Source organism: Oryx dammah, unplaced genomic scaffold, assembly GCF_014754425.2.
Source record: "Oryx dammah isolate SB20612 unplaced genomic scaffold, SCBI_Odam_1.1 HiC_scaffold_25, whole genome shotgun sequence".
Classification (NCBI taxonomy): Eukaryota; Metazoa; Chordata; class Mammalia; order Artiodactyla; family Bovidae; genus Oryx; species Oryx dammah.
Window position 1 is genome coordinate 97,626,600 of NW_024070209.1, and position 115,854 is coordinate 97,742,453.

The 115,854-nt window shown below is 54.4% G+C and overlaps 6 protein-coding genes and 1 long non-coding RNA gene across 37 annotated transcripts; 4 read left to right on the forward strand and 3 right to left on the reverse strand.

The window, feature by feature from the left end:
- Positions 1-2,548: 2,548 nt before the first annotated feature.
- LCN2 (lipocalin 2) lies at positions 2,549-6,664 on the forward strand. 2 transcript variants are annotated; one of them, XM_040225230.1, is made up of 7 exons: positions 2,572-2,804; positions 3,335-3,471; positions 4,867-4,946; positions 5,152-5,271; positions 5,501-5,602; positions 6,324-6,353; positions 6,479-6,664. In XM_040225230.1, the coding sequence occupies exons 1-6, from the start codon at positions 2,667-2,669 to the stop codon at positions 6,344-6,346; spliced, it is 600 nt and encodes a 199-aa protein (XP_040081164.1). In that variant the 5' UTR covers positions 2,572-2,666; the 3' UTR covers positions 6,347-6,353; positions 6,479-6,664. The 2 variants fall into 2 exon arrangements, with proteins under 2 accessions (XP_040081165.1, XP_040081164.1); XM_040225231.1 differs by lacking the exon at positions 5,501-5,602 and having other exon boundaries at positions 2,549-2,804.
- Positions 6,665-10,747: 4,083 nt separating this feature from the next.
- Positions 10,748-14,247, forward strand: BBLN (bublin coiled coil protein). Its single transcript, XM_040225234.1, has 2 exons — positions 10,748-10,980; positions 13,768-14,247. The coding sequence occupies exons 1-2, from the start codon at positions 10,902-10,904 to the stop codon at positions 13,938-13,940; spliced, it is 252 nt and encodes an 83-aa protein (XP_040081168.1). The 5' UTR covers positions 10,748-10,901; the 3' UTR covers positions 13,941-14,247.
- On the reverse strand, positions 11,773-33,234 carry CIZ1 (CDKN1A interacting zinc finger protein 1). Of its 8 annotated transcripts, none has more exons than XM_040225163.1 (17): positions 33,142-33,225; positions 32,091-32,202; positions 31,746-31,861; positions 30,210-30,281; positions 27,996-28,225; positions 25,689-25,782; positions 25,374-25,506; positions 24,262-24,866; positions 23,896-24,017; positions 22,680-22,877; positions 21,807-21,931; positions 19,242-19,329; positions 18,636-18,749; positions 18,290-18,439; positions 16,263-16,332; positions 15,935-16,056; positions 11,773-14,363 (listed from the first exon to the last, which is right to left on the reverse strand). In XM_040225163.1, the coding sequence occupies exons 2-17, from the start codon at positions 32,195-32,197 to the stop codon at positions 14,028-14,030; spliced, it is 2,682 nt and encodes an 893-aa protein (XP_040081097.1). In that variant the 5' UTR covers positions 32,198-32,202; positions 33,142-33,225; the 3' UTR covers positions 11,773-14,027. The 8 variants fall into 8 exon arrangements, with proteins under 8 accessions (XP_040081097.1, XP_040081100.1, XP_040081098.1 ...); XM_040225166.1 differs by having other exon boundaries at positions 25,374-25,482; positions 25,689-25,767; positions 33,019-33,199; XM_040225164.1 differs by having other exon boundaries at positions 25,689-25,767; positions 33,019-33,199.
- A 5,922-nt stretch (positions 33,235-39,156) lies between these two features.
- Positions 39,157-42,853, reverse strand: LOC120852044. The gene is made up of 2 exons (XR_005718465.1): positions 42,728-42,853; positions 39,157-39,507 (listed from the first exon to the last, which is right to left on the reverse strand). It is a non-coding gene; the product is annotated as an uncharacterized LOC120852044 (long non-coding RNA).
- DNM1 (dynamin 1) lies at positions 41,921-85,416 on the forward strand. 15 transcript variants are annotated; one of them, XR_005718460.1, is made up of 23 exons: positions 41,921-42,172; positions 56,158-56,231; positions 56,487-56,636; positions 56,964-57,167; positions 57,433-57,531; positions 57,637-57,797; positions 58,787-58,929; positions 59,066-59,201; positions 59,398-59,465; positions 60,594-60,732; positions 67,831-67,917; positions 69,863-69,933; positions 70,128-70,179; positions 70,385-70,396; positions 72,713-72,826; positions 76,776-76,885; positions 77,793-77,904; positions 78,366-78,377; positions 78,757-78,927; positions 80,210-80,425; positions 80,833-81,048; positions 83,180-83,216; positions 84,158-85,416. XR_005718460.1 is itself a non-coding variant. In XM_040225242.1 (23 exons), the coding sequence occupies exons 1-22, from the start codon at positions 42,012-42,014 to the stop codon at positions 83,199-83,201; spliced, it is 2,556 nt and encodes an 851-aa protein (XP_040081176.1). In that variant the 5' UTR covers positions 41,921-42,011; the 3' UTR covers positions 83,202-83,216; positions 84,155-85,416. The 15 variants fall into 15 exon arrangements, 9 of the variants coding, with proteins under 9 accessions (XP_040081176.1, XP_040081177.1, XP_040081179.1 ...); XR_005718462.1 differs by having other exon boundaries at positions 84,814-85,416; XR_005718459.1 differs by having other exon boundaries at positions 84,155-85,407.
- A 596-nt stretch (positions 85,417-86,012) lies between these two features.
- On the reverse strand, positions 86,013-102,666 carry GOLGA2 (golgin A2). Of its 9 annotated transcripts, XM_040225248.1 has the most exons (28): positions 102,513-102,654; positions 100,870-100,992; positions 99,842-99,922; positions 96,685-96,801; positions 96,375-96,418; positions 96,209-96,272; positions 95,745-95,804; positions 95,474-95,554; positions 94,646-94,684; positions 94,086-94,148; positions 93,904-93,997; positions 93,707-93,813; positions 92,567-92,625; positions 92,136-92,277; positions 91,199-91,285; positions 90,990-91,097; positions 90,699-90,786; positions 90,268-90,347; positions 89,968-90,225; positions 89,546-89,659; positions 88,667-88,912; positions 88,509-88,584; positions 88,178-88,266; positions 87,678-87,896; positions 87,482-87,584; positions 87,283-87,389; positions 87,056-87,209; positions 86,013-86,970 (listed from the first exon to the last, which is right to left on the reverse strand). In XM_040225248.1, the coding sequence occupies exons 1-28, from the start codon at positions 102,591-102,593 to the stop codon at positions 86,756-86,758; spliced, it is 3,099 nt and encodes a 1,032-aa protein (XP_040081182.1). In that variant the 5' UTR covers positions 102,594-102,654; the 3' UTR covers positions 86,013-86,755. The 9 variants fall into 9 exon arrangements, with proteins under 9 accessions (XP_040081182.1, XP_040081186.1, XP_040081181.1 ...); XM_040225252.1 differs by lacking the exon at positions 96,685-96,801 and having other exon boundaries at positions 102,513-102,643; XM_040225247.1 differs by having other exon boundaries at positions 89,968-90,347; positions 102,513-102,643.
- Positions 102,667-102,838: 172 nt separating this feature from the next.
- Positions 102,839-107,914, forward strand: SWI5 (SWI5 homologous recombination repair protein). The gene is made up of 6 exons (XM_040225723.1): positions 102,839-102,859; positions 102,924-103,045; positions 103,392-103,440; positions 105,516-105,637; positions 106,674-106,768; positions 107,604-107,914. Exons 1-6 carry the CDS (start codon positions 102,839-102,841, stop codon positions 107,666-107,668), a joined length of 474 nt encoding a protein of 157 aa, XP_040081657.1. The 3' UTR covers positions 107,669-107,914.
- The last annotated feature ends 7,940 nt before the right edge of the window (positions 107,915-115,854 follow it).

Below are 115,854 nucleotides of genomic sequence, written 5' to 3' on the forward strand. Positions count from 1 at the left end.
TTCGCTTTTATTTTTCATTTTTCGCCATGCTGCCAGGCTTGCAGGATCTTAGTTCCCAGACCAGGGATTGAACCCAGACCTGCAGCACCCAGAAAGCACCCAGTCTTAACCACTGGACCAGCAGGGAATGCCCTCACTCTGACTTTTTTTTTTTTTTTTTTTGAGATTACTCAATCAGATCAGGTCTTCTCATTTATTGGTTATCAACATCAATGGGAAATCTTAAAACACTGAAAAGAGCAGGTCACCCCTCCTTCTGTCTCATTCGGTTTTTTCTTAGGACCCACTCCTTTTTTTTTAAGAGTAACCTGACTTTTAGAATCTAGAATATTCCTTGCAGTGGCTCCTTGGTAATCCAAGGCACTGCCCCTCTCCTACTTAAATTATTTGGAACTCCATCCATCAGGCTCCCCAGCATCTAGCAGTTACCACGACTCAGTGGACATGAATTTGAGGACACTCCAGGGGACAGGGAGGACAGAGGAAGCTGACGTGCTGCAGTCCCTGGGATTGCAAAGAGTTGGACAAGACTTAGCAACTGACCAGCAACAGACTAGAGGATTCCTTTTAAGGTCAAAGAGAGCAGCAGCCGGTGGAGGCCCTGGGGCTGTGAGCAGGGATGAAAAGGGTGGGATGGCCTCTGGTGCAGGCGGGCTTCGGTGGTAACATCCTGAAGAAGCTTTGCTCATCTCTGCTTCCTGTGCTTTCACCACCGGACAGGGCAGGGCCTCTCTGCCTCAGGAGGATACAACCCACCCACCAGCTCAGGACCCCTCCAAAGCCTCTTCCCTCGGGGCCTGGCACCCCAGAGCCGAGGTCAGGGGAGCTGGTTCCTAAGCAGCAGGTGGGAAGAGTCAATGAGGCCCCTGTCAATCTCATTTGGGGCCAGTGGACTCTCAGTTTCAGCCACAGATCAGGTCTCCAGACAGCCTTGGCCCGCATGGTGAGCAATTTGGGTGACTCTGCCCAGGGACTGGGACTTGCCACTGCCTCCCAAGGATGGCCAGGCCCCCAGGGAGGAAAGTGCCTCCCTCCAAGGACAAAGCTGGGATCAGCCATGGCAGGGATATTTCTGGGGTCCCAGACCTAGGCCACTGGGCTCCAAGGCTGTGGCCAGAGACTGCACATGGCCTCAATGGCTTCTCAGAGAGAAGGCTGAGGGGACTTCCCTGGCGGCCCGATGGTTACGACTTCACCCTCCAGGATTCCTCGGTGGTCCCATGGTTAAGAATCTGCCCGCCAAGGCAGGGCACAACACGGGTCCCATCCCTGGTCGGGGAAGATCCCACATGCCACAGGCCAACTAAACCAAGCTGAAGCGCCACAACTTCTGAGCCTGCACTCTGAAGCCTGTGAGCCCACACTCTGCAACAAGGAAAGCCACTGTGACAAAAAGAGCTAAAGAAAAGCCCCCACTAACTGCAACCAGAGAAAGTCCCTGAGCGGCAAGAAGACCCAGTGTGGCCAAAATGAAATAAATGAAAAAAAAAAAAACTTCACCTTCTAATGCAGAGTGTGGGGGCTCGATCCCTGGTTGGAGAGCTAGAATCCCACTTGCCGCATGCCCCTCTCAGCCAAAGTCAAAACATAAAACAGAAGCAGTATTTTAACAAGTGACTGTTTGTTACAGTACAGACTTTAAAGACTAAAAATGGTTCACCTTAAAAAAAAATCTTAAAAAAAATAAAAAGACAAGACCAAGTCCTTGCACTCCCTGTGACTCAAAGCACTTGGTGTCCGGAGCAGCCCAGTGGATAGCCTGCCCTCAGGCCGTAGCCCCCTGCCCCCTGACTCAGTGCAGAAGCTCGCCCTGTGCTGTCCCCCACCCCCAGCAGCATGGTGCCTGGGCTGTAGTATCCACGCTCTGCTTTGCTGAGCATCCACACGTGGGGCTCTGGTGTCCAGCTTGGGGGTCTCATCTACTGGACCCACAGCAGGGGCCAAGTCCTTTAGGGGCTGGAGGAGAGGAGGGGGCGACTCGAGGAAGACGCGTGTCCTTCAGCCTCTGGTCTGGTGTGGGGCTCCCTGGGTGGGGGGTCAGGGGGCAGGATCTAGGCTCCAAGAGCTCAGGGCTCACACCGCACACTCTGTCCTTCCTGGTTAGAATTCTCTCAGCTGCCCAAGGGACTTCCTTGTCCCTTCTGAGAACCAGGCCTATTTGACTACATGGACTACGAGCGTAATTCTCTATTTTCACTGGGGGCTTGGAAGCAGGAGTCTCATCACACATTCCCCAACTTGGGCTAGGGCTGAGCTGGGGCTCCTGGAAGCCAGAGATGACAGCTCCTCTGGATCGGGGACCACCAACCATGCACAGAGACAAGCAAAGAGAAGGGAAGGGACACAGAGCGGGTGTGGAGGGAGCCCTTGTCCCTGCCAGAAGTTGCGGAGCTCTGGGGAAGGTCCCCTCCCCACCCCCTGGCCTTCTGCCCCTGGTCTTGCCTAATCTTGACGAGCGGGGAAAGGGGCAGAAATCTTGCCAGGTGTTTCAGCAGGAGTGCTGGCAGTTGCCTCACCCTTCCGGGATTTGGCAAAATTCGAATCACTCCACCCTGGGGTGGGCCATGGGTCAGGTGGACCATAAATAGGGTCCCCCCAGGGAGCCTGCTTACTTGCTTCCTCCTTTAGCTGCTGCCTGGACCGCCGGCCTCCTCTGCCCTGAAACCATGTCCATAGGTCTCCTGTGGCTGGGCTTCACCCTCCTGGGGGCCCTGCACATCCAGGCCCGGAGTTCCACCCCCAGACTGCTGCGGGCCCCACCTCTGTCCAGGATCCCACTGCAGCCCAACTTCCAGGCTGACCAGGTAAGGGCCCTGGAGGGACAGCAGCAGGGGGCGGGCAAGGAATCGTGTGAGTAGAGGGGACGGGAGGTGAAGGGTCTTAGCGAACCTGCAAGGGCAGGATGCCCAGGCTTCATTCAGCTCAGCCTGCCCTCTGGCCCTCTGACGGAAGCCAGGCTCCATGGCCCCACGTTGACCCTGACCTTGCTGGCAAGAAGATCACCTGGACAGACCTTCTCTAGATCCACACTCTCTCCCATCATCTCTGTAGTGAGTGAATGACGGGCACACCTTCAGTCCTCTGCATGAGGAGGAAACTGAGGCCCAGGGAGGACACCCCATCCCTACCATCCTCAGGGCTCCCTCCTGGCCGGGCCTCCCCCAGCTCCCACTGGCTTCACCAGTCCAGGAACTGAATGCCCAGTCCCAGGCCTGCTGCTCAGTGAGAGGGGCTCCTGGCTCAGGGGCAACCTCCCAGCAGTGCCTGCAGGGACAGTGCTGTAGGGGAGCCCTAGGGTGGTTTGTGGGTTCCGCCTATTACAGCCCCCCTGTAGTTCCAGGGGAAGTGGTACGCCGTAGGCGTGGCAGGGAATGCAATTAAGAAGGAAGAGCAAGACCAGTTTAAGATGTACACCTCCAACTACGAGCTGAAGGAAGACGGCAGCTACAACGTCACCTCCATCCTGTTAAGGTGAGAGCTGCCACCTCCTTGGGGAGGTGGGGGAGCCTCGAGGGGCTGCTTGAGTGTCTAGAGGCAGATTCATGTCACAGTCAAGGGCTGACCGGAGGAGAGGCAGTTGCTCACCCTTCTGCTCCGCAGGGGATTCAGATATTAACATTTGTCCATTTCTTCCTGCGTTGCTGTTCAGTCACTAAGTCGTGCCCCGCTCTTTGTGACCCCTTGAACTGGAGCCCTCCAGGCTCCTCTGTCCATGAGATTCTCCAGGCAAGAATACTGGAGTGGATTGCCACGTCCGGGATCTTCCCAGTCCAGGAATCAACCCTGCATCACCTGCTTTGGCAGGTGGATTCTGTACCACTGAACCACCAGGGAAGCCCTCTGCCTTCATCAGATCAACATTCATTGGTCATTTCAGTCCAAATAGACATGGACACAGGCATCAGGAAACAAGAGACAGAGAGGAGGGGTCTCCTGGATGGGGAAGAGGGTCCCTGAAGCCAGCCTGGAGACCCACCCAGGTCTTCATTGAGGGCTTACAGGGAGGTAGCCTCCAGAACTGGGCCTTGCCTCGGAAGGAGGCACAGAGCATCCATAGCAGGGGCTGGTGGACTTTGAGTCAGAGGGAAGCACACTTTCAGGAAGCAGCAAGTCATCCTCCAGCTACCCAGCAGGAGCTGATAAGTGGCTTGGCTGGGGGGCAGCCCACACACTGCCAGGGTCCTCAGACACCAGGGCAGAAGTGATCTGGGGAGGAATGGGTCTGAGCAGGGTCCCTCTGGGTGTGGTGGAGAGAGAAACGGTGGCTGCCAAGGAACACCAAGCCTCTCTGGCACCCAAGGGAGACTGAGGCTGGAGCATGTGTGCAGCAAGAAGCAGAGGGAGCATGGGTTTGGGGAGATACGCTCTGGAATACCAGGAGAGAGGGTGGAACTCAGGTCAGGGTTGATCCAGGAGCTAGAGGAGTCCTTGGCATGGAACAGACTGGAACCTTGGAGGGTTGAGTCCCCCAGGAGAGGTTACAGACAGGGAAGCAGCAGAGGGAAGATAGGAGTAGGGGATAAATACCTGAGGAATGGGGTCGGGGACAGTGTGTAGGGAAGACCACCAAGAAAAGACAGTCCTGAAGAGGAAAGGACAGTGGGTGCTAAAGGGAGGATCTGAGCAGGATCAGGTGGCCCAGGGTGGACCAGGCAGAGACACCCACACATAGGCTCAGAGGCCCATCTGAGCTGGTGGAGAGGGGACCTCCTGCTGTGGCGGGGGATGGGCTGTCTTGGGCTGGGCCAGACCAGGGGTGTCAGAATCCCAGCCCCTCCAGCTGCAGCCCTGGCCCCTACCTTGTCCAGCCCCAGGAGCACAAGCCCCTGTCCCCTCTGCCCTCATTCACCCATCTCTCGCCCACAGGGACGAACGCTGTGACTACTGGATCAGAACTTTTGTCCCAAGCTCCCGGCCTGGCCAGTTCACCCTGGGCAACATTAGGAGTGAGTGTTGAGGGAGGTGGGCCCTGGGGTTGGGCTTCCAGGAGGTGGGGGGAGCAGGGTCCTCGTAGAAGGGGCACAGACCTCCTCACCCCTCCACACAGATGCTGTTCTGCATGGAGAGCCCCTGTAGACAGGTGGGGAACAAAGCAGCTCCCTCCTCCCAGGACAGGCTAACCCCTCCCTGTCCTTCCCATCTTCCCCACAGGCTACCCCGGGATAAGGAGCTACACCGTGAGGGTGGTGAACACCGACTACAACCAGTTTGCCATAGTGTACTTCAAGAAGGTTCAAAGGAAACAGGGGTACTTCAAGATCACCCTTTATGGTAGGTCCTTCCCTCGCGACCCTGGGGACCCACTCCCACCCAGCCCCCCAGGTCCTCTCCAGTTCAGGAGAGGTCCTCTCCAGTTCAGCTCCGAGCCCCTGCCAGGGGTGTCCAGGGAGGGAGGCCCTTCTGCAGACCCTCCATGAGGAAGGGGTCAGAGGCCTTGTTCATACGTTCAGCAATGTTTATAGAGTATTTGCTGGCCTCCCGCCGGCCACCTTGACCACAGGGAGGACCAAGGAGCTGACCCCTGAAGTGAGGGAAAACTTCATCAACTTCGCCAAGTCCCTGGGCCTCACCGATGACCACATCGTCTTCCCTGTCCCGATTGGTAATGGCCCGTGCGGACTGTCCAGGCCCGCTGCTGTCACCCCGCCCCCCGGGGAAAGGGGGGCGGAGGAGGGGCCTGGCCCTCTGCTCAGTCACTGAAGCCCCTCTCTGGGACTCACTCTGGGTTCAGGAAGACCCTGCCCCAACCCAGGGATCTGGGCCCCAAGTGTTCCTCCTTGACAGATGAGGATTTCAGGCCCAGGTCCAAATTTTCCCAGTCTCTCAGCCCCAGGGCCCCTTCCCCCTACAACCCAGGCCCTCACCATCTGGGACCACTTCCTCCTCCCTCCCTCCCTCTTGTCTGGGGCCCCTTTCCTCCTCACCTTGAGGCCTGCTCACCACTGACTTGAAAGGCGGCCTTGTCTTCAGGAGGCCTGGCCTGGGCAGGGGCCTCCAGCCGGCCGCCCAGGGAGCCAGCAGCCCCCCATAGCTAGGAGACTGCCGGGGCTCAGCAGGTAAACAGGCGGCGGCCTGGTGCCCGAGCAGATGTGTGGCAGGGCCTCGCTGGCCTGCTCTGGAGAACGGGGTCCCCCCGAGCTACTCATCCTCAGGCCTTCCTCACAAACCCCTGCTCCCGTCCCTGAAGGGAACCCCCAGATCTGCAGTTGCTGGGCCAGGCTGGGGCCTGGGGTGCCCAGGGGCAGGGCAGGGGTCCCAGTGGGCAGAAGTCTCTCACACACACACACACACCTGCCCATTCTGACAGACTCTCTCCCCCACAGACCGGTGCATCGATGGCCAGTGAGCCTGCAGTGAGTACGGCTGGGGAGGGGGGGCGGATGGGAGCTAGGGGCGTGCAGTGGGCCCGGGGTCTCAAACTACCTTTGCGCCCCCCACCCAGGACGTTGCTGTCTCTACTTTCCCATCTCCCTCTCGGGTGCCTCCGGTCTCTCTTTGCTCCCACCCCCCTCACGCCAGCCTTTGCCCGGCACAGCAGCCAGTTAAGCCCCCACCAGCCTGGACACCAGTAACAGGAGAGAGCCCAGAGACCCTTCTGTGGTTCCTGCAGCCCCGAAGATGCAGCCCTGCCTTACCTGCTAAATAAACACTTGCCCCACCCCGAGTCTGTGCTGCTTGACTCTGCTCCTGGATTCCTGGGCCATTGGGAGGAGGACAGGCAAAGGCTGGGCTCACATTGGCATGGCTCCCGGAGCCCCTGGGGTCCTCAGCAAGAGACAGAGGCCCCAGGGCCCGTGGCCAGCTTTGGCTGGACCCTTCCTAGCCCCCCACCCCAGGCCAGCAGCAGGCCTCATATGACTCTTGACTTCAAGGAGTGACTGGCCCATCAGAAACACTGAAGGGGCCACAGCTCGTTTCCACATTCGGCCACCTGCAATAGGCGTCACTGCAGAGGCTTAGCCAGGGCCGGGGAGCTGGAGGGGGGCTGCAAGGGCTGAGGTGCTGTCACCCCAACTTCCTCACCCCTGTGGATGCTGGAAGATGGCAGCTAGGGCAGGAGGTGTGCACAGTCGGTGGGGCAGAGGCACACCCAGCCTGAGGCTGTGCCAAGGGAGGGAAGGTCACCAGGCGTGGTCCCCTGCCCCTCTGGTAGCCAAACCTCCCTGCCCCTGGTTGGCCCAGGGATCACTCTCTGGCTCCCACTGGTGGGTGGCTGCGACCATGCTGAGCCCGTTCAGCGTCCTGTCCTCACCCACGCCTCCCCTCCATAATGACCTCCAGACCAGCAGGGCCAGAGCTGGGGGCTACAGGGAGGTGAATACGCCACCAGGAATCCAGATTCTAGAAGACTCAAGGACTCCAGGCCTGCACCCACCACTTGGCTGGGCCTGACAAGCCCTTGTTCACCCACAAGCCGGAGCTGGAGCCCCTCCTTATTGGCATCAGGAACCCCCTCCCTGCCTCTTCTTCCACTTGCAAGATCAGAGGCTGGAGAGGCGGGGTTCTGAAGAAACCCAGGCTTCTCCACCCTCAGACTTGCCCACCCACCGGGTCACCTTTTGGAACTGTGCTAATCCTGGATAATTTCCTTCTCAAATTCTTAACATTGTCACCTCTGCAAAGGCCCCTTTCCCAAATAAGGTACCATTCACTGGTTCCAAGGACTCATTGTTGTTTAGTCACTAAGTCATGTCCACCTCTTTGTAACTCCATGGACCGAAGCACACCAGGCTCTTTTGTCCTCCACTATCGCCCAGAGTTTGCTCAAATTCATGTCCACTGAATCAGTGATGCCATCCAACCATCTCGTCCTCTGTTGCCCCTTCTTTCTTGCCCTCTGTCTTTTACAGCATCAGGGTGTTTTCTAATGAGTTGGCACTTTGTATCAGGTGGCCAAAGTATTGGAGCTTTAGTTTCAGCATCAGTCCTTCCAATGAATATTCAGGGTTGATTTCCTTTAGGATGGACTGATTTGATCTCCGTGCTGTTTAAGGGACTCTAGAGGTCCAAGGACTAGGACCCAGTTGTCTCTGGGGACTGCTATTCCGCCTGCCACACTGGGCTTGGGGACAGGATGATGACAGGCTTTGTGAGATGGGGAGTGAGAGGTGAATGGGGACCCTAGAGACAGGTCCCCACCTCTGATCGAGCCTGGCTGGGGTAGCGGCTGCATTGTCCTGTGGTCTGGTTTGTGGACCTTGACCACAGGAGTGGCGTGGGCAGGGTCCAGGTTCGCTTTGGCTTCTGGGAGTAGAGAAGGGGCCAGCCAGGTAGTGGGCTTCATCACCTGCACCACCCAGCTCCCCATCCTCCCACCCTCACTCAGCTGCCTGGGGGTGAGGCTTTGGCTGGGCTCTCCTCTCCTTTCCTCCCACCTGCCTCCCTCTGCCCAGATCTCTAGCCCCAGGCCTCAGGCATACACTCAGGTCCAGAAGAAAGGCCACTCCTGGAATACTATGGTGGGGACTGTGCCCAGTTCTCCATGGAGTCCACCTTCTAAGAGGACAAGCCAAGGGCCTCCCCTGCCTGGTTCCCCTGACGGGATGGGAGTCCTGGGGTTGGGGAGGGGGTACTCTCTGGGGCTGGGTTGTCTCCCTGGAAAGAGGGGGTTGAATACCTGGCAGAAACGTGAGCAAGGCTGAGGAAGGAGGGCTGGGCCCCTGCATTTGGCTGACTGGTGAGAGGCCCTCCCAGCGACCATGGTATTTCATTAAGACAGAAGAGCCCTGTGTCCTCTGATGGGCACAGAAACACCTGCGTCTGTGTGTAACACACAAGTGTGCAGAGACACGGCAGAAACACAGATCACACATGTGGACATGCTGACGCAATCCAAACATACGTATCCTTCCAAGCACAGGACACCCAAAGGAAAACACATGTTTTCTCCCAGATGTGAAATCATACCTGGGGTCACAGGGGCCCACCCTGTGTGTGAGTTCACAGACAAGGGGTGAAACACATGGATACCTAGGCACAAGGAGCAGCAGACCTTCAGAGAGACATACAGGTTCCCAGAAACATGCCAACGCCCGTAGGGATACACACCACACAGACATGGCAGGTGGATGGGAAGGCTCATGCATGGAGCTTGCTCGGGGACCCCTGATGCCCCATGTGCACCCATCTGAGTGCCCAGTTCCCCAGGCATACTCCTAGCACCCTTCCGAAGCCAAGACTCTTCCCTCTGCAGTGGAAGAGGTGCCCAGGTGCTACCTGCCCCCTGCTCCATCCATGGGCACAGTACCTTCAGAGAGGGCTGGGGAGTGTGGCCAGCCACAGGTGGTGGGGAGTAAGTGGAGGCCTGAAGGCAAGGGAATGGGGGGAGGGATACCCACCGCTTATAGTCAAGGAGGGTGAGCTGACCCGGGTGAGGGATTGTTCACTACAGTTCTTCCCACCTGGTTCAGCATGGGCCTCACCTCCACTCCACCTGGTTCAGGGAGAAGGTGGGGCTGCCATCGTGCAAGTCAGTGGTGGTGCTGACTGCAGGACATGACTGCATCTTCCACGCTCCTCAGGAGAAACAGCAAGGCAGCTTCCGGGACAGAGAGGATCCCTCCTTTTTGTCATCATCAGGGAACACACCCAGGCCTGACCCCCACCTGAAGGATGGCCTTCTGGCAGGAACTACCAGTGTGAGACCAGAACCAGGCCTCGGAGCAGCTACAGTGACAGGAGTCCCAGTAAGTAAGCCCCTCTCCCCTGGACATGAGCCTGACTCAGCTGTGTCCTTGGCCAGGATCACACCTGTGGGCCAGCTCAGGAGAGAGAATTTCTGGCTGGATGATTTGGGGCAGGGCTCCCTTTCCAAGCTGGTCAAAAGGGTAAGGTATCATGGCAGCTGGGCAGACCTTATCTCGACACCTTCCTTGACTGACAGCCACAAGCTGCACACTGCTGACCATGACTCTCAGGGAGGCTGTGAATGGATATCGTCCCTATACATTGTTGTTGTTGTTCAGGCGCTCAGTCGTGTCCAACTGCAACCCCATGGACTGCTGCATGCCAGGCTTCCCTGTCCTTCATTTCCTGGAGCTTGCTCAAACTCATATTGATCAAGTCGGTGATACCATCCAACCATCTCGTCTTCTGTCTTCCCCTTCTCCTCCTGCTTTCAATCTTTCCCAGCATCAGGGTCTTTTCCAATGAGCCGACTCTTTGCATCAGGTGGCCCAAGTATTGGAGTTTCGGCTGTCAGCATCAGTCCTTCCAATGAATATTCAAGGTTGATTTCCTTTAGGAGTGACTGGTTTGATCTCCTTGCTGTCCAAGGGACTCTCAAGTCTTCTCCAACACCACAGTTCGAAAGCATCAATTCTTCAGCGCTCAGCCTTTTTTATGGTCCAACTCTCACATCCATATATGACTACTGCAAAAATTATAGGCTGTATACATTGAGGACTTAGAAACGCGTCTCAGATTTCGCCCATGGGGAGGCGCCGGCTAGCTAGGGAAGAGTGGGGGTCCCAGCTGCCCTGCCCTCGTGCCAGGTCGCTCGCCCGACCTGAAGGCCGAGCCTCCACCGCCTAAGTTTCTCCTGGAGGTTGCCCTGGATGGTCCAACTTGGCCGCCAAGACAGGGGCGGGCCTGGGGAAACCGGCCAAAGTGGGCGGACCTCGACTGTGAGGCAGAGTGTGGGCGGGGCTCTTTGGGGGGCGGAGCCTTGCGGTCGGCCGGGGGCGGGGTTCTGGAGGCAGGGCACAGTGGAGGCGGAGCTCCAGCCTCCGGGCTCCGCCTTAGGGGCGGATCCCGGCCGCCCCGGCGCGATCCGCCGCGGCGTTCCACCCTTCCGGCTCGGAGTTCCATTCACCGCCTCCGCCTTCCGCCCCGCGCCGGCTGTCGGCTAGACCATCGCCGCGTTCCATCGTCGCGCGGCCCTTGTGGCGCCCGAGCCCGCAATGTCGGGCCCCAACGGGGACCTGGGCACGCCGGTGGAGGCGGGCGCGGAAGGCGAGGAAGACGGCTTCGGGGAAGCAGGTGACTCGGGGTGGGGTGGGCTGGGCTGGGCTGGGGTGGGGGGAGCTGCTGAAGCTACGTTTGGTTTCTCGGGGATGTCCTCCTGGGAGGGGGAATCGGGGCCGGGAAGAAACTGCAGAGCCCTCCCATCCCCCGCCCCAGGGAGGGTCCGGAGCTGCAGGCGCTTTCCTGAAATTCGGGGCAGCCCTGGAGAACTGTGGTCAGCCGAGCCTGTTTTACAGATGAGGAAACTGAGGCCGCTTCAGGGATCACTATCACTCGCTTTTGGGTGGGGGGTGGATTAAGGCCTGCTTCAGGCACCTCTTTCAGCCCCTGTGGAGATGGGGACTCCTAAGGGGGCGGAGCTGGGCGTGGGCCCTCCTGGGTTAGCACCGGAGGCTATCTGGGTGGGCGTGCTGCCCTGCTGAGTCAGCATCCCTAGCCACCTTTTCTGGTAGTGGTCTGGAGCCCTGGCGAATGTGACTTGCTTACCCAGCATCATGTTGCCTGCACAGCAGTGCTCGGGGGAAGGGGTGGGGGTGGAGGTAGGAGGCTGGGTTAGGAGAGAGAAAGATCAGCTCCCTTCTCAGCTTCTGGAGACTCAGTTTTCCCATCTGTAAAATAAGAATGATGGTTTAGTGTCCCCCTACGTTGAAATGTATCAGGATTCAATGAGAAAACGAATGAATAGTAGGCTCCAAGCATGCAAGAGTTCTGTAAATGGTTAGTCCCTTTAGTGTAATAAAGATTAGTGTATTAACTCAGAGGTCAGGACTTAGTAAATGCGGGGTAAGTATAGACTCTGCTTTTGGCTTTGTTTTGGGTAACAGCTTTATTGAGCGATAATTCACACACTATACAATTAACTCATTTAAATTGTACAGTTCAATGGGTTTTAGGATATTCACAGTTGTGCACCCATCCATCAGGACCACAATAGTTTTAGAACACTTCCTCACTCAAGATCTACATTTTTATTAATAAAGAGGTAAAGTGAATGGGGTAAGCTGTGGGCTGCCGGGTTCCCCCTTCCACTGCTGGTGAAGAGCAGCCAAGTGAGGTGCTGGGAGCTGTGATGGGGCATCCGGAAGGACCTCCCAGGAGTCATGTTGAGTGGAAGTTGGCAGATTGACAGGATTTAGGACATAGAGGAGGAGGGTGTCCTCAACGGAAGGCAAAGACTTGGAACTGAGGGTACCCTTGACACTTAACTCAGACAAAGCCCAGCCCCAGGAGTGGAGACACCCGCCTCCCCCAGCCTCCTCTCCATTTGGGTCTCTTAACCAGAATATGAAATGTTGCTAATAGTGACCATCTACTAAGTGCTTGCTGTGGCCAGACCCTGAGTTCTTAATATATGTATTTGATGTCTCACAATAACCCACTTTGTCCCCTTTTCCCGGAAAAGTGCAGTAACTTGCTGGGATGGAGTGGAACTGGGACTGAAACCCAAGGGGCCCCTGCTCCGCTAGCACCACCAACCAGCTGCAGCATCCTAGGCAGGTCTCTTCCTTCTTGGACCTCAGTTTCCCCATTTGTACCACAAGGGAGTTGGATCTAAGATCCAATAGAGGCTTTCCAGGACTCTGTCCACTGTGAGTTAGGACAACTCTGAGCAATGGGTACCCTTCCCCCATAAGGCAGACACCTTTGTACCCTTATCCCAGACACTCTTTTCTGACACTGGCCATTCCCACACACCGCCAGCCACTTCCCCTTTGTCCCAAGCTGGCAGCTGAGTGTATCTGAGTCATGGGCTGGCTCAGAACTGGGTCCCGCAGTGGGCACAGGCCCAGACCTTGGCTCCTAAGAGACACTGTGTTGCTGAGAGAGGCAGGTCAGAAGTGTCAGTGGAGGAGAGAGTGATGGTTTCTGATGGAGACCAGGGAAGGCTTCTTGGAAGAATAGGCATTTGGAGCTGGTCCTTGAATGGCTGTTGTGGTTGAAGCATTCAGGGTGGCAGGGTCAGTTGAGAAAAGGCAGAAGGCTGGAAAGTCAGGCTCCATTCATTCATCCATTCATTCAACAAACGCTCACTGTGTGACAGTGAGGGCCCTGGGGGACGGCAGTGGACACAAGCCCCCTCTCGCAGAGCACTCTCTACAGGCTGGGGGAGACAGACTGGCACCCGATCACAGCAGTCGAGCCAGAGGTGAAGGCCACGAAGCTGTGAGAGCAAAGGGTCAGGAATAGAGGCCTGACCCAGCCTGGGGTGACAGCCGCGCTGACACTTGAAGGATGGGTGGGGCTCCTCCAGGAGAAGAGGAGGGAAGGAAGACAGCACATTCCAGGCAGAGGCCACAGCAGGTTCAAGGGGCCTGAGGTGGGCAAAGGCAGGAGTGAGAGAAGGGAGCAGGCAGGGGAGGCGGGGTGAGAGAAGGGAGCAGGGCCTGGGAGGCTGCCAGGAGCCCTGTTCTGAGGGCAGGGGGGCCAGGCAGGGCTAGAGAGTAGGGTCTGCCTGGGGACAGAGGCCTGCATTGCCCGACTCAGGCGCATGGGCTCTGGCCTCTAGGCAGTTGATACAGGAAGTAGAGAGACTCGGGACCTGGCAGGATTTCCCAGGCTGGACACTGACCTCCCTATGACCACCCTAACCCTAGAAAAAGACGGCACACTAAGCTATTTCTCCAATGCCTTTCTTCTTTGAATATACACCCGTTTTCCAGATGGTGACAGTGAGGCTCAAGAAGGAATAGGGACTTGCCTGAAGCCCTTTTAGAGACAGGCTGGCACATGGTGGTGGTGGGGAGGGTGCCTGTGAGCCCTGAGGAAATATGGGACCTTGACTGTCTTTACCCTTCCTTCCAGAATACGCCGCTATCAACTCCATGTTGGACCAGATCAACTCCTGTCTGGACCACCTGGAGGAGAAGAATGACCACCTCCATGCCCGCCTCCAGGAACTGCTTGAGTCCAACCGGCAGACGCGCCTTGAGTTCCAGCAGCAGCTTGGGGAGACCCCCAGCGATGCCAGCCCCTAGGCTCTGGGAGCCCCCAGCCAGGCCCCAACCCTGCCTTGGTGGGTCAGGCTCTGGCCCGAACACTCACCACCTGGCTTAGATATCTTCTCAAGGGCTGGCCGACAGATCTCCTGGGGGTTCTGCCTGCCTAGGCCACCTTTCTGGTACTTCCTTTGGTGTGCCTAGGCCAGCCCCCACCTCCCAGCATCCCCTCTTGGAGCCAGGTGTGGGCCAGTGGCTCACCCACCATGCCTGCCTGCCCAACTCCTGGATGCTCCCCACTCTGCCCAGGCCTTGAGTGTCCACATTAAACGGGTCTCCAACACCACTGCACTTCCTCTCTCTCTTCTGTATCCTGGGATGAGGACCCCAGTGGCTGCCAGAGGTGAACAGGGCAGTGGAGGCATTGATCACATGGGTGGGGTTCTTGGCCTTCTTGTATTTCTGGGCACAGAGGTGCAGGTGAGGTCAGGGCTTCCTCCCAACTGGATATGCTCCTGGCCATGCTCCTGGCCAGAGGTTGCTGCCCCAGGCCAGCTGAGATAGCATCGGCCTGGGTGATGTGCTCAGCTTCTCTGGGCTCTAGGGCCTTTCACCAAGACAACCAACACCAAGACATGCTGTGCAGCCTTGGGTTTTGCCTCTGGCTCTTGACCCTCAGTCTTGGTCCTCAGTCTCCCCATCTGGCCAGTCACAGGGCTGGGCTGGTTGTCTGTCTCTAAGGGTCCTTCCAGATGGGGAAGTAGAACTAAAGAGCTTGCTCAGCCAGGACCCGACTCACTGATGATTCATCATAGGGTCTCCGAACAAGAAGGGTGGTGCCTTCGCTGATGAACATGAACTTGGAGCCAGAGGGCCTGAGCAGTGAGGACCCCCCACTCCCATACCAACTTTAGTAAGGTCCAGCTGGAGAGAGGCCAGGATGGGGGTCCAGAGCTCAGGCTTGGGGTCAAATCCTGGCCTGTCACCAGATCTATGACCTTCCGCAGAAACTGAACCTTGCTAGGCCTCAGTTTCTTCATCTGTAAATTGGGTATAACAATAAGACTTCCCTCCTTGGGACACTGTGAACATTAAATGAGATCTTACTTGAAGGTAGTACTTTCCAAGCTTGGGTACATGCTTAAGAGAGAAACTGAGCCTCAGGAGGTGAAACACCTCATAATCCCAGAGTCCCTGGTGAGGGACCCTGTCTTCAGATTTCCAGTTGTGCCTCCTCACTACCTGCAGAGGCTGGGTGCCAGCTGGGGGCCCCCCTCTTCCCCTATCCATGCAGACAGAAGTGCTGGTGGAGACTATACAAGCCAAACTACCTTCCTTTATTGGATTTTCAGTAAAAATACCAACCATGTCACACTCTCCACACAGACTCCTAAAAAGCATAGCCGATTGGGACTGAGATGGGGCAGGCATGGGGTGCTTCCTCCATCAGGTTCTGAGGCGTCTGGAGCGCCGGCGCAGTGGGGGCCGAGGGGGTGCGGGCGTCACCTTGCTGGGGTTTTTGGCTGTGTCCTGGGTGCTGGGCTGGCTGGGTGCACGGCCGCCAGAGGTAAACAGAGCCGTCAGGGCGTTCCGGGCATTGATGGCACACCGGCGGCTCACGGGCCTGGTGGTGGGGCTGGGTTTCTTGGCCTTCTTGTACTTCTAGACACAGAGAGTGCAGGTGAGGTCCGGGCTTCCTCCCCACCTGGTGTGCTCCTGGCCATGGCTGTTTCCCTGGCCCCGCTGAGACAATGTTGGACATGCTGTGTGACCCTGTGTGACATGCTCAGCCTCTCTGGGCAGACCTCTAGTGCTAATCCTCTGGCCCTCAGCACCACCCGCTCCAGAACAACTGCAAAAAGACCTTGGCCCCAGCCTGGTTCGGATTCCCTTTGTGGGTAGAGCCTCTCGTAGGGGGCTGTGCCAGGGGCTGACGCCAAGCCTATGAGGGAGGTGGCCACCGGCTCTTCCCATCAGCTCAGACAGTCTGACCCCCCTGGGCAGGGCAGAGCGGGACGGGAGGCCAGACTCACCTGCAGGTTCTCAAAGTGGGCCAAGGACTTGCAGTGGGAGAGCTGCACCCCAGAGTTGCTGTGGTAGAACTTGTGGCAGACACGGCAGACATAGCCCATCACGGGCACCATGAAGTCCACCCCTGAAGCATAGCAGGGTCTAAGCGCTCACATCCCCACGCCAGCCTGGTGCCTGCCCTCCCCACCCCACCTAGGGGCCTATCCTCCCCTAATACCCTCCAGGTGGGGAAAGAGACCAGGACGAGGGGACAGGCTGCCTGGCCAGGATGCTGTGCCTGGGACCCGAGGCCCACCACTCCTGCAGGTGGGGTCAGGGCTGGGGTCTTACCGTATGCGGTGTTGGGGCTATAGGTCTCTGAGCCTTTCCACTCTTCTATGGATATGTCTCTGGATCTCATCTGGAAACACACCAGTGTGGGCCCCGGTTGGTTCTGGCTTCCCTTAGTCTCCTCATAACACAGGCAGGGCCTGGAACCCACCCATGCTCTTCAATGCCAGCCCCTTGATTTCCAGGAGGAGATTATGGGTGGCATCCTCTAAGCCTTTGCTCATGCTGGTCCTGTCCCCCAGAGTGCCCTTCCTGATCTATATTTTCCAGGTGCAGCTCAATCCGTTCCCTCCTCCGGGAAGCCCTCCTGTTCCCACAGTGGCCATAATCCACGCCCAACACATCACATGTGGCATTTCACTGAATCTTCCTAACAACTTTCTGTTGTTCACCCATTTCACATATGAGGAAACTAAGGCCCAGGCTCATTAACTCACTTGTCCAGGGTCACCCAGCTGGTTGATGGAGGAGTATGGTAGTGAACCCTGGTGAACCCCAAGCCCTGGTTAGCCTTTACCATGAGCCCCTGCCAGCTCCTAGAGGCTGCAGAGACCACAGTCTTGGGGGAGGGAGTGGTTTTAAGTGATCACCTGCTCGGCATGAGCCCCTTCCAGACAAGGCCATGCCTAGCAGTGCCCTCCACCACTTACCAGGCAAACAAACACAGCCTCTAAAAATGATGACCACCCCCAAGGCTGTGGCCCTTCCTTAGAGTCTGAGTTGGGACTATTACTTCTAAGCAGAGAAAATCGAGGCTTAGAGAAACCAACGGGCTTGCCCAGGGTCATGCCACTACTGATTTCTGAGCAGCAAAACTGGCATCACCCCAATTTGTTTAGGGGGGGGAGGCCATGCCTGCAACCCTCCATTCACAGCCCCTCTGTGCATGCCCTCTTTGGCTGCCCCCTCACCACCCTGGACTGTGGCTGGCAAGCTCTATGAGGACAGGGGCCAGGCCTTGGTCCCGGGTATTCCTGGTATCCAGGACCAGGGCCTGGCCCAGAACAGGTGCTCCAGAAACACCTGTTAAACTGAAAAGCTCCTCCAGCTCCTCATTCATGGGAGACAGCAGAGCTGATGTATTCTAAGCACAGGCTGTGGAGTCTCGCTTCCTCGCATCCAAATGGGTGAGACTCTGCCAGGAAAGTGCCTGGTTACACGCCTAGCATATAGTAAGCGCTCAACAAATGTTGACTGTGGGGGTTCCCTGGTACCTTAGCAGTTGGAATTCCAGGCATTCACTGCCATGGCTCAGGTTCAATCCCTGCTCAGGGAACTGAGATCCCACAAGCCATGTGGCATGGCAAAAAAAAAAAAAAACAAACAATGTTGAGAGCTTCCCTAGTGGCTCAGTGATAAAAAAAAATCCGCCTGTCAATGCAGGAGACACGGGTTTGATCCCCGGTCCAGGAAGATCCCACATGCCACAGTGCTGAAGCCCCAGCGCTCTAGAGCCCAGGCTCTGCAGCTAGAGAAGCCACTGCAGCGAGGTGCCTGTGCCCGCAACTAGAGTAGCCCCTGCTCGCCACAACCAGAGAAAAAGCCCGTGCGGCAATGCAGACCCAGAGCAGGCAAAAATTAATAAATAACATTATTTTAAAAATTGGGCAATCTGGCAAGCTTTCTCTGTAAAGAACTTGATAATAAGTACTTAAAAAAAAAAAAGTTGACTGCTCTCGCCACCATCATCACCTTTCACTGACTTTCCCGTGTGTACCATGTAGGCCCCCTCTCCGTGTCTCTGCGATGCTATTCTCTTGGCCTAGGATGGCTTTCTCTTCCGCGACACAAGAAAAAATTTCAGGCAGGCTTTCAAGACCTTGCGTATTTCACCTGCCACCCTACCATCGTCATGATACAGACTTACACATTGTCATATTGGAGATAGTTCTTAATAATACTAGATTGTGGCATGTCTTTGTGCTTGCAAATACCAGCACAGCGCCTCCTGGCCCCTGGGAGGTGGGGGGAGGTCTCTCCTGGTCTGGGAGTCCAGCCTCCTTTCCACGCCCCCTCTCCCCAAGCACCTGCTTGTGGAATTCCTCCTCAACCTCGATCTCTTCTTCCTCCTCGTCATCCTCCTCCTCCTCTTCATCGCCTTCAAAGCAGCCCACAGCGTCCACTGTGATGAAGAGGTCCTCGTCTTGGCTGGCTATATCCTTCTCCAGTGTCTTCAGCTTCCCGGGGTGGGTAAGGGCTCAGGTCAGCTCTGGGCAGCCACAGTGCGACACCCCAACCACCTCACACCCCAGAGAGCTCCAATCCCTCCGGCCCTGCTGTGGATTTGGACTGGGATACACCTCAGCTTGCTGTGTGGCCTTGCCCAGGCTCTGCGCCGCTCTGGGCCCTGTCCTCTGAGGGAGCTGGGGTTACCTCCTTGGCTTTGTCCTTATGGCCCTGGGACTTCACGTGCTCCACAAACTTGCGGGGGGTCTTGAAGGAGCGGTTGCAAATGGTGCAGAAAGGTCGCAGGGATTGTTTGGCGAGCTGAGGAATGGAAGGCAGGCCCAGTGGGCAGTGGGGGCGGGCAGCGCCCCCAGGTGCAGCTGGGCAGGGCCCAGCAAGATGCCACCTCCCACCTGCAGGCCTCAGGTGTGCTACCTCCAGTCTCAGGGTTAGGGTTAGGGTTAGGCCACTCTGCAATCAGCAGACGGTGCTCCATGGAACACAGGCAAACACAAGATGGGATGGCGATGGTAACAGAGAGACAGGACAGTCAGAAGACTGGGAGGGCAGACACCAGAGGACCCCATGAGCCCCGAGGCTGACTTCGGGGTGAGATGGTGCCTCGCCCACACTGGACAGATGGGGAAACTGAAGCCCAGAGAGGAAACGTGACTGACTCATCACGAGCTACAGCCATGCAGGGACAAAGACTGACATTCACTTCCCGCTTCCAACCTGGGCTCCCTGCTCCCCAGCCCTGGGCCTGGAGGCTGCACACGGGGTGCCTTTGCAGCCAGCGGGGGGGCCCGGTACCTTGTGGCCCTGCGTCCTGCGGTGCTGGATCAGGTCCCCCATGTAGTAGAGCTGGCAGGTGTTGCACCAGCGCCTGGGTGGCGGCTCTCTGATGACAATCAAAGCAAGTACAGTGTGACATTGCATTCTTGCTGGAAAGACAGCTGCTCTTCCGAACGCTCCATAAATGGAATGCAAGTCCAACAGAATCGTTTTTTTTTTTTTTTGAAACTTAACAAATGGCTTCTAGGGTTTGTCTAGAAGAATGCTTAAGAATAAGAGAGAAAACTTGAGGGGAGGGATGAGATTTAGAAGCACTGGGGACACCAGGAAGCCACCAGGACAGGTGACAGAGCTGAAAATATCTGGCCTTGAGAACTCCTCTTTATCCTTCAGTTTGGACCGCCTGTCTTTCCCAGAGCTTGTCTGAGCCCTTCCCCAATTCCAGGACCTGTCTCCATGCCTGTTAAGTCAGGCCCCGCTCTGGGACCCCCAAAGTCCCACTGCCATAGCATTGTCCACAGTGGAGTGGGAGGACCTGATTCCCTCTCTGCCCTCACTGGACTGTGAGTTCTGGGAGGCCAGGACCTCACCCCAGCATCCCTGGGGTATGGCAGGGGATCAGTCCAGAGCTTCTGACTGTGAGGAAAGGACAGACAGCCCAAAGGAGGGACTGCCGCATTCTGGGCGGGGCCGAGTCAGGATCCAGCGGTGTCAGGACACAGTGTAGCGAACCTTCTCCACCTGAAGCTTGTTTACAGCTTGGGCTACAGCCCCGCATTCTGCCACAAGATCTATTTTTATATAGTCAAACTCATTCTGCAAATGCAATTTTGGATCCTGTTTGGTCCTGACATTGCATCACGCATATGTTTCCACACTGTCAGCAATTCCCTGCCGTTGTCCTATATATTATTAGTTCTCCCACCAAGTGGAAGAACTGATCTAAGTCCCTAGTTTGGGATATTTTAGATCATTTCCAAGTAAATTTTTTCACCACTGCATGAACTCTGCAAGGAACATCTCTGTGTCACCTTTCTCCTGGTTTTATGCTAATTTGGCCCAAGTGGAACTCCTAGGTCAGCAAGCCAGGGGAGGCTTAAGGGTGGAGAACATCCTACAAAGCTACAGGGAAGTTCCTCGAACTGAGAACCAGCTAACAGAGACACAGCCTTTGGAGAGAGCTCCCCGTCACTCAGGGAATGCAAGCAGAGGCCACCCAAGGGCCCTTCCTGTCCCCTCACCCCACCCAGGGAGCTGCAAGCTGTGACTCTCTGTAAATCCTCATGGCGGAGCCCCTGACCACTGACTCAGGGCCTATCCGACCAGGGAAAGGATCTGATTTGGCCTCCACAGGACTTGTTTCTTATTTTTTTAAGTTTTTTTTTTTTTTGGATGTGGATCATTTCTAAAGTCTTTGTTAAATTTGTTACAATACTTCTTCTGTTTTATGTTTTGGTTTTTTGGCCACAAAGCATAGGGGATCTTAGTTCCCCAACCAGGGATTGAACCCACACCCTCTGCATTGGGAGGTGAAATCTTATCCACTGGACAACCAGGGAAGTCTGCTGTTCTGGTTTTAATTCTGAACTAGCTGTTAACATTATGAATTTGGGAGATTCACATACAAATTGGTTTCTAGATGCTTCTGACAAACTAGGAAATCTGGAGCTGAGTGGCAGCTGTTTGGTGAGACAGAGCCCATGTCCCCTAGGGTGGGCGGAGCCACTGCCAGCCTATTCCCTCACTGCTGACGCCTCCCAGCTCCTGCAGGCCTCAGTGGTTGCCCGCTGAGCATCCCAGGAGCCAATCCCAGACTCCGGAGGGCTGACATTTCTAATGGAGCAAGCCCCCATGACTAAGAAAGGAGGAAACCCAGGTAAGTTCTAATCTCAGGCCATGAGATGAGCAGGTCCTGCCTGACCATCAGGCCCTGTGGTTGCAGGCAGCACATATGCCAGGGGAGTAGGGGGGGTAGTCTGTGCCACAACCCAATTCCCTCCCACATAGGGGGTCAAACTGTTCCTGCCTGGATGGAGCCTTAAGAGACTGTCTAGCGGCTTCCCTGCTGGCCCAGGGGTTAAGAATCCACCTGCCAATACAGGGGACACAGGTTCAATCTCTGATCCAGGAACTAAGATCCCACAGGCCATGGAGCAACCAAGCCCACGAGCCACAACTACTGAAGCTGGCATGCTCTAGGGAATCTGTGCTCTGCAGTTTGAGAAGCCACCGCAACAAGAAGCCTGTACTCCACAACTAGAGAGTAGCCCCACTTGGTGCAATTAGAGAAAGCCTGTACGCAGCAACAAAGACCTAGCACAGCCAAAAATAAACAAAATTTTTCTATAAAAACACAGAGGCTGTCTAGTTCATGAGTTCCTGCCTTCCACCCCTCATCAGGCCATTTTACAGATAAGGAAAACGGAGGGCCAAGGCCACACAGTTAGTGAAGAAGTACTCGAGAGACGGAAATCTTAATCCCTTAAGACCTTGTGGATGGTAGATCAGGGACCCCCTCCACCTGGGCTGGGGAGACCACCTCCCCCCCTCCACAGTCCAGAGCCTCTGGGAGCCCCCACTCACTCGTCCTCTCTCTCCAGGACGTCCCGGGACACAGGCAGCAGGGACAGCAGGTAGGCTTGGCTCACGTGCTGGATCTCGCCGAGCCGCTGCTGGTGCTGGGCTCCCGACATGTGCTCCTGGAACTCCTGCAGCAGACGGGAGCGAGGAAGGGGCGTGAGGAGTGAGCCCTTGAACACTGGGGCTAGAGGAGGCCTCCAACCTGGGCTTCCTGGCCACCCCACTGCCGCCGGGAGGACCTTTCTCTTACAACCATGTATGAGCCAGAGAAGGATGGTAAACTGAGGCCCAGAGTGAGCACACACCAGCCAGAGCCTCTGCTCCCGCTGGAGACCAAGAGCACCTCCAAGGTGAGGAGCAGAGTGATCAACTTCCAGGTCCCTGTGGCTCTGCTCAGGCCAGGCACAGAGGGGCAGCGCTAGCAGTAGTGACGTAATCACACCAGTGTGATGCTGTTATTAAGGCTGCACTCGCTCTGGGCCAGCCCAGGGACTCATGACTTCAATGTCAAGTTGCTGAATCCCCAGAACCCCTCTGGGAGGTAGTTTTTCTTTTTATAGAGGTGGGTTCTAAATGTTTCTTCTGACGCATGCAAAAACCGAGGCACCAATGCCTCAGTTTGGAAGGTGGAATTCACCTTCCAAAACCCACATGGCCAGTCAGGGCTGATTTGCACCAGGTCCACCCAACTCTGAAATCCTGCCCCCTTGGCTGGTCCGGAGATGTTTTGTGAACTAAGGTACAGCTGCCGGAGGTGGGGCTTGGGGGCCCAAGTGGACACAGAGGCAGCCCCAGGAAAGGCAGGCTGGGCATCACATACAGACCCCAAACCCTCCACCCGCCCACGAGATCTCCCACGCACCCACTGGAGGGTACCTGCTGGCTACTGCAGCCGGCCTTGCAGATGTAGCAGAAGAACTGAAGGGCCTGCTTAGAGGGCGTGCTGGCCGCCGTAGGGGTGGCAGAGGTAGAGTCGCCGGCCCGGGGCCCGGGTGTGAGGGGTACGGTGCTAAAGGCCCGGCTGTCGCTGCTCTGCAGGATAGTGACCTTCAGGGAGCCCCCGGCCCCCCACACCTGCACGGAGAGCAGGAGCAGAGCTACCACCAGCTGGGCGCTTATGGTTGGTCAGCCTTGTGCTAAACTTCTAGGAGCCCTCCTGACAGTGCATTTTACAGGCAGGAAAACTGAGGCTCTGAGCCTTTAGGTGATCACCCAGGCTCGCTCAGCCAGGCAGCACCACAGTCAGTATTCAAAAACCCAGGTCCCCCTCAGTTCCCTCTGCCTCCTGTGACAGGTGGAGAAACGAAGATGCAAGGAAAGGAAGGGGGCTTGGCCAGTTATACGATAAGGCTCCCCAGGTGGTGCTAGTGGTAAAGAACCCGCTTGCCAATGCAGGAGACATGAGCTGCAGGTTCAGTCCCTGCGTCGGTCGAGAAGATCCCCTGGAGGAGGGCATGGCTACCCACTCCAACATTCTTGTCTGGGGAATCCTATGGACAGAGGAGCCTGGTGGGCTGCAGTCCATGGGGTCACTAAGAGTCAGATACGACTGAGCGACTTCACTTTCACTTTTCACTTTCATGCATTGGAGAAGGAAATGGCAACCCACTCCAGTGTTCTTGCCTGGAGAATTCCAGGGACAGGGGAGCCTGGTGGGCTGCCATCTATGGGGTCACACAGAGTTGGACACGACTGAAGCGCCTTAGCAGCAGTGGCACACAGAGTGGAAGCCAGGACTGGGCCCCGGGCCCCAGACACAGGCTTCCACACCACGCTCTCTCTGTTGGAGCAATGTAACCCATGTGGGGGCTCTGAGCACTCTAGTTTTGGGGTGAGCAAGCTGGAAGGGACCCTTATCACCAAAAGTGCCTCCAGATTGTCAGAGCAAAGGAACATAAAGGCCCACATGAGAGCTGATGAACACTGTCAAACCCAATTTGGTCTGCCCGCAAACCCAGGAGGAGGGCTGCCATCACATTTCACAGGAGGGGAAACACCAGGGGATCCCAGGTGGGGGGGGCGTGGCTGGGGCAGCAGGAAGCCCTCCCACCACTGGGCACACCATGTGGTCCTCATCAGCATCTCTACCCACCCCCAGCATCTCTCTTGCTCTTTTTTCACATTCTGCCACATCCAGGCCACCAGTCAGCTCCTCCTGGCTCTCCTCCATGCTGACCTGGGCACCCCTGGGCTCTGGCGGGGCCTCCTCTGGGCCTGAAATGACAGAGGCATGCTCCATTTCCCACGGTCCGTCTCCCACTGGGGCCCTGAGGGATGTGGGCCTGAGAGCTACTTTCTCTGCCCATGACCAGGACCTTGAAGCCTCCAGTGCACATGGACCAGAACTCTGGATCCAAGCCCAACCCTCAGTCCCAGGGTGGACAGTGCTGGGGGAGGAGTGGGGTCCCAGCAGAGCAAGTCCCATCACTGGGCCAGCTGGGAGTCACCGCTTACTTACCTGCTCTAGCTTCTACTGTATCAGGCAATGTTTCCAGCGCTGTGGAGTGAACCAGAACGGGGGCTTTCTCCAACGCTGGCACCGATGCCTGTGGCTGAGTCTGAGGCCGTCCCTGGGCCGGTTCTGGTGGCTGCACCGGTAAATGAACCAGAGGTTGCTTGGGTGGCTGCTCCAGCGGCTGGAGCCTCGGCTGTGCTTCCGTCTGGACCTGTGGGTATGTCTGCGTCTGTGCCTGCTTCTGTAGCAGTGGCTGCACGTGCCTGGGGGGCTGCGGCTGCGCCTGTCTCCGTGGCTCTGCCCCCTTCTGCAGCTGTCGCTGCACCTGCTGCGGTGCTAAGTGCTCTGGAGAGGTCTGCGTTTGTGCCTGCTTCTGCAGCTTTGGCTGCACCTGGGCATTTGCGGGGCGCGTCTGCGGCTGGGTCTGTGGCTGCACCTCGGCTGTGATCTGCAGGCCCCGGGGCTGAAATTGTGGCTGCACTTGGGCTTCCAGGGACTCAGGCAGTAGCTCGGGTGTCTGTGTCTGCTTGGGTGCCATCATCCGGGTCTGCAGCTGGACCTCTGCCTGCAGCTGCCCTGGGGGCCCCTTCTCTGTGGGCTCCTCTGAGCTGGGAAGGGTCAGAAGATCATATTCATGTCTGCCAACTGGCCCCAGGGGCTCCCAAGAAAGGCCCTGACCTAGGCTCCAGTCCTGGCTCTGCCATGTACAAGCTGGGATCTAGGCAAGCCCCTTTGGCTCTCCAGACCCCAGCTTCCTCTAAGCGAACTGATCACTTGCCCCCACCTCCCACAGCTTACCAGTACATATTCAAGGCCCTGGAAGCCTGCCTACCCGCTGGCCATGCTCTGAGGTTCCAGGAACACATTTTCACCCCTCCACAATGCCCCCCCCCACCTCACTGTGGCCCAGTCACAGTGAAGAAGCCAGAGTCCATTTGGCCAAGGGCCTTCCCAGTTAAGACGCAAAATTAGGTTTGACTTCCCCCCACACCAGAAACCAAGGTCCTTGCCTTGTTCCCTTGAAGGATCTCACCCCACCTACCCCTACCCTTTGCCTTTTCAGGAATGAGGGTATAGAACACCTGGGTACCAGGCAGGTTTTCAGCTTCAGTTACCTCTTTGACTTTTTAGCTGGTGGCTCAGAGGCTTCACAAGACTCAGGCTCAAGCGCTGGAGTGTGTTTCTCCTTAGTGATGTCATCTGGGCACTGGGGAGGTTCTTGGTCTGGGATGGAGGGCAGGTGAGAGACTGCCATGGCAGGTGGAGCACGTTTGAGCTCCCAGTTCCGGGAGGTGGGACCTGGGCTCACAATTCCCCCCGCCCCCTATAAGAGCCCTGCCTCCCAGATCTGCCTCCATGGCTGCCCCCGCACCCACCTCCCCCCAACCCATGTCCCTCCACAGGACCAGCACCTTCCCTCTATCCCTCACCTTCGGGTGTGCCTGTCCTGGCCTCTGCGGCTTCTTCAGACCCCTCTGGGGGGTCTGACTTGTCCTCCACAGGCATCGTCTGAGAAGAAGAATCCTACTTCCTTTCAGAAACCATTTCTGATATCTGCCACCCACCCCAGTAAATGCCCCCTTGCCCAAGAGCGGCTCCAACATGTAGGCTCCAGGGGATGAAGGAGCCTGGCCGCAGAGCTGCCAAGGGAAGACCCTAAACACCCCGGGAATCATGTCCAGGGGTGCCATCTAGCTGCCAGCCTGTTAAGTAAATGCAGGTTTGGGCGACGCAATACTTTCTCCAGGTCCATGATGCTGCCCCGATTCCTTACCCTCTTCACAAAGCAGCCAGAGGGACCCTTCTCAAATGCAGACCTGATCATGCCTCTTGTCTCTTTCAGGCTGAGACCCTGCCATGACTTCCCATAGCCCTGGACTATTCCTTCCTTACCCCAAACCTGAAACTAACTCCCCTCTCGAGGCCCCTGCACAGTCTGGCCCCTACCTCAGGCCTGACCCTCCAGCCTCAGCCCTCATGCTCCATCTCCTCTCTGTGTCCACGCTAGCCTCTCTGCCTCCCCAAAGCCCTGGGTCTTCTCCCAGAGCCTCAAAGGCGCTTCTTGCAGGAAGCCCTCCTAACCCACAGTACAGGTTCTCCAGGGCCTTGGACTTCCTTTTTGCAGCGTTTCCCATAGCCATCATTCATCGGCTGGAGAATTACGTATATTAAGGTCTCATCATCACTACCACCCTCCTCCCAGCCCAGGATCTCCAGGAAAGCTGGGCCAGATGCCTTCTCTGCCCCAGAGAGTCCTCTGCTGGGCCTTAACAGACATCTGCTAAGTGAACACAGTTTCAGATGGCTCCAGGGTACCCCAGGGAGCCCCAGGGGTCCACCTGCCGCTTCCCTCCCTCCTACTAAGCCCAAGGGACCAGTGGTGAGTGGAAACATGCACCACTTGAGGGCTCCATGCCCTTTGGAAACTACCCAGCTCTCACCCTGCATGGCACAGGCACTGGTCTGAGAGTCAGGAGGGCCGGACTCGGTCTGTGCAGCCCAGGACAATCTCCACCCTCCTCTCTGAGCCTCTGTCTTCCCATATGTAAAATGCGGCAAGGAGGTAAACACTAGACAGGACCATGTTTGGACAGGCTCAACTGAAAGGTCAGAGGCTGTGACCCCTCTCTGGAGGGAAATGCCTCACCTCTGGATGTGGGTGGTGTCAGAGCCAGAAAAGGTGGGTGCTGCCCCCTCTCCCAGTTGGGGTGCTCTCAGGAGTGTGGTGTGTGTGAGGAGCTGTCTAGACATCTGGGGACAGGACAGACATAGGGAGCATATTATTTCCTTTGAAAACCTCCCTGGTTCTTCCTGCTCAAGTCAGGGAGAGCTCACTAAAGGCTCAGAAACTTCAGCTGGCAACAGGGTAGAGTTTAGGATTTTATAACACTGTTTTACCCCAATCACTTTTCTTTTACTTCTATGCTTGGGGATTAATTCAGAGTTACTGTTACTGTGTTGCTTTTTAAAAAAATTTCAGATAGTGATTGTTTCTTTTTTAAATAAATGTAACAGAAAAGCAGTGTTCATTTAAAGCTATACTACCCTAGACAGTAGCCAGTAGGTACATGTGCCTGACTTTCAAGCACTGGAATTGCGACAAGCTGAGTTGAGATGTAAGCATAAAATATATACCAATTTTAAAGAATTAGTATTTAAAAAAAAAACCTCAAAAGAATAAAAAATACCTTGTTCATTTTTTATATTGATTACATGTTAAAATGATCATTTTTATTATATTAGGTTAAATGCAATATGTGAGTAAAGTTAATTTTGCCTGTTTCTTTTTACTTTGTTACTGTGATTACCAGAAACTTTTAAATTACATGGGTGGCTCACATTTAATTTCCACTGGGGAGTGCTGATTTAAAGAAAGTTGGTAAAATATACCTACAATGAATACAGTATTATATGTCAATTACACCTCAGTCTTTTCAAAAAGAGAATTGTTAGCAAATAGTATCAGTAAATAATAGAAATGGTAAATAAAAAGGGAATAAATAGTTCGAGTGGTGTTCGGATATAGCAAAAATTACTTTGGGGTTCAGAAATGTTTAAAGTTTTAGAAACACTAGACAAGTCTAACTCTCCCCCCTATCATTTTACTGATAAGGAAACTGAGGCACAGAGAGGGCTAGGATCAGCCCCAAGGCCAGTGTGAGCTGGAGGGGGTGCTGGTGGATCCCCAGATATGTCCTCTCCCATCCACACCTGCTCTGTACCCAGATACCACTCACCTTGCGATTGGGGGTCGTAGAGGAGGAGGTCCGGGCCTGTTTCTGGGGGGTTCGCCCTGAAAGGTTGAGCTGGGAGGGGTTGATGGGGATCCCGACGGGAGGAGGGCCCAGCAGGGACTGCCGAGTGGCCTGAGGAAAGAACTGCTGGAGATTTGGGGTGGCCAGCTGTGGGGGTGTGAGGCTGGGGGGTGTCAGGTTGGGGGTGGCCAGGTTGTAGCCACGGAGGTTACCTGTGGGTGAAAAGAGGGCAGAAGGGGGATTACAACTGTGGTCGGGTGGTAAAGATTAGGGTCAGGGGTCAGTGCCCCCAAGCATCATGGGGGCATCACGGATAACTTCAAAGAGACCCTTCCCACCCAAGGGCAGCCAGAGGGGAAGAGATGAGAACTGAAGGCCCAGTCCCACCTGAAGCACTGGTGGGAGGGGGCTTTCAGGCTGGTTTTCTGCTCCAGCTTGTGAGGGAAGGGGCCCTTCTCCCTCCTCAAATGCCTCCCTCGTCAGTGGCTTGGGCACCTCCAGAAACTCCACTCACCCTCAGGCATGCTTTAGGGTACACTTTCAGGTATATAAAAGATTCAGCACAGCACCCAAAGGGAGAACCAGCAAGATGATTGGTCTCTGGAATAACAAGATAACTCTCCTACCAACACCAGCTACCCATCATCAAAAGTCCCCTGGGGACCTCGCTGGAAGTGCAGGGGCTAAGACTCCACGTTCCCAATGCAGGGGGCCTGGGTTCCATCCCTGCTCAGGGAACTAGATCCCACAGGCCACAACTAAGACCTGGTGCTGCCAAATACATAAATAAATATTTTTTAAAAGGAAGTGTCTTTTGGTGACTGGCACTTGCTAAAAACAGCCTTAGTCACACCACCCAGCCACCATCAGGGTAACTATTATCCTCTCTACTGATGATAAAACAGACACAAAGTGAAGGAGCGGCGTGTCCAGGATCTCCGGGGGCGGCACTGCTGCCCACTCACCGGCTCCCAGGTAGGGCTCTGGGGGTCCTCCTGACTCCCTCTCTCTTCACCCTCCCCCATGTGAGCCAACATCATTTATCTTAACCCTGACTCTTACCCTTCTCCTCAGTCTAGCCTGACTCCCCTTCAGATCTCCACTCCTATGGCCCCTCTTCCTTCCAAAGCCACTTCATCCCACGCGTGAATTTCAGCCACAGTCTTTGTACTGTGATCCTTCTAAAAACCACATTCTGACTTTGCCCCTCCCTCTGCTGAACCCTTCCATAGCTTCCTGGTGCTCAGGAAGGAAGCCCACTCCTCACTCTGCAAAGCCCGGCCTTGCTCCCCTCGACTCCCTCTCCTGCAGTTCTCTCACACACATCCGCTGTGCTGCAGCCACATGCTCCCGGGCATGGGTCTGCCTGCCTCTGGGCCTTTGCACATGCTCTTCCTTCTGCTTGGAGAGTTCTGCCTCTGCATAACCAGCCATCCTTCATTCCTCCCTTTAGGTGATTCTCCTTTGAGAGGGCTTCTCAGACCTTCTCTCTGTCCCTAGAAACCCAGCCCCCCTGTTTCCAGGCGAGCTGCACAATTCCCTTGTCTGCTTCCCATTGTCCATCACTTAACCACCCTGGGAACTCCTTAAGGGCAGGCACTTCATCTGACTCAGAGCACTGGGGAAGTATCTGATCCAATAAAGGACAGTTTAAATCCTTGCCCCAGTGCTGGGATGGGAAACCCAGGGGTTACAGGCATGTATGGGTCAGATGGGCTGGGAGAAACGGTTCAAATGCAGGCTCTACAGTACAAGTTCTGTGACCCTGAGCAAATAAGTTTCCCTGTCTTAGCCTCAGTTCCCTCATATGTAAAATGGGTATAGTAATAGTGCTTGACTCACAATGTTTTATGAGGATTCAGTGAAATATATAAGTGTGCCTGGTATTTACTAAACATTTTGTGAACATTAACTTAAACATATATACACGTATGTGCAGAGAGAACGCCAGCCAGCTCTTAAACAGTGAGATAAAAGATGGCACACTCTAAAAGAGAAATGGACAAAGAACATGGACAAGTCACAAAATGAATTACAAACGTTCAGCAGACACGTAGAAAATGTTCACGCGCACTAAGAAATGTAAACTAAAAGCACTCCAAGAAATGTAAACTAAAGCATTAGTGATATAGCTTTTTTGCCAAGCAAATTAGACTAGATGTATATATACATGTATATTAGAAAAAAGTATAATACCCAGTGTTGCCGTGGGCATGGTGAAACTGGCACTGTCATACGTGGCTGGTGGCATTGCAAACTGGTCCAGTCCTTTGGGAAAGCAATTTGGTAATACTTATCAAGAACCATAAAACACTCATCCTCCCTGACCCAGTCATTCTACTTTTGGGAATCCATTCCAAGAAAATATTCTCAAACATGATATTCACTCCATTATTTAAAGCAGCAAAAAAGAGAAAGGAAAGAAAAAAAAAAAGTAGAAGGAAACAACTGAGAAAGTTTAGGAACAAGAGGGCACACACCTCCAGAGGAATATTAAACAGCTGTTAAAAATAATCTTTATAGAGACTGTCAAATCATACGTAAATGAACATGCCATTCTGCTCAGTGAAAAACAAACAAAATACAACTTTTCATGTATATCAATAATCACAGTCATATATAAAGCCTCAATTCTGTGCCTAAAAAAAATGGGAGGAAATATACCAACACTTTAATGGGTGTTCTTTTTCTTTAGAAGTGAGTCTACATATGATTTGGATTTTCTTGTTCTTTTTAAAACATTTCTTTTGCTCTTTGAAGAGTGTGCCTTTTAAAATGAGAAAGAAGAGTGAAAAAAAATGTAAACATTGTGGGTTTCTGTATGTGGTCTTACCTCTCTATCCATCCCCTATAATTTATAAGCCGGCTCCCAGGATCACCCACACCCATGTGGCCACGGGAGGGCTGAAGAGTGACAACATCACATCTTCTGACCTGGTTGCACACCCTGCCAGGAGGCAGGAGAGCCTGGTATCTCAGAACAAAGCTCTGTAGTAAGACCTCTAGTCAACATCTGGTCCTCAGTTTCATCATCTGTAAAATGGGGCCATGAGTGTATCTCCCCTTAGGGTTGTCAGCAGAGTCAAGAAACTGGATTTGTAAGGGGCTCAGCACAGTGCTCAGCCCTGAAGGACCAGTCAGCATGTCACAGCTACCCTGTGGGAGGGGCTAGGTCTGAAGAAGAGATGGCTCCATGTCTCTGGACCTCTGCCTCCTCCCACAGTGGCTGAAGTACTGGGAGCAGCATTATGGAAAGAAAAGCTGAAAGACTGCTCTCCACGTGGAGAAACCCGGGGGAGGGCACAGGCTTAATGCAGAGGGCTAGAGACACCTACTCAGAGATCCAAGGGCCAGGAGGCCCAGGTCTCCATCTAGCTCAGCCATTGCTGATGCTGTGTGACCCAGGGTGAATGACTTTCCTTCTCTGGACCTCAGTGTCCTCATCTGTCAAACAGGATGCAAAGGAGGGTGGTCAAAATAGATCTTTCCATCCATCATATCCTCTAATCTCTCAATGTCAGCAAAATATGTGCTGAGCAGCGCCCACACAGCTAGCACCACCGCCAAGGGCACGCCTCTGTGATCAGACAGAGCTGCATTCAGCTGAGCAACCTTGGGACTTCCACCTCCCAGAGCCTCAGTGTCCTCATCTGTAAACTGGGATATTGACAGTAGCTCCCTCTCAGAGTTGCTGTGTGGCTTGGATGAGATTCAGTGAGCCCGCAGCCATACCTTGTAACTGCTGCAGAAGCAAAGCTCTCTGCAGCACAGAGCCGTTGAGGAGGGAGGTGGGGCTGGTCCCCTGGAGAGTCAGGAGCTGCTGCTGTGGCTGCTGCTGGGGGAGCCCTCTGTGTGTTAAGAGCAGGGGTCAGAGGGTCATGGGGAGAGGCAGACCCTCCCTCTTTTCTGACCCCCCTCCCCTCCATTCTCTGCCCCTCTCTACTGCAGAGGATCTCCTTGGAGTGGGAACTGATGACCTCCAGGGCTCAGACAGGGCTGCCCCTGGGCGAAAGGGCTGGAAGGGGGCAACTCCAAGGCACGGGCCAGAGTCACCCAGCCCTCCAACGGGGAGCTCACCTGCTGACGGTCATGGGCAGTGGGGCCTGCGGTGGGGACTGCTGGAGCAGCTGCTGAAGCTGCAGCAACTGCTGCTGTTGCTGGAGCTGCTGCTGCTGGTTGAACATGGTGGCTGCGAGAAGGGAGGGAGTCAGGTCTGATGGATCCCGGTCGCCCAGCTCCAGCCCGCGGCCCTCGGGCGCTGCAGACTGAGCTACACGGCTACCCTCCGGGTCAGTCCTAGACCGCGCCACGCGTGCGCCCCGAACCTTCAATACTCCCCCAATCCCACCCGCCGCGAGGTTTAACCACCCTCCCTCCAAAGTGAAGTGAAAAGTGAAGTCGCTCAGTCGTGCCCGACTCTTTACGACCCCATGGACTGTAGCCTACCAGGCTCCTTTGTCCATGGGATTTTCCAAGCAATAGTACTGGAGTAGATTTCCATTTCCTTCTCCAGGAGATCTTCCCGACCCAGGGATCGAACCCAGGTCTCCCGCATTGTAGACAGACGCTTTACCGTCTAAGCCACCAGGGAAGTCCCACCTTCCCGCCAACTGCCTCCAAATCTTCCAACAGTTCCTCCTCCAAACGCCCAATCCCGCCCTCCGTCTCCATTCTCCGCTCCGGTCCCTCCAGGAGCGGCGCCTGACACTGATACACCTCCCACCCCACCCTTCGGCCTTTCTTTAGGCCAATCACGTGCAGAACAAGCCAAGCCTCGTGCCATTCACACCCCTCTGATGCTCCCACCCCGTCCCGACTGCGCGTGTTCTGTCAATAACATCACCCCACCCCCACCCTGCTGCCACCTTTGACTGTCTTCCGCGAACAAAGTAGGAGGAAGGCTTCCCTCCACTCTAACCCAACCGCCGCCACCCCCACCCCCCATTCCACCAGCCCCTTCCTCTACGGACAGATCCAGCATCACATCCAAATGCGGTGTCCCCACCTGCCCACGAAGCCCGCAGTCTCCATCCGAGTGGCCTCCGGGTCCTCGGCCGTCCCCCCGAACAGTGCCCGAACCGCGCACTTCGTCCCCGCCCCGGGAACCTCACTGCCAACCTCCCCTCACCCGCTCTGCCCTCTCGTAGCCCTCACCGGCGGGGCGGGCTGGGCCGGGCCGGGCAGCTCCGGCTCGCGGCTCCGCGGGTCCCCGTGCCTCCCCGCGGCTCCGCCCCGGCCTATCCACTCGGAGGGTCGGTCTGCGGGCCGGGCCCGGGCAGCGCCCCCTGGAGGACGGGAGGTCCAGGTCACGCTGCGGGGACGGCGGTGCGCTGTGGGGGTTGGGGGCGGGGGGAGGTGGCTCACCCGGCAACGCGGCCGGTGGCTGGAGTGGTTCCCGGCTGCGAGCCGGCGCGGGGCACCGAGCAGACCCTCCGCCCCGCATCCTCCGCATCAGGAAGGGACGGCTCTGAGCCCCAGGTCCGTCTGTCGCCCAGAAGAGGGGTCTGTCGTCTGGGGGGGACTTAGCGGGGGGCTTTGAGGAGGACTGTCCCCAACCGACTTTCCCGAGGACCCCACTGTCCCGCGATCCCGGGGCCCCCGCGTGGGGCTGAGGGTGGGAGGGGGTGAGGAGCCGTCCGCTGTACATTCGGGGACCGAGACCCAGCGAGGGGACGCCCGGCACAAGAATTTGCCCTAGAAGGGCTGGTGGGGCCGGGGAGGGGTGCGGGTGGGGGCTCGGTTTGAAAGTTTTTTTTTTCTTCTCGGGTTTGGCCGCGGAGTCGGGGAGGAGGGCAGAGTTCAAAGATTTAGAAAACGGCGCTCATCGTCCTGCTCTCAAGGACCCTTTAATTTCGCCTCTGTCCGGTGTCCCGCTGCCTCGCTCCTCGGTCCCCACACTGGGTCACAGTGTGCGGTTATTCGGGAACGATCCCTTTTCTCTTTAATGCAAAGCCGACCACGGCTGTAACAGCCCTAGGCAACTCGCTCGCTTTGTATCCGGCGCCGACAGTGTGCCGCGCGGCGCACACGGTGGGGCAAGGGACTGCAGGCCCGAGGTTGGCCCAGCGGAGACCGGAGGGGCAACCAGGCACCGCAATCACGTGGCCAGCGCTGCCCTAAAGCTAAGGACCCGCGCTACTACGGCCCCTGGGGCGGCAGCACAGGGGCCTGGATTTAGGCGCCAACGGGGCTGGACGTAGGTGGGACTAAAGGGGATGTCCCGCCTACGGGTGGAAGGGCGGCCCGGGCGCTTCGGACTTTGAAGCAGAGCCTGGTTTTACACCTGAAGGGCAAGAAGCGACAGCGAAGTGTGTGACAGCATCACATCCGCCCAGATTCGGACACGGCTCGAGATCCCCTGGGCTTCCAACCAAGCAGATCTCGGCGCTAGCCGGGGTTGAACTGGGGCTCCTCTGCCTCCTGGCTAGGCGACCCTGGCAGACGCCGGAGTCCTCTCTAAGCCTGTTTCTTCGTCTGTAAAATGAGTGCCCCCTCCCGGGGTGTGTGTGTGTCTGTATGATATTATATAATGTTTCACACTGGCATCTCGCACAGGGCAAGCTTAGCAAATTGCCAAAGTAAAAATATATACATGGTTCAGTTCAGTTGCTCAGTCCTGTCTGACTCTTTGCGACCCCATGGACTGCAGCTTGCCAGGCCTCCCTGTCCATCACCAACTCCCAGAGTTTACTCAGAATCATGTCCATTGAGTGGGTGATGCCATCCAACCATCTCATCCTCTGTTGTCCCCTTCTCCTCCTGCCTTCAATCTTCTCCAGCTTCAGGGTCTTTTCAAATGAGTCAGTTCTTCGCATCAGGTGGCCAAAGGATTGGCGCTTCAGCTTCAGCGTCAGTCCTTCCAATGAATATTCAGGACTGGTTTCCTTTAGGATGGACTAGTTGGATCTCCTTGCTGTCCAACAGACTCTTAAGAGTCTTCTCCAACACCACAGTTCAAAAACTATATGTATAAACCTGAAACTAACGCTCATGTTGGTGAAAATAGGGACGCCAGCACTGGCTTCTTGTGTTGGTTCATCTTTCTGGAAAGTAATCTGCAAATTCTCTATCAAGACTCTTGAACGTGTTCTGCCCCTTGACCTGGTAACCCCACTTGTAGGAATCTAGCCCAAGAAAATAATCAGAAAGAAGTCCTTTTAAAAGCCAGCATGTGCACAGAAACATCTATAATAGTGGTCAGGGAAATAATCAACTTTGGAGAATAGCTAAATAAATCATGGTGTCTGCCATGACTGAAATGACTTAGCAGCAGCAGCAGCAGCCTCTTAAGGAATAGCACACAGCCTTCAGAAATTATGTCTTCAAAGGATATTTAAACACGATATGGTATAAAGTGAACTCAGCAGGTTACAAATCTGCATACACATCACGATCCCAGTTTTTGGAAAGAATAAATGTGTGTAGTGGGTTCATGGGGACGGAGATTCACCTTCCTTTTTAAAAATAATTTGCTATGATCCGTTTGGATGACTTTTTCATGAGGAGGATGTGGACATTTTTTGGAATGTATGTGACCTTGTGCTGCCTCCCTGGAGATCAGAGAATGCTCTGAGGACACTGGGGCTAGACTCATGTTAATTGCCTTTTTTTTTTTTTTTCCGCTGAACCTCAGGGCATGTGGGATCTAAGTTCCCAGACCCGCTCCAGTGGAAGCACTGATTCTTAACCACTGTACTGCCAGGGAAGTCCCTCGTGTTAATTCCTTTAAACCAACCCCTCGCAAGCAAAGCCCCCCAATGAAGTATGCTCAGAGGCTGAGGCCTCATCTCTGAATCCCAAATGAGGTCTGAGGATGTAGCATCGGCTAGAGGCCTCATTCTTGCCTCCACATTGAGGTGCACCTTCACCATGAAATAGACTTATACTCGGGTGGCGCCATGTCCAGACCTATTTGCTCCAGGAATCTGTCTCTTCTCATGACGATATCATATAGTGTGATTATTATGGTGGTGGTGTAGTCGCTAAGTCGTCTCTGACTCTTGTCACCCCAGGGACTCTAGCTTGCCAGGCTCCTCTATCCATGGGACTCTTCAGGCAAGAAGCTTTCATCCACTTGTGCCTTTACCTACTACTAAGTGAACAGAGGGGAACAGAGAACAGAGGCAGGGAGTGGCAGGGTGGGCAGCCCCTTGTTGCTGCTCCTACCCTTCAGAGTGACCTGGGGCAGGACCCCTCCCAACTTGGGATCTGAGTGTGGCCATCTCTGCTGGACAGGACTGACTTGTGTGTAACAGGCTCGCCCAGCCGCCACCCCCCACTTACCAGCTTCAGCCACAGTGGCAACCTTCTGTCCCCAGAGGAACCAAATCTCCCTCAGAATCTCCCCTCTCCTGTCACTCATCACCAGGCTGATTCCCGTCCAGTCTTTGCTGCTCCATTCAAACATCACCTTCTCAGGAGGCCTTTCTTTTTTTTTTTTTTTTAACTCCTTTTTAAATTTTTTATTTATTTTTGGCTATTCTGAGTCTTTGTTTCTATGCAGGCTTTTCTGCAGTTGCAGCAAGCGGGGGCTCCTCTCCTGCTGTGATGCTCGGGCTTCTCATTGCAGTGACTTCTCCTTTTGTACAGCACACATTCTAGGGTGTGTGGGCTCAGTAGTTGTGGCTCCTGGGCTCTAGAGCACAGGCTCAATAGTTGAGTGCACTGGCTTAGCTGCTCTGCAGCATGTGGCATCTTCCCAGATCAGGGATCGAACTGATGTCTCCTGCCCTGGCAGGTGGATTCTTTACCACTGAGCCACCAGGGAAGCCCAAGAGGCCTTTCTTGATCGTCAGATGCACCCTCAAAGCTCTCTGTCCACATGGGGAATAACTGGACAATCTAGGGCTCACTGGGGCCTGAGATTCTCACAAGCTGAGCCATCCAGGGACAGAGCTGGCCCCCAATCCATGCCTCCAGACCTAGCTCTGTCTCTCCTGGACAAATCCTGGCGTGTCTACAATCCTTTAACCTTCCCACCAAGAGGTGACAGCCCAGGACTTCCCTGTTGGCCAAGTGGCTAAGACCCCACATTCCCAAAGCAGGGAGCCCAGGTTCGATCCCTGCTCAGGGAACTAGATCCCACATGCTGCAATTCAGAGTTCATATGCCGCAACTAAAGATCTCTCATACCACAACTAAGGCCCAGCACTGCTAAATGAATAAAATAAATTTTAAAAAAGAGAGGTGACATCTTTTGCTACCTTCATGAGGTTGAAGTTTCTTTAGAGAGTACTGTGGTAATGATGATTATAATCACAGTAATCGTAGCTCTAGTTATTCACTGTTTCAGGCACTGTTCTCATATTTTCTCTGAATTATTACATCATTGAATCCTCCTCATATAACCCTATGAGGTAGTTAATAGTCTTATCCCCTTTTTGCAGATGCAGAAACTGAGGGCCAGCTAGGTGAAATGACTTGTCCAAGGTCACTGGGTTAGATAGTCGTTGGGGTGGGATTTGAACACCAGGCAGTCTAGCTAGAGAACTGTACCCTTGATCCTCAGTACACAAGAGTACGTGCCTTGTTCCAGACTTACGGGGAGCTCCTCATTGTAAGATGAGGGAGTGCAAGCACAGATGCCTGGACCACTGGTGCCCCAAAGCCTCTGGGAAATCTTGGTGCCCAGCCCCCAGCCACACAGAGAAAGGCACTATGTGAAGCCCCAGCCTGGCCCAGCCGGCTTCAGCAGTGACCTTGCCTAACACAGCCAGGTGTCTTGGCTTCACCCACCTGGACCACTTTCTTGTCTTTCTCTCCTCTGTGATCCACATTCTAGGAGGGTTCAACTTCTGCATCTTGTTAACCTCTTCATCCCCTTATGTCTTGCTTGAGGTCTGGCATGAAGTACCTGATCAATACCTGTTGAAGAGGGACTTCCCTGGTGGTCCAGTGGCTAAGACTCCAAGCTCCAAATGCAGGGGCCCAGCCTTGATCCCTGGTCAGGGAACTAGATCCCACATGCCACAACTAAAGATCCTGAATGCAGCAACTGAAAAAAAAGGTCACACCTGCAACAAAGATTGAAGACCCCATGTGCCACAGCTGAGACCTGGCACAGCCAAATACTTAAGTAAACATTTTTTTTTTTAAATCCTGTTGAAGAATGAATGAATCCAAAGGGCCAGACCCTGAGCAGACTTCATGACTAAATATAATGGCTTGGTCAAGTGCTGCATAATAAAGCTATTGAGAAATTCAATACAGTCAGCATTTATTGAGCACCTGCTGTATGCCCAACAAAAACCCCATCAGAAGGGACTAGCATTTCATTTCATGTGCATTAGAAGCATGCAGATAACAACAGCTGGTGCAGTATAGGCTGTAAACATGGAAGCCCAGTCTCACCAAGCTCCATTCACATCTTCACTCCATCATTTTCTGGCTTTGTGCCCTCGGCCACATCCCTCTTTGTGCCTCAGTTGCTTCATCTGTCAAGGAGAACTAATAGGAACTCCTCCCCACTCCTGAGGGGTGACTCTTTCAGCACAGTAATCTGGCCCAGGGAGAAATGCCCAATGAGTGTTCTTGTTGCTGATCTGCCAGTACAGGTTGTGGTTACAGCTTCAAGGGCTCCAGAGAGAATTCTCCCCCATTAGTGTTCAAAATAGAGGGTCAAAGCCATTTCTAAGACTCTCATTTAACTCATTGGCCTTCGGGACTCCCAGCTTCTCAGCACCTGGGAGAACCATCTGCAGCATCCCTCCTTTGGTCCTCACCAAGCCCTGTGGGAATGAGTGTGTGTGTGTGTGTGTGTGTGTGTGTGTGTGTGTGCGCTCGCGCACGCTCAGTTGCTCAGTCATGTCCAACTCTTTCTGACCTCATGGACTGTAGCTCTGCCAGGTTCCCCTGTCCATGGGCTTTTGCAGGCCAGAATCCTGGCGCGGGGTGCCATTTCCTCCTCCAGGGGTCTTCCCGACCCAGGGCTTGGACCCGGGTCTCTTGCACCTTCTGCACGGGCAGGAGGCTTCCTTACCCCTGAGCCACCTGGGAAGCCCCATAGGAATGAGGCCAGTATAGCCATCAGGTTCGTTTCCTTTCTGATCCCATACCTTTGCTTATGCTGATTCCTCTGCCCAGAACATCAACCCTTCTCCACACACACACCCCCAAGTGGCATTTTATCCATCCATTCTTCAAGCCCGGCACAATCATTTTCCCCGAACCCGAGAACAAAACCAAAGCACTACTAAACAGTGGGAATTATGCAGCTGCGGACAAGGAACTTGACCAATCTGTTCTTACACTGAGAGACCTCAAAGACTTACTGTTGCTAAAAAACCAAGTTGCATGTAATAATATATATTAGAGCTTCTCCAGCTCTGATGTGCACAGGAATCTCCGGGGCTCTTGATTCTTGTTAAATGCAGGTTGTGATCCAGCATGAGTGAAGCATGAGATTGTGTATTTCTGACCAACTCAGGGTGATACCCAGGCTGCTCGTCTGGCATGGGTGATTCAGCAAGACAGGATTTATAGTATGATCCCATTTCTGTAAAAAACAAAATGAAACAAAATGAATATACATGGGATAAACCAGAGAATAAACTCTAAATAGTGGTTATCTCGGGGTGGGGGGATGACCAGAAGTTTTCAAATACTGTGTAAAGTCTGATTTTTACAATACGTTTTGCTACTGTAATTAGGAAAAACAAACCAGCCACAATGGCGCCCCTTTAGGATGACTGTAACTGGCACCCTCTAAATAAATGAATGGCACCAATCCAGGCTTCATCTCTGCCCTCTCTGGTTCTGGAGCATAACAATGGGCTGGCTGGGAGCAGCCACACAGGATGTGCAGTTCCACATCCACATCCAGTTCTCTGGAAGGTTGTGATCACCAGCATCCTCAAAGCAGTGATTTAATAAGGGTCGCCTGAGCCTCAGGCCGGGGCCATGCCCTTCACAGGCATTCCAGTCTATCATTATCCCCATTACCCAGATTAGATCACTGAGGCTCAAAGATATGGAGGAACCTGGATCACACAGCTCATCTAAGACCCAGGTCAGGCTCTTGGAATGGGATCCGCTTATTCCTCTCTGCCCAGATGTTCCCCAGATGTCCACATGGCTTACTCCCATACTTCCTTCAGGTCTGCTCAAATTTTTACCTTACCAGAATCCTCCTCCAACCACTGTATGCAAAACAGCAACACAGCACCCCCCTCCAACTTCTCCAGCTTTTTTGCCTTTCAAAGTACTCATGGCTATCTGACAGTCACATTTATGGGCTCATTTGTACTTTGTCCTTCTTTTTCTACTAGACTATAAGCCACATGAAGGTAAAGGCTTCATCCATTTTGCTCCCTGCTTTATCTCTGAGGTCTAGCAGAGTTCCTGGTTTAATAAATATCTATTAAATGAGTGAACGAAGCACAGTCTCCAATTTACAGACTACTGATCTCCCAGCAGCGGCCCCCACTCTGTTCACAGATGGTGACCTACTGATCCCCAGTAGAACAGGACTGTTGTTGTTGCTAGTCTCTAAGTCATGCCCACCTCCTTGCAACCTCATGGACTGTAGCTCTCTAGGCTCCTCTGTTCTCCAGGGTTCTCTCTCTGTTCTCTGTTCTCTCTTCCCTAGTCTCCTTGTGGGGAGTCCCAGTTAGGTTCCTTAAATGCAGAGGTGGAAAACTTGGCTTGGGGCCCCCCGGTCTTTCTATGTGAAAAAAATAAATAGGGTAGGGTTTCAAGAGTCCTGGATTCGAGCCCTACTGTTTTACCACCACCTTGATGGTTTGGGGAGAACACTTCACTTACCAGGACAAGACGTTCCAACTGTCCCAAGAAGGCCCTTCCAAGTGTCAGGGCCTTTGTACCTGCTGTTCATTTGGCCTGGCTAGCTGCTCCTCGGAGAAGGCAATGGCAGCCCACTCCAGTACTCTTGCCTGGAAAATCTCATGGACAGAGGAGCCTGGTAGGCTGCAGTCCCTGGGGTCTCGAAGAGTCGGACACGACTGAGCGACTTCACTTTCACTTTTCACTTTCATGCATTAGAGAAGGAAATGGCAACCCACTCCAGTGTTCTTGCCTTGAGAATCCCAGGGACAGCGGAGCCTGGTGGGCTGCCATCTATGGGGTCGCACAGAGTTGGACACGACTGAAGCGACTTAGCAGCAGCAGCAGCTGCTGCTGCTTCTCACCATTCAGGTCTCTTCTCAACTGTCACCTCCACAGAGAACCCTCCTAACCTGCCAGGCTAAAGAGAACTCTTCATATGCTCTGTTTATTTCTCGCATCACTATTAGTGTACACTATCTTCACTTGTAGTGTTTCATTTATCTGTTTATTCATTTACTGTCTGTCTCCACTGTAAGATCTATGAGGGTAGAGACCTGGTCTGTCTTGTTTACGGCTATATCTCCAGCGCCTAGAACAGGGTATGGCTTACAGTTACGTGTTCAGTAAATATTTGTTAAATTAATGCTCTATATGTTTTCCTTCTAGAAACAGGGAGATTGAGGCCCAAAGGCGGGAAGGGAAATGCCGGAGATAAATTAGTGTTACAACCTAAAGTAGAAGGCACTGAAGCCGAGTGAAACTGAAGGTCAGAAGACTATGACCTTGGAAGGAGGCCGTGCCTCCAAGCCTCAGTTTCCCCATCTGTAAGAGGGAGTGAGGCAGCCACGACTACTCTCCAAGGAGTCTGGTACTAAGGGCACCTGGTACCTAGGAGACTTTGCCCGTTTCCAGGAAAGATAACGTGCGGTGCAGCATCTGTGCCTCCCCCAGACACGGCTCGAGCGCCCCCAAAAGCCGCAGAAATTGAAAACTACAGTCCCCATAGTGCTACGGGCGGCGCCTGCGCACGGCTGCCGACCCGCGGCGCAGCGGGCGCCCCCTCGCGGCATCCCTGCGCAGCGCGGCGCTCCGATCCCCGAGGGGCGGGGGGACCCACGGCGCAGAAAAGCGTCGGAGCGCGCCGCTGCATCCGCGGAGCCGAAGCCGGGAGCCCAAGCGGCGGCCGGATCGCAGCCTGCTGGGCCAGCCGCAGCCATGGGCAACCGTGGCATGGAGGATCTCATCCCGCTGGTCAACCGGCTGCAGGATGCCTTCTCCGCCATCGGCCAGAACGCGGACCTCGACCTGCCGCAGATCGCCGTGGTGGGCGGCCAGAGCGCCGGCAAGAGCTCGGTGCTCGAGAATTTCGTAGGCAGGTAGGAAGCGGCGCGCCCCTGGGACGCGGACTCCCCGCGCCCGGGTCCTCTTGAGTCTCGGGACCCGGCCCCGACGGCGCCGGGACCTCGTAGCCCCCTGGCGCTGCACGGCGGACAGCGCGCCACCCCCCCGCCCCCACCTCCAGCCAGAAGGAGGAGGCGGCCCTCCCCCGCGACGAGAGCCCTTCGGGGGCGCAGCGCCCTCCACCCTCCTCATCCCCGCTGGGCCGCAGACGTCAAGCCTGCGGCCGCGGGCTCACGCCCCCCTCCTCCGCTCCATCCTTTAGAAAGACAGCAGACCCGGGCAAAGGGCTGTTCCCCCACCCCGAACCCCCCATGGGTACCGAGGGGCCTGCATGACTCCCCTCGGTTCTGAGGGGGTCTCTTGAAGCGGGCAGCACCCCTGGGCCCATGCCCCCAGGCTCTGTGGACAGCTCCCCCTCCTCTCATGGGGACTCCTGGACTGCGGTGGGGGGTCACGCCTCCCGTCGCCCCTGGGAGAGGACATGGCCCCTTGAGCATCGGGGACCAGATAGTCTCCCCCGTCACACACACCTCTGCGGCTCCGGCCGCCATCCGTGCGCAGCGCGGAAGAGGGGGGAGGCGCGACTGCAGGATGAGGAAGAGGGGGTGGGGGGAGCCAGCGCCTCTGAGCCTTCCCCGAGCCGCCGGCCCCTTGCCCTGCCGCCGCCCATGGGTGGGGGGGGGCGCCTGTCAGTGTCGTCCTCCCCTTGGCCTGGCAGAGGGATTGGAATGGAGGGAGAAGGCGGTGGAGGACAGAGATGACTAAGACAGGGAGGGAGGCGGGCTGGCGGGGAGGGGTGGGGGGAGCCATTTGCACGACCTAATCCCCCTCCTGCCTCGGATCCCACAAGGCGCCGGGAGGGCCAGGTGGCAAGGAGTCAGGGGCAACCACCAAGACAAAGAGCCCTGGGTTTAGGGAGGCAGGCAGGGTCGTGACCACCCCCCAGGCTCTCCCCAAGAAGGGGAGACAGAGATGGGCTTTCCGGGGGCTGAGAAGGAGAGAGAGGCCGGCGCTCTTCCCCGGGGGCTGGAGGCGGAGGGGGGTTGCTGGGCAGACTGAGGGAGGAGGCAAGAGAATCGACACTGACCTCCCCATTCTGTCATCTGCCTTCCTAAGCTCCTTCAGAAACCCTAGCTTTCGCCCAATGACCTTCATGGGTAAAGAGGCGGATGACCTGTGCCAGAGGGGGAGGCAGGCAGAGAGGGCTTTCTCCTCCCCTCATCCCAGGGATGGCAGTTCTGGGCTGAGACATCCTGAGTCCCAAGCCAGGTTCTGCTGTGAAACCTCCAGCGAGTCACTGCCCTCTCTGAGCCTCAGTTTCCCCATCTCTAATGTGGGCGATTAGACTGGACGGTCATCCCTGCCCCTCAAATGACCTGAGAAGGCCCAGTGTCAGCCTCAGGGGTGAGAGAGAAGGATACTGCACGGATATATGTATCTGTGGGACGCAGGAGAGCCACTGTGGGGGCGGCCGGGCCCATCTGATCAGCAGGGGTGACGCCGTCTGTCTCCCGGGGAAGGGCTTCCAGAGAACCCCTTTCCTGCTCATGTGACCCCAACTTCCCCCAGAGCTGCAGAGACATAGACCAGAGACACAGAGATGGTCCCTGTCCCTACGGCTCAACAGTCACCGCGAGGGGGGTGGGAGGACCCTGGAGGCAATACAGCCCCTGAGGCCGTCATGCTTTAGATGACAGTTGTGGACATCCTGCACTTTTCAGGGTACAAACCACAGGCCTGCCTCTCCCCGCTCTGCTCATGCATGCTCTGTGCCTGCTGCGTGCTCTGGGCAGGAGGCACCGGGGGGCAGCTGACCTCAGCCACCATCTGCCAGGCCCTTCCCCTGTGCCCCCTGCCAGGCTATACGGGATGGGTCACAAGAGCCCCGTGAGGCGGGTACTGTGATGACCACCCTGCAGGGGAGGAAACTGAGACGCTGAGGTTAGAGGCCCTGTCCAAGGTCACAGGGCCAAGAAGGACCGTGCCTGTCAGGCTCCCATCTGGGGCCTGCACCACCTCTAACAGCCCAGCTCAGCACTGAACACGGGAACATGCAGGTGCATGGACCCCCACTTTCCCCATCTGAGGAATGGGCCCACTGCCAGCTGCCGCCCTGCCTTCCTGAGACATGGGTGTGGGGCTCCAGCGAGTTCACGAGTGTAAAAGCCCCCTTTTATAGACTCGTGGAAGGGCGGTATCAATGTTCAGTTAGGTTTGGGGCCTGTGTGGGCCAGGAGACCTAGCCGCTGCCGTCTCGGAGTCCACCATCCAGCCGAGAGAGTTGCCGAGGGTGGACCGCACAGCAGGCCAGCCTGGCCACAGCTGACTTCCGCAACTGTTAGCTTGTTGAGGGGTCGAGTGAGATTCAGACTCTGCCCCCAGAGGCTTGGACCCTCTCGCTGCCCTCCACAATCCAATAGCCTTTGACTGCGGCCCCGCGGGAGGATACACAGGGTGTCCAGGCGCAGTTCTGGGGCAGAGTAGGGGCCTGGCGTACAGTGGCGTGCACAGGGATGCATTAGTTGATTCTCATGAAAGCGAGTGAGGAGGCCAGGACTGGAGTGGGAAACAGGTTCACTGGGGTCCCCACAGTCTGCCTCGCCATGGATCCCCACCTCTCCACCTTGGGCTGGGTCCCCAGACTCGTGTGCATGGTAACAGCCGCTCTGTCTCCTAGGGTTTCCCGGGAGTCAACCCCCCATGGAGAGGAAGTGGAAAATATATCAGAGGAAGCAGAGGCTGCTCCAGGCTTCCGGGCACCCAAGAGGGCCTTGTTGTAATCTCTGCAGTGGCGGTGGCCCAGGCAGCTGCCCAGGACCCTAGCAGGGCTGCTCTGGATCTGTGCTTTTTCTTTGTCTCCCTTTTACAGAAAGGAAGGCTGAGGTTGATTTGTTCAGCCATCCAGCAGACGTACGTGAAACTGGGGGCCATAGTCAATGCTGGGAGTGAAAAGGGCCACTTTCCACAGGGAGGTCAGAGAAGGTGTCTAGGAATCCGTGGCATCTGAGATGAGAACTGAGGGACAAGAAGTCATGTGACTATTTGGGGAGAAGCATTCTAGGCTGAGGGAACAGCTCATGCAAAGACCCTGGGGCAGTAACGAATTTGGTATCTTTGAAGAACAGAAAGGAAGCACTGTGGCTGGTGTTTGGTGGGCAAGGTGAACACAGCATGGGAGAGGTAGGCAGGGGCCTCAGATTAAGCTGAGGAACGACGTTTGTTTTCATTCTTATCAGAAGCTCTTAAGTAGTGGAATGACTTGAGCTGCTTCCAGCAAGTGTGTGACTTGGGGAAGGCGACAGGAAACAGGTCCAGAGGCTGCTGCGCTGGGCAAAGTGGGGCTGGACCAGGGCGTTGGCAGAGAGAGGGGGAGAACAGTGGGGTTCAGGATGTATTTTGGAGGACAGTCCCACAAAACCTGCTGGAGGATGAGATGTAGAAGGTGAGGAAAGAAGAATCCAGGATGACTTTAGCACCTCTGAACCCGGTGGGTGTTGGTACATTAACAGAGGCTGGGAGGAGCAGGCTGGGGGTCAGGGGGTAAGATCGGGAGTCTGGGTCTGAACTCGTTGAATCTGAGATGTCAGGTGGGCAGTGTGGTGATGCAAGTCGGAAGCTCAGAGGGAAGGCGGGCTGGAAATACAAATTTGGAAAAGATGGGATGTCAACTCGTGAGCGTAGATGAGATCATCTCGGTGGTTAGCGCAGACAGCGGAGTGTGCGTGGGCCCCCGGACATCCCAGCACTTTGTGAGCAGATGTCTGGGGCTCCAGGTTTCCCTTCGTCTGCCCCCAGCTGCGTGCCCCCTCCCCACTATACCCATCCGGCACCAAGTTAGGTGTCCTGAGACAGGCTTCCAGGCTCTGGCACCCCTGGCCTCACTCACTCTGAGGCCCAGGCATGCTGACTATTGGGCACTGCCCATCTTCCCTCCTGTTTGGCCCCCTGGGGAGGCCAGGGCCAGCAGGAGTGTGACAGAGGGGCTGAGCGCTCAGGCTTTGGAATCAGACCTGGGTTTGCAGCTTAGGTCTGGTACTTACACACTGGGCAAACTTGGGCATGTTTTTTAAACCCTGCCCAGCTGCTCTTTCCTCATCTGTAAAATGGGGATAATAATAGCACCTCCATCACGGGACTGTGGCGAGTGTTGACATCATGCCCGTGAAGCACTCAGGTCAGGTCTGGCCCAGAGAACATGCCCATTCTGTTCCTGCCTGGGCATAGGTACCAGCTGGGAGGAGGGGCAAGGATACAGGTGGGGCAGGGAGCCTGGTGAGTGAGCCTCTGCCCAGAGCCCAAAGGGCAGCCTGGGGGATAGGGTTTTGGTTTCCTCTGCTGACTCTGCCTACTCCAGCTCAGGCTCACTGAGTGGTTAGTCAGTCACTGAGTTGTGTCTAACTCTTTGCAACCCCATGGACTGACTGTAGCCCGCCAGGCTCCTCTGTCTGTGGGATTTCCCAGGCGAGAATACTGGAGTGGGTTGCCATTTCCTTCTCCAGGGCATCTTCCCGACCTGGGGATTGAGCCGGCATCTCCTAGGGCTCCCGTATTGGCAGGCAGATTCTTTACCCCTGAGCCACCTGGGAAACCTTTTGCTCAGGCCCCCTGCCTCCTACCAATCCCCTGTCTCTGCATTCTGGTCCCAGCACAGACCTTGTGCCAGTCTCTGGCCTCTGAGAGCCCTTCTCTTGGTCAGCCCCAGGCCCTGCCATGGGGGACAGAGCATTCTCCACTACTAGGATCTGTCTCTTCCTCTGAACACCTCAGGCTACATCCCATTTCCCAGATTCAGAGACTGAGGCCAAAGAGGATTAGGGCATAATTGAGACATCGAAAGTAGAGAGGCGGAGGGAACTGACATCTCCTTGGCACTTGCAGTGCGCCAGGCCCTGAGGATAGAGCTGTGAACAAGCCAGACCCATCCCTGTTCTCGGGGGACTCACAGCTGAGCGGGACAGACAGAGGCTACATTACACAAAGAGCTCTTATGTTGTGGGTTTGAAGAAGGGTACCAGGAGTCTGATGTTGTAGGGAGCAGGAGTCATCAGGGGGCCAGAGAAGGCATCTGAGCAGTTAAGTCTGCGCCTGAGAGAAAATAGGACTTGGTCAGGCATAGGAGTGAACCACTCCAGGTGCAGGGTCCCCCCCTGAGGAAAGGCCAGAGGTGGAACCGGAGGAGAGAAGGGCAGTGAGGAGCAGAGATCGCAGTGAGATCAGGCTGGTCTGGGAGGCGCTTTGGGCCCTTCAGCCACCCCGACCCAGAGAGCCCACGATGCTGTGCCCCTCCCTACTCAGAGCATGCTCCTGGTACATGCCCTCAGCCAGACCTGTGTGCCCATCCCTGCCAGAGGACGTCTTCTCCAACCCCCAGTGGCTCCAAGGAACTGGGAATGAAAGGTGACTCTGGCAGACAGCATCTGATCCCGGTGTCAAGAGAATCGAGTTTCCCTGGCCTTGGCTGGGGTCGGAGGGTCAGAAACAGGAGGAGGGGACACAGGCAGGCTGGTGCGGAGGCGTCAGGTGGGAGCGAAGGCTGCCAGTCACAGTCGCGGTATTATCAGGCCTGGAATAGAAGGGAGAAGTGGAGCCCACGTGCCGTATGTCTAAATATTCCAGTTATAAATCAAGCTAAGGAATTGCTAACTAAGTGCATTCTGCCCTCCCACCTTGACAAACACACCTTCAAAGCAACCTGGCAGGATGGTGTGGAATTTAGAATTTCAGACTCTGAGTTCTGAGATGGGGTGGGCACTCCCAGGGCTGCCCTCATCTTCCAGCTCCATCAGCCTTAGCCTCGAGGTTGCCTCCTTGCACTGAGGGCAGCCCACAGGTGGGAAAGAACCTAGAGGTATACTTGAGACTGAGAGAAAGTTCCAGGGCACTTAAGTGTGGCCTAGGAGGGCTGCACAAGAGCCTCCCTGGTGGCTCAGCGGCAGAGAATCCACCTGCCAGTGCAGGAGATCCAGGTTTGATCCCTGGGTCAGGAAGATCCCCTGGAGGAGGAAATGGCAACCCACTCCAGCATTCTTGCCTGGGAAATCCCATAGACAGAGGAGCCTGGCAGGCCACAATCCATGGGGTCACAAAGAGTCAGGCTTGAATGAGCAACCAAAACAAGAACAAACAAGGAGGGGTGCACAGGCTCACGGGAAGGTGAGGCCAGAGATTCCAGCAAGGATGGGGCCCAAGGTCAGGGCCCCGAGCCCCCAGGTCCAAGGGCAGTGTTGCTTTTTGTCTTCTTGGAACCAGCAACCTCTTAGTAGGAGGAGCATCATCCCCAGTTTTCAAGTAGTAAAATGGCACAGAGAGGGTAAGGGACCTGCCTGAAGTCACACAGCAGTGCATCAGAGGCAGGACAGGAACCAGCACGGGTCTTCTATCTCCATGTGAATGTCCACCCTCTTCACCCCAACCCCTGTGTCTGCCTCTCCATACACCTCAGCTTCTCCTCCTCTGCTCTCCTTGGTTGTCTCTCGGGCACTCTTGCCCCCTTCCTGGACTGAACGCTGGCTAAGGAATACCCACCGATTGTAGCAGTCAGGTCTAGCAACTTGGAATTCCTATGTTGTTCGGTCACCAAGTCGTGTCTGACTCTGGGAGCCCACGGACCGCAGCACATCAGGCCTCCCTGTCCCTCACCATCTCCCAGAGTTTGCCCAAGCTCATATCCATTGAATCGGTGATGCCATCCAACCATCTCATCCTCTGTTGCCCTCCCAGTGCCCCGGCCAGAGGCCCCAGGATCAGCTCCCAGCTCCTCTCACATCCTCTCCATCCAATGCAGTCTACAGACCCTGTGGGTTCTGCCCTAGCCCATCCCTTCTGTACCTGGGCCACATCACCTTTGTCCTATCCAACACCCAGGACAGACTCCTCTCTTGCTATTCTCTGTCGGGCAGCTCGGAACTTCCTAGGGCTTCCCAATCTGATGCCTCTGCTTGAAGCCCTTCTTAGCTCCCTGCCCTCCAGGCAGAGCCTTATCTCCTGAGCTGGGGCCCTGAGGCTGGCCATACCCAGCTGAGCTTCCCCTCCGGGGGCCACCTAAGTATCTTACAGCTCATGGGGAATGGGCTGTCCCTCTCCCTCACTCTCCTATTCTCTCTGCCAGGAAGGTGCCTCACCCCACCTCCGTCTTCTTCCTTCACTGGCTCAACCTCCAGATCTCACATCAGCCAACACCTCCTCTAGGATGCCTTCCCTGACCACCCTCCAGCCCGTGACCTTCGCGTGTGGGGCAGGACTCAGTTTTCTCCCAGAATGAGGGACCACAGAGGAAGAAAGAGGCCCGTGACCTTGGGCTGAGAGCTCCTGGCAGAGGAGATCCAACCAAGGTTATTATGAACGTTTTACCTGTTTATCACTGCGCCACTCTTTTGTCCTCAGTCTTAGCACAGGGAAACCAGGCCACCAGCCCAGATCGGGAGAAACATCTCAGCAGGTGAATGCAATGCTCCCTGGCACACGTAGGCACCAAGCCCAGGATGGGCACTCAGGCGACTCACGGCAGCGCCAGTGGGCAGTCTGCTAGATAGCTCCTTCTACAGTCAGGGTCTCGAGGCAGCCCCTCATTGGCCATAGGAGGGAGCTGCTGGATTGTGTCCATTTCACCGATGGGGAAACTGAGGTTCAGAGCAGGGAGATAATTTAGTGGAGCTGAGATTCCTTCACCTCAGGCTGTTTGTGATAAGAAATAACGATCCAGGGACTTCCCTGGTGGTCCAGTGGCTAAGACTCTGTGCTCCCAATGCAGGGGACTCAGGTTGGATCCTTGGTCAGGGAACTATATCCCACATGCCACAACTAAGAGTTCGAATGCTGCAACAAAGACCCAGCACAGTGAAATAAATGAAAGAAATAAGGATCCAGAAGTAACTCCATATTGAGCAACTTGGGAAAAGTCCACGCTGAGCTGTTAGACAGGCAGAGCTGCTACCCAAGTGTGGCTCAGAGCCCGTCTCCATGAGGGGCACCTGGCTTTGTCTGAGCCTGTTTCTTCCCCTTCAAGTTGGGAAAACTGGCCACGCCAACCTCACACAGCCATTTGAGCATCAATCAAGAGGCTGCAGGTTTCTTAAACAACTTTATTAAGGTAGAATTTACATGCTGTAAGATTCGCCCATCTTTAGTGCACACTTCAGTGATTTTTCGCATATTTGTGCAACCATCATCACAATCCAATTTTAGACCACTTCCATCACCCCCGGAAGAAACCTCGTGATGATGCAGATTTCAGAGCCCCCGGAAGCATCCTTGGCCAGCAATCAACAATCCATCAGGGTTTGCCATGACTATTCTTATAAGTGATAAAACGTTTACAATGCTGAGCCCCAGGTGTTAGGGGTGATGGTCGCTTTTTATTTTTTCAACATCTTATGTATTTTCTGAAAAAATATTTAATGAGAGAGCATATGATTTTTTTAAAGCAGGGGCAAAAGAAATCGTTTCCGTTTTGAAAGTATAAAGTCGTCAACACTTGAAAGAAAGGGAGGGAGGAAGACAGGGAGGGAGGTAGGAAGGAAAGAGGCAAAGAAGAATGGTAGGAAGGATGGAAGGATAAGGTGAAAAGAAAGATGACATGTTTTCTTTAATATTGAAGAATGGTTGTTGTGGGGAGAGTGCTGGGCTTGGAATCCAGGGCCCAGGGCACCAGTCTTACCCTGTCACCAACTTGCACTGTGAACTTGGGCGACCCTCTTTCTTGTGCCTCAGTTTCCACATCTGTACAATGAGGGCGGTAATGGGAAAAATGGAGGAACTCCTTCCAATCATTCCTTTGGCCAACAGGGGTGTCCCAAGTGCCTGCTCCGTGCCAGGCTCTGAGCTGGGTGCTGGGAATACCGTGTAAATAGGGCCAATTCAGGCCCTGCTCTCAGGACATTAGAATACCAGGAGAAGCTAAGGCTGGGGCTTCCCTGAAATCTTCAAACCTCAGCTGGAAATTTGTGGGCTGTGTGACATGGGCCAGCCCAGGGCCTCCTGGGGCGGCAGGAACAGAGAGGGACTTGTTGCCTGGAAGCAGTCTCACCTCCTCCCCACTGTATTTCTTGGCCCACCCACTCCCTCGCCTCCACCCTGGCTCCCTGCTTCAGAGGGCATCTCACAGTCTGTTGGGCACCTTCCCTTCCACTTCCAAGGCAAGATTGGGCTGGAAATATTCTGGCCTCCGCCCACTCCTCTGGCCAGCCCCCAGGAAACCTATCTTCCAGCTCCCTCCCTGCAGCATCAATTGATGACATGGTCCTGGGAACCCAGGCTGTGTGCTCAGCTCCCTCAACAAGTTTTATTTCTCATCATTGCTACCACGCCTGGGTACAGACATTAAGTTATATAGGCCTCGCAGAAACCCATTTTACTGATAAGGAAACTGAGATTCAGAGACGTCTGATGATTTATCCATAGTCACACAGCTCGGACATCCAATGCCGGGCCTGTCTGACATCAGAGTCCAGGAAACAAGAGACTGACAAGGATGACCGCCACTGGGCACACACCAGTCCAAGCATGCTACTTTGTGGTGGTGTTTGAGCTCAGCAGGACATGGGAACCAGGGTCCCAGAGCAGTTGTCAGACTAGGAGTGGCAGCTCTGGGTATAATTCCTCCAGGCCCCTCTGGGGTGACAGTGCCAGTTCCGATAGGCCGTATGTGGTGCCTGGAGGTGGTGAGATGTGTTTATTTCCTCCTCCCTGTGCTTCAGGTTTGAAGGTACCTCTGCAGATGGCGAGGCAAGGCCTCCCCAGGAAACCACCATCTGTCCAAAATGAGTGGGAGGAGCTGGCATGTCACCAGCCACCCCTCCCACACGTCAGTCGAGGCTGGTGGGCCCGGCACACTTTTCTCTGAGCACCTGTTCTGTCCTTTCTTGGGCAAACCAGGAGCTGAGTGGGAGGTGCAGAGGTGGCTCTGGCGGGAGACCAGATCAGGCCCGAATCTCCAGTGCAAAGGTGCGGGACACCTTATTATTTTTTTAATATTTATTTATTTTTCTGCGCCGGGTCTTAGTTGCAGCACAAGGGGTCATCGTTTAGTTGCAGCATGTGGGATCTAGTTCCCTGACCAAGGATCGAACCCAGGCCCCCTACCACTGGACCACCAGGGAAGTCCCCTGGGGGCACTTTAACTGAGAGTATGGGGCAGTCTATCCAGGCGAAAGGTGGAAGCTGTGGAGTTGCTCAGCCATGCTTGCTCCTTCCAGGGTTGCCTGAGCCCCTATGATAGCCCATCCTGTGCCCAGCATGAGAATCCTGTGCCCAGCGTGAGAATCCAGCGGGCAGTGAGGCACTGAGTCTGGATGTGGGAACAGCCGTGCTCATCACTGCCTGTCCAGGCATGAGCCTAGCTGAGAAGCAGGCTTCCAGGTCCTGGGCCCATCTCAGCCATCCCTTCCATCGCTGTGCAGCCTCACAGCTCCCTGCCCCTCTCTGGGCCTCCATCCCACCCCCTGGACAATGACAGGGAATGAGATGTTCTCTGAAAACTCCTCCTCCTTGAGGTCCATCGTTTCCAGCCAACATTATGTGCTCAGGATCCTGAGATCCAATTCAGTGCCTAGAGGACGTGAGGCAGACGGTTCTTCAGGATCTTGGATTCCTTGCTGAATTTTGGGAGGATTCTCCGAAGGAGGGGGGCTGAGGACAGGAGGCTCTCCTTGGCAGCCCCCTCCAGCTGCTGAGTGCCCGCTCTGTTCCAGGCACAGGCTAAGGCTCCAGGAATCATTGTGCAGCCACGTGTGGTCATACATGACGCCTCCTTTAGGTCATGTGGTTTACAACTGAGGATCCTGAGGCCCTGAGGGTGAAGCAACTGGCCCAGGGGCACCAGGTTGGAGAATGGCCAAGTCAGGACTCGAACCCAGGGCCTCTGCCTGGCGCTGGTTCCTCGTCACTGAACCAGGAGCCTTAAAATTGATGGGAACATGGGGATTGTGTTTAGAATCCAGATTCCCTCCTCCTCTCCCCTGCACCCCGCAACCCTGAAGATTCTGACCCAGCCTGTCTGAGGAATGTGCATTTGAACAAGCCACCCAGGGAATTCTGAGAGCCTGGGGCAGGGCCAAGATGGAGCCCCTGGCCACCTGGGCACCCATCCCCACCCCGGCCTGGGAAATCTGGGTCTGAGTAGGCACTGCTCCCACACATGCTATGTGCTCTAATCTCTGCTTCCCATAAGCTGCTTGTCCTTTAAGTAGCCCTGGGAGGCAGCAACTTGGAGCAGCCTGGCCCAGACCCCTGATCACCCCTCCAGCTGGGCTCTGGGTTCCCCACACCCTCTATGTGGCACCTCAGGGACCTCTACCTCTCAGGCCTGCCAGGGCCAAGTGGGTCCATCTGTGCAGGAAAGGGGTGGGGGGTGGTGCTCTCAGGCTAGAGCTCCAGGGAAGGTTCATGTCTCTGCCTGGGGAGGGGCTCTCTGTGGGGAGTCCCATCCTTTCCAGCCCCGCCTGCAGTTTCCATGGCAACTACTGTTGCCATGGTATTGCTGGGTGAGGAGAAGGTGGGGAAGAAGGTAGACCCCAGGTCCCCATATCCTCCCCAGCCTCTGTGAGCCGAGATGCCCTATCTCTCCAGTCCTGGGGGGGCGGGTCCCAAGTACTAGAGGGTCACCCCTGCAAAGAAGTCAACGAGTAAGGGGTAAAGACAGAGACAGGAAGTCCCTCCCCCGCAAGTGAACCACCTCCCCCTCTGTGCGGCCTGGTGCACCTCCATTCCAGCACATGTCACACTGCATCGCATTATCTGTTTACTTGTCTCTCCCACCATGCTGTGAGTGCCTCAGGGTGGGAACCATCTGACTCATCACCTCCCATCCCCAGGGACCAGCACAGGGCCTGGCACAGAGCAGCTGCTCCCAAATATGTTCTACACTGAATTTAATTGAATTACATAAAAAGCCAAGTCTGGCTCCTCATGTTTAGGGGGCAGCAGAGTCTGATGGGAAAGTTTCCAGGCTCTGGAGTCCGACAGCAGCGGGTTTGATTCCCCGGCTCTGCCATTCCTGACTGGGTGACCTTGGATGAGTCATTTCACCTCTCTGAGGCCTTGGTTACCTCATCTGTAAAGTTATCTTCTCCATATGAGAGCACTTTTTGAGGACTTGGGGGTTCAGCTCCCTGTTATTACTTATTTCTCGTTCCATTGGGTTTTCACTGCTGCTCGCGGGCTTTCTCTAGTTGCAGTGATTTGGGGGCTACTCTTCATACAGTGCACAGGCTTCTCATTGCGGTGAGTTCTTGTTGCGGAGCACGGGCTCTAGACACACAGGCTTCGGTAGTTGTGGCACACTGGCTTAGTTGCTCCGTGGCATGTGGAATCTTCCCTGACCAGAGATCAAACCTGTATCTCCTGCATTGATAGACAGCTTCTTATCCACTGTACCACCAGGGAAGTCCTCAGTGCCCATTTTTTTGATGTAATTTTCTGGCCATGCCACATGGCATGTGAGCTCTTTGTTCCCTGACAAGGAACTCAACCCGCGCTCCCTCAGTGCCCATTTATTAAGCACCTCTTGTAATGGAAAAGTGCGAGCCCTGCCCTTCTGAACCTCACGGTCCTGTGCAAATGAAAAGCATTTGCCTGGCATCTAGAAATGATGGATAAATGCGGGATTTATCATGCTCCTTCCCCATAAAGTGGCTGACTCCTCCTCATTAGTCTCTGCTCTCCCCAGAGGTGGGGCAGGGTGAGGACAGAGAATGGAAGAGCCCTCCGCAGGGACCTCAGATGAGGCCTTGAACCCAGAAGCCTGGGGCGATTCTGTTGTTCCGGGGACACTCTGCCCTTAACCTGAGGCACAGAAAGCTTTGTGAGTTCAGGTCAGGCTCTGGGCTTGGGGTAGGGCATCCAGGTTTCTGTTCTGGCTCTGTCCCAGCCCTATAGTATCTTGAGGATATCCTTTCCCCTCCCTGGGCCTTCATGTGCCTCACCATGAAGGAGATCTCTGTGGCCCCTCAGCTCCCCTCTTTCCTGAATCCTGGCAATCCCGTGTTTCCAATCCCAGTAGCCTGATCCCTGAAGAGGCCTCCACCATCACCCTTGTGCTGGCTTGGGTGGGGCTGTAGGTGGATGGGTGGAGTGATGAAAAGAGCTGACAGGACAGAGAGAAGTGGCACCCTGAAGAGTTAGCCAAAAGGACTGCTGAGGCTGAAATTGACATAGCAGATGTCTGAGGAATAGACATCAGGTCTACAGGCAGGAAGTGACTTTGGGACCCCCTCAGTCCAGTCATTTAAAGGGAGCTGGGTCTGCTGGGAGATGGGCAGAAAGCCTTCACCAGAGGGTCAAACAGATCTACTGCAGGGTCTGGTAGATACGGGTTGGGCAACATGAATATCCCTGAGCCTCAGTTTCTTCATCTGTAAAATGGGGATAATACTGTCTTCCTAGTGAGGCTATTGTCTAGAGTCCATGAAATATTGCCCACAAAGAGCCTGGCATGCGGTAGGCACTTAAGAAGCATGAGTCCTTTTCCTTGTTTCCTCCTTCCCCTCATCCCCCTCATCCTCAACCTCAGCCAGATGGGGCTAGGAAAAGGGGAAGTGAGATGCTGCCTTCCGCACAGCGGAAAGGAGGGGACGAAGTGCAGCTCCGTTTCCTTGGCACCCACTCTGTGGCCACCAGACATTTGGGCATTGGGGTGGGGCACCTCATGCCTCAGTTTCTCCTGAGTTGAATGGCAGTGACTGAGTTGGGGCAGGGACTTCCTGTTGGCTCAGAACCAATACAGGGCAGACTGTGAGAGAGGTCTGAGGGTCAGTTCAGACTCACAAAATCTGTGACCCAGAGGACTTGAGGGTGGTCTTTCCCACCTTTCTCAGCTGCCCTCTCGCCGTCATGAATCCCTTGGGCTGAGATGTGATGAGGCACTTCTGGGGAGCTTTGAGGCCCCGGTGGCAGGACAGGCGTCCCTGGGACACAGGGAGCCTCCTCAGATCTTGACTCTCCTATCTTCCCCAATTCACTGCAGGGACTTCTTGCCCCGAGGATCTGGCATTGTCACGCGACGGCCCCTGGTCCTGCAGCTGGTCAATGCTACTACAGGTATGGGCTTCCCCTCTTTGGACCTCATTCCTCATCTGAACAGCGGGGATAACAAGGCATAACGGAGAGGAGTCCTTGTTGTCGGGGGAGGAAGAAGAAGGCAGTGTTGTGTGTGTGTGTGTGTGCGCGCGTGTGTGTGTGTGTGTGTGTGTGTGAGAGAGAGAGAGAGGGGGGTCTTTTCCCAGTGGGAGATGAAACTCAGGTAAGCTTTGGTTATGATGCTTTCTCCCCCGCGCCCGGCTCCTTCTGGGGCAGAATATGCCGAGTTTCTGCACTGCAAGGGGAAGAAATTCACTGACTTCGAAGAGGTGCGCCTGGAGATTGAGGCTGAGACCGACCGGGTGACCGGCACTAACAAGGGCATCTCTCCAGTGCCCATCAACCTCCGCGTCTACTCGCCGCACGGTGAGATCTGGCCCTGACCCCGCCCCCTGCCTCTCAGCTTTCTCGCCGAGCCCCGCCCCTTGGGAAACCGTCTTCTTGGCCCCGCCCCCTAGCTATTGCCTCACGGGCTTCACTCTTATTCTGGGCCCCCCCAACGAGCCGTGGCTCCGCCCACCTCTGGCCACGCCTCTAACGGGTCTCCGTTTTAGCCCTCCGGGTTTCCCTAACCCCACCCACCTACAGCCACGCCCCCAAACAAGTCCTCTCTAAGCCCGGCCCTGTTCCTTAATCCGCCCGCCCACGGCCACGCCCCTCGCCTTGAGCCCGCCCTCTCGCCGCCCTGTCCAGTGCTGAACCTGACCCTAGTGGACTTGCCTGGAATGACCAAGGTCCCGGTGGGGGACCAACCTCCCGACATCGAGTTCCAGATCCGGGACATGCTTATGCAGTTCGTCACCAAGGAGAACTGCCTCATCTTGGCCGTGTCCCCGGCCAACTCCGACCTGGCCAACTCTGATGCCCTCAAGGTGGCCAAGGAGGTGGACCCCCAGGGTAGGTTCCCACAGGCGGCCGACACGCAGGGCCCCGGGGGTCTATTCACAGTGTAAGGGGGGGCCACTGGAGGATCTAAGCGAATAGCAGTGGGATCATATTTACGCCTTTAAAAGTCGTTTGGGCCACCTTGGAGAATGAATGGGGGGCGGAGCACAGGCTGGGAAATAGCAGGAGTGTGGTGGGATCGGGAGTGCCTGGGGTCTCCTGTATGAGGGCGAGTGCGGGTGTAGACAGCCCTCTCCTGCCACACCCTCCCCCCCAGGTCAGCGCACCATCGGGGTCATCACTAAGCTGGACCTGATGGATGAGGGCACAGATGCCCGCGATGTTTTGGAGAACAAGCTGCTCCCGCTCCGCAGAGGTAAGTAGGCCATGGCCCTGACCCATGTGACAGCCCTTCCCTTTCACCTCCAGCCCCTCACTCCCTGCAAGGCTGAATGCCCCTTGACCTCCACCGCACCCACAGGCTACATTGGAGTCGTGAACCGAAGCCAGAAGGACATCGATGGTAAGAAAGATATCACAGCTGCCTTGGCTGCTGAACGCAAGTTCTTCCTCTCCCACCCTTCCTACCGCCACTTGGCTGACCGCATGGGCACGCCCTACCTGCAGAAGGTCCTCAACCAGGTAGGGGCTCAGGCCAGGATGAAGTCTGGGAAACCAGCATGAGAACAGAGTCATTGAAGTGTATTTTGGGAGGGTTGCCCACTGTCCCACAGCGAGGTAGCACCCGAGCTTCGCTGCTCCTTCCCTGACTGGGGCCAGGAAGGGAGCCCTGGCACCCTTCCAGGATGGAGGGTGTCATTGACAAGGGCTTGGGCTTAGGGGCTGGGACTGGAGCGTACTTGGCTGAAGACCTTGGTACCTTCTGAAATGGGGAGAGGCTGATCTGGGGACAGGTGATCCCAGGAGACTTCTTGGATATTTCTCTGCCTGGAATGGGGCTTCCAGAATCACTGAGGTGTGTGTGTGTGTGTGTGTGTGTTGACAGTAGGGAGGCAGTGTGACATGGGGCAAAGTTGGGGTCCCTGGAGGCCATACACCTTGCTTCCAATCTCAGCTTCGCCACTCACCCACCAAGACTTTCCAGCTCTCTGAGCTTCTATTTCTGCATCTGTAAAATGGTGATAAGACCCATTTCTTACAGTCATTGTGCAGTTCAGGGAGACACTGTGTGAGCTGACCTAACCAGAGTGAGTCCCAGAACTTGAGAATTACCTTAAGGGAGGCCTTAAACCTAGAGGGCGCAAGGGGGCAGTCTTCCAGTCACCACTGCCCCTGATTTATTTCATCTGGCTCTTGTGGTGTCTAACACTATTGAATTAATCAAAACCAGGTGATTTCCAATAAAAATCTAAATTTCTGGCTTCTATTAAAAATGGTATTATTGACTCATTAGTTCAATTAAAACACCTCTGTGAGCACCTACTGTGTGCCAGGCAGCTTTCATTCCGGTGGACAGGGCAGTGGTGGGCAGGGCAGTGGTGGGCAGGGCTGTGGCTCTGCACCTCACCACGTCCACACGGGCCCCAGACATCCTGGTCCCTGCCTGGTCTTGTGGGCTTTCTGGGTCTCTGTGACCATGGTCTTCATGCTTTCCTCGCCCCTACCCCCAGCAACTGACAAACCACATCAGGGACACACTGCCAGGGCTGCGAAACAAACTCCAGAGCCAGCTGCTGTCCATCGAGAAGGAGGTGGAGGAGTACAAAAACTTCCGCCCTGATGACCCAGCGCGCAAGACCAAGGCTCTGCTGCAGTGAGGCCCTCCCCAACCCCTGACTCCCCATCGCGGAGCTGCCCCTCCCGCAGCCTCTCAGCACCACCGGGTCTCTCCCTGGGCTCCTTGTACTGGGTTGCTGCTGCCCCCTCAGGTGACACAACTCTTTCCCCAGGATGGTCCAGCAGTTCGCTGTAGACTTTGAGAAGCGCATCGAAGGCTCAGGGGACCAGATCGACACCTATGAACTGTCGGGGGGAGCCCGCATCAACCGAATCTTCCATGAGCGCTTCCCTTTCGAGTTGGTCAAGGTAGGCAGCCCCTCACCCTGGGGCAGGAGGGTTCACCTCCCTCCCACCCACTCACCTACCTAGAACTCTCTCACACATATGTTGGCTGACTTCACTAGAGGCCCTGGTGCCAGTCCTGGGAGTGGGGTGGAGCCTGTCCTGACCTCCCAAATACCAACAGAGGCCCTGACCAACCATCTTTTGGTCTCCTACACAGATGGAGTTTGACGAGAAGGAACTCCGAAGGGAGATCAGCTATGCCATCAAGAATATCCATGGCATTAGGCACGTATGGGGACCGGGGAGGGAAGCCGAACCCTGGAAGGAGGAAAGGGTCTAGCGCAGAGGTAGAGGAGTGATGGAGTGAGCTCCCCTTGGGAAGGATGAAGAGCCCTAGTGCCCAGTCTCCTCAACCCCGACTTTTCTGGCTTTCAGCTTGGATAGGCTCTGGCAAGGGGCACTGGATAGGAGACCCGGGCTACCCCAATACCTGCAGCCTGCTGCCTGCCTTTGCCTGTTCCTGGGCACAAGGCTTGGCGGCTAGACTATTTGGGTACAGCCCAAGGTACAGGTGGCAGGGGAAGCACCCTCTGGGCTTGGGTCCCCTGCCCATGCCAAGGTGAGACAGCTCCCATCAGTCATCTCCAGCACAAAGTTGCCCAAACCAATGGGTAGGGCCTGAGATAGGCTACCAGGTGTTGGTCTGTGAACCTTTTGTGATGGAATGAGGCCTCTCAACCCTCCAGACCCTCCCATGATCCTGTTAGCCCAAAGTTGGCCCCATTCCGCCCCATTTCCCTCCTTCCAGCCAACACCAAGAACAGTGGAGCAGTAAGGAAGACTGGGAAATAGACCGGTCCTTAACATCTTAGCCTCTGCTCCAGGGATCCAGAGCTACACTGGTCCTTCAACAAGAAAATTTAAAACACCCGCTATGTGCCTAGGCAGTGAACCAGACCAAAATTTTGCTGCTTTCATGCAGGTTCCATTCCAAGGTTTGGCATGAATTTGCAGACTGCATTGGCTAAGGCACAGGAAAAAAAAAAAAAGTCTCTCTCCTAGTCTTAAAATAAAATGCTTTCTTCCCAGTAAGGCTCTCAGAGACAACCCAGTTCAGCAGTTTTCAAACCATTTCTAGCCACAGAACCTTTTTTAGGAACAGAATCTGAAGACAAAGCAGGACATACACACCAACTATAAGCAAACCTTGTCTTATCCTGAAAAGCATCAATTGAAAGAACTTCATTAGAGTCCCTCCTGCCCATTTTACAGATGGGAACACTGAAGCCCAGAGAGGAGTAGTGGGAGGACCCCGAGGGCAGAGCTCAGGGGGTCGGGATGGGGCCGTGGCCTGGTACTCCTGGCAGGAGCTGGCCTGTGACACTGTGCCCTTCTCCTGCTCCGGGCATTCAGAACCGGGCTCTTTACCCCAGACATGGCCTTTGAGACCATTGTGAAAAAGCAGGTGAAGAAGATCCGAGAACCTTGTCTCAAGTGTGTGGACATGGTTATCTCGGAGCTAATCAGCACCGTTAGACAGTGCACCAAGAAGGTAACTGGCGCCCGGCCAGCCCCTCCCACCTCTGCTCCGCTCTGCTCTGCTGCCAGGCGCTCCTTCCCCACCCCACCCCACTGCCCCCTAGTAGCATGTACAGACCTCAGCGGGGTGGGGGAGGCAGGCCACCGCAGTCCAGGAGAGTGGGACTCTCTGAGGGGGCCTCAACCAGCCCCGGCCCCCAGGCTGGGGGGACCAAGGGATTAGACATTGGAAAGACAGGTATGGTAGTGGTTATTTGCTCCAAAAGCCCACCAAGAGCTCTCCCAGCTCAGAGAGAAGGGACTCAGTCCCCTTCCTGTTCCCAGGGGTGGGGTCATCTTTGGGGTCTCCGGGGAGGGGTCTCAGGGAAGTCTTGGTCCTGGAGACAGAAGAGGTACAGGACCTTCTTGAGTGCCACCCTAGGGGCCTGGACGGCCAGAGGGATCCAGAGGACCCAGGTCAAGCAGGTACCCCAACTCCCCACCGTCCTTCATCTTCCCCATCTCACCCCCACCCTCACTCAGGACCCTCACTCAGGACCCTCCCTATCCCTTCCATCCACATCCAGCCTTCCAGGGACAGAATCCTCCTCCATCTGCCTCACAGAACCACTCAAGGAGGGCAGAGCAGGGCAGGGAAGATGGTACCCATTTCACAGCAGGAAAACTGAGGCTCGGGAGATCAAGTGACTTGCCCAAGGTCATGTGAGCTCGGAGGTGGCAGAGCTGTAACTCCGAGCCAAGGCTTTGGACTCCACCCCCCAGCCTCCCTTCCTCTCCCCTCCCCACAGCTGTCCTGGCCCCTCTCTATCACCATCTTCACTCTTTTCTGTCTTTCCTCTTCTCTCTCTGTCTTTCCAAACTGAGCTCCTCCAGACTCCATTAGAGGAAAGGCACAGGATGCCCCTTGAGGAGAAAGGGAAGAGCCGGAGTAGAGCAGGAAATAGAGAATGGAGACCAGGCAGCTACACAACTCTGGGAGGCATCCTCTGCCCCATAGTCTATGTAAATGGCGCCCCCTGGAGTTGTGCAGTGCACCGCCTGGGCAGCGGGCTGCCACGACCTTGGCAAATAGGGAATGGTGCTGGGCTTTGGAGGTGGGACGAAGCAAATACAAGAGGTTTTGGGAAACCTAGCATTGAACAGAACGGAGGTGAGTGGAGTCCGGGCCTGGGTCAGCTCCTCAGCAGGACCCTGGGCTGTGACAAAGACGCCGCTGGAACAGAGAGAGGGGGCAGGCTTTAGGGTAGCTGAAGAGTCGCGGAGCCAAGCCCTGGGAAAGGATATGAACTCAGTAAGGGCCCTTGGATGGGGCCGGGGCTTGGTCCCTCAGACCCCTCCCATACCCTCAGAGCCCTGTGGGGGGCGGTGCTTGGCAACACCCGGGAGGTGCCAGTCTGGGTGGTAACAGGAGGGCCAGGCCCAACGCTCACATTGTCTTCTCTCCTCTCTCTCTTTCTCTGTGTCGGTGTCTCTCTCTCTCTTCCCTCGTGCCCCTGCCATCCTCCACCCCGCACCCTGGCTCTGCTTGGCCTTCACTCCCCTCCTCCTCCTCTCCCACCCACCCCTGGCTGCACCCCGTCCTGTTCCCCCTCCTCCTGGGTGCAGGACGGGCCTCTTCACACCTGACCTCGCTTTTGAAGCCACAGTGAAAAAGCAGGTGCAGAAGCTTAAAGAGCCCAGTATCAAGTGTGTGGATATGGTAGTCAGTGAGCTCACGGCCACCATCAGAAAGTGTAGCGAAAAGGTATGATGGCCGCCTGGGAGGGGCTGGGTCCTGGCCATGGCTTCCTCACGGCCAGGGCCTCCTGTGGTGGGCCGCAACCAGCTGCTGAGCAAGCCTGGCAACCTCTCAGCCACTCAGGTGGACCCAGGCCAGCCCAGGTGGCTCCTGGCTCTGAGGTCCGGTGCCAGCTTCTAACCCTGGGTCTACAGTCCTCATAATTCCTTCAAGTCCCCACCTCTGCCTAGCAGACTGCTCTCACCCAAGCACCGTCCGTGGCCCCTTGGACAGCAATGATGATGAGCTGGATGCTGTTTATTGAGCACCTACTGTGTGCTAAGCACTAGGCTAAGTGCCTGCGCTTGTTATCTGACTTCATCCTTCGAACAGTCCTAAGCAGTAGATAGTCTTATCCCCATTTTACAGATGACAAAACCGAGTCTCAGGAAAGAACAGCAGAATGGGATTCAGATTTATGGACACCAGGGGAAGAGGTCTTGGATCAGGGCCTCCTGGGCCAGGGAAGCCATCCCAGTCCCTCAACACTAATTTCCCTAAAAGCATATTGGATTACTCCCTTGATTGCAATCCATACACGTTTGCCAGGGTCAGCCTCTTTTGAGTAGTCTCTGACCTTTCAGATGCCTTTTTCCTATTTGCCTACTTCGGGGCATTTGGGGGATTTTTCACCAGATCATCTAAAGCAGTCCTTCCCAGAGGCCTGCATGAGTCCAGCCTTGCTTGTGTTTGAGAAAGCTCCTATGCTGGGAGGTGGGGGAGTTTCTGCTTTAACTTCACGTCTCAAGTAAGGTATCACGGTTTTTGTGGCTCATACACAATCAGACCTGTGCACCCCTTTCACAATCCTGTCTCACTTTTTCTCACTTTTGTGCCGGATGGGAATGGATTAAGCAAATTAGTGTCCAGTGCCTGATCCAGGTGGAATCAAATCTGAGCTGGATTCTCTATTGTGGAGTATATATCATGACATCTAAATCATGGTCCCACAACATCATGACTACTAAGCAATATGATCTTAACTTTTGTTAAACTAAAAAATACTGAGTTTTTTTTTTTTTTGCTGCACCATGCATGTGAGATCTTAGTTCCCCAAACAAGGATCAAACTGAAGCCCCCTGCTGTGGAGGCATGGAGTCTTAACCATTAGACCATCAGGGAAGTCCCGTGCATTTATTTTAAGCTGCCTCAAATCTCTTTACAAAAGAAGACAGTATATATCTAATTTTTTTTCAATTTTGGTTTTTCCTAGTGAAAGTGATACATTCTCAAATAGAGAAAATTTGGAAAGCCCCTAAGAATTAAAAGGAGGCAACAACCCCCCCTTTCAAGAGAACCACACTGAGACTTTCATACATTTTCTGTAAATACTCTCCTCTTTTATTTATTTAGGTTTAACTAGTTTATTCATTTTTTCAACTTTTTAACTTTATATTGGAGTATAGCCAATTAACAGTGTTCCAATAGTTTCAGGTACACAGCACAGCAACTCAGCTGTACATATATAAACTACATATATAACCTCCCCTCTCATCCAGGCTGCCACAAACATGCTCCTTAAAAAAAAAAAAAATGGAATTAGCAGTATTGATTTCATTCTGATCATACATGACTGCTACCAAAATATCCAAACTGCACAGAGAATGCAAAAGTCCCTATAACCCCACAACCCTAGAGATAACTGCTAGCACCACTCCTTCCTTAACTAATTACAAATATTCACCAGTTTTAACCAAAGAGAGATTACACTGACCACTCTGATCCATGGACTCTTCTTTTTTGCTGAATAGTATGAACTGAAATCCTTGCAGTAGCTACTTAAGGACTATGCCCTTGAGCAACTGTACTGTATTCCACTGTAGAAATATGACATGATTTACATATTCAATATCCTATTGACGGACACTTAGATTGTTTCAATTTTTTGTTTTTCATTTTACAAACAGTTCCGCAGTGAATAGCTTTATAAATGTATTTGCATATTTATCCTGTTGTTTCTTTAGAGCAAATTTTTAGTATAGAACTGGCTAGTCAATGGATGTAAGCATTCACACTTTTGGTAACTTCTGGAAGATTTGCCCTCCAAAAGGTTTTAACCAAGTTATTCTTCCAAACTATTTTTTCTATACATAGATTTATGTACATTATTAGGTATTCACATTGTGAATATATCCGTGTCCTGCTTTTTCTCCCCACATTTTGGTGGGTGTTATTACAAAGTCAATGTGAGCATTTTTAATAATTGCATAATATTCTATTGAATAGATTTATTCTGTCATGGTTTATTTAACCATTTTCCTATTGATGAACGCTGAAATTGTTGCCTGTTTTTCAATAGTATAAATACCCTGGCAATGAATATCTTTGTGTATAAATAATTTTAATTTTCTTTCTCTAGGATTATTTCCTTAGGACAGAATTCCTTGAAGACTGATTACTAGATATAAAAATTGTGAAACACTGCTGAATTGCATTCCAAAAAAGCAGTAATTAGGGTAAATGGTAATATGTTGGAAACAACCCAGATGTCCGTCAAGAGGATATTGATTATAGTATTATACAATGAAAGACTAGTTGTTAAATGAGCAAGGGCTATTTATTTCCATTCATATGTCCTTCCACAATGTACTGTGGGGGGAAAAGCAGGTTTCAGAAAATAATCTATAGAATTTAGGGGGAAAGTAATATATATAAATGATAAATATACAAAAAGTAAAATATAATATAATAACCTACATAAATTATAAAGTTCTAAAGGCATAGTTATTAATCATTTTGAGAAGGTAAAGAATATAGGAATTTTTCTGTTTCTGCTTCACAAACTTCAGTCATATTCAGATTTCTTATAGTGAGTTGGTAAGTTTTTGTAAGCAGACAACTGATCAACAAAGACTTTAGAGAGGAAAGCTTATAAATTATTTATTTTTAAAAATGCCCTTTGATTGATTTAATGCATAGTAGTTTTTTGGTTTACATAGCGAAATTCACCCATCTTCGTCTTTTTTTTTTTTCCTCCCTAAGTCTTCCAAATTTAGCAACCCCCTTCTGCTAATTATTCCTAGCCCTGCTGGGCTTAGAGTTTTCATCTCTGGATGAAATCTGGAGTTTACTGTCCAGCACAGGGTGTGCTGCTCAATCCTCTCAACAATGCCAAGAGGGAAGGTGCTATTATTACCCCATTTCACACATGGAAAAACTGAGGCTTGGAGGGGTCCAATCACTTTTCCAAGGACAGTCAGCAGGACAGGGGGGTGGCTTTGAACCCAGAGCCATGTGGCTCCACGACCTGCGTTCCTGAGTCCTAAACAGTGGGCTCCAGGCTGACTGCCCCACTTAGCCAAGAACTGAGAGAGAAAAGATCCATTTTAAAAACTGGCTGAAAGTCCTGGAAATGCTCAGAGGCAGCCAGAATGGAAAAAGATACTCAAAGGGAACAGAACTGCTCAAAGGGGCTGAGGCTGCCCTGTCACTTGTGATACGTGGAAAACTTGACAACTGTGGCGTCCAGGAGGTTAGTGGGAGAACTGGTCATGCTCTTTGGCAGATTGCTCCCTCCTCCTCCCTCCCTGCCCCTACCCCAACCCTACCCTGGGAGGAAGCACTTGGGACCATCTCAGAGGAGGCTTTTCTGGTAGCCGTGACTCAGTCTTAGAAAGGAATGACAGCGCATCCTTGAGCTTTGTGGGGCAGCAGGGTCCACGGGACCCCTCCAGCCAGCATTTGTTTTTAAGCCCCTGGTCTCAGGCTGCCTCTCTCCCAGGTCCCCTAAGCTTGGCCACATGAGCCACACCCTTGGCAGAGTCATGGGATGATTGGGGGGAATGTGGCATCTCTCAAGGCTGCTTCTCCTGGGCTGACATCCAGGATGCTGCTTTCTTCCCCACCCTCCTGCCTCTCCTGAAGACCTCACCCCATCTCCTTGGCCTCCTTTTTGCCCTCAGAATCCCTATTTGTGACCCAGGCACACTAACCTTCAACTCTCTTCCCACATAGGGGGATCCGCCTGAGAGACCTGAGCCAGGCATAGGAAGAGGGACAAGGTGTGGGTCTAGTTTTGCCCGGCCTGAGCCCCGCCCGGCAGAGGAGCAGGTCCCTGGGAGTAGACTCCCGTCCTCAGCAGTGCAGCGAGTCCCCCTTTCTGAGGAGTTTCTGATTCATGAGCCACAGGGCAAAGGAGCCCATGTCTGCTCACCCTGGCAAGGAGGGCAGAGATATCCATCCTTCATTCATTCACTCATTCCTTCAACATTGCCCTCTTTGAGCACCGTGGTGTGCCCAGCCTCTGCCTTCAGGGCAATTACAGTCCAGTTCGGTGAGGGAAGAGGGTGTGTGTTGCAAGGGGTGGGGGAGGGGACATAGAGGTTATCATGGCGGACTTTCTGGAAGAGGTGACATTCAACAGAATCTTTAAGGGGGAGTCCATCTGGGTTTTGTCCAGAGCCTGGCTGAGTTGGGGACAGAGTTCATAGGCCAAGGATTTGAAACAACTTCCCCTTTGGCCTCAGTTGATTAAAAACTAGGAGTGGGAGAAGGGTGCTGCTAAACTTCTACCCCAAAGGAGTGGGGCAGACACAGGCAGGCTGGCCAGTCAGCTCAGAGCCAGGCAAATGTGCCAGGCCAAGGCATGCAAAGGGAAGCAGAGTCGGGTGGATTCTACCATGAAGGCCTGGGGCCCAATCAGGCCCCCCGCAGGGTACTGCTCATGCTGCTGGCCCCCCCAACTCCGCATGCCGCCCCACCCCCCATGCATGCCTGTGCCTCCTGCATGGCCCTTGTGTGACTGTTGGTTTTCCCCTACCTCCCCTTCCCCAGCTCTTACAAGGAGCATTGCCTGTCCCCAGCCTGACTCAGGAGGCCAGCTGGCACCTTAGGCCCTGCCCTCCCCAGATTCTCCCTGGATAGTAATCTGCAGGCTTTTACCTGCCTGGTTCCCCACCTGAGTGTGCCTGGAAGCCTTTGAGAAGGCAAAGCGTAGCCCTGAGGATGAGTGAACGTTTGGGGAGCCAACTGTGCCCCCAAACAAAGGCCTCAATCGAATAGGTCTGCTTCCAAGATGGCTGCCAGCAAGATGGCTGCCGAGGAGCAGGCTGATTCCCAAGGCACTAGTGCGCATGGGAACTACCAGGCCCCATGAAGTTGCCCAGGTAGGCTAGTAAAGAGGGCTCAGACCCGGGAAGACCCTTGAATTGCCATTTGGATCCCACGACTGAGGGAAAGGGGTGGCCGTGGCTTGGTGCCATCAGCTTCCTGGGCCCCCAAGTCTTGGGCATTCGGTGTGTCCCTCCCACCCCACCCTGGATTCTGGTGGGCTTTGGGTGCCCCCTGCCCATGCCCGCTGTGTACCTGGCTCTCTCCCCTGCCACCCTTTCTCAGCTCCAGCAGTACCCCCGCCTGCGGGAGGAGATGGAGCGCATAGTGACCACCCACATCCGGGAGCGTGAGGGTCGCACCAAGGAGCAGGTGAGCCCACTTGGCACTGCCCGCTCTTCCCTGGCCTTGAACTCCTGCCCCTGGGCTCACCTCCTTCTTCCCAGTTAGACTCTTCTGCCTCAGTCTCTCTTACACTTTCTCTCCCCATATTAACTTTATGCTTCTCTCTTACTCTCTTTTATTGTGAGAAAAAAATACACATAACATAAATTTCACTGTTTTACCCACTTCAAATTGTGTTGGTTCCGTGGTGTTAAGGACATTCAGATTGCAACCATTACCACCATCCATCTCCAGAACTTTTTCATCTTCCTAAAATGAAACTCTGCCTACCTCCACCTTAAACAATCCCTGGCAGACCAGTGGTGTAGACTCTGCGCTCCCAATGCAGGGGGCTCAGGTTTGATTCCCAGTTGGGAAACCAAGATCCTGCATGCTGCATGGCACAGCAAAAAAACAAAAACAAAACACAATGACTCCCATCCCACCCTCTTCCCAGCCCCTGGCAACCACCATTCTCCTTTCTGTTTCTATGAATTTGACAAGTCTCGGTGCCTATATAAATGGAAGGAAGCAACAACTGTCATTGTGTGTCTGGCTTGCTTCACTTAGTGTAATGTTCTCCATCCATGCTGTAGCACGTGTCAGGATAACTCTCCTTTTTAAGGCTGAATCATATTCCATTGTTTGGGTAGACCACATTTTGCTTATCCATTTGAGTGGGGTTCCCCCCCCCCACCTTTGGGCTATTGTGAATAATGCTGCTATGAACATTGGTGCACAAATATATCTTTGAGACCTTGCTTTCAATTCTTTGGAGTGTATTTCCAGAAATGGAATCGCTGGATCATATGGTAATTTTATGTTTAATTTTTTGAGGATCTGCCATAGCGTTTTCTACAGAAGCTGTTCCATTTTACAGTCCTACCATCTGCTTCTCAACTTTATATACTCTGATCATCCCTCTTTGGGCCTCTCACTCTGTTTCTTGTTTCTCTGGGTCACCATACACCCCCTCATAGGCACCCTCCCTTTCTTTTATGTAGTCATCTATCAAATACTCATTCATTCATTCAATAAGAGGCATGTCCACTGAGTGCTCCTCTGGGTTGAGAGGAACAGAAGTAAGCAGGCCCCCTTACAGCTCTCACAGAGCTCACAAGTGAGTCCTTTTTCCTTGTCCATCTCCCTGTCATCCTTCCGTCTGTACCCACTTCTGGCTCCCAGTCCCCAGCCTCATCCTTATACACTCCTTCTCCACAACGGTGCTGTCCTCAGTCACTCTTTTCAGTTTCAGTTTTGGCTGTGCTGGATCTTCGTCGTGGCACGCACGGGCTTCCCTTGTTGAGCATGAGCTTTACGGCGCGTGGGCACAGTAGTTAAGACACACAGGCTTTAGTTGCCCCACAGCATGCGGGATCTTAGTTCCCTGACCAGGGATCAAACCTGCATCCCCTGCATTGGAAGGTAGATTCTTAACCACTAGACCATTGGGGAAGTCCCAAGTATATGCATTTTAATGTTGTCATATATTGCCAAACTGCCCTCCAAGAAGGTGATACACGTTTATACTTCCATCTATGGTATGTCTTCCTACAATTGTGCCCACATTGGTCCCAATATTTATTATTAATTTGAGAGGTCAAAAAGGGTCCCATTTTAACTTACATTTCTTTGTGAACAAGAGGGAGCATATTTTACATATCCTTATTGGTTATCTGCATTTCTTCTATGGATTACCCATTCAGGTTCTTCTGACTATTTTGGTTTGTGTTTCTTGTCTTCCATTTATTGATTTCTAGGAACTCTTTATTTATTATGGATACTGTTATGGATATCTTTGTTTATTATGGTTTATAGATTTATTTCTTATGGATTCTATATATGCTGCAAGTATGCTTCTCCCAGCTGTTCATGCATTTTAAAACTCTATGGTATCTTTTCCATTTGCCTGCTGACCTGTGTATCCTTGAAGGTCATGCTCCTCATCGATATTGAGCTGGCTTACATGAATACCAACCATGAGGACTTCATAGGCTTTGCCAAGTGAGTGCTCCTTGGTCAGAGAAGGTGACAGTTTGTGTGACTCTGTGTGTGTGTGTGTGTGTGTGTGTGTGTGTGTGTGTGTGTGGCCCAGGCCTGCTGGGGGCAAGCCTCTGGGTCTGGTACCCACTGAACAGTAGCAGTGAAGCTGGGCCTCTGGAGAGAGGTTCTGGGACTCTTCCTTCTCTCCTCATTAGTGCTCAGCAGAGAAGCAACCAGATGAACAAGAAGAAGGCTTCAGGGAACCAGGTGAGTGAACTCCAGTGCCCCAGCCGGAGGGATGGAGGGTGCCGGATGGACGCCAAGCTCTGAGAGCCCCCTCCCCCAAGAGGAAGGGCCCCACAGGGGCCAGGGAGCCTGTCAGATGCCAGCCACAAGCCTCCCACTCTGCCTCAGTAACCCTCTCTCCTCTCTCCCGATGCTTCTCGCGGTTGCTATGGTTACCTCTTTGCAGGATGAGATTCTGGTGAGTACCAGGACTGGGGCTCTTGGTTTGTATAGTGAGGGGGAGGAGGGGACCCATTTGTAGTGGGGATGCTCAGGGGTAAAGAGGACACCTTTTGGTTTGAGCTGCTTGCACACAGCAACACATGGGTGTCCACACAGGCACTCAGGCCAGAGGCAAGGCTTAGCCACACACAGAATCCTACCAATCTGTCCTTTGGTGTGCATGAGCTAAGCATCTCCTTCATCCAGAGGGAGACCACATGGGCTGGAGTGGGCCAGAATGTTTGGCAGAGACCTGGCATTGCGTAGGAGCTCTTTAGTATCTGTGAGATGGATGGATGAGAGAGAATGTTTATAAGCTGGCATCCCTACCAGAGAGTTGAGGAAAGAGATGAATGAAATGTCAAGAAACCGGGGCCTCCTCACCTGCTCTGTCCTTCAGATGTCTGCTGAAACATCACTTCTCAGCCCTAGTTTTACCCTGAGCCTTAGAGTCTGAGCTTTTCCAGAGGCCATAGTGTCTGTGATCAGCTAGATGCTTGTGTACTTACTGACATTATATCATTTCCCTCTTGAGCCCTCTAAGGGGAAGGGCTGGGTCTGTCTTGTTCACCAGTAAATCCTTAGCCCCCAGTGCAGAGCCTGGCACCCAGTAGATGCTCATTAAAGGAAGGAGTTCATGAATGCAATATCCCAGGGCAATTCGATTCAGCGGACACTCACTGGGGCCTACACTGTGCTGGCCCCTGGACAGGAGCCAAACTCTAGTCCTGCCCCTTGTAGACTGGGCTTGCAGTCAGGCCCCAGGGGGAACAGGAGGTTCCCGGTGCCCAGGGTCTGGAAAGGGGTTTTGGATGAGCAGGGAGGAGGGCAGAGCTGCGGTGGCCGAGGGAGCACAAAGGCTGGGAGTCAAGGCAGGAGCAGGGCAGAGAGGTCTGCTGGTCAGATGCTGGAGATGGAGGGCCAAGGTACGGTATTCGGACTCAATTCCAAAGACAGTGACAAGATGCCGAGGGGGTCCTCTCCAGACGGGGACAGGGTGGAAGAGGACTCATGAGAGGCGCCTGGCTCTTTGTCCCTGTTAACTGCTAAGGCAGCTATTAGCTGTGATCTGCTGTGTGACTTGAGTTCTCCACAGGCTTCTCAGGGAAGCCAGAGAGGGTACAGGAGGACTGGGGGCAGGGCAGGCTTTGAGAGCCTCAGAAGCAGGCTTGACCCCAGAGGGCTTTCCTGCTAGCCTCAGTCTCCTCTGTCTTCTCTGGGTGCTCAGGGGAGAAGCCAGGGAGGCCAGGGTTTGGGGGAGGGAGTGGAAACAGCTCCCTCATCCCCTCAGTCTGGCCCGCCACCAGGGTCTAGTCAATGGCCCTGCCCTTGGGCCAGAATCCACAGGCCCAGATCTGTGTTGATGGCTCAGGATGGTCCCAGGGCCAGCTGTTTCCTGCTGTGAAAAGAGACCTTTGCCCATGACTCTGGGTTTCCCCGGGGAAGGGGAGTCTAGGCAATTTGTGCTCAGCAACCCCCTACCCCTGCCTCCCACTCTACCACCACCACCCCCCATCTGGGACCTGGAGACAAAAACTCTTAGAATCCCACCGTGGCAGCCCTCGTGTATTCGTGCCACAGATATTTATTGATCACTTACTGTCTGCAGAGCACACTGCCAAGTACTAGGATACACCAGTAGGGAAGAGAGTTCACAGTTTAGCAAGGCAGACTGACATGAACTAATAATCAGACACACACACACAGATTCAAAATCCCGGTCATCATCATAGAAGAAAACTTCAGGGAATGATGAAAGATTATAATATGGGTTCTGATTATCCTGGGAAGCCAGGGAGAGCCTGTCTGAGAATGTGACTTCTGAGCCTATATCCAGAGGATGGAGTTGGATTTGCCAGGCAAACAGGAGGAAGTGTTTTCTAGGCAGAGTCAACATCAGCATGTGCAAAGTCCCTGAGACAAGTCTTTGAATAAGCTGACTCTTAAGCTGAGAAGATATACTTTGGCTCATGTTGCCCAGTCAGCCACCTAAACTCGGCTTGCACACTTTTTAGTGCTGGGAGCTCATCCCCTACCAAGGTCACCAGTTGCCTACTCAGATGGCTCTGACTGTAAGAGGCTCTTTATCCTGAACTGACCTCTGTCTTCCACTCTGTTCACTTGTGGTTCAAACCAGGGCAGATCTGGCCCCTACCATCCCTGACCAGCCAGGCCTCCAAAAGCTGAGGGAGGGGTGGCCTTTTGAGTGTCTCTCTCCGCCTACCCCATCTTCCATGGGGAATCCTGGCCTCTGTCCAGTGACTTCCTGTCCCCCCACCACACCACCTTCCAGGTCATCCGGAAGGGCTGGCTAACCATCAACAACATCGGCATCATGAAGGGAGGCTCCAAGGAGTATTGGTTTGTGCTGACTGCCGAGAATCTGTCCTGGTACAAGGATGACGAGGTAAGTAAAGGGACACTTGTCATCAGGGGATTTGTCTGGTGGCCAGAGTCAGGTTTAGATCCTGCCACAGGCTTGGAGTGGACTGGACCACCAAATAGGAGTATTTGATATCTATTTCATTGATTGATTGACTTATTTTTGGCTGGATCCAGTACTTGGTTGCAGTGCACCGACTTAGTTGCCCCAGGGCATGTGGAATCTTAGTTCCCCGACCAGGGATTAAACCCATGTACCCTGCTTTGGAAGGCGGATTCTTAACCACTGGACCACCAGGGATGTCTCCCAACAGGGGTATTTAAAAATCCCATCAAAGAGCTTTGAGTGAAGGTGGGAAGTAAGGACCATAAGCAGGCAATTCTGGGGGCTCATCCAGGCAGGATGGGGAAGATGGCTTGGCTGGACGGGGGAGCTTGGGGGCTGAGCGCTCTGGAGAGGGTGGGCAGGGGTGCTGAGCGTCCTTCTCTGACCCCACCCACCAGGCCCTCAGCCTTCCTGTTTTCTTGCTCCAGGGCGTGCCTGCTCCTCTGTGGCCCCCACAGGCCCATGACACTCACAGTCCAGCTGCCAGACACAGTGTTAACCCCTGCACCCCAGTCCCCCAGCCCCCGCAGTCCAAGCGAGATGCCCAGTGTGCCTCCAGCCGGAGGGTCCAAGACCAATGGGGCCCACAGAGGTGCCACACCGAGCCTCTCCCTGCCCGCCAGGCATAGACCCCCCTGCCACTTCCCTCCCCTGCTGTTGGTCTCCTTTAAGAACCAGTCTATTTGGCTTCCACATCTGGATTCCAGAGGTGACCAAAGAGAAGAGGGAAGGCTGGGATGGAGTGGGGAGGGGTGGGGGGTGGCTTGTGGTAATGAACTCCAGCTGGCCAAGGGGTGGGGGAGGGGACCCTCTTCCTCCCGAGGGCTCCGTGGAAGGACAGCGGGGAGCAGAGCTTGGGGTGGTAGTCTGCGATTTTGGTCTCCAAGCCCCCCTCGGTGATCCCTGCCCCCCTCTGAGTTGCCTGAGGCAGGGCCCCCCTCCCCACTTTGGGCAGGCCCCCTCTGTCGTCACTGGCAGGGGCGCCAAGCCATCTGGACCTCATTACCCCAACCCTGGCCTCTCCCAGAGCCCGGGGCCCCTTGAAGGGATGGAGTGTGAGGTGGCGGGGCACGCGGGGGGTGGGGGTCGCTTCCTGCTCTGCCGCCCAGGGAGGCTCCCTAGACGTGTGCCGTGGATGGGGGCTGCTGACTGCTGGCCCCCACAACGCCTGCTGCCCCTGTGCTGCAGTGCCTTACACAGGGCCGGGGGACACTGTGAGCTGGGGCTGAGGGCCAACGACTGTCTACACTGTGGGGGAGAAAGAAGCGTATCTGAGAGGCCCCCCCCACCTCGTCCTCGTACGTGTGTACGTGGGAGGGTGTCTTTTGGGAGCTTTGTGTGTACATCTGAGTTGAGTCACGTGTGATGCTGGCGCTGTCTGTGGGGGTGGGAGTGGGGTGGGCAGAGAGTGCTGGGAGGTGGGGGCCTGGTGGACGTGGCATGTGGGTGTTTGACAGGAAAGCATCTGGGTTATAAGCATCAGGGCATGTTTGGTATATGAGGGTCTGTGTGTGCAGACCACGTGTGCCCGTGCTCAGTGTGTAAGTGCTGGTGTGTCTGTGTGGCGAGTGGGCTCCAGGAGCAAGGACGTGCGTGTGGCATGTTTGAGAATATGTATTGTATGTATGGGGGATGTAAGGATGGGAGAGGACCAGAGTTCCATTGTGAGTGGGTGTGAGTGTGTGTCTGTGTGAGCTTGTGTGTGTGTGTGCACTTGTGTGTGCGTGGGACATTGGATGTGCGATTTAAAACTTGAATGCAGGAATGTATGTTTCTGAGCTGGTGTTGGTGCTGAGGTGAGGGTGCCTGTGTGTGTTGGATGTGAGTGGATTTTTTTTTTTTTTGCACTAAAACCCCTGGGGTCACAGAGGTGGTCTGGACTGGGGGGAGGCTGATCTGTCCCCCTTCTCCACCCAGCCACCAGCTATCTGCTCTTCAGGACTTGGATGGCCCTCTGGTCAGACAGACGGTCGCACACAGCCCAGCCCTCACTGACCCCCCATCTTCTCAGTCTCCCTCCGCCACTCATCAGCACCCCCACCCCATCCCACAGCAGCGTGGCGCCCCCCACCCCCACCTCCCTCGGTGCCTCCTCCCAGCCTCCACCCTGTGCCCCCCAAACCCCCTGTCCCTGCTCCAGGCTCCAGTTGTGGGATGGCGGGCGGGGGTCGGTCCAGGTCTCCAGTGGCGGCGCCGAGGGTCTAACCCAGCCCAGCCTAACCAATGTGCAGACTACTGTACAATTTGGGAGTCCTGAACAGATAGTCTAAACACTGGGTAGACGGAGTGGAGGGGGTCCCACGATCCATCCAGGCAGCAGTGTCTGTCCGTCGGGTGTGAGTTCGGCCCCGTGTCCCGGAGATGCAAGGCCCCTCAGCCCAGCCCAACCGGTCCGGGGTCCCCTCTCTGCTCCAGCTCCCCTTCTGCCTCCTTTGACGTGGCAGGGGCGAGCGGGAGCTGTGGCTGGGAAGGAGGGGCCTGGGGAGGGGGCCGGCCTGCGGGAAGGAGGAGGCTGCTCCTCACTGGATCCAACCCCAGGGCGGGTGGCGGCAGGGCCTCCCTCGAATGTTTCCAGATGTTCCCTGGCGGTGTGTGCGACTTCCTCCTCTCCTCCCCCAGCCGCCCTCCAGGGCTCCCGGCCACCCGCCTGGCATAAAGAGGGCTTTATGTGGCTGGACGCGTCAGGCGGGTGGGTGGTGGGTTGGGGGCAGGCAGAGGGAGGTGGGTAGGATGACACCAGGACGACAGGGAGCAGGGTCCTCCTAAATCCAGCGCCCCTACCCCACCCTGCCGCCCAAGACCCTGGGCGAGGCCCAGAGTCCTCCAAACCCACACCGACACCCCGCCCCACCCCGGGGCCTGGGCCCAGTGGAGTCGGGTGGGCTAATGGGGTACAGGCAGCAGACACCCTTCCCCTCCTCCCAGAGCCCCATCCCCGGGTACCTCCTCTGCAGACTCCGGAGCTCCTCCCCTCGGTCTGTAGGACAGAGCAGCCTACAGACACATGTGCGCATAGGCCTGGCACCCGCATGCCACCCACAGATAAGCATAGCTCCTCCCAGACCATACAGATAAACCAGGTTCAGTCCGTTATGTAAACTATATGTACATGTCCCAGAGGCACATTTGTTCAAACACATAGATATTTATAAGTGCTGTGCATACCTAAAAAGCTGCGCACGCATACAAACATGCTCACCCACACGGTCGGACTGGCACTTCCTCAGGCACCCTCATTCACACAGAAGGACACACGGGCACAGGGACGATGGTGAGAGGGCACGTGCTCTGGCGGGCATGGATGTGCACAAACGCAACGCAGCACATTGCACACACTCACCACCTCCAGGCTTGTGCTGTGTGTCTGTCTGATTGCTAACACATGGGCGGCTGTGGGGGGGTTGCTGAGCCAGCCCTTTGAAGACACCAGGCTCTGGTGGCTACCCCCCCTTTCCCTGTCTCTCCAGTCAGGAAATGAAGTCAGAGGCTTATCCAGCACAGGCCCCATTGGCCAGGCCGAGGACGAGAGAGGCCGAGTGTGGGGGTCCCTGGCTGGGGCTGGCCTGGCTTGTATCCAGCGCTTCTTGGGGCGGGATGTGGAAGCCAAGCTCAGCCTCACCACCCTGGGCTCTTGAGCTCTGGCACGAATGCGGAGGTGGTGGGAAGGGCTTGAGCCAAGGTGTCCAGCAGGCCCAGGGCTCTGGGGCCAGGCTCTCACCAGATAGCGCCTGCACAGTTCTAGGGGGCTGGTGGTCCTTAGTCCCGGGTGCCCACCCCAACCCCTTGCCCCTGCACAGAGCATCTTTACGGAGTGAAGTGGGGGCAGAGAACAGCGTCAACCTCACCACCACTCCCTGCTCTCCCTCAGGAGAAAGAGAAGAAGTACATGCTGTCCGTGGATAACCTGAAGTTGCGGGACGTGGAGAAGGGCTTCATGTCCAGCAAGCACATCTTTGCCCTCTTCAACACGGAGCAGAGGTGCCCGCCTGCCCCCATGGGGCCCACAGATCCAGAAGGGAGAGGCACCTGCCCTGAGCCCCCCAGCAAGTCATTCATTTGACAAACATTTATTGAGTTTCTCCTCTGTGCTAAACTCATGTCAAGATTTCCTTCCTGGCCTGTGTCCCCCACCCCCATTTCCTTTCTCCTGCCCACCTGACCTCCGTCCCTTTCCCCTTCTGTTTCTCCTTCCCTCCTTCCTCCCCTTCTACAAGCACTTGTTTAGTAACTGCCCTGGGTAAGATACTGTCAGTACCAGGCCTCTCACCTCCCAACCCAGGGCTGACTCTAGAGGCCTTTCTCCCACTCAGAGATCCGGATTCAATACAGCTGCCAAGAGGAGAAAGCCAGGGAGGGGGGCAATGGGGCTTGAGATCTAAACCAAGGACTGCACTGTCACGGGTGCCCCTTTGATGAGGCCTCAGTCCCTTTCTAATAGAGTATTTTACTGCTCATTTCACTGAATTCTCACAATGACCCTAAAAGGAAGGACTTGTTACTATTTTTAACTTTTTATTAATTTATTTGGCTGTGCTGGGCCTTAGTTGCAACACACAATATCTTCGATCTTGTGGCATGCAAGTTCTCTAGTTGCAGCATGTGGGATCTAGTTTCCTGACCAGGGATTGAACTCGGGCCCCTTGTATTGGGAGCATGGAGTCTTAACCACTGGACCACCAGGGAAGTCCCAGGAATTGTTATTATTAACCCATCTTCCAGATGAGAACACAGAGGCTGGGAGAGAGGAAGGGACTTGCCACAGCTGGGAAATAAGAAAGCCAGGACTGGCCCTGCAGGCATGATGACCCCTGTCCATGCGTGCCCTTAACTACCAAGGTGAAGGGGCTTTGCCCTGTCTTCCCTCACCACCGGCCCCACCTTGCAGGAATGTCTACAAGGATTATAGGCAGCTGGAGCTGGCCTGCGAGACACAGGAGGAGGTGGATAGCTGGAAGGCCTCCTTTCTAAGGGCTGGCGTGTACCCTGAGCGTGTTGGGGTGAGTGGCAAGGGAGGTAAGGGAGGGGCAAGCTGCTTAAAATAAGGGGTCCTGCAGGGGAGCCACCCTCAGTGATGCCAAGTCGTGCCATATTTTTGAGGTACTGGGCTCAGAAATAGCAGGGATCCTCCCTCTACCTGCCCCGAGGTGGGATCAGTTAAGCCTTCCTCCCATCCTTCTCCAATGCCATTTTACATGACCCTTTCTCTGCTGCAGATGGCGTTTCCTGTATCCCTTTCATATGATGGTGGTGTCTTGTGACTGCCCTCACTTTTCTCCCCTCTTTCACTGTGACAAAGTCGAGAGTTGCCTTCGAGTTGGGGTGCAGTGCCCAGATTGCTTACTCAGTCTCTCCTCTTTCCTCTCTATGTGTGTCTGCTTCGGCTATGCTCACTGGTGGTGGCGGCGGTGGTGGCAATGCTGATGTGGTGACCTCTGCGGCTTTGGTGTGGGCCTCCCAGGACAAAGAGAAAGTGAGTGTGCCCCTCCCTCACCCTCTGCCAGGCATCTCTAGCCTGGGGCCAGATCTGGCCAGGTCTTTAGAATCCGGAAGGGACCTTGGAGATGTCCTTTTCCTAATTTACGGACTGGAAAAGTAAGGCAAATTCTAGGTACTAGAGTCAGAGCCAAGACAAGGCTGAATGAGGGCCTGGGGTCCTGAGAGGCACTAGGGTGGGCACTCGTGCCCAGAGACCCAGAGCTATGGGGGAGCTGGTGTCTTTGTATATAGGCCAGCTGCATCTCTCTGTGCTCCAGCTTCTAGCCATCCTTGAAGGGGCTGGGACCCTGGGGATGCCTCGTACCTGGCTTTGAGGGCCTAGCCACCCTGATGCCCTTTGTTCTTAATGGCAGGCCAGTGAGACGGAGGAGAACGGCTCGGACAGCTTCATGCACTCCATGGACCCACAGCTGGAGCGGCAGGTGGAGACCATCCGGAACTTGGTGGATTCATACATGGCCATCGTCAACAAGACTGTCCGGGACCTCATGCCCAAGACGATCATGCATCTCATGATCAACAATGTGGGTTCACCACCTTGTTGGGGGGCAGTAGGACCAGGGAAGTGGGTGGCCGGCTTGGCCTCGGGTAGACACAGGCCAGCCACGTGGGACTGAATCTGGGGCGGGAGGCAGGGGTCCATGCCAGAGCTGTCCGATAGAAACGTTGTGTGAGCTTCACATATTATTCTATAGATTCACACAACCAAATTGTTCCAGACATGCTTAAATTTTTCCAGAAAGGGCTCAGAATCTGCATCTTTTGAGAACTCCCAGACCATGTTTTGAAATACATACCCCCCAGAACTACTTCCACCTGTAGCTTAATGAAAAAGCATAGCCCTAGGGGAATTAGAACTGTGTTGAAATCTTGGGTTTGCCACAAATTCTCTGTGTGATTCTAAGCAAACAGCTACCCTCTCTGAGCCTATGGTTCCTTATTTGTAAAATATGGATGATAATAGAATTGAGAATTAAATGATTATAAAGTGCATAACAACACAGTTCCCAGCATGTGATAGGTGCTCAACGTATATTTAAATAACAAATAAATGAGACACAAGCCAATGGCATAAAAAACCTCCACAAATATTCCAGAGCCTGGACCAGGAAACATTGAGGGATTTTTAGGAACATTAACCCACCTCCTAAACACAGAGACTTGTATTTCACCCAGTCCTGGCACACATTCACATCTGGTACTCAAGGGCTCAGAACATTTTAAACTGTCATTTTCCTTATTTCGGTCCAGTGGAACATACAAATCTTTGGAAAGGGTGTAACTACCCATTTTGGGCTTCCCAGGTGGCATTAGTGGTAAAGAACCTGCCTGCCAATGTAGGAGACGTAAGAGATGCAGGTTTGATCCCCCTGGAGGAGGGCATGGCAATCCACTCCAGTATTCTTGCCGGGAGAATCCCATGGACAGAAGAACCTGGTGGGCTACAGTCCATGGGGTCGCCAAAAGTCAGACACGACTGAAGCAACTTAGTACTCATTCGCCTCATTTTACAGATGTGGAAACTGAGGCTGAATAAAGCTGAGTAATCAGTCCTGATGTGTGATATTAATAGCCCTTGGGTGTCGGTCCTAGATCTATGACCTGAACAGTTCACTTTTCTTCTCTGGATCATCTGAGAAAAAGGGCAAGTGGGGGAGGGGGGGGAGCAAGGGAGATCTCTAAGTTTAGGCAGTGGCAGAGCCCCATACCTGAGCTCCCATTCCTAGAAGGGCCGGGGAGGGGAGGGCAAATTTGGTTGGTACAGGCCTAGGGGTCCAATCCTCTCCTCTCTTTGCCCACTCGCAGACCAAGGAATTCATCTTCTCGGAGCTGCTGGCCAACCTGTATTCGTGCGGGGACCAGAACACACTGATGGAGGAGTCGGCCGAGCAGGCACAGCGGCGTGACGAGATGCTGCGCATGTACCACGCGCTGAAAGAGGCGCTGAGCATCATCGGCGACATCAACACGACCACTGTCAGCACGCCCATGCCCCCGCCTGTGGACGACTCCTGGCTGCAGGTGCAGAGCGTACCGACCGGACGCAGGTACCAGGGCCGGCTCCCACGGCCCCAAAGCCCCCCAGCCCGGGGCCCGCGGGAGGAGGGCCGGGACCGGGCAGTGGCGCGCCCGCGTCACCGGGGCGGCTCCCACCTGGAGCGAGGGGCGGAGCTTAGAGAGGGCGGGGCTTGTCGCGGGGCGGGGCTTGCCGTGGAGCGCTGGCTGCCGGGCGGGGTGGAGCAGGGAAGTTGGAGCCTTCCGGGGAGAGGCGGGGGGGCGGGCTTAAACACCCGAGAGAACCCAGGGCCGAGAGGGGCGGGGGCTTGCGCGCATGGGCGTGGCCGGCACCAGGCTGGGGGCGGGGCCTCGGTGTGGGGCGGAGCAGCTCATCTTTCCCCTGCTTGTCCTTCTGTTTCTGTCGCCCGCAGGTCACCCACGTCCAGCCCCACGCCTCAGCGCCGAGCCCCTGCCGTGCCCCCAGCCCGGCCCGGGTCGCGGGGCCCTGCTCCTGGGCCTCCGCCTGCTGGGTCCGCCCTGGGGGGAGCGCCCCCCGTGCCCTCCAGGCCGGGGGCTTCCCCTGACCCCTTCGGTCCTCCCCCTCAGGTGCCCTCGCGCCCCAACCGCGCCCCGCCCGGGGTCCCCAGGTGAGTAGGGGCTGAAAGCGGTGGCAGAGATCGCCGGGCGGGCGAGGCCGGGAGGGAGGTGGGGCCGGATCCTGGAGCATCGGCCTGGGTCGCCAGAGCCGGGTCTCTCCGTCCAAGTCACTCGGACCATGGGTGCCAGAGCCACCGGGGGTGTGGCCGAGGGCTGGCGGAGCCTGCCCCCAGGGAGCGCTGAGTCCCGCAGGTGGTCGTTTCTGGGAAGGGGACAGTGGGGCTCATCCCACCTGCCCTCTTCTTTCCAGCACTTGCATGGCGCTTCCCTCCTTTTTCACTCTCTCTCTCCCCCATACTGCATCCCTTCTTTCCTTTCTAGCAGCTCTCCTTCAATCTCCATTCCATCCTCTACTGCTGTCTCCCAGCCCCTAGGGAGCCTACCTTCAGGTCTGAGGATCTGAACCCAAATCCTTTCTGGATGGGTAGATTTTGTTCACTTACACTCAGGGCTACCCTGATGCCCCCACTTCCCCAGTCCTGAACCTTTGTCCTCGAGGTTGTCCGGCCTCTGTCCCACAGGAAAAGAAGCCAGGTTGTGACTGTGTGACCAGCACGGTGTGTGATATGTATGTGTGGGCGTGCACACAGGTGTGAGAGTGTAAGAATGGCACCCAGGCATGTGGTAGGGCATGGAGCAGCTGGGAAAGGGATCTGGGAACCATGGGAGAGCCTGATCGTTTTTTCCCTTCCCTTGCCTCTGGCCCCACCCAGCCTGGACCAAGGTGGTGGGTGTTAGAGCAGGAGTGGGTAAAGGCTGCCAATTCCCAGAAATTTCCAGGGAAAAGGATTCTGTGTCATCCCTTGCCTTTGCCTTCTTGACCCATGACCTTCTTTCAAGGAAGGTCACTCTGATGTCTGACTCAGTCTGCCCTGTCTCCACTGGCCATGTTCTCTGAGGAAGGACCCATCAGACCAATAGCATCCATTTATGTTTCCAGATGGCTGGAGGGGAGGGCCATGGGTCTAACATCCATGGATCTAAAATGAAGCAGAGATGGGGCTTGCTCTGTGATGACCTGATGGCCAAGGTGGAGGGGTTAAAGCAGGCAGCATGGTGGTGTTTAGGGACACTGGACTGGAGTAGGCCTTTAAGCAAGTTGCTTTCCTTTCTAGGGCCTCAGTTTCCCTTCTACGAAATGATATTTAACATTCTGCCTTCCCAGGGTTGGAGTCGGGATCAGGGGAGACAGTGACTATAGATAGAGATACCACATTAACTGGAAAAGTGGTCATAGAAACTCTCTGTCAACTTCCAACCTGAGTTCAGATCTCTAAGGGTATTTGAGATGCCCAGGCCTGTGCTGAGGTGTGACATGAAAGCTGTAATATTTGGTACCTGCTACAGCTCTGGTCTGACTGACACATGGGAAGTCATGGCCTCAGGGAGAGAGCAGTCTGGGGAGCTTCAAGGCAGCTTGACTTCTGTGAGCTCCCAGGGCTGGTTGAGATAAGGTTCAGGTGGTGAGGAGCTGGGAGGGCTTTGGGGTAAGGAGCAGCAGGTAGGCAAAGGTTTAGTGTGGAATGCATTAAGAGCTGCTGGCCAGAGCAGAGTGCAGATAGAATGAGGAAGAATCAAAAAAGATTGCCCTGGGTGGGGTGGAGCAGGTTGGAGAAACTTCGAAGTCCGCTGAAGAGGTTGTCTTATTGGGACTCAATGCCATGGGCAGTAGGGAGCCACATAAGGCTCTTCGGTTGGAGATGTGAGAGCTGGACCCTAAGAAAGCAAGGCCTGTCCCCTCTGGAGCAATGCAGGTGGCCCTCTGAGCACGCCAGGCACGAGTGTGCAGGGAGCTGGTGCAAACTGCCTCCTGTGTGCAGGAGGCAAGCTTCTGTGTTGTGACTGCAGCCCCGCGTGTGCTTCAGTGTGCCCAGTGGCTGCATGCCCAGATCCGCGCTGCACGTGCCGCCAGCCAGCAAGGTTGCTGGGCCTTGGTGGGGGTGGGGGGGCAGTGTATGCGTGTTGTTTGTGGGCATGTGTGTCAGCGTGTGCATGCGGGGCCGTGGGCCCTCACCGCATGTGTGTGCACGCCCAGGCGTGTGCGTGTGTGTGTCCCCCAGCCCCAGGCCCTGCTCTGTCCGTGCGTGTGAACTGCCATGTTGATTTCGTGCTGTCTTTCAGAATCACTATCAGTGACCCCTGAGGAGCGTCAGCCACGGTAGGTACAGGCCTCTCCGCCTGCTGCATGAACGGTGTGTCTGCCCCCTGCCGCACCAGCTCCGCACCGCAGGGCGCACCTGGGACCTCAGAGGCAGGACCCCCCCCTCCATCTCCCTTCCGCAGCTCCAGACTTACTCTTTCCTCTTTCTGTCCTCGCTGCCAGCTGGCTCTCTCACCTCCCTTCTCAGCGAGCCTCGGGACTCAGTGCCACCGCCCACGAGCTCCTTGGCAAGAGCCTGGGGAGGTCCTGGGTCAGGCTCCGCACCAAGCTGGCAGCCCCCCAGGGTGCCCTCTGGAGCCGTCAGAAAGAGCTCAGAGCTCATGGTTCACGGTGTCAGGAGCAGGGAGCTTGGCGAGGGTGGTGTGTAGGGCTGGACTCAGGCGGCAGAGAGGCCTTGCAACCTCACCCTGGGGTGCCACACTCCTTCCCCGACCTGAGTGAGCCCTGCTGCCTGGACAGGCAGCTGGCTCCCAGCCTGGGAGTTCTTCAGACCCAAAGAGCTTCAGGGCAGGGGAGGTCCAAGTCCCACCTCCTCAAGTGTGCCAGCAGCTGAGCAGCAGTTGGGGGTGAAGGCTCTGGTGGTCAAATGCTTTTGGAGGGCCCAGGTGTCCTATCCACACTGTCAGCCCAGAGCACACCTCACAGGCCAGGCAGGTCTCACAGCCCCTTCCCTGGCCTCCGTGGACTCATCATTCTAGCATCTTCCTTGGCCCCAGGTGGAGCACACTAGGTAGCCCGTAGGCTCCCCCCAACCTGGACCTGTTGCTCCTAGGGGTGACCTATCCTTTTCGGCTGAGGGGGTGACAGTGTCTGTGGACTTGGGCGAGTTACCTTCTCCAAGTTCCGCCCCGGCTGGGCCCCCCAAAAAACTCGCCCAGCGAACCCACCTGCCACTCTGCACCTGTGCTGACTCTCACTCTTCTGCTTTTCCCCAGCAGGAAGGGCCCAGCCTCACCTACACGACCTGCGGTCCCCCGACCAGCTGAGGCTCCCCTCTTAGACTTATAAGCCTGTGGCCACTGGCATCCGGCCGCCTGCCCTCCCTGGCTCCCCAGGGTCCCTTTGGGGGACTCACGGGCTTTCTGCCCACCCAGAGGGGCCTCTAGTGCTCCCTCCAGCCATGCTGTTAGCTTTAGCCTCCTGGTTCGGTGTTCTTTTTTCTCCTGTCTTCCTCCATCAGGCCTGTGGGCTGTTGCGTGGGTCTCAGGGTCCCACACCCTCTGAGGCTAGGGATGGCCCCAGGCCAGTGGGTTGAAAAACATGGAGAGGAAGCCAGAGAAGAGGCATGTCAGAGGGGGCTGAGCACGTGTCTGGAGCTGTGGGTGCACTGCCTGGTGGTGTGTGAGAGAACAGTGTGAGTGGTGGGGTTGGGGCTGCCCCCAGCTTTACCCCAAGTCCCCGTGAAGCTCTGGCCCCTGCCCATCTCCAGTTTCTTCCCTTCCACCTTCCCTTTTCATCTCTCTCCTCTCTTCCAGAACCCTTGCCCATGCCCTCGTCTCCCCCCGCTGCCTCCGGGCTTGGCTGCCTTTGCCTTACCAGCTCTCTCCTGCTTTTCTCTCTCCCATTCTCTCTTTGCTTTCTCTCCAACTGCCAGCCGATCGGGTCAGGCAAGTCCATCCCGTCCTGAGAGCCCCAGGCCCCCCTTCGACCTCTAGCCAGATCCCTCCTATTCCTCGGAGACCTCCCTTTCCAAGCCTGCCCGGACAGCTGTTCTGTGACTTGATGGTGGCTTCCCAGCCCCAGAGCCTCCCCTCCACCTGTGACTTAGTCTGTTGTAGTGGTGAGCTGACACATCCAGGCGTGACGTTGGTGAAATTTTGTGCCCCTCTGTGGTCTTGCTCCTGCCCTGTTCTATAAATATCTATAAATACTCATATATATATATATACACAAACATATCTATGGCCAAGCCTCGGCTCTGGTGTCAGGAATCAATCGCCATGCTGTCCTTGAGGAGTCTTGCAGCCCAACTACAAGGGAACACCTGTCACCCTGACATCCCCCTCCAAAGCGTGCCACCTCCAATGAGCCCCAGTGTCATGCCCAGCCTGTGGACAGCCAGCCCCCTCTGCCATCCTCCCGTCCCAACCCCCTCCTCAAGTGTGGGGGTACTGTGCTGGCAGCTGTGTGGTTCTGACTGCTACCAGTCTTGCTGTCTCTCAGCTGAGAATAAAACCCATTTCTGGACAATGGGGAACAGCGTGTCCTCTGAAGCCTTGTGTTCACTGTGGCGCTTGGGGGGAGGTAAAGGTTTAAACATTGGGGTGAGAGATGGGGGCGCCCAGCTATTGATACGATGCTTTAAGATGTTGTGGGGCAGGGAAAGCCCCATCCTTTCCGAAGCCTACTGGGAAAGCACCTGGAGTCAGCTGATCCTGCGAACCCTGAGCTAGCCACCAGGGGGCCCAGGGGGAGAGGCACGGGCCAGCCAGGCACTGTGGAGGACAGGGTGATGGAATGGACACTTGAGCTGGAAGTCAGCACTTGGTGCTGCGGCACTCTGCTTTCCCTCCCTGAGATCAGATTCAACTTCGAGTCACTCCGCTATTAAGGCAGGATGGCCCCTGTGAGCCCCTTTGGAGTCCCCCTGGGGTCCTCCAGGCTTCACCAGGCAGCAGTGGGTGACAGGCCTCAAAAGATCTCTAACAGCCCCACTGGACATGCCCAGACACCCTGGAGATTGGCACAACTAGAAGCCTGCCCTCTGTTGGCAGGACCTGCTCCCTGTTCAGTGCTCATGGCACAGACCCCAGGACCCAGAGACACAAAAAAGGCACACACCAGGACAAGCAGTATGGCTAAATTCATTTATTCAGAAATAAAAAGAGAAACGAAACAGGAGTCGAATCACCCGGGCACAAACCCGTCCCCGCCTCCACCTACCCTATACTATTAATAAATAAGTTTCCCCAACCCCAAATATTTCATAGAAGTCCCTCCCCATTCACCAGCTCCAACCTCCGCTGAGATACAGGGGTGCTGCCCTACCTCCAGAATATACAAAATGTTACACAGTTACAGTATAAACACTGGGGAGGGAGCCCACTCCGCCACCAGCTTATGTCCTTGCCTGGCCTCAATTTGCCCAACAGTCCCAAGGCCTGTGAGAGTGCTGCCCAGTTGTCAAGCTGGGCAAGGAGGGGGCACTTGGCCCCAAAGTGCCTCTGAATAGAGGATGCATGAGCCCCTCTGAAAGGACTGCTTGGTAGGGGTGAGGAAGCCACCAGGGAGCCCCTGTTCCCCAAGAAGGCCCGCCTCTTAAATAAACTGCCTTTAACTGAGCCTCTGGCTCTTTCTCTTTGGAACTAGTAGCAGTCCAGAGATCAAGACACAGCCCTGGCCAAGATGGCAAGGGGTCTGCACCTGTTTGTCTCCCCTCATTTGACGGGGGGCTTATACCCCCTTCTTCAAGGGTTTCAGCGTGCTAGTCTAGGGATGGGGGGGGCGGCCAGGAAAGAGGGACAAGGAGGCAGGGACAGGCGGGGGCAAAGCCCCCGGCCCCATGTCTGTGGTCTCCGCCTGCCGGCGTCAGGCCACTAGATCACCATGATCTTCACTTCGTCATTGTCGTCAGCTCGGTAGAAGAAAGGGATGCAAGGGTTGCTGCCCAAGCCTGGGTGCTCCTGGGGGTTCTGGATCTCATGCAGCAGCTGCATGATCTGTTGTGCAGTGGGGTTTTCAGGGGTGGTCTGGCCCTGCAGGGTCCCCTGGGGGGGCTCCACATTGTTGGCGAGGCTCACCTCCTGGAGACCTTTGGGGAGAGAGGGCGGCAGAGCTTAGACTGGTGTGCCAGCTCACCCCTGCCTGCCCACCAGTACCCCAAGGGTGCTACTCACCACCCTCATTGTCAGCAGTGCTGGGCTCCTGGCAGGTGTGGGGTGCTGTAGTGGGCTCACCAGCAGATTTCTGGGCAGCCAGGAATTTGCCATACCATTCATTTCGTTCACCCACCAGGCATAAAACCAGTTCCTGGAGCTCCAACAGCTTCACCTGGAGGGAGAAGTACTCAGCAGCCCTGCCGCACCCCACCCCGGCCTGTAGAGTCGGGCAGAAGGACCCCTACCTTCATCTCCTCCTTGTCCTGAGCCAGCCGGCTAATGTATTCCTCCTTCTCCTGATGCCGGGCCTTCAGTACCGCCCTCTGACTCTGATAGAGGGCAATATATTCTCCTGCGGGAGGCGGGGAGGGCAGACGTGGCTCAGATGCAATGTGGTGCTGCCTGCATCCAGCCCCCCGCCCCGGGCCCCGCCTCCCCACTCACCAATAGTGTCCGTCTCTCCAGACAGCTGGATACAGCGATGCTCCAGCTCCTCCACCCGCTCCTTCAGATCCACTTTCTCCTGCATGAGCTCCGTAAAGCGGCCCTGAGGCCAGAAGGGCAGGGTCAGGGCTCAGCAGCGACCTGCCCACAGGGGGCCCCACCCTTCCTGGACCCCAATGGGGGGCAGCTCACGTACCTGCAGCTTGTCCATGGCCACCTGGAGGGCCTGGTGCGCCTCCACGGGCACACTGTCTCCCCCAGTCCTGGGAGCGGGGGCCTCCTTTTCCACCCCGTCCTGGGCTGCAGCTGCCAGGTGGCAGAGGCGCTGGCAGCGCAGCTTCTGCTCCTTCAACTGCCCGCGTAGCCGGGCCTGCTCATCCTCAGCACTGGCCAAGGCCGAGTGGAAGAATTCCACCTGCGGGGGAGAGGGCACACGTGCTTTTGTGGTAGACACGCAGGACCAGAGAGGGGTGGGCGGGCAGGCAGAGAGACATGCCTCTTCTCGGGGTCTCGGGGTGCATGCCTGTGATTGCAGGATGACACGCTGGCTGACCATGGCTCCCAGGGGAGGTTGGGGGACGACCAGAGATGGAGGGAAGAAACCGCAAAGAAGAGTGTCTGAGAGGAACCGCTGGGGGTGGGGTAGGGTGGCGGTGGGGGCAGTGAGACAGGCGAGGAGCGGGGAGGTCCGCTCACCAGGGCCTCTCGGCTCTCCAGCTCCTCCGGCACGCTCAGTTTAGGCCTTGGAGCCTCCTCATCCTGCTCCTCACTGTCTAGTCCATCTCCTGTTGGGGACAGACAGGGGGTCTTCAGACCCCCCGCCCATGGAGGCGGAGCAGGCCTGGAAGAAAGCTCGGAGCCCAGCTCTGCCCCCAACCTCACTCTGCAGCCCAACCAGTGGCCGGGGGAAGACCCGCCGTCCCCGTGGCCTCATCTAACTCAGGGCTGAACAACAACTTGGTGCCATGCTGCCAGACGTCCCCCTGCTCCTCAGGCCAGTGTCCTCCCTCCAGGCCTCCCCACTGACCTTCCCCAGGCACCGCCATGATGGTCAGCTGGGCCTGAAGCTGCTGGTTCTGCTGGTTGGCAGCTTCCAGGCGCTCCTAAGGGGCCAGGGAAGAGAGTGAGGAGGGACACAGGCCACAGGCCTTCCCTCTCAGGGGCCCAGCGCCCTGACGCCCTCACCTGGGTCTCCTGTAGCTCCCGGTGGGCCACCTCCATCGCCACCTTGCCCTGGACTTCCTCGTGCTGCAGCCGGTCCATGAGCTGGGTCTGCAGTAGCACCTGCTTGTGCAGCGCCTCCTTCTCCGAGGCCAGCTGCAGGTAGGCGGCCACGTGCAGCTGGTAGGCGACCACGTAATGCTGCAGGTGGTTCAGGTACTCGTCCCGCTGCTGCTGCAGATCTTGAACCTCCTGGCCCTTCACCTCCACCTGCAGGCAGACCCCGGGGGGTGAGGGCAGGGGGTGGCTTGCTTCCACAGTCTGAGCCCCTGGGCCGGGGAGGCCGGGCACAGACCCCTCGGTCAGAGACGGACACTGCGCAGGGCTTTGCCAGCTGCCCGGCTCCCGGCTTCCTCGTTCAGAGCCCCGTGCCGCCTTCACCCAGCCTCACCCCTCATAGCAAGCGTCTTTCTATCTTAACTCGAGGCTATGGATGAGTGGAAAAGCAGAACAGCTTTGCCGGCCAACAGCTGTGAGGTCCACCCTTGAATGCCTGCGGCTTTCCCTGCAGGATTCTCCTTTAATCCCCAATGCTTCTAGGAGAAAAATACTAACTTCCTTTTAATATAAGGAAACTGAGCCTTAGAGATGCAAGGTTGGAATTCAGGGCTGAACCCAAGGAGCTAGCCACCGTATGTCCCTTTTCTCTAATTACGGGCTTGGATGCCTCTAGCAGGGACAAGGATCTACGGCATAGGGCTACCTAACTCTGAAAGTCAGAGGCCAGGGGGTAATCAGTCACAGGCTCTGAAGGACCCCAAGGTCACCTGTTCTGGCTGCCCCCCACACCCCTGCCTTGGGGGGTGCCTGTCTCCTAGCCCTTCCTTTGGGGGCGGGGGTTACCGTCTCCTTCAGCTCCCCCAGCTTCTCCTGCAGCTGGCCCAGCTTCTTGGCCAGCTCCTTCTTGACGTGCTGCTCGGACTGTAACGCACTGGTAATCTCCATGTTCTCATTGGACTGCACAGAGAGGGGCAGTGAGTGGCCACCCAACGCAGCTGGTGACTCCAGAATCTGGTGTCCAGCTCCCACAGCTCAGGGAAGTGTGGAGCCAGGTAGGAAAGTCCACCCACCTCCACACCCTCCCACATCCCTCCAACCGGGGCTTTCTGGCTCCGAGGGTGCCTTTGTGGGCACCAGGCATGAAAGGTCCATATCACCCATTTCACAGGTGGGAAAACCAAGGCTGCTAGAGGGGTTAAGTGTCTCACCCCACCCCCAAAGGGCTTAGCTAGGGAGGAGTGGGCTGGGCAGGCGGGGCTGCGCACCAGCCTGACGAATCCATTCTGCAGCTCGGCCAGCTGCTCCTTGAGCTCGCGGTTCTGGGAGAGTGCGCGGCTGATGGTGGTGCGGTCACTCTGCATGCTCTCCAGAATCTGCTTGCGCTCCTCTGCCTGCTCCCCCCAGCACTCGGCCTCTCGCTCCAGCTCCAGCAGCCGCTTCTCCTGCTCCTGATTCAGGTGACTCAGACTTTCGTTGTCCTTAACCTGCGCCTGCAGCTCCCCAGCCAGGCTCTCTAGTTCCTTCTGGAGCTGCTCAGTCTCCGCCTGGAGCCGCTCAGTCTCTGCCTGGAGCCGCTCAGTCTCTGCCTGCAGCCACTGTTCTGCCTCCGAGGGCCCTGCCGGGGCCTCCTGGGGCAGGGGCGCAGCTGAGGAAGGGAGCACACCATCAGGGTCTCTTGGCTGGGCTGCGTCCAAAGCACCCTCTTTGGGGTCCAGAGCTCCTAACTCGGCCTCCTTGCCCCCAATCTTGGATTCCTGGCTCAATCTTTCAAGATACGTTCAGAGCTCCTTATGCTTCAGACCACAGTGGGCACACTTCACCCCTTTTTTTGCAGATGGGGACACTGAGGCTCAGAGACGTTGCAAGCCTTGCCAACTGCTGGTATGGACCTCTTTCCCTGGGCCATGATGCCCTTCCATCCACCCACCTCCATCTCAGCCACCCTCATCAGCCCCAACACCGGCCTCCATCCCCAGGTCCCTGGGGCCCAGCTCACCGATCTGGTTCCTCAGTTCGGCCAAGCTGGTCTCCAGCTCCTGAGCCTGACACACACTGCGCTCCTTTTCTTCCTTCAACTTACTCATCTGCTCAAAGCACCGAGATGGGGGCGGGGGCGCACACGGAAGGAGAGGTCAAGTAAGGGCTGGGTGACCGTACCTCTGTCCACCCCCACCTCCAGATACACACGTCCACCTCCAGCTATGCACAGCAAATGACACGATGCCCAGGAAGACCAAGGGACCTATCCAAGGTGGAGGGGGCAGGGGGACCGAAGGCCACGCCTCACCTGCTCCAGCACCTGCTGCATCTTCTGCTGCCATACGGCACTCTCCTCCTTCAGGCTTGCCACATACTGGTCTCTCTCTGCCTGCAGCTGCTTCAGCACATCCTTCAGCTGTGAGAGGGGCGCAAAGTTAGCAGGGGCTGTCACGGGGGGGCCTCACCTGCTCCTGGTCACCTGGGGTCTCCTGTACCCCTCCCTCTGTAAAGCCTCACCTGCTCCACGTGGGTCTCCAGCTGTGCCCTCTCCTCCAGGGCCTGCTGTAACTGCTGGCTGCTATCAGGGGCAGGCTGACTAGAAAACTGGATGGTGAAAAACGAGGTTAGATCAGGGGGCCCAGGCTGATCCATGCAACGCCTACCCCCAAAAGGTCAACGTACAACTCAGGGTTATCCTTAATATCGTTAGTACCATGTCTACAAGCTTTATTTTCACTAAATACTCAACGTGAACAATTCTGATAGTAAGTGTTCAAAGTTCTCCAAACCTCCCCAGTCCAATGTGTATCCTTCTTGACCCTTTTCCACAGGTATGCAAACATGCTTCACTGATGCATAGTACCAGGGATAGTATCATATATGGTTCTGCAACTTAATTTCACTTTGCTGAAAACAAGATAACTTTTAAGTTTTTATAATGGTTACGTAGTACTCCAATATATGAACGTGGCATACTTTAACCATACCCTTACAGGTGGCACGAAGGCAGAAATTTGCTGGGCATGCCAAAACAATGAAGAAGAAACTGACCTGGGTACTGTCTACCTGGAGGCTTGGCATCCGAGAGGAAGGAAGCAGAAACTCATGGGCTGGCCTTACAACTATTGGTTTGGTCAAAAAGTTTGTTCAGGTTTTTCCATGCAATGTTATGGAAAAACTCGAAGGACCTTTTTGGCCAACCCAACATCATAAAACAATGGTTTTCAACTAGGATCCTTTAAAATATATATATATATATGTAAATAAATAAGCCGTATCAGATTCCTGAGATCTGGGCAAGGTCCTACTTTTTCTCTTATCTCTAGAGAAGTCTATGGCAGAACCAGAACAAGGATCCAAACTTTCTGGTTCCTGGTCGGAGGGCACCACAATGACCCTGAGAGGCCCTGGCCCTGCCAGGTGGGGCCTGCACACCCCAGGGCTTCAGCCCCACCTGCTGCAGCAGCAGCTCCGACATCTCCAGCTTCTTCTGCAGCTCCTCCATGCCCAGCTGCATGGCTGACTTCTCTATCACCAGGAGCCGCAGCTTCTCCTCCAGCTCTGAGTTTTGCTGCTTCAGGTCCTCGTTGTTCTTACTGCAGCCAGAGGTGATGGAGGGAGGTGTGAGTACTGAATAGAGAGGAACGCTCCCATGATCCACCCACTACTCCTGCCATAAAAGTCTCTTTGGAAGGGACCCTAGCACCAGAAGTCTCAAGTGGCAGCCCAGAGAGAAGACACGAGCTGCCTGAGGCCATAGCAGGGGTTGGGGCGTGGCTGACTGACAGCCTGGCTCTGCACACGTCCAAACATGTACCCTCTTTCTCACCCCATTCCCTTGGATCTCCCCCACTTCCCAGTCCCCCCCATAACCCCACATCCTACTTGTTCTTATATAATTCCAGCTTGAGGGCATCTCGCTCTCTGGTTAATTCTTTGTTGTACTGCGAACACAGAAAGGCGAGGTCAGGAGAAGGCAGGCGGAAAATGCAGCCCAACAACAGCAACAGAACGACTCCCAGCAACACGTCCTCACCTGGTGTGAGGCCTTTACGTTTGTTCAAAGCTCATCCAAGCTCACGCTCTCCTTTGGTTTTAGTAAGGACTCGGGAAGGTTGGAAGAGGAAGGTGGGGCGGTCTGACTCTGGACTGGCCACCATTTTCACTGTTAGCAGCATCACCTCTGAACCTTTTCTGAACACTTTCTTAGCCAACATTCCCATTTCCAACTCACAGTCACCGTGGAGGCAGCTGCTATCTCCATTTTATCAGTGAGTGGGGAATATTAGAGGTTAAGGAGCTCGCCTAAAATCACTTAGACCTGGGATTCTTCAACCTTGTTTTCAGCCCTGGGGTTGGGGCATGACCATGAGGGATGGATTAAATTGCATTGTAATCTTTTGTTCATTTTTTGAATGGATGGGACATTCACTTAGCCCCAAACTCAGAAGGTACAAAAGCGACAGGTCTCTAAGCCACCCGATTCCTCTCCCTTGGGCTTTTTAAAAATATTTATTTATTTGGCTGCGCTGGGTCTTAGTTGCAGCATGTGGGATCTAGTTCCCCCCTGCACTGGGAGCACACAGTCTTAGCCTCTGGACCACCAGGGAAGTCCCTTCCTTGGGTTTTATATGAGTCCTTTCCGACATGTCATATATATTCCACACATGTACTTCTCCCTTTTTAGTGTGGTCATGGACTAAAAATACTGACCTGAACCTTCACAGCCTGAACACCCAGCACCTGAGCCAGAGCCCATGCAGTTAAAGGCAGGGCTGGCTGGCACTCAGGGTCTGGGCTCATCTAGTGCTCGCTCTAGGTGGCACTCCCCAGCCCCTCCCCACAACTCGCCCATGGCAACCAACTCGTGTCCAGATCGCGTTTCACAACCACACAACTCTAACGCAGCAAGAAACGGACAATGCTACCGTCTGGGCAGCCAGTCATTCCATCCTGCTGGAGAGACCTTTAGGCTCACAACCCTTCCACGTGACCTCCAGGGGATGGGCAGGCTGCTGGGCTCACCCTGTCGGCCTGCTTCTGCTGCGTGGAGACGGCAGACAGTGTCCGCTCCAGCTCTCCCACACGCTGCCTGGAAGACTGCAGGCGGTTAGCAAGATCCTCTGACTCCCCTGAAATGACAGCAGAGAGAGGAAGTCCAGAGAAGGAATCCCACCAAAGGCCTAGCCAGCCCAAGGGTAAAAGGGTGCCTAGATTCCTACCTGCTTTCTGTCTGGCTGCCTGCTGGGTGTGAGCCAGGGCTGTCTGTAACTCCGTCTTCTCTGACACCAGAATCCCGATAGTCTGAATGTGGACCTTTGGGAGAAAGGCCAAATGAGTGCTGACAATGTGGAAAAGCAATGTTTCCTGGGGGCCACAAGGGACCCTGGAAGAGTCTGCTCACCTGCAGCTGCTCTCGCAGAGCCCCTTGTTCCTTTGCGAGCTTCTGCTCAAATTCCTTCTTTTCCTGCAGAAAGAGAGAAGAAACAACTCTTACTGGGAGGAGGCAAAAGTGAAAGAGAAAAGGACATGTGCCCCGCCCAGGGATGCCACCACAGGCCCAGGACAGGCCCACAAATGAGAACAGATAATCGGCGCCCCGGGAGTGGAAGACGGGCGAGGAGGCAAAGGGGGAAGCCCCCTATTCCTCCAGGCTGTCAGCAGCCAAGAGGAGAATGGTCCTCTACATCTGAATCCTCCCTCAAACCCATCAGCCATGGGTTGTTTAGTCGCTAAGTTGTATCTGACTCTTTTGCGACCCCATGGACTGTAGCCCGAAAGGCTTCCTCTGTCCCTGGGATTTCCCAGACAAGAACAATGGAGTGGGTTGCCACCTCCTTCTCCAGGGGATCTTCCTGACCCAGGGGTTGAATCCTCATCTCCTGCTCTGGCAGGTGGATTCTCTACCACTGAGCCACCAGGGAAGCCCCATTAACCATGGAAGAAACAAAGAAACTGCATTACTTTTTCCAGCTGATCCAAAGTTTCCTGGTTCTCTTGTTTCTGTGGGGAGAGGCAAAGGAAGGTGACTGAGGTTGTCCTCCTTCCCCTCGATCCTCAGACCAAGGAGGAGGGGCCGCAGGCAGGGGCCAGGAAGGGGTTAGAAAGGGAGGGTTCACAGGGACACAAACGAATGAACGCTTCTCAAGCTAAGAGACTTTGAGCCTTGGCAGGTTTTGCTCATGGCTACCGCAGCGAGAGTCTGGATCTGATTCCCTTGAAGGGACAATGACATAAACCTCTAGAAATGGAGTCTGAGAAGGTGAAGACCACCCTCTGCCAGCTCGCACTCAAGAAATGTTTGCTGAGCAAACACACCACAGGCCAGGTTCTGTTCTTAACAACACCGATACATGAATGAAAAGGACCTTGAAACCTTTTTTTGGGCTTAAAAGGGACCTTGGACACCCTCTGATTCTACCTCCTCAGGAAACTAAAGGCCAAGGAGGAGAGGTGACTTGTCCAAGGTCGAAGTCAGAACAAATCAGGGGCCGGGTCAGGGCTGGAACACACCAGTCAAGCTAGTGCCTCCCCTACAGGCAACAGACCCATGGCAAGGTGGGGAGGACTCGAGCAGAGGCGTCTGGAGAACAGAACAGGCAAAGAGGGCAGCCACAGAGAGAGCCATGCTGCATGCCATGCTCCGGGGTCCCTCCAGCTGAGGCCTAGGCCTCCCAGCACCCCCTTCTCCCCTGGCACCAGGGACCCCCAGCCCCTTTCTTCAAGAGCCCCAAGGTGAGACCGGAGCCCCATACTGGCAGCATGGATCAGGGGACAACACCGGACTCTTACCAATTCCTCTATCTTGCTACTGAGTTGTTTGTTTTTTAGATTGCTGGAGTCCAGGGCTACTGATAGTTCTTGGTACCGGCTCTGAGGCGCATGCAGAGAGGAGGAGGAAGTTGTGGAGAAGGGGTGGGGGAGAGGTAGAGAGAGCAATCATTAGGGTTGGGGGGTGTCTGGGCTGTCTCAGCTGGGTGGGGCACCCAGCCCCCGCCACGGGAGGAGGTGGGGGGCAGGGCTGGCCTGCAGGGTCACTGGGCCAAGGTGCAGGCCCACTTACCTCCAGATTCTTTATATTAGCAGGAGATGCTAGGCCCTCCCCATTGATGTAAGACGAAGACTAGGAGAGATGAAAGGGCTCACATGGAGATGTTCTCTGACCCCCTCCAGCATCTTGCCTTCCCCATCAACTGGCAACATTTCCTCTTCTGCCTAACTTGCCTCCTGCCCCTTAATCCCTGCCTGTGCCAGTTTCTCCTGGTTCTTAGCTCCCCCTTGTCCCTCCCCTCCCAAAGAGCTCTCATTTGTAGGATCAAACGATGTAACCAATCTCATCGTCCAACCCCTTCATTTGTATGGCTTCAAACAGGAGACTCAGAGAAGGAATGATCAGCTAAACATTATCCAGCCAAGCTGCCCGGTCCCGGGATCTTCCCTTCCTTTGGGGAGTCTCTGCCTCAGTTTCTTTCTATCATATTTTTCCCTCCTACTCTAACCCATGCCGAGCTCCAGTTTTCGGGGTACCTCGGACACAAGACCGTTGAGCTGCTGAGATAGCTGTCGCAGGCTCTCGGTGGATGAAAAGGATCTGAGGATGAACATAGCAGTCAGGGGTGCAGAAGGCTCGATGGGAAAGGGGGGGTCACGGGGCGGTGGCCTAGGGACTGGTGCCCCCGTGGGAGACACTCACGTGCTTTTGTCAATGGGACCAGAATCGTTGTCGGCATCATGGTTCTGTTTGGGAAAAACACAGGAATCGGTCATTCAAGTTTTAGTAGGAACCACCTACAGGCACCAAGCTCATTCCGACCACTTTCCACCTCCCTGAAGCTTAAGGGGAGTCTGGTTTTGGGCTCCCCCATCCCAGTCCTCAGGAAGGGCACCTGGCTCACAGAGCCAAGATACCTGGGAAAGAAGGACGAGGGTCCACAGGAGGTCCAGTCCTCCGGGAAACAGGAGGGGGTGAACACGGAGCGGGCCAAGGGGGAAGAGGCACAAACCTGAGTTGGTGCCATGCTAGTGACACGGGGGGGACTAGCGCTGGGGGGAGGGACACCGCCAGGCGACACGGTGTCATCAGCAGATGGTGTAGCAGGAGCGGCGCGGTCTTTGGGCGCCTGTCACAGAACAGAGAGGGGGTGAGGGGGCCATGCAGGGCAGAGAGCGCCTTGCTGTCATGAGTGCAGCGGGGCAGAGCTGGCAGGACCGGTGTTGAGCAGTTGTGACAGTCACCCGTGCTGGGAGCCACGCGGGGGTGTGGCTACGGCCCGCCTAGAACTCGGGCCATTCTGCCGCCTTCTGGACCGAGGCTCAGGGCGAGGGCAGTGAGGCCTGCCTCCTGAACATGGAGCGTGTTCCTGACTGTGGAGCTCAGTCAGAGGCAGGGCCAGGCTGCCCTCTGGCAGCCGCAGCAGGTAAGAGGAAAGTGTGCCGGGTCAGGGAGAAGCAGGCGTTGCTTTTCCAGAGGGTCAGTCTGTGCCAGACTGCTGGGACCCTGCTGGGCAGAACGTGGCAGTGATAAAGGAAGAGAGCATCTGCCTCCTCCTTCTTGCTCTCCCTTCCATCCCTCCTCCCAACCACTGGGTGTGTCCTCGAGTCATGCCTTTTTTGGGAAAGAAGCCGCCAAACAAGAAGGCTCCTCCTGCCCCTGGAGGTGGAAAGAAAACTGTGGCCACTACCCCACCCCAAGTTCCTAGCTCCTAAACACCTACCCAACCAAAAACAGCTGAGAAACCAGACAGAAGACGTCTACTCTTGGCCTCCTGGAGAAGAATTGTGGGTTTGAGGACCAGGGGCCACAGAGAAGTCCGCTCTTCCCCCACCCAGGTGGATTCACCTGCTTGACTGGAGCCCCACTCGGCCTCTCGCCAGGCTCAGGCCTGACTGACATGGAGTCCAAGCCGCTGGCTCCTGAGAGCTACCATTCAACAGGTGAGACTGCAGAGGACTGACCAGCTGAAGCTTCACCAGGGAAGAGAGCCAGGCAGCCAAGGCCTGGCCAGCCAAGGGGGATCTGGAAGGGAGAGGCTGCACCTCTCCTGAGGGAAAAGGCAGCCTGCTCTCTGGATGCCGCAGCCCTGGCCTCTGAAAACTCAAATCTACTGCCCGCCTTAGAGCAAGCGCCACAGAGCCTGGGGAGTTGAAGAAGAATCAAACTGTTGGCATGGTAACTGTCCTCACTGTGACCTCTGACCCCAGAACCTGGTGTTGCCTTGCCAACCTGTACTCCTGAATCTAATAGGTAAGCGTAGGGGTTCGAAAGCTGGTGAGGTGTGAGACTTCAGTGGGGGCGCAGGGGGAGCACACTCTTAGCCATGGGCCCTGGGGAGCCCCGGGTCCCTCCTGGCATCTTGGCGCCCAAGGATCCCTAGCATTAGAAACAAGAGAGCTCAGAAGGGGAAAGAAGGACTTGTCTGAAGACTGAAATATACAGAATATGACAATTTAGTGAACAACCAAGTTATTTCATAACTTTGAATCATAAAACTAAGTATGGAATTTCAAAAATCACTGTCCACTCCCCTCAAATGTCCCATTCCATTAAAAAATTAAAAAAAAAAACCACTTTTTTCTATCCATTATTGCTTATTTCTGGGAATGTCATCAGCTCTGCCTAGGATACTGTAATCACAGGCCTAGTTTTTTGTTTTGTTTTGTTTTTACTAGAGTAGAAAACTTAAGTGGGAAACAGTTATTGATATAGAGAGGATTTTAAAACAACAAGAAAGGGAACTTCCCTGGTGGTCCAGTGGTTAAGACTCCATGCTTCCAATGCAAAGGACATGGGTTTAATAATCCCTGGTTGGGGAACTAAGATCCCACAAGCTATGCAGTGCAGCAAAAAAAAAAGTATGACAAATAAAACAAGAAGGGAACAGGGGGTTATGGGTCTTTATTTCCAGGAGAGCAGACGGATGCGGGCCAGGGCTTCGGGACTCCTGGAGGCCCATGTTCCCTCCCTGGGCCACCCAGCGTCTCCTCTGAGAGCCAACAGGGTGAGTCACAGCACCTGGACAGACCTGAGTGACTGGGTGTGAGCAGTCCTGATGACTGAAGACTCTCTCACCCCAGCCACCAGGGCCCTGGCCCCACCCCTCTCCCCCTGCCCATCTCCAGCAGGACCTGGCCCCCTTCCACCCTACTCCTCTGGCCTTGGGAGATGTTCCCCAAGGAAGTTAATTAAGGAGGAAGTGCCAACATCATGTCTGGAGGAGGTCAGCTCCTAGTCCAGGTGCATCCCAGGTTCCCCTTCTTTCTGGAAAATACTCTGTGAGCTCATAGTCCTGGTGGTTACCTGTGACCACATCCTCTGCCTGGGTCCCCTACTCGCAAAATGGATGAATGCTCCCCACTTCTAATCCTCAAACCAGCTTCAAATGCCACCCTCTCCAGCCTGGAATCCATTTAGGATGAACCTCTGCCTCAGTTGAGCATTTGGAATGCCGCCACGTCCTGGCTTGCTTCTTTCACCTGTTTTCTCCAGCACCTAGTACTAGCTGCCTGCTTTCAATGTCCCACTGAATACAGTTGTGTCCAGTGAATTTTTAAGGGAACAGGGGCAGAATGTCCTGATCACTCATGTGTTTGGTGAACCTCACATCCCTTACAGTGAGTTCCACTGAAAAAATAACCTCAATCCTTGTAACTATTATAAAGTAAGCTCCTTTTCTCTTAACACTACATTCCTTACTGCCAAAGCAAAAGGAACTGATGAACTGAAAAAAAAAAAAAAAATCACAAATTGCTTTGTGGTCTACTGGTCTTTTGGGGACAGATGCCCAGGGGGCAAGACTTGAAGGTATGGTTTTATTTAACCTCTCCTAGTCTGAGAACACCACCGGGCGTTCAAACTGAAGGCTCAAAGAGCCCTAATCCCACACACCTACTCCAGAAACTATTCCCAAGTTACCTTTAACCTCCAAGGAGCATCTCACCTTCTCCAAGACGATAAAAGATGGTGGGGGCAGGGTTGAGGGGGAGGCAAGGGGAAGAACCCAATCAACCAAGCAGGTCAAACAGCAGACGTGAACAGGCCAAGGGTTAATGACAGCAACATAAAATAAGCCAGAGACAAAGTCTCCCCCACAACAAAGACGCCTCAGGGCATGCAGAGCTGGGAGGGAGCAAGCCAGAGAGGGGGTCTTGGCACTGCCTCACCTTCCACTTGTCCAATGGGGGGATCGCTACCCCATTGGAGCGGTTAAGGTCGGACACCAGCACCTCCAGAATGTCCTGAATCTACAGGAGGCGAAAAGGGAAAAACAAGGGCAGGGGAAAAAGAGAAAAGTGGCTTAGAGAGGCAAGAGAGTCAAGGAAGGAAGAAGACACAGTTTGGGGCAATGGAATGCTGGAGAAGAGAGAAAGGGGTCAAAAGCGATCAATACAGGCCTGGGTCATTTTTCCAAGTAGCCACTTGCTGCCTTGCCAAAGGCAGAAATCAAGGGAAACAAACAAATGGAGAAGTCCCCTGAACAATGCAGTCACAGAGTTCCTCAGATGAACAACGCAGCTCTTAATAGCTTCTTAGACCCTCAGGCCTAGACTTTTAAAAACCAGACTTCAGGAACAGGGTCCACTTGAACAAAGTGGCGGGAGAGGGGCTACAGCTAAAAAATAAGCTTGAAAGGCAATAATCTGATCCACCAGTATCATTTTACAGATGAGGAAACTGAGGCCCAGGGGAGAAAGTGATTTTCCCAGGGCCACCCAGCAAGCTGGTGGCAGAGATGGTCTCCTAACCCAAGTGCCTGAGGCCCTCTCCTCACCACACTCTGGGGCTCTACTGGGGCCTCTAAATGGAAAGTCTGAGGGCAAGCAGCTGCCTGGCTTTCCCCGTGAGGCTGGGGAAGAGCACCAGCACAGTTAAGTCAACTAGCAACTACACTTTATTCAAAGTTTACTCTGCACCAGGCCCTGTTTTAGGGGATTATAATAAAAATGACGACAACCTCATTTCAACTTCCTTGGTGTAAGACAGTATTACTCCAATTTTACTAATGTGGAAACAAGAGATCCAATGAGCTTAAACAATTTGCCCAAAACCATATCCCTTGCAGAGGGAGAGGGAGAATTCAAACCCAAACTTCTTAGCCAATATCTGACGTTTCTTCCACAATCTTAACCACTACCCTCTACTGTTGCCCGTTGAGTGCCTCATCCCCGGAAGGCGGTCAGGCAAGACTCACATCCTCAGGTGACGGACAATCACCAGAAGTGGTTGTCTCAGGGCTACTGCCATTCTTGATCTTTCTTTTTTTCTTAGCTCCTGCAGGAACACCAGGGCTGTTCTTCTGCTGATACTCCCTTAACTGTAAAAAGGAAAAGCAGTGAGGCTCATGAGAACTATACGCCCCCTGGATCCACATCCTACTTTACAAAGTTTACAAAATACTCTTCGCCTTCTGATTTAATGCCACAACCACCCTACAAGGGCTGTCGTCCTCAGTGACTTGAAATGGACTGATAACGTGGCTAGGAGCAAAAGGTGGCAATGAAAAGCAACAACAGAATTTAAACTCAGCCTTCTGACTCCGAGTTCTGGGATTACAACATCAATCAGCAGCTGCTAGGGGCCAAAATCAGCAGCAGCAGAGGAAATGTAATCATTTAATCAGACATCAGGGTCCCTTCTTCCATCTCTATTAGAGCTGCACACCAGTACTTCTCAAAATTTTACATCAATGCATCCTGATGGCAGAAGGTAGAGAAGACACACACCCCTAGTGATTCTGGAAACATAACCGAAAGAGGACAACCCAAACACATTTCAGAGAGAAGTCCATTATAATCATACAAATCTACGCAAATGTCATCCCTACGTCTATTAGTATAAAAGGTTTTTTCTCTCTCAAGAAAATCAAGCAAAACTGACCCATCAGTCCCATATTTATCCTGTGGCACTTGGGCTGCCCCACGTTGAGGTGATGATTTGTGAAAGATTCCCAGTTGTAAAGTTCAGGTTCCCTGGATGTGCTCTTCAGAGGAGCACTGAATGCTGAGTGACGGGCCCTCTAGTCTCAGAATCATGGAAAATTAGAATGTGAAGTAGAAACTTCCGATTAAAAATGTGAAAGTCTCTCTGGATAGAGACCTGGGAGAAAACCAAACACCTTCTCCCCATGGCCACCCAGAAATACTGTCAATGTTTGGAGATCACTGGGGGAAGTGTAGGCTTTTTACATCAAACGATGGGGGTACAGTCTAGAGGTGAGGGAGCATGAAACCCAGGTCCGATCTAGGTCCCACAGGCCCCCGAGTCCCCTTTTTGAAGCTGGTGCCGCGACCCTGAGAGACCGGAAAGGATGTGAAAACACAGTGGGAACTGGGTGGTAAAATTTAACACCGAGTTTTCTAGGCACTAATGACAGTTCCGAGGGGCATTATGACGTAGCCACATGGCACTCATCCCTACCAACGCCCGAGCAGCAGCTCCGCGTTGAGTCGGGGGGCGGGGGGCGGTTGGTGGCGGGGGAGGGGGGCGGATGCAAAGGCCAGGACCGAGGTTTTCGGAGTCCACGAGTTACGGAGACCAGGGAGCTGCGGAGGTGCGGTTCCGGGCGACAGGAGACGAAGGCCAAGCCTGGTGTCGGAAGCCCCGGGGGTCACCGGCCCAAAGTCACCTGGGGGTGACGAGTGAAGGCGGCGGAGACTGGCCAGCCGGGGGGCGGAGGGGTAGCGGGGGGCGGGACTGGCTGCGAAGACTTTGTTGGGGGTGGGCCCGCCAAGGGGCGCCGAGGGGCTCACCCCGTTGCCTTGGAGGCAGCACAGAAACTCTGGCCATGCCCGGCCTTCGGAGGGGTCAGGGAGCCGCGAGCCCGCACGTTTTTACCTTTTTCTTGGCCGCAGCCAATTTGCTCTGTCGGGTTTCTTCCGACATCCCGGGACGGGGCGGGGGAAGGGGGGGCCACATCAGCACGATCCCGTCAACCTCTGCGGAATCACTTCCGGCAGCCACCGCGCCGCGGTGCCACTCAGCCAAGAGAAGGCGGCTCCGGGGCGGTGCTAGGAGGCCGCGGTGTCGGGGTGGCCTCAGTTCTCTAACCCCATTGGATAATAGGAAAGATACGGGGCGGAGACGCACGGCTAAAGCCGCCGCTTCGCCCGAAAGAGAGGGTGGAGTCACAAAAAAAAACACTGAAAGCGCAGCCGCAGAGTATGCGGCCTCTGTCCTGCCCTGCGGAGAAGGACTGAGCCGGCTCTCGGGGAGTGCGTGCGTAGCTACGCTTTGTGACGTTCCTAGTCTCCGTCACAGGATTCCAAGTACCTGGCAGACCTGAGGAGCTTCGTTTCCGTCCTCGCCCTGGACCCTCCTTCTCTGCAGCGCCCCCCGAGTCGGGGGCCCCGGACGCCAGGGCTGAGGAGGTGGGGAAGGAGCTGATAGCAGGGGGAATGCACATCTCTTCCCTGTCTCTTTGCGTGACACCCCTGTAGCTCTGCCTGAGACTTTCTCTCCTCAGAGATCACCTCCATAGACGCACCCCCCGCCCCGCCATCCACTCCTCCAACACTCCTCCCTGTCAGAAACTCCCCTTTTTCGAGAATTCCTACCCTGATCCCAGAACCATTCTCTGTCCCCTTCCCAACCGGATCCAGTCCGGGTTCACAGCTGTTCCTCCTCTCCACACACACCCCCCCCACCCCCCCACCCCTTTCCTCCCCGGGCGGCCTCTAGGTCCAATCAGACTTTTTCCCTCGGCTTTCTCTCCAGGATTCAACCAGGACTTTCCAAAAGTTGCGGCGGGGCCTTCCGATCCCCTGTGAGTATGCCTGTGCCCCCTCCCTGCCGTCCCCCCTGTATGCTGCTCCCAGCCCTTCCCTCCTTCCCTAACAGCGGCTGACCCACCCCCCAGCCCCCCTCAGGGTCTTCCCCCCAGCTGACCTGATTCCACAGAGAAACTCCAGGTCATTTCTCAGTCCTTCCCCATCATCTTTTCCTCCTGCCCGCCAGGCTTCAGAGAAGAAACAGCGTTCCTGTCCTTTGTCAGGGTTACCCCAGCCCCTACAAAGGCGCTCTGTCTCTCCTCCTCCCTGACATCGCCACAGGTGGTTGGTTGGTTGGTTTTGTTCTTTTCACACCATTCTTTCCCTCACCCATTCCACCCACGTGGAGACCACTCTCATTCCCTCAAACACAGGTGCTCGCTCCTGCCCTACAGCACTTGAATATGCTGTCCCTTGTGTGGAATACTTTTTTCCAGCTTTTTGCCAAACTGATGCCTCCTCAGCCTTTAAAGTTGAGCTTCCTCGGAGGAGTCTCAGCTCCACTTCAGGCTCAGGCCACTTGCTCTGTTAGCACACCGTACTTCAACTTCAAAACACTTTCCAGACTGCTAGTTAGTTGATTGGTGGTTTTTCCTTCATTCATTCACTTGGTGAATTCATTCGAAATAGTGCTTTCTGTGTGCCAGGTCAGGGCTTCCCTGGTGGCTTAGACGGTAAGGAATCCACTTGCAATGCAGGAGACCCAGGTTCGATTTCTGGGTTGGGAAGATCCCTTGGAGAAGGGAATGGCCACCCACTCCAGTATTCTTTTTTTTTTCTCCCACTCCAGTATTCTTGCCTGGAGAATTCCATGGACAGAGGAGCCTGGTGGGCTACAGTCCATGGGGTCACAGAGTCTGACACTACTGAAGCGACTTACTTATGTGCTAGGTCCTATTGTAGACACAGGGCCATCAGCTGTGAAAAAACAGAGTCCCTGCCCTCATGGTGTTCACCCTCCAGTGGTATAAGGCCATCAGTGAAAATAATATTATTAATGAAATGTACAACGTGTCAGGTGGTGAGAGATGTTAGAAAACATCAGGACAAGGGGTAGTGTGTGAGGTGGTTAGATGGGGTGGTAAGGGAAGGTCTTTCTGATGAAGTGTGACTGGTGAGCCCAGCTTTCCATGGAAATATCTGGAGGAAGAGCATCATTGTTAGGTGTTGTATGTGTGGGACTAGGCTCTATGTTCTATGAAGGCAGGGGGCCGGGCTTGATGTCTTATCCACTGCTCAACCCCTGCAGCCTTTGGCAGTGCCTGGCAGCTAGTACTTACTCATGATTTGTTGACTGGTTAAAAACCCCAGTGTGGCTCCAACCAACATTTCCTGAAGATTAGCAGCATATCAGGCCCTGCCTTCACAGCTTTTAGATGCAGAAAGGACAAAGGTGAACTGTAGCCCCAAGGAAGTATTTTGTTACCCAATTAGATTTTTTAAAATATTTACTTATTCATTTGGCTGCACCAGGTCTTAGTTGCAGCCTGTGGGTTCTAATTCCATGACCAGGGATCAAACCTGGGTTCCCTGTGTTGGGAGCATGGAGTCTTAGCCACTGGCCCACCAAGGAAATCCCCCAGTGAGGTTATTATCATAGACTGGAGAGGAGAATCCAAGAGGTAGACCTGAAGTGGATTCGCTAGGATCAGATTGGGAACCAGGATGAGCCCTTTAGTTAAAGTTGGGTTTGGCTGAAAGTGAAAGGAAACCCTGAATAATGGTGGCTGAAACAGTCATCGGGGACCCATGCCTCTATCATCCAAGACACGGTTCAACTCCATCGTCCCTCCACTGGCAGGAAGGAAGAGGGCCACAGAAAGGTGTACCCTCTCCCTGGAAGGACAGTTCCCAGACATAGAATCCACTATTTCTGATTAAGTTCCACTTGCCAGAACTTAGTTATAGGACCACATCTAATTCCAAGGGAAGCTGGGAAATGTAGTCTTATTCTGGGTAGAGGTTGTCTGTTACCACCCTGAAGCAGGGAGTGGCTTTTGGGGGGACAGCGTGGAGGTTCTGAATTGTAGATAATTGATCAGTCTGGCTTCTGACTTTTTGTGCCACTCAGCGGCCATCTCCCAAACCTGGCCAGGCTGACAGGGCCAGCAAGGATTCTCTACAGCTTGACATTCAGAAACTCAAGGAGAAGAAGGACATGTTGGACAAGGAGATCTCCCAGCTATTATCAGAGTAAGTCTCGTTGGGTTCCTCAGTGTGCTTAGAATAACTTTTTTGTGTGTGGGGTGGGGGGGAGGGCGACAGGGGTCATACCATGTGGCTTGTGGGATTTTAGGTCCCCAACCAGGGATTAAACCCAGGCCATAGCAGTGAAAGCACTGAGTCCTAATCACTGGACCACCAGGGAAGCTCTAGAAAACTTTTAACTAGTGCCCAGTAACTCATGGATGAGGATAAGAGGCTTGTGCAAGCTTCCTGATGGGAAGTGGGTGGCAGAGGATGAGATGATTAGATAGTATCACTGACTCGATATGGACATAAGTCTGAGCAAACTCAGGGAGATGGTGAAGGACAGGGAAGCCTGGCGTGCTGCAGTCCATCGTCTCAAAGAGTCGGATAGGACTTCGCGACTGAACAACAGCAATGGTCACTGAAACCTAGCTTAGCATAAAAACAGGACTGTGCCATTGGCATCCAGCAGCCTCAGCAGCTGTCTCAGGTAAGGTGTGGTCAGGCTCGGAAGGACCAGGGGAACTGGGAGCTGAAAAGCTATGGGTCTCCCACTCTCTGTCGGGAACCCATGGTCTCTGCCTCTGCTTCTGTCCACACATGGGCTCTGCCCTCCCTCTGAAAGTGGGTTTTCAGTGCCAAGGGGACACTGGCTCTTCCATACCTCCTGGGTTTTCCCACGCTTCATGCTCCAGCCACAGGGCACAGACCAAGGAACCTGTGAATACCTGTGTTACACTTGAGGGGATTTGACTAACCACTCATGTGCCCGTCTGTGAATCCCTCAGCTCTGACCAGAGTTACATAGTACCAGCGTGCCTGGAGACCCCTCCCTAAGGGTACAGGGAGAATCTGCCAGGAGTGAGACAGTGGGCACAGGAGTGAGACGAGGGCAAGGTCTGTCTTGGCATTGCTGTGTTCCCAGTGCTGAGCACCCAGTAGGCCCTTAGTGAGTAAGGGCCTTATTACCTCTGAAGCTGGGAGCCTTATCAGCTTTCTTAACGATTCTCTCTCTCTCTCTCCCCATTTCCCACCCCAGAGGCTACAGTGTAGATGAACTGGAGGACCACATCTCCCAGCTCCACGAGTATAATGACATCAAGGATGCGGCCCAGATGCTGCTGGGCAGACTAGGTGAGAGAAAGTGGTCAGGGAAGGCCTCTCAGGAGACAGACCCCTGTCCCTGGGAGGAGAGACGAGTCTTTGAGGAAGCTGGAGGAATGGCATCACCAAATGGCAAGGGCAGAGGCTTCCCTGGAGGTCCAGCGGTTAGGACTTCACCTTCCCATGCAGGGTGTGCGGGTTCGATCCCTGGCTGGGGAGTTAAGATCCCACATGCCTCCAGGTCATAAAACAGAAGCGATATTGTAACAGATTCAATAAAGACTTTTAAAATGTGCTGTGAGCTCTGCTAAGTTGCTTCAGTCACGTCAGACTCTTTGTGACTGTAAGCCCTCCGGGCTCCTCTGTCCATAGGATTCTCTAGGCAAGAATACTGGAGTGGGTTGCCATGCCCTCTTCCAGGGGATCTTCCCGACCCAGAGACTGAACCCATATCTCTTACATCTCCTGCATTGGCAAGCGGGTTCTTTACCACTAGTGGCACCTGGTCCACATTAAAAAAAAAAATCTTATAGTGGTCAGACATGCACATGGGCTGGGGCTTGCAGCTAGTCAGACACAATGTCAGTGTAGATTTACATTTGCAGCTGGTGACTCTTGTTGCTCTGTGTGGAGAAAGGATTCTTGGGGAACTTTGCTTCCTCTGCCAAGTGGGTGAGGGTTCAGTGAGTCCAGTTTGGAGTGAGTGGACAGGGCCCATAGTGGAGGAGCCTGGAAGGAATGGCAGGAAGATTATGTGGCCAACAAGGGGAGCAGGAAAAAAGTGCAGGAGGAGGTCCTGGGTGGGCCAGGGCTTTGGCCATTCTCCCTCCCACTTCGCTCACTGGACATCCTTCCTTCCTTCCAGCTGTGATCCGAGGTGTCACCACCAAGGAGTTGTATCCAGAATTTGGCCTAGACATGAATGACTGAGCTCACAGCCCTTTGCCCACGGCCCACTGGGACAGGCAGATGCGGACATGAGAAGAAGCAGTGAAAGCCCAACCAGTGAACCCACAGGCTTTCCAGCAAGAAAACATCAGAAGCCCTTTTTCTAGAGAGCCCAAGCCAAGTCAGGAGGGAGCCCAGCTCCAGGGTTCCCGACACATTCCAAGGATACCTGTGTATGTGTATATATCCTGTTTATAAATAAACATGAGTGATTTTGGTTCAAATCTATATGCTGATTCCCTCTCTTCTGATAGCCCCCTGATCCTAACCTGGAAAAAGAGAGCCTGCCTTATGTGATAACAGGCTTCCACATGCCAGGGACTGTGCTAAGTCCATTACCTCCAATGCTTCATCCTATGAAGAATTAGTATTACTATCCCCATTTCACAGATGAGGAAATTGAGACTCAGAAAGGCACAATGACTTGCCTAAAGTTAGACACCCAGTAAGTGGCCACACAGGGATTTGAGCCCAAGTCTTAACTCTGAAGTTTCTAGTGTGCAACTCTGCCTTTGTGAGCTGGGAAATGAGCAGGTAAGAGCTGAGAGTGAAATAGCGACATTGGGAGGAATTCATCCCTAATCCACAGAACTGGGGTTCCAGTCCCCAGTTGAAACCCTCTGCCAATCGTGGGTGAGCTGTGGTCATTTCTTCATTGCGCAATGCTCACCATGAACAGCCATCAACTGGCAGAAGTGCAACCTGAGTGTTGTGACTGCTCAGTGCAAACAAGAATAACAGGATGTCACTATTAACTAGTTACCCTGGCTATTCCCACTGCCCCTCTGCCCGGTCCGTGCTGGACATACTCATAAGATTTCAGATGTGATAGCAGTGCTTAGGGACAGGCTGTCATGATGTAAGTATAGTCTCTATCAGTAAAAACCAGCCATGCAAGTCAGGTCTGGGTTTGAATTCCAGCTCTGCCTACTTACAAGCTGTGTGACCACGGGCAGCTAGCTTGGCCTCCATAAATAGAAATGACTATAGTACTGTACACATCAGGGCAATTTGCCTTAGCTGCCTTAACAGTCAGACCTCCTTGTTTGTCACTCAGTCATGTCTGACTCTGCGACCCCATGGGCTAGCCTGCCAGGCTCCTCTGTCAATGAGATTCTGCAGGCAAGAATACTGGAGTGGATAGCCATTCCCTTCTCCAGGGGATCTTCCTGACCCAGGGATTGAACCTGGGTCTCCTGCATTGCAGGCAGATTCTTTACCAGCTGAGCCACCAGACTCCTTGGCTGAATGTGATCAAGGTTCCTTTGTCTCACAAAATCTGACGAGTATCTGGTAGCCCTCCTACATTTCAGAGCTTCACTGCTGGAATCCACAGTGGGGGTAAAAGAGATGGAGAAGACATATCAGCTCTGAACCGACTCACTCCCAAATGGGCAAACGTCACTTCTGCTCACAGACAAATGTTCCAGAGCTAGCTATGTGGTCTAAACTGACTGAAGGTACCTTGGAAATGAAGCTGAGCACCCGGATATGTGATGGGGACTAGCCCACTCCAGTGTTCTTGCCTGGACAATCCCAGGGACGGGGAAGCCTGGTGGGCTGCCGTCTATGGGGTCGCACAGAGTCGGACACGACTGAAGCGACTTAGCAGCAGCAGAAGCTGCTGTTGGAGCCACAAGTACTACCTCCAAAGAGTGCTTCAGGGATTTAATGAGCAACTGCCTAGGACCCAGAGCCTGGGAACGTGAGTCCAGCGCCCCTTTAATGCTGGACAGCACGTTGTCCTGCTCAGGGGCCGGCATGACCCAGGCCCACACTCTGGTCCTGTTGCAGACTGCAGACAGTTGGCTTGTCCTGCCTCTGTCTAAACAAAAAGGACCTGGGTCTCTGCCACACAGTGCTTATCTGCCAGCAGGAAGGAAGAAGCACTGACAGGGACTTCCCTGCTGGTCCAGTGGCTAAGACTACATGTTGCCAATGCGGGGGACCTGGGTTTGATGCCTGCTTGGAGAACTAGATCCCACATGTAGCAACTAAGAGTTCGCTTGCCTCAGCTAAAGATCCCAAGTGCCACATACAGCATGCAAAGCTGTTACACCGTCATCAGCACACCATGTCTCCACACCTCCACCACTTCTTACTTGCTTAATTCCCAATCTAGCTCATGTTGACCTTTCTGTAGTTAATTGATCCTTTTATTTCTCTTGCCTCATTTTGGTAATTTCAAATCTTATAACAAGATATCTTAACAACTCTTTCCTTTATACTAGTCATTTTGCTTGACTCTAACCTTATCTTCAATTTCAAAAATTACTAGAGAGTAAGGACACTTCTCCCTAGTCCACTAAAACCCCTGCCTCTTCACATTTTGTCGTGTTTTCTTTTGTTTATGTCTTCGTCAACTAGCTTGTGGGATCCTAGTTTCCCAGCCAGGGATGAACCCTGGGCCCCAGGGTAGTGAGCACACAAAGCCCTAACCACTGGACCACCAGGGAATTCGCCCTGTCTCTTTGCAAATTATAGATCTCTAACAATTATGTGTTTGTTTTCTTTTTTTTTTAAGACTGTATTTTGTTTGTTTGTCTTTGGCTGCACTGGGTCTTCGTTGCCGCCCATGGGCTTTCTCCAGTTGCAGTGGCTGCGCTTCGCATCGCAGTGCCTTCTCTTGTTGCAGAGCACGGGCTCTAGGCACATGGGCTCAGTAGTTGCGGAACACGGGCTTAGTTTCCCCAGGGCTTGTGGGATCTTCCCAGATGAAGGATCGAACCCTTGTCCCCTGCCTTAGCAGGAGGATTCTCAACCACTGGACCACCAGGGAAGTCCTATAGTGCCTGTTTTCTGATGATTGCCCTGAGTTGTATTCTTCCGGAAGGCAATATAAGGCACTAAGGTAGGTTCCAAGTTCTCCAGTTGAGAAGGACTACGCTGCCAGTGCTCCAGAGACTTTTGCATTTGGGGCCAATTTTAAAGGCACCCTTGGAGGATGCTTGGAAAGTATAACCCAGGTCCCTTTGTGTGAGGTCAGCACTCCCAGGTGTCATGGTGGGAAGAGGCCTCAAGGGGGCAGTGTCTACTCAGAGATATGCCCAACTGCCAGGAAGCTGCCTCTAGAAGGGCCCTGGCTGGGAAGGTCTGGTCCTACCAAGCCACTGGCCGTAGATCCTCAGAGTGCCCCACAGAGAAGAGGGGGTTCTCTGTGGCAGCACCCCCCAGCCCCGAGTCTGAAGTGATCCCAACCGCCATCCCAGGCAGTAGGGAGCCAACTGCTGGTGGAATGCAGACAGTGATGGGTGCCATTGCTCAGGACGTGCCCAGATGGTGCTAGGAAGCAGGCTGCCAAGGACAACTGACACTGTGAGCGTGGAAATGTTGTTTGATCACCTCCAGTGTAAACCTTACCCCAAAACATTTGTCATTTGACATGTCCACTGGAGTTCAAAACACTAACAAAGGGCAATCTGTATTTTCATCCCTGAGGGCTGAAAGGGGTCATTTCTGGGCAGCCTGACCTCACCAATGCAGTGTCACCAAACAGTAGGACACTTTGGGGAGGGGAGGAAGGCCAGATTGGGGCCCTCTTCTATGGGAGAATGGAGCCTGTGGGGCCCCAGGCTTAATGCTTGGAGCCAGTGAGATGAAAGCGCTGGTTACTGTCAGGCACATGGGTAGCAAATCGGGGGAAAGGTGACAACCAGCACCCAAACCAGTCAGAAGCTGAAGGTTTCCCCAGAGCGGGGTTGACGGCAGTAACAACCTAACATTTCTGAAACCCTTTGGATCATCTGGGAGATAAGAACTTCATCTCCAGCACCTCCCAACCAGACTGCCAGGAGGCGAGTGTCCCCATTTCCAAACTGAGGCTCCGAGGGGTGGAGCAACTTGCTCAAGGTCACAGACCCAAGAAGCAACCAAACTGTCTGGCTCCAAAGCCTAGCTGATGGTGGGCTGTCCTGCCTCCCAGCTGAGTCTCACCAAAGGTCACGCATTAATAGAAGGAGTCAGAACTTGAATCCAGAACTCTGAGCCTTTAAGCCCAAGGTCTTAGCCACAGATCTCTGCTGCGCTTCTTAAAAGTTGTACCTGGGACTTCCCCGGTGGTGCAGTGAATAAGAATCCACCTGCCGAAGCAGGACATACAGGTTTGATCCCTGAGCCACAACTACTAAGCCTGAGCTCTAGGGCCCACGAATCACAAGTACTGAAGCCTGTGTGCCTAGAGCCTGTGCTCCGCAGCAAAAGAAGCCACCGCCACGAGAAGCCCTCACGCCACAACTGAAGACCGTGCAAAGCGACAGAGACCCAGCATAGCCATAAATGAATAAATACTTTTTTTAAAAAAAGGTTATACCTGCCCAAGTGCTTCCCAGGTGGCGCTAGTGGAAAAGAACCTCATTGCCAATGCAGGAGACTTAAGAGACATGAGTTCAATCCCTGGGTCAGGAAGATCCCCAGGAGGAGGGCATGGCAACCCACTCCATTCTTCTCGCCTGGAGAATCCCATGGACAGAGGAGCCTGGTGGGCTACAGTCCATAGGGCTGTAAAAAGTCGGACACAACTGAGGCAACTCAGCACGCACACACATATCTGACCAAAGATCTGACCTAGAGGCCAGGCCAGTGACCAAAAATGAACAGCCTCACTCAGCCTTGAGTTGGGCATTGGCCCCTCTGTCCTGATTCCTCTGAGTAGGTTTTGCTCCTTTCCCAGAGAAAGGGAAGAGGTGGAAGTAGTGACAGATTTCCTCTTCTTGGGCTCTAAAATCACTGCACTGCGGATGGTGACCACAGTCATGAAATTAGAAGACGACTGTTTCTTGGCAGGAAAGCTATGACAAACCTAGACAGGGTGTTAAAAAGCAAAGACATCACTTTGCCAACAAAGGTCCGTCTAGTCAAACCTATGGTTTTTCCAGTGGTCCTGTATGGATGTGAGAGCTGAACCATAAAGAAAGCTGAGCGCCGAAGAATCGATGCTTTCAAACTCTGGTGCTGGAGAAGACTCTTAAGAGTCCCTTGGACTACAAGGAGATCCAACCAGTCAATCTTTTTTTTTTTTTAATTATTTATTTGTTATTTTTGGCCGTGCTGGGTCATCACCAGCTCTTCTCTCGTTGCGGTGAGCGGGGGCTACTCTCTCGTTGCGGTGCACAGGCTTCTTATTGCAGTTGCTTCTCTTTTTGCAGAGCACAGGTTCTAGAGCATGCAGGCTTCAGTAGTTGCAGCACACGGGCTCAACAGTTGCACTTCTTGGGCTCTAGGGCAGAGGCTAAACAGTTGTGGCACACAGGATGAGTTGCTCCATGGCATGTGAGATCTTTCTGTCTCAGGGATTGAACTCCTGTCTCCTGCATTGGCAAGGCAGATTCTTTACTGCTAAGCCACCAGGGAAGCCCCAAACCAGTCAATCCTAAAGGAAATCAACCCTGAATGCCCACTGGAAGGACTGATACTAAAGCTGAAGCTCCAGTAGTTTGGCCACCTGATGTAAACTGCCAACTCATTGGAAAAGACCTTGATGCTGGGAAAGATTGAAGGCAGAAGAAGAGGGCAACACAGGATGACATGGTTGGACAGCATCACCAATTCAGTGGATGTGAACTTGGGCTAACTCTGGGAGATGGTGAGGGACAGCGAGGCCTGTCATGCTGCAGTCTATGGGGTCGCGAGTAGTGGGACACAACTTAGCAACTGAACAACAACAATAATTTCCAAACCTCTGAGTGTCACAATTACCGGAGAGGGCTTTTGAAGAAAAAGATTTGGGTCTCTAACCCCTCCTCGGGGATTGCACTTTGGCAGGCCTGGAACAGGGCTGTATTTTTTTTTAACAAGCTCCCCAAGTTTTTTTGATATCTGAGCTCCCCGGATTGTGTTCCTGGGTAGTTGACAAGTTGCTTCTAACCACCAGCAATGACGTCCAGTCAAATTCTACCTCCAAACTGGCCATCTTCCAACTCATCTAGAGAGCCACTGGACCCTAAGAGCCAGCCCTGGATCAAAACCAGGTGAGATTGTATCTGGCTTTTCCCCAGAGGCTTCTCATAGGCCCTCATAGGCCCAACATTAGTTAGCTCTGCTCCTGGGCTGGAGCTGACCTGCGGCTCCACCCTTCACCCTGGCACCAGCAGACCTGCCTGGCTGGTTTACCTGGGAGGAACTTGGCGGCCTGTTTCACCATCTTAGGGTTCTTCTGGCTTCTGATTTGCTAGGGGATCAGGAAGTACTGACAGGGTTGGGGTCAGCGAGAAGAGAGCTGGGCAACAGGGGTCAATTTGATCATGGGCTGCTTTGTAGACCCCTGAGGAGGCTAGAAGGCCCCGGGATAGCCCATCACCGCAACCATCACACCTGACCGCCCACCTGATACTTGCCTCTCTTAGTCAACCTCCACCGCCCTTACTGCATGGCGAGCCAAGTTTCACCCAGAGGGGAACTTCTTGGAGTGACTAATATCAGTCCCTCTGCTTATCCAGCCCACCTCCAGATGAGTCCCATGCCTCCTGCTGAAGTGCTCAAAGCAGGGGGATCAGTCAGGGTCTGACAGGATATTGCAGAGGAAAGCAGATGATGATACAGTGGTGGAAACCGGGTTTTGTTTTTATTCTGTGGCCAAACAGAGCTAATGCTCTGCAGGCTGTGTCATGTATAGACAGATGTGGGAGGCTGGGCCAGTGGCTGGACACCCCAGGCCTCAGTTTCTACATCTATGAAGTAGGTAAAATGATACCTGCTGTGGCCACTTCACAAGTGATCACAGATATAAAAGCTGGTTTAATGACCATAATGAAATAGACAAATGTCAGCTCATTCTTACGATACATTTGTGTGTGTTAGGCATGTTCCTGGCTCCTCTGGGAAAGTAAGGTCCTTATAGCTCAAGGTGGGGCCTTGATGAGCTAACATTCTTGGTACAATAGTAGGGGGCAGGGGGAGTGAGCTGGGAAATATAAAAAAAACCTCGTATCTTGAAAACTGCAGTTATCTGGATATTGATGTTCATTCATTCAACAAGTAACATTGAATGAATATGCATTCACTGTCCACAGTGATTTTGGAACCCAAGAAAATAAAATCTGCCACTGTTTTCATTTTCCCCCCATCTATTGGCCATGAAGTGATGGGACTGGATGCCATGATCTTAGTTTTTTGAATGTGGAGTTTTAAGCCAGGTTTTTCACTCTCCTCTTTCACCTTCATCAAGCAGCTCTTTAGTTCCTCTTCACTTTCTACCATTAGGGTAGAATCATATGCATATCTGAGGTTTTTTATATTTCTCCTGGCAATCTTGATTCCAGCTTGTGATTCATTCAGCCCGGCATTTCGCATGACATACTCTACATATAAGTTAAATAACCAGTGTCACAATATATAAACTTGATGTACTCCTTTCCCAATTTTGAACCAGTCTGTTGTTCCATGTCTGGTTCTAACTGTTGCTTCTTGCCCTGCAAACAGGTTTCTCAGGAGGCTGGTAAGGTGGTCTGGTATTCCCATCTCTTTGAGAATTCTCCAGTTTGTTGTGAGCCTCCCCTGGAGAAGGGAAAGGCTACCCACTCCAGTATTCTGGCTTGGAGAAATCCATGGGCTGTATAGTCCGTGGGGTCGCAAAGTGTCGGACACGACTGAGCAACTTTCACTACTAATACACAGTCAAAGGGTTTAGCATGCTCAATGAAGCAGATGTTTTTCTGGATAAACAAAAGTCTCTTGTCTTTACTATGATCCAGCAGATGTTGGCAGTTTGATCTCTGGTTCCTCCTGCCTTTTCTCAATCCAACTCGTATACCTGGAAATTCTCCGTTCTTATACTGTTGAAGCCTAGCTTGAAGGATTTTGACCATTGCCTTGCTAGCATGTGAAATGAGTGCAATTGCGCAGTAGTTTGAATGTTCTTTGGCATTGTCCTTCTTTTGGGATTGGAATGAAAACTGGGGGGTAAAATATACATAAAGTACTTATAAAATTAACCATTTTAACCATCATTAAGTGTACAATTTAGTGGCATTAAGTATTGGGCTGGCCAAAAAGTTTGTTCAGGTTTTTCCATTATGGAAACCCAATGCAACCCAATATACTCACATTGTTGTGCAAATACCACCACTTTCTAGCACTATAGTTTCTGTTTGTTTTTGTTGCTGTTGGTGTGTGTGTGTGTGTGTTTTGGTGCTGAAACCCGGGATCAAACCAGGAACTATCTCTATAACTTA

What these genes read in the sequence shown, in the direction of transcription:
- SWI5 (XM_040225723.1), top strand. Translation starts at nt 102,839, where the DNA reads ATGCGGCCTCTGTCCTGCCCT. An exon ending in TGCGGCCTCTGTCCTGCCCT is followed by an intron (nt 102,860 to 102,923) that starts GCGGAGAAGGAC and finishes TGACGTTCCTAG; the next exon opens with TCTCCGTCACAGGATTCCAA. An exon ending in GATGCTGCTGGGCAGACTAG is followed by an intron (nt 106,769 to 107,603) that starts GTGAGAGAAAGT and finishes CCTTCCTTCCAG; the next exon opens with CTGTGATCCGAGGTGTCACC.
- DNM1 (XM_040225236.1), top strand. Translation starts at nt 42,012, where the DNA reads ATGGGCAACCGTGGCATGGAGGATCTCATCCCGCTGGTCAACCGGCTG. An exon ending in GCTGGTCAATGCTACTACAG is followed by an intron (nt 56,232 to 56,486) that starts GTATGGGCTTCC and finishes CTTCTGGGGCAG; the next exon opens with AATATGCCGAGTTTCTGCAC. An exon ending in GCTGCTCCCGCTCCGCAGAG is followed by an intron (nt 57,532 to 57,636) that starts GTAAGTAGGCCA and finishes CCGCACCCACAG; the next exon opens with GCTACATTGGAGTCGTGAAC.
- BBLN (XM_040225234.1), top strand. Translation starts at nt 10,902, where the DNA reads ATGTCGGGCCCCAACGGGGACCTGGGCACGCCGGTGGAGGCGGGCGCG. An exon ending in AGACGGCTTCGGGGAAGCAG is followed by an intron (nt 10,981 to 13,767) that starts GTGACTCGGGGT and finishes CCTTCCTTCCAG; the next exon opens with AATACGCCGCTATCAACTCC.
- LCN2 (XM_040225230.1), top strand. Translation starts at nt 2,667, where the DNA reads ATGTCCATAGGTCTCCTGTGGCTGGGCTTCACCCTCCTGGGGGCCCTG. An exon ending in GTCACCTCCATCCTGTTAAG is followed by an intron (nt 3,472 to 4,866) that starts GTGAGAGCTGCC and finishes TCTCGCCCACAG; the next exon opens with GGACGAACGCTGTGACTACT. An exon ending in CGTCTTCCCTGTCCCGATTG is followed by an intron (nt 5,603 to 6,323) that starts GTAATGGCCCGT and finishes TCTCCCCCACAG; the next exon opens with ACCGGTGCATCGATGGCCAG.
- GOLGA2 (XM_040225247.1), bottom strand. Translation starts at nt 102,593, where the DNA reads ATGTGGCCCCCCCTTCCCCCGCCCCGTCCCGGGATGTCGGAAGAAACC. An exon ending in AGCAGAAGCAGGCCGACAGG is followed by an intron (nt 92,626 to 93,706) that starts GTGAGCCCAGCA and finishes CTGTGTTCGCAG; the next exon opens with TACAACAAAGAATTAACCAG. An exon ending in CTGGAATTATATAAGAACAA is followed by an intron (nt 92,278 to 92,566) that starts GTAGGATGTGGG and finishes CTCTGGCTGCAG; the next exon opens with TAAGAACAACGAGGACCTGA.
- CIZ1 (XM_040225163.1), bottom strand. Translation starts at nt 32,197, where the DNA reads ATGTTCAACCAGCAGCAGCAGCTCCAGCAACAGCAGCAGTTGCTGCAG. An exon ending in CTACGACCCCCAATCGCAAG is followed by an intron (nt 25,783 to 27,995) that starts GTGAGTGGTATC and finishes GAAAGGAAGTAG; the next exon opens with GATTCTTCTTCTCAGACGAT. An exon ending in GCAGGACGCAGGGCCACAAG is followed by an intron (nt 18,750 to 19,241) that starts GTACCGGGCCCC and finishes TCCATTCCTCAG; the next exon opens with CTCGCCAAACAATCCCTGCG.